At 33.5% G+C, this 114734-nt stretch overlaps 10 protein-coding genes and 3 long non-coding RNA genes across 20 annotated transcripts; 5 read left to right on the top strand and 8 right to left on the bottom strand.

The window, feature by feature from the left end:
• The first annotated feature begins 2438 nt into the window (after nt 1-2438).
• On the top strand, nt 2439-6830 carry LOC25488300 (cytochrome P450 CYP82D47). The gene is made up of 2 exons (XM_013608367.3): nt 2439-3457; nt 5982-6830. The coding sequence occupies exons 1-2, from the start codon at nt 2519-2521 to the stop codon at nt 6615-6617; spliced, it is 1575 nt and encodes a 524-aa protein (XP_013463821.1). The 5' UTR covers nt 2439-2518; the 3' UTR covers nt 6618-6830.
• Nucleotides 6831-19560: 12730 nt separating this feature from the next.
• Nucleotides 19561-22439, bottom strand: LOC25488301 (uncharacterized). The gene is made up of 11 exons (XM_013608368.3): nt 22290-22439; nt 21735-22002; nt 21557-21650; nt 21301-21425; nt 21098-21188; nt 20872-21013; nt 20627-20784; nt 20429-20549; nt 20160-20330; nt 19966-20067; nt 19561-19851 (listed from the first exon to the last, which is right to left on the bottom strand). Exons 1-11 carry the CDS (start codon nt 22437-22439, stop codon nt 19561-19563), a joined length of 1713 nt encoding a protein of 570 aa, XP_013463822.1.
• A 2531-nt stretch (nt 22440-24970) lies between these two features.
• LOC25488302 (two-component response regulator ARR12) lies at nt 24971-29526 on the top strand. 2 transcript variants are annotated; one of them, XM_039830556.1, is made up of 7 exons: nt 24971-25399; nt 25943-26095; nt 26217-26630; nt 26757-26833; nt 27194-28402; nt 29165-29263; nt 29395-29526. In XM_039830556.1, exons 1-6 carry the CDS (start codon nt 25258-25260, stop codon nt 29234-29236), a joined length of 2067 nt encoding a protein of 688 aa, XP_039686490.1. In that variant the 5' UTR covers nt 24971-25257; the 3' UTR covers nt 29237-29263; nt 29395-29526. The 2 variants fall into 2 exon arrangements, with proteins under 2 accessions (XP_039686490.1, XP_013463823.1); XM_013608369.3 differs by having other exon boundaries at nt 29165-29526.
• An 86-nt stretch (nt 29527-29612) lies between these two features.
• LOC25488303 (calmodulin-binding protein 60 F) lies at nt 29613-33322 on the bottom strand. 2 transcript variants are annotated; one of them, XM_039830557.1, is made up of 7 exons: nt 32972-33322; nt 32674-32749; nt 32405-32463; nt 31320-31813; nt 31016-31218; nt 30732-30935; nt 29613-30626 (listed from the first exon to the last, which is right to left on the bottom strand). In XM_039830557.1, exons 1-7 carry the CDS (start codon nt 33076-33078, stop codon nt 29946-29948), a joined length of 1824 nt encoding a protein of 607 aa, XP_039686491.1. In that variant the 5' UTR covers nt 33079-33322; the 3' UTR covers nt 29613-29945. The 2 variants fall into 2 exon arrangements, with proteins under 2 accessions (XP_039686491.1, XP_013463825.1); XM_013608371.3 differs by having other exon boundaries at nt 31016-31176; nt 32972-33320.
• Nucleotides 33323-38433: 5111 nt separating this feature from the next.
• On the bottom strand, nt 38434-40800 carry LOC25488305 (uncharacterized). Its single transcript, XM_013608373.3, has 3 exons — nt 40416-40800; nt 40306-40329; nt 38434-38998 (listed from the first exon to the last, which is right to left on the bottom strand). The coding sequence occupies exons 1-3, from the start codon at nt 40621-40623 to the stop codon at nt 38697-38699; spliced, it is 534 nt and encodes a 177-aa protein (XP_013463827.1). The 5' UTR covers nt 40624-40800; the 3' UTR covers nt 38434-38696.
• A 12847-nt stretch (nt 40801-53647) lies between these two features.
• LOC25488306 (uncharacterized) lies at nt 53648-54353 on the bottom strand. The gene is made up of 2 exons (XR_003009658.2): nt 54198-54353; nt 53648-54095 (listed from the first exon to the last, which is right to left on the bottom strand). It is a non-coding gene; the product is annotated as an uncharacterized lncRNA (long non-coding RNA).
• Nucleotides 54354-60728: 6375 nt separating this feature from the next.
• Nucleotides 60729-65185, top strand: LOC25488307 (glycerophosphodiester phosphodiesterase GDPDL7). Its single transcript, XM_024776233.2, has 9 exons — nt 60729-60843; nt 61236-61550; nt 61836-61948; nt 62053-62551; nt 62930-62965; nt 63069-63350; nt 63443-63579; nt 63981-64464; nt 64833-65185. Exons 1-9 carry the CDS (start codon nt 60738-60740, stop codon nt 65135-65137), a joined length of 2277 nt encoding a protein of 758 aa, XP_024632001.1. The 5' UTR covers nt 60729-60737; the 3' UTR covers nt 65138-65185.
• On the bottom strand, nt 62954-72421 carry LOC25488308 (nuclear-pore anchor). 4 transcript variants are annotated; one of them, XM_024776232.2, is made up of 8 exons: nt 72098-72421; nt 71149-71507; nt 69355-69475; nt 69161-69259; nt 66814-66927; nt 64311-64446; nt 63993-64179; nt 62954-63597 (listed from the first exon to the last, which is right to left on the bottom strand). In XM_024776232.2, exons 2-6 carry the CDS (start codon nt 71358-71360, stop codon nt 64429-64431), a joined length of 564 nt encoding a protein of 187 aa, XP_024632000.1. In that variant the 5' UTR covers nt 71361-71507; nt 72098-72421; the 3' UTR covers nt 62954-63597; nt 63993-64179; nt 64311-64428. The 4 variants fall into 4 exon arrangements, with proteins under 4 accessions (XP_024632000.1, XP_039686489.1, XP_024631999.1 ...); XM_039830555.1 differs by having other exon boundaries at nt 63993-64109; XM_024776231.2 differs by lacking the exons at nt 62954-63597; nt 63993-64179; nt 64311-64446 and adding an exon at nt 65018-65095.
• Nucleotides 72422-78862: 6441 nt separating this feature from the next.
• On the bottom strand, nt 78863-79894 carry LOC25488310 (pollen-specific protein-like At4g18596). The gene is made up of 2 exons (XM_024777021.2): nt 79717-79894; nt 78863-79400 (listed from the first exon to the last, which is right to left on the bottom strand). The coding sequence occupies exons 1-2, from the start codon at nt 79889-79891 to the stop codon at nt 79081-79083; spliced, it is 495 nt and encodes a 164-aa protein (XP_024632789.2). The 5' UTR covers nt 79892-79894; the 3' UTR covers nt 78863-79080.
• A 1247-nt stretch (nt 79895-81141) lies between these two features.
• On the bottom strand, nt 81142-82638 carry LOC120578055 (uncharacterized). Its single transcript, XR_005644001.1, has 3 exons — nt 82389-82638; nt 81645-81687; nt 81142-81286 (listed from the first exon to the last, which is right to left on the bottom strand). It is a non-coding gene; the product is annotated as an uncharacterized lncRNA (long non-coding RNA).
• Nucleotides 82639-83261: 623 nt separating this feature from the next.
• LOC120578054 (uncharacterized) lies at nt 83262-86178 on the bottom strand. 2 transcript variants are annotated; one of them, XR_005644000.1, is made up of 4 exons: nt 85331-86178; nt 85119-85206; nt 84413-84549; nt 83262-84275 (listed from the first exon to the last, which is right to left on the bottom strand). It is a non-coding gene; the product is annotated as an uncharacterized lncRNA (long non-coding RNA). The 2 variants fall into 2 exon arrangements; XR_005643999.1 differs by having other exon boundaries at nt 85119-86178.
• A 2333-nt stretch (nt 86179-88511) lies between these two features.
• Nucleotides 88512-99373, top strand: LOC25488312 (FIP1[V]-like protein). Of its 2 annotated transcripts, none has more exons than XM_013608380.3 (9): nt 88512-89448; nt 91672-91919; nt 92947-93073; nt 93152-93220; nt 93325-93465; nt 93625-93726; nt 93834-94180; nt 95217-96831; nt 98125-99373. In XM_013608380.3, the coding sequence occupies exons 1-9, from the start codon at nt 88669-88671 to the stop codon at nt 98680-98682; spliced, it is 3987 nt and encodes a 1328-aa protein (XP_013463834.1). In that variant the 5' UTR covers nt 88512-88668; the 3' UTR covers nt 98683-99373. The 2 variants fall into 2 exon arrangements, with proteins under 2 accessions (XP_013463834.1, XP_024632164.1); XM_024776396.2 differs by having other exon boundaries at nt 98107-99373.
• Nucleotides 99374-99657: 284 nt separating this feature from the next.
• LOC25488313 (uncharacterized) lies at nt 99658-102524 on the top strand. Its single transcript, XM_013608382.3, has 9 exons — nt 99658-99923; nt 100568-100651; nt 101031-101065; nt 101180-101306; nt 101485-101573; nt 101683-101794; nt 101907-102037; nt 102124-102172; nt 102273-102524. Exons 1-9 carry the CDS (start codon nt 99729-99731, stop codon nt 102348-102350), a joined length of 900 nt encoding a protein of 299 aa, XP_013463836.1. The 5' UTR covers nt 99658-99728; the 3' UTR covers nt 102351-102524.
• Nucleotides 102525-114734: the final 12210 nt, after the last annotated feature.

Genomic DNA, 114734 nt, shown 5'->3' with positions numbered 1-114734 from the left:
TAATTAGAACCAAAATAACCACCTTCAACAGGGTTGTTACAAACCATATATCAACTACACCACTCAATTTAAATTGATTACAAACCCAACAAAAAATACCCAAGAAACAATCAACAAAACCATAAACAAGTTCGTCTTCTTCCTTGAATGTTGTAGCTTCTTCTTCAACTTCTCGTTTTTCTTCATTCCCAGATCTTTCAACATCACAGTCAACTCTTTCATCACCACTTCACAATTGCAATCACATGGAAGCTTGTTCATGGATGAGGTTGATGATTCAGCTGCGATTACTGGACGAACATATGGAGGATGTCCTTCAATTTCATCATCCCATATGTACAACTTACAACTACTAGTCGTCTGAGATGAAAACAAACATATACAATTGATTAAAATGTGCGAAAATTGATGAACAACAACAAAGTATTACAACAGCAAACTCACCATATAGGTTGGGCATTTCCAGTATCTCCTTTTAGGGTTTTCACGTGAATTGGATATGAACATTCTCATGATTTTGTTGCAACCACACATAGGTAACCCATTTGATGATGGTTGAGTTGTGGAATTAGAAGACATTGTTGAAAGAGAAAGTTTTTGGTTCTAGGGCGCAAGGTATGAGAGTGATAGAGAGGAAGAAGAAGATTGGTATTTGAGAGGAAGAAGAAGAATGAAAGTTAGTTTTTAATTTCAAATTTTGATGTTTTCGTTTTTTAATTTCATCCCTGTGGTAATTTACATTTTTGATTTTAGTCCCTGTATTTACCAAACTTAACTTGTTGCCAGATCATCAAAATATGCCAACTCATTGCCTGCCACCTGTGCTTCGTTAGCCACAATTGCGTTTTTGTTAACAGAAGCTGACGGCAAGGACCTTTTTCAAAATGTTATGAAGATACAAGGTTTGTTTTAGAAAAAAAAATCTTACAGGGACGAAAACCAAAAATGCGCGAACTTACATGGACCTTTTACATATTTAAGCCAATCTTTAATTTTTAACATTTAAAATTTTTTATGTTTACGTTTTTTCACTTTAGTCCCTCTGCAACTTTGCGTTTTTGATTTTCGTCCCTCAAATCATATCACTTATCATATGTCAGGCCCCATAAGCATGTTTTGCCATGTCATCGATTACCATGTGTGACTCTGTTTTCCAGCTCATCGTTTTTGTAACAGAAGTTAACGTTAGGGACTAAAACCAAAACGTTTATAACTTACAGGGGTTGTTTTAAAACAAAAAAAAGATATAGGGACGAAAACCAAAAACACGCAAACTTACAGGGACCTTTTACATATTTAAGCTCAATCTTTATTCCATTTTTAAACTTCTTTTTACTGTGAAACACACTTTTAATTTCTACTAAAGTATGGGCGTCCATCTGTAATTTTTACTCTTGAGTGGTTACCCTTTTTACTACTTCCTCCGTCCCAAATATGTCACTTTGGAAAGAAAAAAAATTTCCAAAGATGTCGCTTTACAATACCAATGAATCATTAATGTTACTTTTCTTATTATATCCTTCACTATTTATTGTCTTCTCTACTTCCAAGTCATTCATTTATATTTCTCATATTATTTATTAAGGACAATTTTGTAAAACAACTCATAATATCTCTTTCCCACATAAAATTAATTATATTTCTTAATACGTGTGAAATGCCCAAAACGTCATACAATTTGGGACGGAGGGAGTATTTAACAATTAAATAATGTCATTAATGTTGTGAGTATTTTATCATGATACTCCCTCCGTCCCAAATTGTATGTCACTTTAGAAAAAATATTTGTCCCAAATTATATGTCACTTTACAATACCAATGAAACATTAATGTTACTTTTCCTATTATATCCTTAATTATTTATTATTCTTTCTTCTTTCAATTATTTCATTTATCTTTCCCATATCATTTATTAAGGATAATTTTATAAAACAACTCATAATATCTTTTTCCCATACAATATTAATTACATTTCTTAATATATGTTAAATGCCCAAAACGTCATACAATTTGGGACGGAGGGAGTATTAAATTAATGTTGGTTGTCCTCGTGAACTTAGCTCAATTGGTATGTACAATACATAAAATATGCAAGGTCCGATGTTCAAACCCCGGCCACCACCAAAAAAAGAAATAATGTTGGCTAGTTTTCTCGAGCTTAATTTGGCAGACTCAATAATGCATTATAATGATAACGATCCTCTCAATTTGACAAAATAAATGAAGTATGCAATTTGAAGAGAGATAGACACATAAAATAGACAAAGGACTTTACCATTAAGTGAGTTTCATAATTATTAATATTTTTTACATTTTTAAAAAAAAAATTGTGTCTTCTCTCAAAAATAGAAGAAATGGAGAGGATACCACACATAAAATAGATGTTGCGGTTCAAACGAAGACACTCACTTCTATGCTCTATCAATAAAAATAAATCAGTACTATATATAGTGATTACCCTAGTCATATCCATAGAAGGAAAGATACCACACCACAACGCATATCATAAAATATAACCATGGATGTAACTATTGAGTATCTATACGCAGTAGTCACAGGAGTTATATGCATAGTATTAATTTCATACTCTGCGTTCTTTAGGGGTGATGCAAGAGCACAACCCAAGCTTCCACCTTTAGCTTCTGGTGGATGGCCTTTGATCGGTCACCTTCACCTCTTAGGAAGTTCAAATCAGCCTCCATACATAACCTTAGGAGACTTAGCCGATAAATACGGACCAATCTTCACCCTTCGAGTCGGCGTACACAACGCCGTTGTAGTAAGCACTTGGGAGTTAGCCAAGGAGATTTTCACCACCCACGATGTAATAATCTCGTCTCGTCCCAAATTCACCGCGGCTAAAATATTAGGACACGACTATGCTAATTTCGGGTTCTCTCCTTATGGAGATTACTGGCAAATGATGCGTAAGGTTACTGCTTCAGAGTTACTATCAACTCGAAGATTCGAAACCCTACGAGATATAAGGGATTCAGAGGTGAAGAAATCATTGATGGAGCTATGTAAAAGTGGGTTTGATCATGAGTTGGGTGATTTAAAAGTGGAGATGAAACGTTTTTTAGGGGATATGAATTTGAATGTGATTATGAGGATGATTGCTGGGAAAAGATACTCAAATGAAAGTGGTGATGAGAGAGAAGTGAGAAAAGTGAGATGGGTTTTTAGAGAGTTTTTTCGTTTGACAGGTTTGTTTGTGGTTGGTGATGCAATTCCATTTCTTGGATGGCTTGATTTGGGAGGACATGTGAAGGAGATGAAGAAAGCAGCTAGAGAAATGGATAGTGTTGTTTGTGGTTGGTTGGAAGATCATCGTAACAAAAATGATGTTGGAGAGACCAAGATGGAGCAGGATTTCATTGATGTATTGTTGTCTGTTCTTCATGGTGTTCATCTTGATGGTTATGATGTTGACACTGTCATCAAAGCTACATGCTTGGTAAGATCAGTCAATTTAGTATATATTATCAATTCCATGTTTTCTAGTCTGTGTTTTTATTTTATTTTTTATACATTAATGTTGGGGAGTCCGGGGAGCACTTGGAGCGGCAATGAGCTAAACATTTAGGACCCGTTAAGAGAGAAACACCACACTCTTACCCAAAACCATAAAACAATAAGTTTATGGGTCTTCTCTTATATATCTACCGTATGCTCCATTTTTAGTCGATGTAAGACATAATCATTCACACTTTATTTATTAACAATGATAAAAAGTGGAGAAACAGAAAAACTTTGAAGAAAATTGTTTTTCACGGGAAAATGAAAATCTAGAAAAGGGAAACAAAAGATAGAAATAAAGTAGGGATTGTAATTAAAAGCATGGTTGAATTTTTCATTTTTGAATGGAAAGCAAAGTTGAAGTTTTTTTTGTTTTGTGTTTAGAGAAGCAAAGTTCAATTAAATATTCTAATGTTAGTGTGAAATGTGGACTAACAAGTTTTACTTGAACAATTCAATTTTTCTTTGGAAAGAGTGGATATTTGAACTTTGACAATTGATGTTTGAACTAGCTACATCCAAAATAGTGGTCATAATGAGTAGGTATCACTTCACATGCATCATATATAAAATAAATATTTATAATAAAGAAAATATTAATAAATAATTTTAAAATATTGTTTAAACATTAAAAAATAGTAAATATTACGTAGAAAGTTGTATAGTTATGACTTTTAAATATATAAATTGTATTTTCAAAACAATTTTTTTTGTGTTCTTTCAAAACAATACTCTTAAGTAACTTATGTGACAAGATCTTTTTCTCCCTCCGAAAACTACTGACAAACCCATTTGACCAATCCTCCTAAAAAAACCCACTTTAGTATTCCTCTGAAAAACAAAAACTCACTTGACTAATTTAAACCAATTGAAAAACCCGTATAAATGGAAGATAAAATAATATTTTTGTTAAACTAACATTATTATGCGTTTGTTCCGCTAAAAATTGAAGGATACGACATAACAACTTTAGAGTTTGATTTGTAAAATTGTTTCAAGAACACAATAAATTGGAGGCAAGGGACATGATAAAACTGAAATTATTGTCTCTCACTACACCATATTACAACTTTTTATCGCATGTATAAGTTGTATAAAATACTAAAATAATCATTTGTCCACAAAAAATCATTCAATATCATAAAGAGTAAATAATCAATTATCCCCCCGAAATTGTAAGTTTCGTCAATTATCCCCTTGAAATTAACAAAACGTCAATTACCCCCCTGAAATTGCACAACGTTAATCAATTTACCCCCTCCGTCAAATTCTTCTGTCAGTGAACATGAAGTTTTGCAAATACCCCCCCTGAAGTTTTGCACTTATGTGCAAAATGCCCCCTAAACTTAAAAATTTATATGTTTTTTTCTTATCTTGATTCAAAAGTTATTAAAGACAAACAATTAACAGTTAACTTTAATATTTAAGCTTAAAATAAGAATATATCCTCTAAAAATAACGCATAATTAATAACTTCATATTACTTTAGCAAAATGCATGTTTAGTTCAATTTTTAAGATAGAATAATTTTATTCAAACTTATCTCAAGAAACTGTTAGAATTAATTATTTATTAGGAATGAATGTCTCTAGCTGACTTTGTTGTGAATTGGCATGTCTCTATCTAAATAAGTCATAATTTATGGAGAATTGAACAACTAAATGGCATAACATAATCAAAATAAAATAACATACTTCTTTAAAAATGAAAGAGCCATGTAAAGTATTAAAGTTAACTGTTAATTGCTTGTCTTTAATATCTTTGAGTTAAGGAGAAGAAAATAATATATAAATTTTCAAGTTCGGGGGGCATTTTGCACATAAGTGTAAAACTTCAGGGGGTATTTGCAAAACGTCATGTTTACTAACGGAAAAATTTGACGGAGGGGGTAAATTGATTAACGTTATGCAATTTTAGGGGGGTAATTGACATTTCGTTAATTTTAGGGGGGTAATTGATGAAACTTACAATTTCAAGGGGGTAATTGACTATTTACTCTATCATAAAAGTTTGTTCTATGCTGCTCTATCTAATGTTGTATTATTCTGTCAAGTACTTACTGTTTAACGGATCAAATACACCTTATAATATAAAACTAGTCATGCATATTTGTCTTTTTAAAGATTCGATATATATAGCTAATGGACGACATTTAATTTAGGATTGTGCTAACAAGCGTCCTTACATTAAGAATTGAAAAGAGGAAATGATTTAGAAATTTATGTAAAGAAAAGAGGAAATGATTTTCATTATTAACGTAACTAGTTTTACTAAAGCCAATTTGATTACGGTTCAGATCTAAAAAACAGAAAAATCTACGTATCCAATTCATTGTAATCTCAAAAGATAATAGACAGGTGTATTTAGAAAGGAAAAAAATATATAAAAAAAATAGACAGGTGTATTATATTAAAATCTTGAAACTGTTCGATGATATTGTTGCTAGCATTTTTTTTTTGCAGACGTTAATTGCCGGGGCAACGGACACCACAACGGTAACAATAACATGGGCACTCTCATTATTGTTGAACAATCGCCACACTTTGAAGAAAATTCAAGACGAATTGGACGAAAAAGTTGGAAAAGATCGCCTAGTGAATGAATCGGACATAAACAACTTAGTCTACCTGCAAGCCGTGGTGAAAGAGACACTACGATTATATCCTGCTGGACCACTCTCAGGTGCGCGTCAATTCACTGAAAATTGTACCGTAGGTGGGTACAATATCCAAGCAGGTACTCGATTAATTTTGAATCTATGGAAGATGCATAGAGATCCACGTGTGTGGTCGAAGCCATTAGAGTTTCAACCAGAAAGGTTCTTAAATACTCATAAGGATGTAGATGTTAAAGGACAACATTATGAACTCCTTCCCTTTGGAGGTGGAAGAAGGTCTTGTCCTGGCATAACATTTGGTCTTCAAATGACAAATTTAGCATTAGCTTCTTTCTTGCAAGCATTTGAAGTCACAACCCCTTCAAATGCTCAAGTTGATATGAGTGCAACTTTTGGACTCACAAACATTAAAACCACTCCACTTGAGGTTATAGCTAAACCTCGTTTACCATACCACCTTCTCTTTGTCAAGGAACATTAGCCTATTAAATAGAATGCATTTGCAAGCATTAACCTTGAATTAGTACATGTTCATGATAAAGTGCAAATTGTTTTCGAGTATACGGTGTGTTTAGCAATAAATATTGTTTAGATTAGATATATTTGAGTCCATAATTTTCTTCAAAGTCAAAACTCATGTTCTATTGCAGTGGTTATCTTCCTAAATAAATTAATTAAGATTGATATTGCTCTTCTGCAGTTTTTATCTCTCATATTTTATTTTATTTCAATTTTTAGATCTCAATCTTTAACAAATACTATCCTATTTTATGATAATTAAAATTAGACTCCTAATTGACGGTTGGGCTTTTGGGCCTCTTTCGAATAAAAAATAAGAAAATCTTAATTACAGTCACACTATAATCTATATATATATATATATATACACACACACACCCAAATAAATTACATCCTTAATACTCCCTCCTGTCCTTTATACAAGAAACAAAAGACATAAAACATCAACATCAATAAAATACATTGAAAATAGTCATCTTCATTTAATACTACGAATACCCTTAAATTAATTACTTTTTATTCCATCAACTAACTTACTTTTAATATTCTCTCTCATAATCAATAAGGGCACAAATGAAATTTAGCTTTAAACATACTTGAAACTTGATCAATCTTCTTATAAAAAGGACCAAAAAAATTCTCACTTTTGTTTCTAATAAAAAGGATCGGAGGGAGTATTACATAGGTCAAATGCATCTAAAGGTCCTTTCAGTTTTTCATTTTTCTCAAAGTCGTCCTTAAATGACTTGTTTGGGACTTTTGAAATTTAAATGACGACTTTAGGAAAAACGAAAAACTTAAAAGATCTTTAGATGCATTTGACTTATTACATATAGCGATATACCACTTTGTCCTATCTCCATCAAAAGACCAATTACAAGTTTACGTTCGTTACTCAGAAATCTTCGTCATTTTTCTTTTCTTTTCTTTCCAGGTTTTCTCTCTTCCTCAATTATTAGCTATGATGAACTCTTCCTCAATTATTAGCTATGATGAATTGATGTATAATTTGAACTAACGAATTCTTTTCGTTCTAACATTTATAGATATAAAACTATCTAGTTTTGGTTTGTTGTGATAAAATTGATATATGTTAATATGCTTTTTATTACAATAAAAACATATCTTAAATATGATTTTTAAGTTTCCAACCCTAACTGATAAATCTCCATGATCAGTCCCATTGTAATTGAAAATATAAACATAGCAACCGATAAAGGTATGAGTTTAACTTTTACTTTAATAGACGATCGTTATCAGATGAAGCGGTTTGAGAGTTAGTTGAGTGGTGGGAAATATGATTCCCTCCATAGAAGGATTGTGTTACTACAAACACTCAAAGATCGAATAACTAAGAGTTGTGTGATATTTTTACGGTTATAAATAATTAAATATCACAGGTTATGTTTTATAAGATCAAATAACCAAGATTTGTGTGATATTTTTAGGGTTAGAAATATGACGGATTATGTTTTATAGATCATACTAGTAATATACCCGTGCTAACGCACGGGTTCAATAAGAGTTTATTATTTACAATATTGGAAGGGAAATTTAGATAGTTATTGCATTAATAGTAAAAACAAAATTTATGAAATTATTTTTGTTAAATTGCAACAAAGTTTATATTGAATAAGTGATGTTTAATTGTAAAGGAAAGTATTTAAAATGTGATTTGGCTGATAAATTTTTATTAATATTATTAATTTAATGTCGATTAAGTTGAGTTTTATTTTTAATTTAATTTTCTATTTTTTTAATTCATTTTCATTTATTTAATTTAAAAAAATGATTATGTTGCTTTTTTATTTTTTTTAATTGAATGATTACACATGTGGGCTGCGACATACACATTGACTAAGTCAAAATTGACCAAAAGGATCAAAGTTGCGAAGAGGGTAAATTATAGGGGGCTAAAATTGTAGTTTTTGTTCATATAAGAGACTAAAATTGCAACTTTTTCAAACTTAGAGGGATAAAAGTGCACCTTAGCCTCATACATATTGACAATATACTAAGTGCGATGAACCTATAATAAAATAATTTTTTCCGTATATGTCAACAATGAAATAATAGGAAGTAAATTAGTTAACATCTAGATATAATTTTGTTATATCAAACAAAAGTTATTATCAAGTTACTCTTATAATAAATCCGAAATGTAATAATGTTGATATTTAGTACTTATCAATTAGAAACGAAAAAAAAAAATTATAGGTTTTTTAATTTTTATTCTCATAAAATATTATAGGTTATCAACTCACAATGACTATAGTGGTTTTATTCTCTACCAAAATGCACGCTGTCCAAAACCTGATTTTGTTTTATTCCTAAAGAAAGATTCTTTAAGTGATATGATGTAACCATTATTTTGATAAAATTCTACATTTAATAATTGACATGCAAGACTATTTCATATATTATACATAGGGTCCTGCTAATCGGTGCCCCCGGGGCACTGGTTAAGCATACCATAAAAGGGAATTATTACCATAAAAGGAAACTGTTTTTGACTTTATTATCAATTAATTATACAATTTCAATGCATAACTACTATATAATTCCCTTTTTCATATCCTTAACCAGTGCCCCGGGGGCACTTGTTAGCATTTCCCTTATACATATACATATATATTCATTCCATCGTTAACTGTTCATAATGTAACCATTAATTGCAGTTAATTCTTCATTCAGGCTTATAGGTGGGAAGTGGTTTAAGAAGTTAATATTGACAGTCCAAATAAACAGACATAGTTTCATAGTTTTATTATTTTTTTTGAAACAGCAAAGGAAAAGAAAACAAAAGATGCCACTACCAGTCCTAGATGACAGAAGTTATGGCCCTGCAATTCAGCAACACAACCAAATTTCAGAGACATAGCTAACCCACCCCACTAAATCAACCAACAGATAGAACAGCCTAGATGAGGCGCTGCTAACAGCAGCTAAAACAGCCCCACAACAGCAAAAATCCTTCTAGCAGCGCAGAACCAAAACATGTATCCTCCAACTTCTGAAGTGCCTTCCAGGTATGAATTGCAAAGTAACCATGGTTAATATTATAGTTAGATTGATTCCTGGTGTAGATCTTGTTCTTAGATTTGAATTACTCCTTGTAGTTTACAAAAATTACTAAAATATGAGTTCAATTATTTTTAGAAATGTCCATGAAAACTTTTAGATCTACATGATTTTTTTTTTAGAGAAGATCTACATGATTATTGTCAGCTATTGAACGTAGAAAAAAATGAATATATTAGAAATCTGGTAAAACTGCATTATGAGCACAATTTCAGATGATTCATTTCATAATTATTGTAATTTTAAAAAGCTGGTAAAATCACTGAAGCAAGTGATATAAACTGTGATAATTATATAAATAAAATAAATGATATTAACAGGTTATACTAAAATAAATTAAGTAAAATATTAGATTTAGAAATAAGCAGGTTGTTGCAGCTTAAATTTTGATATACTGAACATTACTATAGATGAGATATGAGCAAAAAAGACAGTTGAAATAAGCAAAATCTATAAATTAAAAAGACAGTTGAGCATGCCTTTTATATCTGAACATTACTACATATTACATTCAGAAATAGATTAAAAGATCAGTAACAGATGGTGTTTATGGAACATGTAGACCTGAACATTTGGCAACTGCTATATATAAATCTTTCAGGTAGAACCTTGAATATGGAAGAGTTAGCACCACATTTTCACATAACATCAAAAGGATGATATTTTAGCAGATTTAGAACCTGTATGGTAAGTATATTGAATTAGTATACAAATAATTTTATTAACAAATTTGTTGAAAATGGATTTAAGTATTGAAAATATAACTATAGACAACATTTGTTATGATAATACTTACTTGTCAAACATTTTGAAAGACTTCTTTATAGACTACATTTGTTGTGAAGTCTTTGGGTTGGAGATGTTCATCATGTATGAGTATCTTGATTCCCTTTTTGCTTGTGACTCTTGAGATTGCAACATATATTTGCCCATGACTAAATACATCTTTAGGTAAATAAAGTCCAACCCAATCAAGAGATTGACCTTGTGATTTATTGATAGTCATTTAATAAGAACAAACAATAGGAAATTGTCTCCTAGATAATTTGAATGGCCATGGAGATTGAGATGGTGACATATCCATACGTGGAATATAGATAATATTACCATGATGCTTCCCACCCATAATCTTAGCTTCCAATACATGATTTGCTAGCTTTGTAACTATCAATCTTGTTCCGTTACACAAACCTTCAGACTGATCAATATTTCTCAAAAGCATAATAGGACACCCAACCTTTAATTTGATCTTATGGTTTGGAAGTCCAGAAGTGCGTAGTGTACTGAGGAATTCAGGTGTCAACACATCAGTAATGGTGTTATCATGAAATTCAGATCGATCAATTGAGTTGGCACTTAAATATACTCTCTCTTCACCTGCATAATAGGGTATTAGTTTTAAAATATAATATACCCTATTTAATGATATACAGTTTTCATATATATTGAGTAAACTATTAATACCTGGCATTAGGCCTAACACATAATCATTGATTTGATCAACAACTTCAATTGTTGACGCCAAGATTGCTCTGCTCTTCAAGTAGTCGTACGAAGTGTAATTATCCAGGAAATTAGGATAAGTACTTTGTACAATTGCTGCAATTGGCTCTTCATAATCGGTTATCAGCATATCTTTAGGAATAGGTATATCAACAATACCGTCGTTAGGCTCACTGATTTTCCCCTCTCCAACGCTTAAAAGCCAATTTGAAAACAGAGAAATCTCTTCGTTTTCTTTAGGATCAGACCCATGCTTCAATCTCATATTATTTGTCAATTCAAGAACTTGACAGTAATCCCAAATGTATGAAGCATTGATTGAGGCATGTACAATATCAGACCGATCACCTCTAGGTATAACTGGTAAAATTTGTCGAAAATCCCCACCAAAAACTACAACCTTCCCCCCAAAAATGGTTTCACACTTGTTGTCAGCATCACCCATTATATCCTTAAGTGTTCTGTCCAAACACTCGAAAGTATATCTATGGGACATTGGTGCTTCGTCCCATATGATCAGTTTTGTTTGTCGAATAAGGTCTGCCATATCACTATCATGTTCTATGTTGCAAGAAGAGTTATCCAATGTAGGAACAGGAATCTTAAATTTAGAATGGGCAGTCCGTCCTCCTGGTAGAAGTAGAGATGCAATACTGCTTGAAGCGACGGTCAAAACAATTTCATGTTTTGACCTTAAGGCACTTGCAAGAGTACGCCACATAAAGGTTTTCCCTGTTCCACCATAACCATGCAAGAAGAAAACACCTCCTTCCTGGTCATTAACTGCGACCATGATTTTGTCATATATAATTCTCTGCTCATCTGTGAATGAAACGTGGATACCTTGTAGTTATAATCATGAGAATAACATAATATTAACTTTATATTATTTTCATTGCTAAATATGGCAGTATAATACCTGTAAGGGATGAAAACAACTCTTGAAATTCAATCTGTAGGGATGCTGTATCATAATTACGCTCATCGTAAATTAATCTATTCCCTAATTGCTCAAGTACATATCCGTCCGGATAAGGTAATGATTTAAATTCTTTCAAACTCCTTCTACTTGATTGTAATAATTTTTCAATTTCAATCAAGGTCAAATTGTGGAGTTGTTCGTCACTGAGCAGCAAATCTGTGGAAGATTTGATTGAAATACATATTAAAATGATATAAGATAATAATCATAATAAGCAAATTTACATTTATGAATGAAACTCTTTAAATAGTTATATAACATACCTTGATTGTGTGCCAATATACGCTGTTCTCGTAATATCCCATCGGACAACCACTGAATTGTTTTATGCCATACATGAAGTGGTCTATCCATTGCTCCAGACAACAACATAATGACAAACAACCTTCTTAAAAAATAACCTGACCCCCATTGAAAAGCTTCTCTAATAGCACCGATGAATTCCATATCATCGTTGAGGAACCCCATTGCAAAGCATGCCTCTCTAAATGATAAAAATTGTATATCCCCAACTTTGCGAATCTCTTCAGATGTTCTTGGTCCTTTTGCAACAGTTAGCATCAACCTCAAATAGAACAATTCTCCGGTGGTAGGTGGAACTCAAATTAATCTACCAATTGTAAAACCCTTCTTCCTAGGTGTCCAGACCCTATTTTTTTTGTTATACACGAACTTGGAAACAAACTGCCCATAAGTCAACTCTCTAGCAGCTTCGTAATCTTGATTAGCTTGGAGCCAAGCTGTGAACATAGATTCAGTGACACTCGCCTTTTCAAGCACATTTTCTATATTTGAGTGATCAGTGAAATAAATGCATTTTTCCCCAACCAAATGGAAAAACATACGTTCAACTGCAGGTTTTCGCCCATGAATTGAGAAAGATAGAATTCTCCAACATGCCTCACTTGGTGATATATACCTACAATCCAAGTATTGTTTTATTTCATCAACGGGTTGTTGAATAGTTCTTGCATTTTGTTCAGCTGGCACAACCCTTGCTGCAATGCGATCATACCCCTTATGTATATATTTGAAAAGATACTTAATTGATGAACTTTGATTACACCATTCCATGTTGATATGCGCTTGATATTTCAACAACAAAGTTGTGTTATATGGAACCACATGTCTGTTATCTAAAGTAATGCCATTTTTTACTATGGTATGAGTTTTAGAGCTTCTTCTGTATACTGGATATCCATCTTTATCAACAATAGTACGTTCAATAAACTTCTTGGGAAAGAATTTTGAACATTTATCCTTTTTCATGCATGGTGATGACAATCTAGCAAGTCCACATGGACCATGCATCATGTGACTTTTAACCAAGTTGTACAACTCATTATGCTTGTTTGGATCAGGTATTTCCGCTGAAATGATTTTGTCAATATCTGCAGGTGTTGGATACTTGCTGGATGGATGCAAAAAAATCAGAATGTGAGCATGTGGTAAACCTCTCTTCTGGAACTCGATGGTGTACATATCTGTTAAAAAGTATTGTTATGATTAGTACACATATAAGTGTTAAAATTAGTAGCAAAGTAAAAGAATAATGTGAATTATCAGCTTACATGCTAGAACTTTCCCCAGTGTATGTTTCTTTGTTAGGTCCTTCATAAGTTCATCAAACTTTATCTTAAATACCCTTGATATGATATCTGGGCGATCTTGAGGCTTTAAATTGTGCTTCGCAAGTTCTCTTGTGATTTCTGGCCAGTTTGGGTTGCATGTGAATGTAATAAAAATATCTGGAAAACCAACCACACTTGATATAGCCATTCCATCAAAGTAAAGCTGATCCATGTACCTTTTGCTTCCAACAAAAGTTGATGGGAGTATCACTCTCTTGCCTTGCATCCTTTGCTGACCTTGGTCATTACCATCATTGAGTTGTCTGTATTTCCCAACTCTAAGCTTTGACTGATTTCTCCTTAGCCAATTAAGCCTCTCTGCTTCCATCATGGCATATCCATCTACAAAATTGTTTCAAAAGTTTCCTGGAGCATAGTAAAGTGATTGCCTCATTTTTTTCTTGATTGTATTCTAAATGAGAGCCACCATTTGATAGTTAACCGGTTTTTGCTATTAACAACGGTATCATCTTTAAACCGGAGTAAAATACCAGGACGGTAACCGTCTTCTCCATATGGAAATATAAGTGGATATTGATAGCCAAGATAACTTGCATGAAACTCATCTATTCGTTGAAGATTTCCAGTTTGTCCTTGGAGGATAATATCTCGATATGACGCTGAATCAATATCACCTACAATCAGTGCGGCAACTTCTGAAATGGTTGGCTTGTTATAGATTCTGCCATCAGTTTTCCGGTCTGAGATAAGTTTCAATTTAACATCTTGTACTGGACCGTCGACAAACATATCTCTGGCCATTCGGAAGGCTTTAGCATGAACATTATTCTGATCCAACATTGTCTTTAAGTCTCTCACTATTCGTTGATCAATGTCCTTATTGTCCCTAATTCCATAAAATCAATAGTTGATTATCAAAATGAATGCTAAGTTTGTAAAGAATGATAAAAAGTGAAGTAAATATAGTGATAAGTGAGAATTTACCTGAAACAACCAATCCTGTTTGATATCTCATTTTCTGTATCATAGATGTATAACTGAGCAAATTTTGGGCGTTGTCCGGCTAATGGTAACATGCTTCCGATTCGGTGACAAGTTTGGCCTTGCATTCGCAGAGTTGGTGGACCCCTACCTTTGTTTGTGGTAGTATCCATGTTCATACCAGGTGAAGTGAATGAGAACATGGCATTGTATGTTCTGGCATTGCTCTGATAATTTTTGCTAGCCTTGGTTTGATCAAGTAAAAGGCGTTGAAGTAGTTCAGGAGACTGTTCTAATAAAGGCAGTTGCACCTTTCCAGAACCACGACATAAATGGAATTTGGGATTCTGTGTATGTTTGTTCTTCTGCTTCCTTTCCTGATACCACATCATAGCAGAACAATCAGGACACTCCCAAACCGGATCTCCTATATCACCATACACTGTTTCCGTTTTTCATACAATTAAAATGAGTCAGATTGTGCAAAATTATATGACAACAGACTTAATAAATCTGTAGATAGTAAATATGAATCTACCTTGGCCATATATCTCATCAGTGATATCAATATCATCATCACTGCTACTATCTGACATAGTTTGATCACTGTTTTCAGTGTCTGAATCAGATCCATAATTAGCATTAACCTCATCATGATCTGTGTTTCCAGGTGGTACTCTATCCGACATTGTGTGAAAATATTCAGCATCAGTTTGAATTGACTTTCTTGTGTTTGAACTTCGATGTGCTGAATTGGAAGATGTTGGAGTTTGAGCAGAAACTTGGGGGTTACCATTTATTTGAGATGGTTGAGGGTCATTTAAATGAGCAGGAAGAGGTACTCTAACTGACTTCTGCTGCAATGATGGACTATTTATAGTTGGTGAATGATGACTACTATTCATATTGACACTTATATTTGCTGCATCTTCATATTGTACAGTAGTATTAATTGTTCCAAATTTCTGAGAGAAAGCAGAATGTGTAAGAGTTGGAAGTGTTGATTTAAACTTGTTCAGAAGTGTTTGGGCAGGTGCAGGTTTTCTAACATCAGAATTGAAGTGATGTAAATGAGAATGCTCATTCTGAAAGTGGCTTTGATTTGAATTTGTGGAAGAACTTTTAGACCTCAAAAGCTCATTTGGACTAAAGTAGAATTGATTCTTAAGTGTGGGTGGGGTAATATCAAAAAGACTTGTTTCAAGTGGATCTGTTATGGTTCTTCTATGAAAAGCATTAGTAGTTGGTTGTTGTTTACCAGATTGTGGAACCTTTGGATGAATCAAAGAGGTTTGTGGTTGACTTGTAGGACTTGGCTTACCAGCAATGATGTTTGCAGCATTTCTTTTATTGGGATTGATATTGCCTGCAAAGTGAGATGCTTCATTCTTACGTTTTGCACCAACTTTAGGGGATGTAGATGGTTTATGAGGTGCCAATGTTGATGAAAACTTGTTCAACAGATTTATACCAGGTATGTATTTCTTAACATTACCAGTGGCTGTATGTTGCAGATTAGAATGCAAGTTCTGAAGTTGGCTTTCAGTTGGATTGGTGCAATTAATTTGAGACCTGGAATTTACATCACCAACATTGGTAATTTGATTTGATAATGGTGATGGTGTAGTTTGAGAAAGAGGTGACGGTTTTGGTGCAATGTTGCATTTGTCAACCCTTGACTTATTCTTGACTCCAGTTGTTTTAGGTCCAACATGGTCAATACTCCGCTTTGTTCCAATCTGAATATAATCGGTGCAAGGAGTATTGTTTTCGAAATCCTGATTTCTAGATACCAGTTTACTAACTTTAGAATTAGTCGGCTTTGATTGAGCAGTTAAAGTTGGGATGTTGGATTTGATTGTAGTATTAGATTGAACCCTTTGAATGGCTTTTGCATGTGAGATCCCACTCCTGTTTAGAGAAGATGAGGTAATATCTGCAAGTGGTGTTGCCAGATTACCCTTCTTTGCCTGAGTTTTTCTATCATTAAGCAACAAAATCCTTCTCTTTCTTCTATCATTGAATTTAGATTCAATGGTTGATTTATTGTTTTCCATGATCTATAATGATAATAATGACATTCTGTGTTAAGTAGCATTATAAAAAAGTCTATAACTGCTTATGAATCATGAGGTTGTATGTCTTTTAAATGTTAGTAAAACCATAAACATTTATCAGATTTCAGCGTCACCCATTTAAGTGTGTTAAGAAATTATGCTTAACAACATCGTAATAATACAACATACAACCTTATGAGATAGCAATTATCCTGAAGGTTTGTTAATGCTCAGACTAAGAAATGGATATAAGCATAACAATATACTGTTGTTGTATAACAAAAAGAAATTCACCTTGGCAGTTATGAGAACAACTTGTTATCCATCAGCTTTATTCATATGTTGTTAGAGGGAGTCTTTATCATTGCAAGCAATTAATTTGGAGAGAACAATGGGTGACATATTCAATGTCGTAGGTTGATATTGGTGGAAGGTTCTTGGTAATGTTGTTTTGTTCAAATAAGGATGAAATATATTATTAATAAGTTTAAAAAATGGTAACTATCTGGTTGTACTATTTGATTGTTTTTGGTTAGTTAGGTCGATGTTTGTAGTAATTAGAAGAAACTATCTGGTTGGGTGCTACATCAGTTGTGAAGATGAATCCTTAAAATATAAAAGATATAGTTGAACATCACCAGTCAATGTATGAAAGGCAATTGTGCTGAAAAGATTGAGTAATACCGAATGTACTTTATTTCTATATTAGTGGTAGTTATAGGCATTTTTGTCTACTGGGTTTGGTTAGCTATGTATAAAGTACTGTTGACCAATTAATGAATAGCAGGGATAGATGTTAGATTCATTTGCATAAGTCTTGTCGTTTGTTTACTGTGCCATTAAAATAAGCCTATAAATATTAATATGTACTAACAAAAGTCTCTATCTAGTGAAAAGAAAAAAAACCTACAATAATATAATGAGTTGTCAATATAAACTAATAGTATTTGACATCATAATAGCGTGTAAGTTCCCCATTGTCTTCCCAATATGCACAGTAAATCAAGAGCAATTGTTATGATTAAGTAGACATGTGAGACATGATATTTGGTTGAGAACTGAAGTTATAATTTGATTTCTATGTACATATATTTGATATTGCATTATTAATGGTTCATCCCTATGTGCAAATTAATATAAAAGTTTACAACAACTTTATATAATATATGATCATAGTTGTGAACATATAGATACCGTTTGACCCGGGTTTTTTCAGCTTCTCTACATTTTTAAGGAGAAGCTAGGTCAAACACAATATCAATAAAATACCTTCGAAAAAAAGTATTTTTTTTAGAATGCATAAAATTGAATGGAATGAGCTTTAACAAAAAGTTGTTGAATGCTACTTCAAAAATCTACTTCTCCGTAATTTATTTCACAAACACCTCTCTTCACCTCATGTAGACAACCTTTTTTTTTTTTTTAATATTATTTTTCAATTTGTTTTTGTTTTCCATTTTTTTTAACCGGTCCATATAATTTTTTTTAAAGGAGGATCAATTTAATTTTATTATCTATTTTTGAAGGAATTTTATTATCTTTTTATCACTTATATATTTAATTTTAATATCGTTTAATTGTCACAACCTCACAAATATTTTTATTCATGTTGTCATTGAATGGCACCAAAAAATTTTATTCCCTTTCTTCAACCTCACAAATACACACACACGCGTTTAGAGTAATATTTTATGTCCGTTTTTTGTTTGTTACGTTAATGCGTATAATTTTTTTAGTGTTGCATAATGCGTACAAAACTATGCATATCTTTTTAATGACACCAACAATGTACACACACACATGAATATCTTTTTAACCTCACAAATACACACACACGCGTTTAAACTAAACATATATTTTTCAATGATATCAACAATGTAACAAATATAATACCATATAATATAAATTCTTATCTTTTTAAATGACACCAAAAATATGATATTCTTATAACTTCATTTGTTATAGAGTATAATTGAAAGAAAAAAAAAAAAAAAAACTATTCTCTAGACAATAAGGGAAGTAATCGAAAATTAGTTTCAGTCATGCTGTATAGATTATAAAATTTGGTAATTACACAGTGGCACGATATATTATGAAGCCAGAACATGATGACATCAAAAAAGGCCAATCCTACTTTGTAGAATATTATCCTATAATATTTTAGGCAAAATCATTGGTAAAATTTAAAATTGTGATTCAATGGATAAACAATAGTTTAAACTATAATTGATATGGCCAACTCCTGCTACATACTAAGTAAGCTTAATCTCTACTTTGTAATATAAAATACATAATAGGTATAATGTCAGGTTTTGAAGTATTGAATTTGTTTATACAGAAAGGAAATGTAACATGTAAGCTGACACATATTTATGTTATAGTGAGCATTGGAATGCTATAACATTCACATCTTATAAGAAAAAACTTGCAGAATATGATATTAAAAGTCAACATATATATCCATAATAATAGCATATATATAATTTAGAAGGTTAAGATAGCAGTACTTTGTTAAGATAGTTGTGTAGTATCAATTGGCATACAATGTATAACCAATATGAATACTGTGAAGTCATAGGATATTACACCAAATATTACAGATAATAAGTCAAGCATATAGCATAAATTGTTTCAAAGTTAATTAGAAAGCACCAAAAAGCACATGCATATTTTAGAGCACCAAAAAAAGCAGTTCAGAAAGAACACATTTCATTTCTTCTCCTGTTTAATCAGCTTCACCCTCTTTGATGAAGAGCCTTTTGCAGGAGTTATGTCATCCTGGCCAGTAGAAATGACAACAACATGAGCTGCAGGCAACTTGTGAGGGGTAGCATCAGCAGGAGGATTTTCACTTGTCTGTCCACCAAGAAACATGGAGGATCTTGGTGTAACCTGGTCCAGAAGCTCCAAGTTGTTTGAATGTCCTGCTGTTTTGAAGGTACTCATAGGGGTCATCTGGCTAAGAGTCTCCGGATCAAACTCAGATGTTGCGGAGAGGTCCTGGTTTGTTTTGCAGAATAACATACATTGTAGATGTTAGTATGCTTATATATAAATTAAGTAATATAGATATGCCTAGTATGATAAACTCGATTTCAGCAATGCAAAGCTTACCATTGAAATTGAAATATCCTGTGAGTCAGTGTTGTTAGCATTAAGTCCTGTATCTTCATTCATAGGAGTTGGGTCAAGATCATCCTTTTCTGGTTCAGCAGGCTGACATAAACTCATAAGATTGATGCGCATAACATATGAAAAACAAAAAAAAATATAATAGGTAATATAAGAAAAACGTAAAGGCCTATTACCACAACAATGGGGAATTTGGCGACAACTTGGTCAACAAAAGCCTCTCCACCTTTATAGCAAACAACAGAACATGACTTCCACCTTGGTTGCCATTTGACTTTAAAGACAAAATTCTTTTCAGCAAGGCGATCAAGCAACATTGGATACTCTAAGCGGTTGGTAATACCAGCCTGGAATTAACATTCTAGTTAATATGTTACATTGAACGGTGTAGTAGGAAAAACAGTAATGTATTTAGATACCTATAGATTATAAGTTTAAATTGGACCTGAATCATGTTTGAGCGTAGCTGAGCAGCAGATATCCCTAACATTTGTGTGACCTCACGGTCCCAAACAACAAAATTACATCTGTCAGATTCATAGGAAACATCCATCTCAAGTTTGTACCTTCAATAAGAATAGCATAAGATTAGTAACAAATAACACTAAACTCACATCATCGGTTGCAATTCAAACAATTATACCTGACGATCTCAATTTCAGTGTTATGTCCATCTTCACATGTGTAAGGAGGTTTGTCTCCTTTGGCAATTTTTGGACACTTATGGCAAGCAAAATAGTACCACCCATTCTTGTTGGAGTTAACCTTTTGAATCGTTGCAACCGTGACACAGTAAGTAATCTGCAAACCAAAGTTGTATTAATAGTTGTTAAAGAAAAAACCAAATAATTAAAACCCATGTGATATCCATGTGATATTAACATATACCTGATCAAGTTGGATAACCTGGGACAGGGGGAGGACAGTGTTTTTGGAGAGAAGATCATCTTGAGTAGCAACTTGGGAGCCTGTATAGGACTGTGTGCATAGGATCTGGGAGGATGACACCAGCTGTTCATCTTTAGGTAAGCTGTAACAACATTCAAAACATTAGTGAGTGTTTGAACTTTATAATACAATAACATACAAAATAAAAAAAATGATATAAAACAACCTTTCCCTGAATAGATTGATCTCGGGGATGTTGTCATTAAGAAACATCTTAGTGAATGAATAAGTGTTTGAAACACTGAGTGGGTACCGGCCTACATGTACATTAAATATTGTCAGCGTATATAAAATAGACAAATATTAAAAGCAAGCTACTATTAAGATAAATACATAAGGTAAACAATCAGTGGTAATAAAAATCACAACCTTCTTCTTTGATCTTGCAATAGTTAAGCATAATAATCAATGGTCCAACATCTTTCCTGTCCTTGTTGTACTGAATGAACCTCGCAGCATAATCCTCCCATAGAGTGCAGTTGATAGAAATGTCACTAAAAAGTGTTTATATCATTAGTTAATTTGAAGTCAAATACTATTTAGATGATATTGAAAATTAGGGAAAAATGAAGTTAATAAAGTTGCAGTAATAACAAATAATGAAGACATAAATTCAATATATCACCTCAAATCTTTTAAACTAAAGTTAACTTGTAACTTTTTCCCATTCCCTTCATTCAATTGACAGTAGCCCATGTCCTGGACCATTCCAATGACATCTGAAATTCAAATGGAAACTTTGAACAATGTAAGATAAAAAGTATACAATGTATAATAAGCAAACCCTAAAGGAAGAAACTCACGAACTAAGAGATCGGACCGCCATTTTCCAGAAATAATCTCAGCAAAAGGCTTGAACTTTGTGTTAGGAATAGGGATATCATGTAGATTGACATCAACAACATTAGTGGCACTGTTCCATTTGAGCATGTACTTGTGGTCAGAAGCTTTGAAAGCTAAATCATTGTTCTGGACCTGGAAATTGCTTAAGGTGTATGTAGTGTTTTCCATAAGGATCTTGTCATAAACAGCTTTATAACCAGTAGGGATCACAACTTGAATATTATTTCCCTATACACAAATTCAATGAAGTTATGAAATAAACATCATGTATAAGAACTTCATACCATACTATAAACATATAAAGGCAAGTACAAAAAGGAAATAAGCACATCATAAAAAGGGGAAAGCATCTGTTCCTTCACAACAACACATGTAAATACAAGTGATGGATTCATATCAGAACAAAGTAGGATAAGGCGAAAGTGTACAATTTTAACACTTATAAGCAAAAATTTTAAGTTATTCATTAATTAAGATAAAGGATTAATAACTTATGTAAACAAAACGTGTATCACCTTAGCATCAACTATTATCATCTCCAAGTGCTCCTTCCCATCCTTGACCACAGTCCACTTGTCTTTAACCCTAACAGCCAACTTCCAAAAATCTTTTTTGTTTGTGACTGCAGCAATGGTTTCAAATGGTCTTTCCAAAGGTATTTCCATTTTGGCTTCTGTTCTGAAGAATAATGGCACACAAGTAAATTTAAAAGCACATGAGTATATTTTTTTTTGAAGAAGAAGCACATGAGTATCTTAATAATGCAAACAAAACACAAGATCTATAAGAAAAATGAACAAAACAGTTACATTCTTAAAAATAAATGAAGAAGTTTGAAAACAAAACATACATCTGTCATGCCAAAAAAGGTAAAATATAGAAACAACTTATAAAAGGCAAATCCAAATACAATAGTTGAACAAAACTGATTTCAAAATCGATTGAATAAGGCCTATAATGGATATGAAGATTTATTAAAAAACATTCAAAGCAAAACAAAAAAACTTTGAATGAAAGAAACGTAAATTATGAAGAATAATGAAGAAAAAAAGGAAAAAATACCAGCTCAAATCTGAGAGGTCGAGTGGTTAAGGAAAGAAGATGAGGTAATGAAAGTACCGTATTGTAGATGTATTATATTTTGTGATGTTTGTGCTACAGTGTTGAGGTTGAGAAGAGTGTAAATTGTGATTGATTAGGTACCTGACATATAGAAATTTGATTTAAAGTTAACTCTTTAGTTTTCCCTCCCAAACGAAGTTAGTCTGGTATAATTTGTTTGGATAAGATTGTCTCATTTTCATGTGCAAAGAAACCAAACTATTGTGTACCTTCCATTAGATGACGTCATAATTGTTAACAATGGTCATTTAGTCACATAAAGAAATATTAGGACAACATTTACCCTTAAAAAAGTGATTTGTCATTCAAAGAGGAGATGTCATTAAGGGGTTTTCCACAGGTTAGCCTTTTCTTATATTAAGAGAGATAACCAAGAGTTGTGTGAGGTTTTTAGGGTTAGGAATTTCACGCATTATGCTTTATAGAAGAATGATTAGGGTTTATAAAAAAAATCACTAACTCCATCGGATCGTCTGTGTTCAAACAAAAAGTAATATTAAGTTGATAATTGCAAATTATTAATAATGAAAAATATTGGTAATTGTATTTGGAAAAAAGGTAGTAATTGTATAAGTAATTACTCAATATGGAAATAATATAATAAAAGAGCATATCGCAAAGGAATCAATCTGTTAGTAAGTAATTAAAGAACTTTCTTTCCATCTGTTTGTGGGTCGAGGCACTAACTTGCAATTGAGGAGACAATCCCATTACATCACCCCACATCTTAGCTGACAAAAGTAATTAATTTAATTGAAAGACGAAAAATAGTCTTGTAGTAATTTACACTAAACCGAGAAAAAAAGGGTGACTAAAATCACGAGATTCAAGATAACGATATTTTTAAAGAAATTATTCGGTTAGAAAGTTTTTGACATTCCATCCATATTCCATACATACGAAATTTGAAGTTGAAGGGTTAAATATGTTTTTGGTCCCTATAAATATATCAGCTTTTTATTTTAGTCCTTCTAAAATTTTCCTTCAACTTGTAATTCCTGTAAAATTTTCAATCATTACTTTTGGTCCATATTTTAAAATTAATTTTTGTATTTTTTAATGAAATTGTGCAGAATATTGTAAAAAAAAATTCACTAAAAAAATTATAATTTTTTAACAAAACATAAATTAAATATGATTCTTTAACCATCTAATATATAAAAATTCATATTAAATTCATGTTTTGTTAAAAAATTCTAATTTTTTTTTTGGATGAATTCTTATAATATTATGAATTTTTCTGAAAATTTTTATTCAAAAATATGAATTCTACATATGAGTTTACTTTAAAAGAGAGACCCAAAGTGAAATGAAAAACTTTATAGGAATTAAAAGTTGAAGGAAAATTTTAGAGGAACTAAAATGAAAAATTGATATATTTATAGGAACCAAAAACATATTTAACCCAAATTTAAATAGGATAAATTATGGAGATTCTTCCCGGGATTTTCTAATCATGAACATGATATAGTTTCCTTTCCTTGGTTGATCGAAATTAAACATACTTATTATTTTTGTTTGAATAAAAAGGTAGTAGTAGTAGTACATTCATTGCATGATTGAAATCATTTGATAAAATCATGTCATGTCATGGTTAGTGGGGCATAGCTCAGCAGCAACAGTGATCAGTTAGGCATATGTGCACTATTGTTAGAATAGACTGTAGGGATATAGATTCATTCATAGATTTATGTTTATATATTAATAGTATTATTTCATGGATTTTTTTTTTTAGAAATATTATTTCATGGATCAAAGTAAAAAAAACAAAAGAAAATCTTTATTGTTATTACTATTTCATGTGCACTATTGTTTAGACATTATTTGTTTTAAAGAATTTTTAAAGAATTATTATTATCATTAATATTATTCATGGATTAAAATATAATAAAATCTATTTTATCTAATTTATTTTGGTACTAAGTTTATAATCTAATCTAATATAAGATTGAAAAATAATCTAATCTAATATAAAATATAAAAAAATTCAATTTATTTAATGATATTGTTTCATAAAATTCTTCAAATAATAGGTCTTATTTTCTAACAATATCTTGTTTTATTTTCTAACAATATCTTGTATTTTTCATAAACAAGATTCGATGAAAAAATACATTGAAGAAAATTATGAGTGGTAGTGTAGATTATTATTTTCCTATTTGCATCATCGATTAAACAAATAATTAAAGTCAAAGGGTTTTTGTCACTGTTCTTTTGGTCTAGAAAAAGTGAAGGACAACAAATAACAGAGCAAAACAGAACATAGAGTAATAGGTTTCACTAGGAAAATATTTCTGTTTTGTTTTGTTTTATTGGTTTCAAATTCAATTTTGTATTTATTTTGTCATCTGGGTATTGAAGATGGCTGTGGTGGAGAATCAAAGCAGAGATGAAGATGGGGTCATTGACCGTTTTCCTGTTGGTATGCGTGTTCTTGCTGTTGATGACAACCCCACTTGTCTCAAAGTCTTGGCTAAACTGCTTTCTGAATGCAAATATCATGGTTAGTTAGTTACTCATAATTCTTGTGTTTCTTCAATTTTACCTTAATTTTATGTTTTACTTCAATTGTAACTACATGCTGTGTTTTCAGCCTTATGACTTTAGAACTTAGTATTTTGCTCTATGAAGCACAGACACTCATCGGATTAGGCGTGTCCCGGTGGTGTCAGACACGTGTTGTGTCCGACACTGACACGATACCGGCACATATAAAATTACACTGAATTATATGATTTTCTCAAATTATTAACGGTGTTGATGTGTCCGTATCCGTGCTTCATAGATTTTGCTACATGTGTCAAAGTTGATGACTTTTGCCCTATGAAGCTCGGACACGGACAGCGGACCCGACACAGGCACCTACACGCTGACACGTATAATAATTTAAGAAAATGACATAATTTAGTGTAATCATTTGTGTCGGTGTCGGACGACATCGGGACACACTTAATCCAAGGAGTGTCCGTGTTTTATAGCTTTTGTTAGGTTTTTGGCTGTTACATAGCTATTAGAATTTAGGTTTGATTTGTGGTTGTTGTTGCAGTTACTACAGCTACTAATGGATTTGATGGACTAAAAATGTTGAGGGAAAACAGAAAGAACTTTGACCTGGTTATCAGTGATGTGGCTATGCCCGACATGGATGGATTTAAGTTGCTTGAGTTGGTAGGACTTGAAATGGACTTACCTGTCATCAGTAAGTTCATACATATGCTTTAGTTTTGTTGTTGTTGAGCATTCTTCTATTTACAATAACGGGTTGAATTGAATTGGTTTATTGACTCGGAACTATTTTCTTCGCTTTTATCTTGTTCTAGTGTTGTCGGGATACAGTGATACAAGTATGGTATTCAAGGGTGTTACCCATGGTGCATGTGACTATCTGGTGAAACCTGTTCGACTTGAAGAGCTTAGAAACATATGGCAACATGTAGTCCGAAAGAAAAAAACTTATTCCAAGGATGTTAACAAGGCTTCCAATGAGGATAAGGTCCCTAATATCTCTGGGGGAAGCAATCAAAACATATTGGAGAACAGTGTTGATCAGAATAAAAGGCTCGGTAAAAGAAGGAAGGAGCAAGATGAGGAGGAGAAAGAAGAAGAAGATGAAGAGAGTGGAGATGGAGATGAGGACGAGGATGACCCGTCATCACAGAAGAAACCTCGTGTGGTTTGGTCTCCTGAGTTGCATAAGAAATTTGTTGGTGCTGTTAATCTACTTGGTGCAGACAGTAAGTTTTTGATAGTGATGATATAACTTTATCGTTTTGCTTGAGTTCAGTGCTTAACAACTTCATATGTAGACATGGTTACAATAATTCCTAATACAAGATTTATTCTCATGTTTGTTATTGCAGGGGCTGTTCCGAAGAAAATACTTGAGCTGATGAATATTGAAGGGATTACCAGAGAAAATGTGGCAAGCCATTTGCAGGTCTTTATTCTTGCCTTTTGTAGTCACCATAATCGTTCTGCTTAGCCTTTTCCAAATCATGAAATGATTTATTATTTTTTTTTTAGATTGTATGAGCTTAAAATCTTGTTTAGTAGAAGTTTCATGAAAAAATAAAGTCTAAATGATGAATTAACATTTATCAAAGTGTTGAAAATGTTACATCCTCTTGACGATTTTGAGACTTGAAACACATTTTTGCAAGTCCTACTGACTCGACAAGTTTATTCAAGCATAGATGTATAACTTTGTACAGTGAAACCTCTTCATTTTTATGACGAAATATACTTTTTTAGTATTGAGATGATCACAGATGAAGCTCATTTTCGTTTTGTATTGCAGAAATATAGACTCTATCTGAAAAAGGCAACTCCCCATGATACTAACATGGTTGCTGGACTGGGCGGTGGTAATGATTCTTACCTTCGGATGAGAGGAATAGATGGATATGCAGACTTTTGCACCTCAACCAGATCTGGAAGGATAGGAAGCACCACATTGCCGTCATATGCACCGAGCGGAGTTTTCGGTAGGCTGAATTCCCCAGCCGGCTTGAACATGAGAGGAATTAATTCTTCAATACTGATTCAGCCTGTTCAGTCTCACAACACCAACAGCTCCTGGATTCCTGCAAATCAAAGCTCAAGCTTATTACATGGTGTTCCAACCGAGCTTAACCAATCTAAGCTAAACAATAGTGCAGCTGGTATATCGCAGTTAAATCAAATAGATTCCACTGGATTTGCAGCTGCTTCAGACTTTCACGATAGTAGGGCTATTAACAGTTCTAATCAAGTCTCAAACCATCATCTCTTGTTGCAAGGAAATTCACAACAGACACACAATGCAGGGTCATTCAGAAATCAGTCTTCTGTTGGATCTGCTTCCTTGGGAAACAAAAACATTACTATTGGCGGTTCTTCTAATTTGTTGGATTATAATCGGTGTAGTGAAAACTGGCAAAGTCAAGCTCAGTTACCTAAATTTCCTGCTAGTTCTTTGCCGGTATGCAAGTCTTTCAATAATGACCAACTGCCTCTCACTAGCGTTACTGCTTATAACCAAAGCCCTCTAATCGCTAACAGTTCAGTTGACTTTTCGTCTGGAAACACAATCACTGTTGCTTTGGAGGAAGCTAGAAATGTGCCAAGATGCCAAGAAGATGGCTTAATTGGGAATTTTATACAGCCTTCAAGTTATGCTCCACGACAAAGCTGGGCAGAAAATAAACCGGATTACAGCCAAAACACGGGTCGCCCCTTCAATCCTGTGAACTCACAGGTTTGTTCCAGCAGGGCATTGACAAATTCCGCGTCTCACAATATTAACCAAAGTAAAACAGTCTGCAGCAATAGAGTTGATACATCCTTTGTTGATCAAGTATATGGCGCTTCCACGTCAGTTGCCCGGTACCCCGAAGCTGAGAAATTCTCGTCAGATGTACAAGTCAACTCGAATGATGCCTACAAGTTGGAGAAGATGAGGTCCCAAGTTGGATATGTTGAGGGTTTTGGAACCTTAGAAGACATAATGGGTGCAATAGTCAAAAGGGTATGATTAAATTGGCTGCTTCTGTTGCACAGATTTTAAAAAGAAACTAACAAATTTTTTCTTCTTTACACTCCTTTTTTCTTGCTCTAGTCTACTATATTATTTTTTTTGGATTGAAAGTTTAGTCTGCAGTACTATGACACAACTTAGTCGCGCTATCATTTTATTTAGTTTAGTCGACGGTATTTTGAAACAACTTAGCCACGTTATCATTTTATTTATTTTGGTAGAATGGTTTTATGAATTTTTTGAATACTTCTTTTGGATGCTTGTGTATGTAGTATTATTTCTTTGGTTTACAACTTATATCTCAACCATAGTCTGCATAATTTCAATATCAGATATCTACCTTTCAGAAATAATGCCAAAGAAGTTATGGAAAAATTTAACAGTTACTAGAGATGCTACCAAATGCAGACAAATTTCGCAGTTGTTGACGCTGTATAATTTTTAAAGCAGTAATTTATATCATTCCTTTGCATTTTTCTAAATCATAATCATCTGCTCTTATGTTTTCCTCTGGTTACATACACCTTTATTGTCTTTTTATTTTAACTTAATTGTATGCAAGGTTGTACAAGTACAGTGTAATTGTTTTTCAATAACTATGAAACAGGTTAAAATGAAAATCATATCTCTCATGTTATTGAGAGTTTAATATCACATTTTTTGAAACGTTTACAATAACATCCCTCTAAGACATTGTAAGAAGATATTGTCGGTTGTTTATTTCATTATTTTATGAAAGACTTTGTAATGCAGGAGCAAATTGAGATGACATTGATGGATGGAGAAATGTGTTATGATTCATACCCTGTTGGATCATGTATTTGATTGCTTCTGATTCAACAAGAATCCAGGAGCAATAAAATCGTGAAACTTACTCCTATCTCTGGAGTTTATTATTTCATTGTGTAGTTTTACATTTGATGTACTTATTTCATGAATCGATGCGTGTATCTTCCGTCTCTTTTTCCTTCTTCTTGCTTAGCAGCAAAAATGTAGTTTATGCCTTTTTCCAGATTGTAATATGAATGTATATTTGTTAGTTCATGTGTTCTTTCTCTCTAAGGGGATGATCTATGAAATTAACACTTTACATGTAGCAGATCTTGTGAACATAACTTTTCTCCAATTTTCTTTATTTCATGATACAATGTCACAAAAGAAAATGAAAGAAACTTTAGATACAAACTTCTTAGTAGTAAAATGAAAAAATAAAATAAGAAATGAAAATACAGATCATAATTAAAATACAAAGTAATAATAAAAAAAATTAAGAACATGAGAGCTTGTTACAACTTACATGACAGAAAAGCTAACTAATATTTAATCTCATTGTATGGTTTGTTCAATACTGCAGTTGGTGGATTTATTGTCACAATATGCATTATTTTCACCTTCAACCAACTGTTGTATTCTTCACATACCAAATCTCCAAAACATTTTTTTTTTCATCCTCTATAGTCTTTTATAGATTTCTTTTGTTACATTTCAAGCGCTTGAAACGAGTAGAAAATGTTCCGATTTCAAGCATTTGAACTCAGTTCAACTCAGTAAGCTGTGCTCTTCTTTCTGCAGCTTTTTTTCTGATAAATATTCCCCACCTTAAAGCTGCTTTAAGTTTAAGCCACCCAACGACAGCCTTCCCTGAGCACTTGACATTATCCTCGCCAAACGAATGATACATCTGAGGCTCATACTGAAGTCTGTAGGTGTAACAATTCTCGTTAGAATGACCGAAATTAGCTCCTTCATTAATAGTCTTAAGTAACCTCTGCATATCATCACCCTCCAACATCTGAGAACTCCTAAGCCGAAGTTCTTCTGCGACAATGTCTTCCAACCCTTGTCCGTTTCTCTGCCTAGACCAGTCTCCATGATAATAATTACCTCCAATTTCAGGATTATTATCACCTGACATGTTGTAATTCATGGTCCCTGGTAATGCTATTTGAGATGTCCCTACCATCTGATAATCCGAACTGGATGAGTAGTTATTCGTTATTTGCAAATGTTGATTTTGATCGGATGACACGTACGACGCCCTTCCCTTTGCAGATGCATACTGCTGCTCTTGGAAATTGTTCTGATGCATTGTATGAGCTGCTACAGATTTTGATCCCCTTTTGGAATTAGTCAAAGAATTTAAAACTTCTCCATCATATTCTATGACTTGGTCCCAATTATCATATGCCTTTTTCACCAAGGAATCTACAGACATCTGTAATTCAAATTAATTAATGAGCTAATTTAGCTATTATTTTTGTTGATCACGTATCAAATCGAAGCATGATCCCAAATTTATATACATATATAGAAAATTGACCTTTTGATTTGAAGTGAGTGATTCTAAAGAGAAGAACTGGCCATCAGCAATGAGACCTCTTAGCTCATATATGTTGTTGAACATAATGCCAGTGCTATGGGTTTTATCGGTGTAGTAAACAAAAAGCTTAGTACCCAAGACACATGTCTTGGCATGCTCCACAGTGTTCTCCCACATTCTGTTTGACATTCCACTACCAAGTACCTGTAGTCAAAAGGTCGAAAAATTATGATTAGAGAAGAGTGATATGGATGGTTGATGTCTACATAGAAGTGAATTCTTACGCTTCTTAATTTCTGAGGCTCGCGGACAAGAAGACGCAGGAAATCTTCTACAGTTACTATTCTTGATTGAATCAACTTTTTGTGAAGTGCACCATCCTTTGCTATCCGATCCAATCTCCAAACTTCATCATGCAAAGCAGGTGGATAGTGTTTCTTGTATACTGCAAGTTGCAGAAAATACACAAAATTTGCCTCAATATAGCCTTCATATTGAAAAAAACGTTGCCTTTGTTCTTACTTTACTATATCAAACACAATTACTTTTTCATAAGCAAAAACAAGTAGTGTTCACTATTAAACTTACATTCTCCTCTATGATCTTTAACAGCAAAGGCTTCAGTCTTTCCCTCACGCACTCGAATCCCGTCACAATATCCAGGAGCCACCTTAACACCAAGTCTAAACTTTCGGCTTCTTATCCAGCTAGAATTATCAGTGAAAGAAAGATCACCTAATGTTCCTACTCCTTCCTTTAGACTAACTTGCAAATCTCCAGTTAGAAGTGGCCTTTTCCCCTCGCGTTCCTTTACTTCATGGCTTTCAAAGTGCTCTTTTGTCCAATCATCATCAATTTCCTCATTAAAATCACCTTCCAGCACAACAACATTCAACTTAGCAACTGATTCTGGTCCAACTTGAACAACGTTTCCCGTGTTTGGATCCAACAAGACAACATGGATGACTGCTCCTTGCTCTCCCTCAACCTTCCCTCCCGTGAATAAGTGAGGTGGCATTCTTGTTCTGAAATGGAGCTGCAGATTCTTTTCCCCTGGTGCTTCTATTCTTGCTGGCGAAGACCTGGCACAACTAAAATGTATCAGAGACGGATCCTGAAATTTTAGGTTGTTGAGATAATACTCATGTATATAAACTCGCAGGGACAATACTTGTATAATCGTATAATAATTAATATTTTAGATTCTTTCCCTTACATTCTTCAGTGTAACACGTGGCAAAAATAATGATACGTGAAAAATCACATTAGCACTGTCACATTTGTGTTGAAAACTTGACAGAAGGACTAACATGTCTCGGTTTATTTTTGTCAAAGACTAAAAATTGTTTGTTTTTCATAGGGACTAAACTGGAATCTGTGGTTTTTTTTAGGTACAAGAATAAGACTTCACTCTACATATAATGCGTACATTCATCCACGGGTGTCATCATGCCTAACAGATATCAATTATTATTTATTTTCGATAGGATGTTCCCAATTTTATACAATTTTGCACCATCCTAATTTACATCATAACGTTAAGGGCTACATGTGATCAAGCACTGTTTTGTTAGTTCCATTAAATCTATTATCAGCTATCAGTGTCATAGTGATCAAGAAATTTGAACTAGTAATAAAGATTTTCAGAATTCTAATCTGACGAGGGAACACACCTATCACCCAGTTTAGCATGGTCCAATTTCGCCAAAGCACGCTCCACTTCTTCACTGACCTGTAAACCACGGAATTAGAACGATTAACTGAAGAACTAGTTAATAATACATTTTACACAATGAAAGCACTGCTAATTTTACTCCATGTTCTTTGATTTGATAACCTTTTTGTGAAATATTCAAGCAAAGCGTCTATTATTGCATAGAACGGTGATTAAACGCTAAAAAAAATAAACTGCTAACACAATACATGATTTAATATCACTCACAATTTTTCTGAGAAGAGGTTCCAAAGATGAGCAGAGTCTTTGCAAACTATCCACCTTCAAAGCTTCCACAATTACACTGTACATTTGCAGTAATCATTGATGTAAGTTTCACCAATTTTGCATTAAAACATGGAAAAATGAATCTAAAAACTAACATGTTTAGAGTGCATATATCCAATGCTACCTTCACTTTCCATTATATAAGATTCTATTAAATTCAACTTAGATGAACACTTCTTAAAGTGAAAAATAGTATAAGATATGATGATCAGAGAATGAACAAGTTGTATTGAAATACCTAGCTAAACCAGGTAGTTTTGGTTTCTTTGACTGAGTAAGATGGTTTTGTGCATCCTCATCATCATAACTTCTTTTCTCAACTTTATTGTTCATGGAACTTTCCATTTCTAGAACCTTATCCAATCCCAATGAATATCTAAATTTAGAAACTTGGTCTATTCTTAAGATAGGTTAGTAGTTGTTGCACCCCAGAAGGTTCCCACAGAAGCAGAAAAAAAATCTTGGAAGTAAAGAAACCTTAAAGTTTGAGTTGATAAACAGAAACAAAAGTAAGAAAGGTTGTATGTATGTATGTTTGTTTGTAGGATGATGACAAAATAATATGGACAGTTGTTTATTTAGTATAGATCTATAAGCATATGATTTTATTAAAAATATTAAAAAAGGGTGTTTTTGTTGGAATATATAATTGATATTATTGATGTTCACAGCTGGATTAGATGTGTTCATGAACGTTGGAAATTGAAACCGCGTTTTTTGGTGTCTCATTTCTCTTTTGACTTTGTTATTTGTTACTAGTGTCGGTGAGAAGACAGAATCATCCCTGCATATTTACATTTACATTCATTACTTTTGTCTATTACTATCATATTTATGAGGATCAGTCAATGTTGTTATTCCAGTGACAAGGATTACCAGGAAGACATTTCTTTGTTTTTTTGGGAGATCGAATAGGAAAGGAGTCGTCACTTTAGTCCTTGATTGCAGATAAATTGTAAAATAGTCCCTGAATGTAGACTCTGTTAGTCAGTTTAGTTCCTGAATGCAGACTCCATTCGTCAATTTAGTCCCTGAATATAGACTCCGTTTGTCACTTTAGTCCCTGAATTTGACCAACAGAATCTACATTCAGAGACTGTTTTGCAATTTCTCTACATTCAGGGACTAAAGTAACTAATCATTTTCCATTCAGGAACTAAAGTGATTAATTCCCCTTGCTTTTCAATACAAGTAAAATATGTGAACCACACCACTCCTTCATTCCAACATATTTGGGGTTGAAGTTGAATATATATTTCTTTTTAGGCTTAAATGCACTTTTGGACCCCTATCTTTTCAAAAGTTGCGGTTATGGACCCCTAACTAATTTAAATACAAAACAGCCCCCTATGTTTTGATTCTTTGGCAGTTTTGGACCCCCAAGGCAAAAATAAATTTAAAAAAATGACACGTGGCACCCTCAGTGTTGACCGAGTCAACAATGGACTGGGTCCAAAACTGCCAAAGAATCAAAACATAGGGGGTTGTTTTGTATTTAAATTAGTTAGGGGTCCATAACCGCAACTTTTGAAAAGATAGGGATCCAAAAGTGCAATTAAGCCTTCTTTTTATTATTAAATATATTCTTTAATATCCTATTAAAGTTCATTAAAAGATAAAATAAAAAATCAGAATTTAACACATTTTTATACAAACGAATAATTTTGAAACATTTATATACATAAAAGACACATTGAATACATTAGTATTTTTCTTTTCTTAATAGGAGTATATGAGAAATTGTAAAGGGGGATTAAGGCTGTACAAAACCCCGGTTCGGTTAAACATGTCGTCCTAACTTGCAAGTTTTAGGTCGAGTTTGATCCTAACCCAAAAAATAAAAGTTGGCAAAAGAGTGTCCAAAGTTTGAACCTAGAAGAGGGAAGGATGGTGCCTGGTTTGACATACCGATCATCATTCCCATGTTTGCAAACTAACTAATCAATAATATCAATTATACACTTCAATTTCATACATCGATTTTGTCTTTAACACACTTATTTGCTCTCTCTAGGGTTAAAATCACAATTGCGTCCTCTTCACTTTTGTAGCTAGGTTTTCGTCACTCGCATCAATTTGTCGTTCGCACTACGCCTTTGTCACTAGCCGATCGTTTCTTCTTTTGTGTCTTCATCTAGCTTCTCACTCATAGAAGAGTGTGTAGAGCCTTAGATTGCACTCGCAAAAGAATGCATCTTCATCTTCTCACACCTTTGTTGTTCACATAATAGCTCTTTAGTGTATGATGCATTTTCACCCAAAAGTGTGGAATTTTAATTCCTTTATAAAATATTTGTAAAATGTGAAAGGATTTGTTTGAGCATAACTTGAGCGACAAGACACGTTCTATGTGGCGTTGGAAAGCTAAGAGAAAATCTATAAAATCGTAGTTGATACAATTAAGAAAACTCAAACTCTAACAATGTGGAATATTCAGATTGAGGTCAAACCGTAATAGAACCTCACTGCAATTTATTTCTTAAAGAGACATATATTAAAAGATAATACACAATAATCACAATCATTTCTTTTGAGTATGGAAGCCAATTGTTTTAAACATAATCTAATCTAATATAATATATTTTAAATAAACGTAAGTTTTTTATTTTGTTTTGTGGATTGTAAGTATTTGTAATGAACATTAGTTCAAAAAAGAGTATTTCTAATGAACAAAACAAATCAAAAGGAATGGTAGCTAAGCACAGGGAGAAGAAGTATAATGAAAATGAGGTTATACTTGTAATTTAACTGAACAAATTGGAGGGGAATCGAAATGTATGTAATAATGGAATGTGATGGAATGCATACCATTAGGTTTCATTCCTTTTTTTTTAACGAATATCTAAACAATAAAACATTAACTTATTACATTCTATTCCATCATATTCCATCTTATTCCATCAATCTAAACATACTCTTAAACTAGAACGTGTCTTAATGATCTCTCGTTTCCTCCAAAATTTTAGTTTTGGTGGCCTTAAATTTATAACAAAACTTTAATTCTACGTTGACATTTTTCATCTAAATATATACTCTCTATATCCCAAATTATAACAAAAATATTATTTCACACTTAGTAGGAAAACTAAAACATACTAATAATAATTTAGAGTATAAATCTGGACCATATCACTGTAAGGAGGAGACAAATACTCTAAATTAATAAATAAAAAATTGGCTCGAAATAAGTTAAAAAATATTAAACCTATTTGTAACTGTAAACTTATTTTAAATGTATTTGTAACTATAAACTTATTTTAACTTGGTTCAAAGCTGAATTGAAAGCGGTTTGAAAATTAACCAATTTTTATGAAAGTGGCTTTTATAAACTTAGATGAAGATCAAATTGATTTAACATGATCTCTTTGAAGATTAAATTGATTTGATGATCCTCTGCATAACTTTAAATCGATTCAAAATGAGGCAAAAACTCTCTAACACGTCTGAGTCGATTTAGACTGTCAATGGTGCCATTTTGTATCGATTCAAGTATTAAACAATTGTTTTTGAAGAGATTTGAAAAAACACAAAAGATCATAGACTATAACCAAATGGTTTACAATACAATATAAGGTAGATTTGAAATAAGAGTTAAATAACCACATAATACTCAAGACAAAACCAAAAAGGAATCCCACTTAAAAGAGCTTTGAAAAATGAAACTTGCCAAATATTTGCATGCATGCTCAATATGTTTTATGCAAGGTGAGACTTAGTCTAGACTAAAGGGAACAAAATTCATATTCTTGTTTTTACCATGATCTTAACATATAATTATATACAACATGTTCGATTTAAAAGTCATATAAAAGAGTAGTTTTGAGTACCTTTATGCGTCCACCTCCAAAAAATGGTTATCACAAAAGGTGAACCAAAGAAGGTGATCTGTTTCGTAAAATCAACTAAGTGATCACCTTCTTTATTTAAGCATGTTGACACTCATCGCTTAGATAATCATGTTTCACAATCGAAGTCATCATGCTCAAGTAAAAATGTGTGTGTGTGTGTGTGTGTAATAAGCCTTATAAACCTCCTCTGGTTCTAGTTGACTTCCCACACAATGATCAAATCATGTCGTTCATGCATCAATTTATTGAAAATGTGGGGATGTGGAATGTGATGGTCATTGTGGATTCCTTGTTCTTGCAGGCCTACATGGTAAGTTAGTTGATGATCATCACATTATCCATCTTAATCTTTCACGAGAGTTAACCAGTAACTGTTATCTTCAACTAATTGGGGGCAAATAAGCAATTTGACGAGGTCAAACATGTTATGACCACTGATTGAATTGGCTTTGCACTTAGGGATAAAAGTGTAATTATGTCATATATCAACTTTCTTATTGTACAAAAATATAAGTATGTGGTAGTTTACCTGTCCGTCAAAATATGATAGTCGAAAACTTTTTTCTTTACACGGTGCACCATCGGAAAGAGACCGAATCACGTGTCTTGCACATGTGAATAGCAACCATTTTATTTTGATAAACTTTTTTCTTTTTGTTTTTAGTTTATATTTAATATTATCGTTGTTTATGTGTAATAGTCATAACTTTTATTATAGGTATATCTGAAGGACGGATGTAAAAATTCATCCCACATATGTATTATGAAATCACGGTGGTCGTAGAGATGATGCAAGGACATGGGAGCCTAGATATACTCATAGGATGGTCAGTTACAATGAACTCATCCATGTTGCAGATACTGAAATAATTGGACATGATGATGTTATGATAGTTGAAAAACTTGAGAAAGATGAAGATGATAAGATGGTTGATGACAATTGATATTGCTTTACAAGTTTATCGCTAATGTTTTCATAAAGTATTTACTACATATTGTAGAAAAATGTGCATCATAAATAATGATATATTTGTAAAGAAATCATTAATGCACTTTACAATTTTGACAGTTGGAAAAAAACTTGCAGACACGTTAATGTTGTTTTACCGGTAAAAAAAGAAAAGAAAATGTGCAAGAAACGAACCAATGGCAGGTCAACCGACAGAGTTTGTTGGATAAGAAATACTTAAACGAGGTCATAATAAGTGCTAGATCTGCCAAGATTCTATGTTGACGTTTTTCCCATGTGAGTGAGTGAGTGGGTGTGTTCATGATTCTGATTCTTTTTAGTATCATCCTCATCCTCCATCCATGTGTGGATACTAATAATCTCTTCAGATTATTATTAGGTACCCACCCACCCACTTAAATACCAAAACCAACTATCCATATGCTTAAAATTCTTTTATATTTGCTGTTGCTCAATAACAATAACACCTGATTTCAATTGCTTTAAGTAAAAAATTACCACATATTCATGTAGATGATTTTTTGTTGTAACTCTTGTTGTGCACCCCTGAGCACGGTTACCTAGACACTGAGACCTTGAAACGAGCACTCGAAAATCCCAAGCCAACCCAAATGGATTAGTTAATTTGCAAACTATTTTGATTCTTAAGTAAATATTACAAGGTGCATAGATTAAAAAATATATATTACAAGTTAAGGTACACTAAAAAGTAAGGCCATTTTTTTTGTCAAATAGTGTATTGACTAGAATTCATTTTATAAAATGAATAAGTAGGGTGTTCGGGTTTGAACCCGATCCCCCACTTAACCAGCTTCTTGGAATTAAAACTTACAACCAACGGCAAAATAAAGGACAAAAGGGGGTCTTGGAAACAGATAAATATATTGTATACTATAATCAGATTCATGACCATAATTGATGAGTTTTAGCTTCCATGGGATAGTATCGTGGTAATAGTGCACTCATATGCATTGGTATCATCTGTGAGGTAAAAATTATTGATACTAGCACATATGCAGTCACAAACAAACACATTAGGAGGAGAATAATTTGACAACTCAAGCATTTTGCTTGTATGCTTGTATATAAAATAATGATTATGACCATATCAAAAATTAATATAAGTGATAATAAACATGATGCAGTTATTCTCCTTCCCAGCCCATTTGACGTGCCCGTTTTTCCCACACCAAAGTTATCTTTCTCTCCTTGGTTAGCATGGCTTCGGCCTGTTCTCTTGCCTGCTCGCACGTTTCAGTTGCAGAAACACATTTGCCTGCTTCTCTCTGGTATTGAGATCCCACTCGTTTTGCTTCAGCCAAAGTTATGTTCATGTGCCGTGTGTGCGCTTCAGAAACTGACTCTTGTAGCTTTAGCTCCTCGGTTAGCAGGTCCACAAACTGCTTCTCCATCTCCTCCCTTAGTTCCGGGTCGTTACCCCCACAATCTGTTGAGCAGCACAACTGATGTCATTCATATGCAGTTATCAGCAACAAATCCAGCCAGTATATGCATGGTGACATTTCAAAATCTTGATCAATAGCTGGCTGGCATAATCTATTATTCAATGGAGCCAATTGACCAAGAAATACCTACTGGGTTAACCGAACGACGGTATATAATGCAAATTGATGGAGCATACTATTTTAAGCACATTAAGTGCGAGGATTGATTTAAAAAGGAAAAAGCTTTACAACAACAAAAAGCCTTTTCTACCTAACTAGGATTGGCTTTATGAATGAAATGATATCATAATGTATTATCGTAAATCACGTGCGAAGAAAATTTATTCAAATCTAAATTCTTCGTAATGGTACTACCTACAGGTTTTCTAGCTCTCACTCTACATCCACAAACCAATGTAGTTCTCTTACAAAGTTATCTCCATATATACCACCCAAGGTGATATTCTGCCATCTTTTCAGACAAAAGTGCTACCTCACTTCGTCACTAATGCATTTTTTTTATAAATCATATATAAATATTATTCATCCATGAAAACATTTTCATCTTTAAAATATATCTACATTTTCATCTCTAAAATATAGAACTTAATATGCAATGGTATGTGGTGCTGTGCAGAGTCCTGGTATTAAGAAAGACAAGTCTTGGGAGCAGAATTTGCAAACACCGTTGCGTGGCAGAAAAAGTGTTGGTTTTCCTGAACTTAATCTTCTATTGGCCTTTTACCATCCAAAAATCAGTTTCATATAACATCACAGGTCTTAGAGCTATGTTGGGAAATTTCTCCTAGATGGTCTTTGATTTTTTGCTCTAAGCTAGAATTAGTTTAACTCAGACAAACTTACATGTATATACTCTTCTGTAATTCTACTTCAACGAAAATCATGTATTTTCAAGAGGATGTCTCCATGTCTCAAACTTCCCACTTATTTCTTCTCTAGATTCTTTAACCAAGACTATTACCATACGGAAAAGAAAAGAAAAAAAGTATATCATCACACTGGATTTTGGTTAATAAACCAGACCTTGATATCATTCTATCATAACACTAAGCATGACCCTATTGATATAATCCCTTATTTCATGAATATAAACACCATGAACTCCTTTATTTCCACAATACCTCTTTGAGTACACTCTACTACTACTACACACCTTTTCCTAAATCAATGAAAATCATACGTTCCTTTACCATGTAATATAGTTCATAAACTTAATCCAGAACACAATGGAATTTGAAATTAGCAAGACATAAAGAGTTAAAAAGAATCCATGAAAAGAAAGTGTAACCTGAGACAGAGAGATTGGCTAATCCTGTGGAAGAAAGAAATGAATGAGTAAATCTGAGACATAAATCTTGTAATAATATTAAGAGAAGAGCAAAGATCGAAGAAAATTACCAGGAGCGAGTTGAAAGAGGGAAAGAGGAGGAGGACAGTGACAGATACAAGGAGGACAAGAAGAGAGTTTGGAATTAAGAGTGATACCATTCTTGAATCTCCAGTAAAGAGCAGGACCACACACCATTAAAGCTGATATCATTGCAAACAAAACCAAACACCATCTTAACCATGATGATGATGATGAATCAGATCTTCCTCTTGACATTCTTTCTTTATCAGATCTAATTCTTCTTCTATCTTCTCAATTCAGAAAGAAACAAAGAAAGAAAGAAGCTGGTTGGTTATATGGTGTTTGCCGATTTGATTTGAACAAGTCCTAGTAACAGTGTTGTTGTGTCTGTGTTCCCACTGCGTTCCCATGTCCTGTCCTTTTTAATTTCTTAACAAAAATTATTAAAATTAACATTTTTATATATGCTATAACAAAAAGATTAAATATCCTCAATTTTAATATACCCCCAACAATTAATTTAATATTATTTTTGTCCAAATTAAATTCAATCATGACTCTAGTATTTATTTCTAATGTTTTTTTTATCCATACACTTTTCTCAGCTCAGACCCTTTTTGGATAAACAGTTTATATTAATGCTTATAGAATTAGAGCTTACATTATAAGTTCTTATACTCAATAAGTTCTTTATGTTTGGATATGTACGCTAAAAAGTACTTACGTAAAATGAAGTGTTTAGATGTGTCATTATATAAGTAATTATTAAATGTTAAAATATTTTTGATTTAAATTAGAGAATCAAACCACAATTTTTTTAAGGAATTAAAGCACGATTATAAAGTTGTAAAAAGAACAATATTAAAATATAGTAATAATTTTAACATACATATAAAAAAGAGTTAAATAAGCTTTTGGTTCATATAAATATAGTCAATTTTATTTTTTAGTTCCCGTAAAAAATGACATGTTTTGTTCCCAATAAATAATTCAGCAAATAGTTTTAGTCTCTATTAAATTAAAATTTATTTAATTATGATTAAACTCTGAAACTTTTTAATGTTTTTTTACATACTTGTTTAGAACTCCACAAAAATTGAGCTCAAAAATTGATTTTTAAGCCAAAAGTTTACTACTTTTATCTTGAAATTTTGATGTTTAAAAAAAATCATATTTAATTATTTAGATGATAAAAAGTTGTAATTTTTGGGAAAAGATATTTTTTATAATATTCTTAACAATTCTGTCAAAAAACCTTCAAAAATTTAAAAATAGTGTAAACATCACCATTCTTAATAAGTGTAATAATGTAAATACCCTTTTAAAACAAAATTATAACAATGCAAATATAAAAGTAAGAAATAATTAAACATAGGTAAAAGTTTAATAGTCCTATATCATTGTTGAAAAAGTCTTTATTTTCTTGTTGATAGGTGCGTGTGTTTCTTTACTTACATAAAGATACAATAAAGATAACTATATAACTAATCACAATAAAAGATAATTATACAATAAATAAAATACAGGCTTTGGAAAAAGTTCAACCAGAATCGAAGCACGTCCTGTTGTTTGTATAAGCTGCATAATAAGCTATATGTTAAGTTCAAAATTTGGGCTTATTAAAATATGACATAAGCAGCTTATGAAATTGTGATAAGTTGTTTTTATTGATTTATACAAATACCTTTAAAAAGGCTTATGTTAGTAGATAAACCACATAAATTCTGAATAACCCAATTCAAACGGGGCATCAATGGTGATATAGGGCTGAATTTGGTTAAGAAAGCATAATCCCTGCCTTACCATCTAATAAGCGTTTTTATGTCCCCTTATGTTTTGTTTGCGAGTTTGGAGGGGATGAGATATGAGAGTTTGAAAAGGAAAAAAGAGTAAATGGAAGAAATATAAAACATTTGAAGGAGACAGCTTTGAAGAGTTTTATTTATTTATTTATTTTTTTTGAAAGAGGCTTTGAAGAGTTTACTCGTAATATAAAACTCTCCTCATTTGGGGACTAAAAAATGATATTGGATGAGGGTTTTAGGGAGTTTGAGAAGGTTTATATGAATTCTTCAAATTTAATTTATATTCTTATTATATTCTTAAAATTAAAAATATAATAATCATAAGCATTAATTTATGACTCTCTAAAATAAAATACTCTTTCAAACTCTCAAGCACCACCTTAAAAAAATTGATCAATAAAATATAATGATTTTGGTTCAATATTGCATGTTTTTATTTATGCCTTAAATTATAAAAGTGACGGGGAGCTTTTAAAACTCCTAAAACTCACTATCAAGAATTATCCAAAAGAGGAGAGCATAAAAATAAATCTTCAACTCTCTAATCACTTATATTAATAATCAAAATTCATAATCATAAATCATAGGTTTGACATCATCAAAAAGAGGAGATTGTTTTGATAAGGATAAGATCTCTGAAGCTTGTATCAGGAAAACAAGTTAAAAGTTGTTTTAAAACAATTGAATATATTTCAACTCAAATATCTCTAAAGCTTCTTCACATTGATCTATTTGGTCCTATTCAAACTGCAAGTCTTAATGGCAAAAGATATGATTTTGTTATTGTTGATGACTTTTACAGATTTACATGACTGCTCTTTTTAAAACACAAAGATGAATCATTTGAAGCATTTCAAAACTTTTGTAAAAAGGTTCAAAATGAGAAAAGTTCTAATATCATAGCTGTAAGGAGTGATCATGGAGGTGAATTTGAAAATGCATCCTTCAAGACTTTCTTTGATGAATGTGGTATTTCACATAAATTTTCTTGTGCAAGAACTCCAGAACAAAGTGGAGTTGTTGAAAGAAAAAATAGAATTTTGCAAGAAATGGCTTGAACAATGTTAAATTAATCAAACGTTGAAGATTACTTTTGGTCAAAAGCCATTAATACATCTTGTTATATTTTGAATAAAGTTTCAATAAGAAAAATACTAAATAAAACCTCATATGAACTCTGAAAAATATCAAACCTATCATATCTTATTTTCGCATATTTGATTGTTATTGCTACATTTTGAACAATAAAAAAAAAAAACTAGGTAAGTTTGATCTTAAATAAGATAAAGCTGTCTTTTTAGGATACTCTACAACTTCCAAAGGTTATAGAGTGTACAATCTAAAAACTTAAACATATGAAATCAGTATGCATGTCATATTTGATGAGTATGATGAACCTTCTCAACTTAAAGAAAATGAAGACACTGAAGTACCAACACTTCAGAATGTTGACAACCAGTAGAAAAGAGGATGATCATAATGTTCAATATCAATCCCTACAAAGTCCTACAAGAAGTTGGAGAATGGTGGAAGATCATCCTGCATATCAAATAATTGGAAGCACATCAGATGGTGTAAGAACCAGAATGTCCTTTCAAGGAAACAACATGGTAATGATCTTACAAATAGAGCCCAAGTCAATCAATGAAGCTATAGTTGATAACTCATGGATTGAGGCCATGAAAGATGAACTTTCTCAGTTTGAAAGAAACAAGGTGTGGAATCTAGTTCTAAATAATCAAGGTAAGACCATCATTGGAACAAGATGGGTGTTTAGAAATAAGCTTGATGAAGATGACAAAGTTGCTAGAAACAAGGCAAGATTGGTTGCTCAAGGGTACAACCAACACGAATGTATTAACTTTGAAGAGACCTTTGCACCAGTAGCAAGGTTAGAAGCAATTAGAATTCTCCTTGATATGATGCACATAAAAACATTAAACTTTTTTAAATGGATGTAAAAAGTGATTTTTTAAATGGCTTTTTAAATGAGGAAGTCTATGTGAGTTAACCTCTTGGCTTCATAAATGAAGAAAAACCAAATCATGTTTTCAAACTCACAAAGACACTTTATGGTCTTAAACAAGCTCCTAGAGCTTGGTATGAAAGACTTGGTACATTCTTGATTGAAAACGGATTTTCCAGAGGAAAAATAGATACCACACTTTTTACAAAAATTCATAATGCAGACTTACTTATAGCCCAAGTTTATGTGGATGACATTATTTTTGGTTCAACCAAATAAAAAATGTGTCAAGATTTTTTCAATCTCATGCAAAGTGAATTTGAGATGAGCATGATGGATGAACATGGTTTCTTCCTTGGTTTAGAAATCAAACAACATGCAAATAATATTTTTATAAGTCAAGAAAAATATGTCAAAGACATTCTTATAAAATACGAGATGAATGAGGCAAAAATCATGGTCATCCTCATGCATTCATCATCAAGTTTAGATAGAGATGAGAATATAAAATTAATTTCTAAAAAAAATTTCTAAAAAAAAAATATAGAGGCATGATAGGATCTTTGCTATATTTAATTGCTAGTAGATCTAACTAATGTTTACAGTAGGCTTATGTACTAGATTTCAAACATGTGCAAAAGAATCACATCTAACTGCAGTAAAAAATAATTTTTAGATATCTAGTAGGTACTACTGATCTTGAGGTATAGAAAATATTCTAGTTTTGATCTTGTAGCCTATTGTGATGTTGATTATGCTGGAGACAAAGTTGACAGAAAAAGTACAAGTTGATCTTGTCAATTCCTAGGACAAGCCTTGATTAGATGGTCTTGTAGAAAACAAATTACCATTGCAAACTCCACAAAAGAAGTTGGGTATGTGTCTGCAGCAAGCTAAACCATTACCATTACTCTCTCTCTCTCTCTCTCTCTCCCCCCCCCTCTCTCTCTCCCCCCTCCCCCTCTCTCTCCCCCTCCCTCCCTCCTGTAACACCCCGTCTTCCCAACATAAAAATTTCATAAATTAATTAGAGTAAAACACCTTAAACGGAATGTTACACTTATTTTCTTAAAATCATAAATGGAATAATTAAATAATTATTCTTCAAATTTCAACAATGTAATAATTAAAACTTTGCAGCGGAATTAATTCAACGACAATAAAAGCTTCAACAACATGTTCCAAAATCGATACATAAAGGAATGATAAACATAGCAACAATTTCTCATCCCGTTACGTATCAGAGCATCCTAAGACTCAGTGAGGAATAAGTCACTCACGACAGCAACATCAACAACCTATTAACGATCACCTGCAAGTTACTCATAGGAAGAGCAACATTTCCAAGCAGAAGGGGTTAGATTTCACAAAACAATAATATTAAGCATATAATTCAACAATTATATTTAATCAACATCAAATCATCTTAATATTCATTATAGATAATAATATATCATTTAGCACTTCAATCATAGTTTGTATAAACAATTACAACTTCACAACTTATCAACATAAACATCCTTGACTCGACAAATGCGACTCCAACTCGACTATGCAACTTAGACCTCTTATATGCATGTGGTACCAATACGGAGCATCAAGTCCCTATCGCTATTTAAGTATTAATATACTCCAGAGCATCAAGCTCCTATCGCTATTTAAGTATTAATATACTCCAGAGCATCGAGCCCCTATCGCTATTTAAGTATTAATATACTCCTGAGCATCAAGCTCCTATCGCTATTTAAGTATTAATATCCTCCAGATCATCAAGTCCCCAACAAAGAATGCTAATGCATGGACTCGACTTCTTAAACATCTTAAATCGACAACTCTTGTATAATCCAATAATTTGAAACTTCATCATCTTAATCAACTTAGACCGACTCATGCAGCTTAGTTAAATAACAACAGCAACACATTAGTATACAAAAATAGCATGACATAATAATATCAAATGCAAGTCAACAACATCTCAATTATTCACATATAATTCAAGTAATGCATATACAATTATATCACAATATAACAACATCAAATTATAATCAACATCTTAAAACATCATATATACATATAACACTTCATCAATCATGGACAATATCGTATTCACAACATTTACATACATATACTAATTCATCAATCATAAACAACATCATACTCATAAACATATACATTCATATACTAATTCATCAATCATATTCAATTATTCACTGTGACCTACGTTCAGTAATTTGACCATAACTCAAGTTCTATAAATCATTTTGAAGTCAAACCAACGGCATTAGAAAGCTAACATCCATACCTACAACTTTCGTGTTTACACCTAAGACCAATTCTGCACCAATCAATACCAGTTTTCATTTCAAATTCGGACAAAGTTGTGCTGAAATTCATAAAAATTCACTGTGACCTACGTGTAGTAATTTGACCATAACTCAAGTTCTATAAATCATTTTGACATCAGACCAACGGCATTAGAAAGTTAACATCCATACCTACAACTTTTGTGTTTACACCTAAGACCAATTTTGTACCAATCAATACCAGTTTTCATTTCAAATTCGGGGCAGAGATGAAAATAAAAATCAGAAAAAGCAACCTATATTATTCAACTTCACTTTCATTCAAAATCATCACAATCATCACTCTTAACCCTAATTCTCAAATTCTCAAAAACTAAACCTACAACATGTTAAATACAATTTTCAGAATCATAGACTCAAGATTATTGAATGTTAGTCCCACCCTTACCTTAGAATGAATGATCGGCGGCTTCTCTATCTCTTGGTTTTCCTCTTCTCTTGTTTTCTCCCCTTTTCTCCAAAAAGCAGTTTCACGTAAAAACGTTTCTAAACCTAGTTTTCTTCTTATATCTCTCCTCATTCTATTTTTCTTATTTCCACTAAACTCCTCTAAATTCCAAAACAGCCTCACATCTCAATATTTATTTTATTTTCAAATCTTATTCTATTAAATACTAAAATAAGCCATTTAATAAATCACATAATCATTTAAATATATTCTAAACTCATTAAAAATAATCAAATAAAACAAATAATTCAAAGAGGGCGTTACACCTCCCTCCCTCCTTCCCTCCGTCAGTTCCTTTCTATCACCACACTCACACATTTTCTTTTATAAACAAACCAACTCCATCTGAAAATTTTCATCCCACTCAATCTTCGTCACTCTCTCTCCAAAACACAAAAAAAAAAAAAAAAAAAAACGCAAACTTTGTTTTTCTGAAGCAAAAATGGCTCGCACCAAAACTACTTTAAAAATCAGTGAAGAATGAAGTAATCTTGTGCCTCGTCATAATCCACCACCACAAACCGCTGCCACCTTTGAATAGCCCTAATCCCCACCACCTTTCACCACTGAACCTCTTTGCACATTCTCCCTGATGAAATCATCCCCATTTCTGAACCTTCTAAACGCAAGCCCAAAAAACTTGTCTATGCTCCTCAACCCCTTAGAAGGCCTTAAAGAATCATCTCAGGAGTTGGAATGTCTAAGAAACATTCTTCATCTACAGTCTATCTCTCAGACTTAGATGAAGAATCTGAAGAAAAGAAACCATATCTCAATACATGAGAACTACAAAAGCTGCTTCCGAACACCTCTCTCATCTTGAACTAGCAAAACCCTCTAAATCAGAAGAGAAAACTCAATATAAAACTAAATTTGAAGAGAAGTCATTACCATCTAAACCTGAAGAAAACACACCTCCAAAAAGCTATGGAAAAGGTAAGGACATTGGAAAAATTGCTTCCATTCTCAGAGCTAGGAATAAGAAGAAAGAAAAGCTTGTCTTTCTCAGACCTAAAAGCAGGGCAAAGCATTTTGATTTTGCTGATCTCAAGAGGAGATGTTGGAACCTTTTATGATGCAGTCTTTGACACTCATTTATGCATCATTTACCACCTCATCAACAAAAGGAAACTAAACCTATGATATCAAAATGGCACCGTTGTCGGGGGCTATGTCTAATTACTTTATTTTCAGTTTTTAGAAACAAAGTTTATGTTCAATTTTGTCTTGTGAATTTCTCTAAGCACACCATTATGCTTAGTGAACTAGACAGAACCTGCATATATAATTTTCTTTTTCGACTGATTTACTAAGCATAGTTATTCTAATAAGTGAATTAATCAGAGTTTGTGAATATATTTTTTCTTAGTTCGTATAGTTGTTTTGAGTATTGTTTATGCCAAGTAAAACACCGGAAAGTCAACTGTTTTACGATCCTGAAATCAAAAGGATTGGAAGGAATAACCGACACATAGCTAATAATCGAAGAAACTCATTACAACAAACAACAATTATGTCCAATATTGAAGAAACGTCAACAACAATAATGAACAACAACAGTCCGAGAAGATATACCCGATCAACCAAACTAGGAAACAACTAGAGGCAAATGGAGATCAAGACGGGAGTTATCCAACTTTTGCACTAAATCCGTTCACCGGAATGGATAATGAAGATCCCATCAACCATCTAATAAAGTCTTACAAGATTGTTGAAAGCTTAGAAGCATTGGACAATGAAGAGGAAAACCTTTACCTAAGGTTATTTCCTCATTCCCTTTCGGACAAGCCAAATATTGGTACTTAGACCAACCATCCAATACTCTAACGAATTGGAAAACTTTGGAGGACAAGTTCATCAAATGATTCTTTCCTCAAAGTAGTGTTGAACCAAAATGGGTTTAAGACAATTCTATATAGTTTTGATGATAATAATATGTGAAAGAGCAATTTTATATTATAATGTGTGTTCAAGTGTGCATGATCATATAATTAAAATCTGACTTTGAGAGTCAAGTTCTAGTTGTGTTTCATCAAGCGATAAGCATAAGGAAAACATTCTGATGGAAAATATAAGCTATGATGGCTACTGGGATAATCCTTTAAAAGGGCAATGAAAGTTAATTTTTTTATTAGAAGACGCATCAAGTTCTTAAAACTATGGTGAAAGACAAGATCTGATGGATTTGAAGCTATGAAGGACACGTCAACAAAGTCAACCTTTGAATAGACTCTTACTACTTTCTATTCTTTTGGTCATCTTTCAATTTCAAGTTCAAAGTAGAATTTGTCTTCTTCTAATCACGTGCAGAATGTAACATCCCGTTTTCCCAACATAAAAATTTCTTTTAAATAATCAGAGTAATCAACAAACGGAATGTTACACTGCTTTTCAAAAATCCATAAATAGATTAAAATACTATTTATTATTTAATAGTCTTCGGTAAAACATAATAATTCATCGGAGCAGAATATTTTCAACATTAAACAACTTCCTATAAATTCTGGCACATGGCCTAAACATAAAATATCTTTAAAGATTTAATCAAACACCAACAAGTTCATAATGATACATAAGGAATGATGAATATGACGACAAATTATCCTCCTCCCGTTACGTATCAGAGCTCCTAAGACACACGTGAGGTAAATCCACTCACAACAGCAAATAACAGCAACTATCAGCTACTACTCTGGATCACCTGCAAGTTACCCATAGGAAGGGCAACATTTCCAAGCAGAAGGGGTGAGATTCACAAACAATAGTAATAGATATATATAGATTATCAACTGTACTTAACAACTTAATTCAATAACATAATTAGCAACATATATCCAATAATAATGTTCATACTTCTTCAATTTTAATAACACTTACTAATCCAATCAACAACGACGACACGACAATATTCAACAACAACTACCACAACTCACTCAACAACAACTACAACATCTTACTCAACAATAACTACAACAACTCACTCAACAACATCTACAACATCTTACTCAACAAACACCTAAAACAACAAGATTCAACCAACAACTACAATATGCATGTGGTGCAATTTTCAATGTGTTGAATGACTAAGCATTCCAGGGCATAAGCCCTCAACAGTTGAATGACAAAGCATTCCAGGGCATAAGCCCTCAACAGTTTTTGAGTTTACAATGACCTCGACTTTGTGTATATCAACATACAACTCTCCTACAACAACGACAACAACTCCTACTACACAACAATGCATATTTATTCATGACTTACACCTCAACATTGTCAATTCGTGACACAACAACCTTTGCACAATGGTATTCAAAATCTTGTATAATTTATTTAAATATAAATATACATCAAACAACAAACAACAATCAATCATATTCATCAACATATACATTCATATAATAATTCATCATTATCCAAAAATTATATAATAAATAATAATAACTTTTTATCCCTATTATTATAAAATTAAGAGAAATCACACATTACTAATTGATGTAATAAAGCATATGATGCATATTAATTACTGGAGCAAGATCAAAATGTCCTTTTAAAACTTTAATTGGTTCCAGCACATATGAATTTCAATTCGGATCAATTGATATCAAATATTTATTCTAAGTTAAAAGTAAGTCTAAGCCTAAATTCATTCATATTACTAGGCCATGAAAACATATACTTTGTCAGCCGCAACACCAAAATAGAAATTATGAATATGATTTCATCTTTTATTAGACTCATAAACTATAATTCTAAATGCTATTTATGCATAAACCAAAGAGCACACTAAATTCATGAAGAATAGACCAATAGCATTGAAATTCTAGCACAATACATGGCAATTTAACAATAAGGAAATAAAATGAAAACTAAAATTGATTTCCGATTTACGTACGATACTGAATTCAGCCCTAAAAGAATAGCTCAAACAAAACTCATAAACATGATGTAAAACAAAACCGAATAGCACATATTGAAACAGAAGTAACCACAAAAACATTAAAACAAATCGAAGTCTAAAGATAGCAAAACCACATTAATTATTATCCAAAATCTATAATCAATATATCAAAATCACAGTAACGACATAGAGCACAAATTTAACAAGGATTTCATAGAACTCTTAACTCTAACCCCAAATTCTAAAATTAATCAGAACCTTTGCTAAAACAGAATCAGAATTATATAGACTATAACTATTGAGAGTTAGCCTCACCCTTACCTTGAATTGACGAACAAGCTCTACGAAAATCAGGTTCTCCCCTCTTGGCTCTCCTCTTGGTTTTTCTCCCAAAACTCTGTTGTACGTGAAAACTGCTTTTGACTTCTATTTTTTAATTTTCTCAATAAATATAACTTCCCAATATTTAATTAACTCCCACCTAATTCACTTAATTCTCATTTAACCCCAAAACTCCAATTAAATCCTAATTCTCACTTATTCTATTAAATAATAAAAATAGTCATTTAATAAAATACACCACACCACAAAATCAACATAAATAATTTAAAATCATATAAAATACTAAAAATAATAAAATAACAATTAGGGCGTTACACAGAAGCAAACAAACGAACTTCAAAGACAAAGAGAACAATGAATCATTCCTTAACAAGAAAAGGACTCCTCTTTGACTATGCAACGACATTATCCAAATGAGGTAAAGATTTCAAACTTGGATCAACTTCTCAAGGAAGGTTCAATGCCTTGACATATTTAAACACAACGAATCTGTTTCAAATCTCTCCTATATAAGGACATCAACCGTTTGAAGATAATAATTGACTTCATACACTTAGATATATTCAAAAGTTTCATATGTTAGAATTTCTTAAGTTATAGAAGTCATTTGAACTTAATTGTAGTTTACAACTCTTCGAGTACAGAGTGTAAACATTTACATACATCATTGTAAAACTCTGATTTGTAGAAGTCCTCTTGTGTGAGGCAAGCAAGTCTCTGACTTGTGTCTTAGAGCAATTGTATTCTTGTGTGATTATAGTGTAAATCCCTTGAAATTGTAAGGGGACTGAACTAACCTCTGTTTGTCGGGTGAACTAGTATAATTGCTTGTGTTGTCTTCTCTCTCTCTGATCCTCTAAATCTCTTTACTCCTTAGTATTGTTAAAACACTTTGAAAATATTTTCTGAAAAAACCAACACAATTCAACCCCCCTTCTTTTGTTTTCTCACCTTTAGCTTGCATCAGAGCACCTGGTCTATTTCTTTACACTTAACAATGTGACAACTAAAAGATCCTACGAAAAATATGTCTTCTGATATTATTGCCACTTCCAATGACAATTCTGGTAATCATGTTTTGAGTCATGATTACAACAACACCAACTCCACCTCTAATAAAAACTTTTACTCAGCTAGACCTCCATCTTTCAATGGAGATGTTGAATAATTTTGTTGACGAGGCTAATTTTGTTGTTTCTCCAACAGTTGCTTGCGATTGGAGGTTTATAGCATGCGTTGCAATTTGGGTAAAAGCTGAAATTTGGTTTATAACATGATCTTGGCTGAGGTTGGTCTTGTGGTTTCATGACTTTTCTTCTGGATTCTTGAATAAAATTTCATATGACTAACTACTTCTACTCTTAATTGACTCTAAAAGATTATTAGAAATCCTATATATTTTTTTTTTGTCATTAGTGGTTATATGTATTGTTTACCACAAAAGGTTAAGAGGCTTAAAGAAGCTCTTAAAGATTGGAATAGAACTACTTTCGATAATATTCATAATAATGTGATTGTGGTCATTTATGAGGTCAATCGAATTAATCATATTTTTCATAGCCATGATAGGTGATACCAAGTAGAAAATGTCTATTTTATTTTTTTGAGTTTCGAACTCAATTATTTTGTAAAATTATTGGTTGTGAATACTATTTTAGAAATTGTAGGTTTTGAAAAGCAAAAAAAATCCAATATTCTCTTAGTTTGTGAATATCTCGATATTAAGAATGTTTGCTAAATAAACCTGTTCACTTTGACTCAAAGAGATTTTAAAAGAAAGATTTTTGTACTAGTGTTTTGAGATTTACATTTGAAGCAATTTGAATCTCTTTCAAAAGTAATGAATTTCATTTTATATTCTCATTTGAGATTTACATTGTCATAATCCTTAAAAATCAAAACCATTATTTACTATATTCATCTAAATATTTAAGTTTATAAAAACGTTGCCACAAATTTTTTTACGATATTGAGATTTAGGTAGTTTTAATGATTCAATCAATGTAGTTTATATCACCCACCAATCTTATGCTATTTGTATAATTATAATAATTTATACACTACATAATCATAATGTATAATTTGTCACCCACCATCCACAATGCAGCACCCTGTAACAGTGCTTAAATGGATCCCGATTGTATATGTCATTCGTTTTATAATTAATATTTAATAAGTATTCAATCTCTCTAACTCAACACCTCAAAATAATTATTAATTAAGTCCTAGTAATAATTATATATCATTAAATTTTAACAATAATTTATATACTAATTCATAAATATATAATTTTAAAATATTGAAGTAATTTAATTATAAATTATAAAAAAAAGAAAAAAAAATAAAGTAATTAAATACACGATTTTTTTAAAGAGTAATTAAATACAAGAATTATCAATTGCTAATTGTGTAAAATTTTCAACCGCTATATGCTACAAGCAAATTCAAATTCAACTATTATTTATAACTATTATATAATTTATTTTTTAATATCAAAATAATACAATAATTGAATATAGAGGAAAAAAAATATAATTAATTGAACATGTGGGACCTATGAATAATAGGAGAGAGAGAGTGCCTATAAAAACACATACCCTAAACATCATATTCATTGATGTTACAATGAGGATGCTTATTTAAAATAGTGCTAAATAAGAGAAGCACCTCATGTAAATGGTCTAAGTTGTCTTTATTTATAAAGGAAGCTAATTCCAATGGTAAGAAGAAATCATAATGTACTAACATTAAGATATGAAAATACAATTATACTCTTAGCATTACAATAAAATTATTTTTCACTTTTATTACTTTGGTAGACATTTACAAACCACTCTGCACTTTGGAACATTTGGTGGGACACAAAAAGAATCCACACAATCACTGTCTTTTTCGCACATAACGACTGTTGTGTTGTCAAATAAGAAAAAGAAATGTTAATAAAAGGGGATAAATATTATTTATAAGATATAAACTAAAATTTGAAAAAGTAAGAAAACAAATTTACCGTAGCTGTTTACAACGTGAAATATGGAAAGAAATACGATCATAATATAAATAAACTTATGAACTTTAGTCATATTTTTTCCTTTGCATGTAGAAATAGGAAATTGTATGGTCAATTTATACCAATATAACCTCAAGCTTCAAGTAAATTATTTTTAGCATATAGAGTTTCAAGAAACAATTCTTAAAATTAAAATAATCGTTAAATGCCTCTTAGGTGTATTGATATTATTTTTTTGTCTTTATAGATAATTTTTTTTGAAGGATTGTCTTTATAGATCATTGAATATACTAATTAACCATTTTAACTATCATAAATAAAATTCTTCACAGTCATTAAAAGCTCACTCATTTTTATTTTTTTTATTTACTAATCTTTTATTTTATTTTTTTATTATTTTAATTTTTCTTCTAGTCTTTCATAATAGACAAGAGAAAAATATGAAACGTCTTATTTATTGTACTTAATAATTATACTCAAAATTCAAAGTCGACAAAATTTATAATGCAATGTCTATGCATATAAAGTGATTTAGGTAAAATTGGACTTAATTAGGTCAAGGTTAATGATCTTTCTCATTGGTGAAGAAAAGTCAAGTGAGTGTTGATGACAAATTTGGCAACTACATCAAACTGTAACAAGTAATATAATGATAAGTTTTTCGTCTCCATGGGCATTGCCGTCAACTTGATAATTTATTTAACTTAATTAAATTAAAAACAATTAAAAGGGCTTGCACTTTGAACTGTGTGGTCAATGCGAGTAGTAGTATTTTGTAAAAAGTAATAGAGTTTGCTTTCAGGTCAGCCGTCGATTAAGATTCTTCGAATCCTCATTGTCTTGTTTGTCGGGTTAATACAATATTCAATACCAATTATGCCTAAGTACTTAATATGATTATGAAACTGTTAAAACTCTTTGAACTTACCTAAGGTTAATATGTTTAACCATAGCGATACAAAGTAAGTTCTCAATGGAAGAATCATAATTTAACATCATGCTTAAAACCCTTATTTGATTAAGATAAATAAGAAACTTTCATTTTTAGCTCTTGTTCATGTTAAAGTAAGGTAAGTCAACCTTATACTATAACTTAGGGATCATACAAGATAATCCTATGTCTTATTTATGCCTAAGGTCTATATTGAATACAATTAGGGCTTGTTTGTGTCTAGTAGACCAGAAGCATTACATCGACCAAAACAATTGAAAATTATATAAGAGTTAAATCATAATTAAATAAAGAAATTTCATTAATAAATTCAAACAAATAAACGAATGTTTACCATATAACTTTAATCATAAGGTGTTTAATTGCTAATGGCAACAGAAAACATAAACAAGAAGAAAATACAAAATATACTCAAGAGAAGAGTTGGGTAAACCCTAGTTGATCCTTGATGCTTGCCTGCACCTTGAACTGTGAAGTTTTCGAATGAATAAAAGTTTTTGCAAGGGTCTCTATATATAGACAACTTTCGAACTGGGTTTCTAGGTTTTTTCCACTTCATTAACCTTCAAAAACAACTCATAAGGCAAAATTACCTAGAACCATGCGCCTCGAACGCATGTTGAGGCATATAGGGAAAATAATTTTTCCTTCTCATAGGTGTCATGGACCTGGGGTGCATGAGGCGCGACATGGGGTATGAGGCAGGAAAATAGGCAGAAAAGGTTGTTTTTCTTCATTGTTTGAGTGATCTTCTTTGATGCTTTCATCTTGATACCTGGGACATTATTTTTCCTAATTGTATTATCTTAAAAAAAAACTTCTTGAACTCCTTTGATCTTCATTATCTTGCCTACATAACTCTATGTGATGTCTTGATTTGCTGATTTACACAATTTTTTTCACTAAAATGACTCAAAACACCTATGAAATTGTCGGTTTTGGGAAGAAATAGAATTACATGGCATCAAATGGAAACAATACAAAATTTCCCTTGAACTAGAAGCACCTCCTCTAAAAAAAATCTCTTAAATGACCTAATAATCTATTAAAATGACTCGAAGCATTGCTAAAATAACGCAAAAAATTATGTCATCACAAGCCCAAACATAAATTGTTGCATGTCTTCAAGTAAAATAATAAGTACCAAATTATAGTTATTTTCTCTAGCACTTATCGACTTATTTTGAAAGTAATCTAGTATAAAATCCCGCAATTATATGTAAAAATAGTTTATGCTACAAATTATGCGAGAAAGTTATTACATTATATTTCCCACACCTTTTTGTAGGTTTTTGACCTGATTACACAAGAATGGAACAACACGATGCAAATACACTAGTTGGAAGCCATTTGGGCAAAACACGATTTGTTAGGCGATCTGCAACGAAGTAAAAGCGACCCAACATAGGGAGTTCCAAGATGATTTGCAAAAGTTCGTTCGCTGGGCGAACTAAGGCGGATACTGAAAATATCAAAGGGCAACTAGGTTTTCCCTCCAAAGAAGAAATCTAATTCGCTATAAGAGCACCAATTTTCCTAGCGGATGACAATTGCAAAATCTCTATAAATAGGAGTGTGAATCAATCTTTATAGGGTTAATAGGTCTTTACCCCCTGTAATATAGGTCATTTTCGGTTTTCCCCCTGTAAATTTTTTTATTTATTTACCCCCCTAATAGGCCAAAAAAAAAAACGAAAATTTCTTGAAAAATAAAATAAAATTGGTTTTTGTTTAGCCTATTAGGGAGGTAAATCAAAACAATTTTTTTTACAAGGGGTAAATAAAAAAAATATTTTACAGGAGGGAAAACCGAAAATGAGAGAAACAAATAAAGGAAGGCGTGAGCAACAAAATAGGAGGGCCATGGAGCTTGGATTCAATCTTATTTATGCTTCACCAACATTAATCAACCTTGTTATTTATGCTCTCCATGGGTATCTAATCTCACGTTTGTGTTGGGATTAGATGTAAATAGCTAGGCCTCTCTGCAGTATTTTTAATCTGGCTAGTTGTATATGATTTATGCATTCAATATAATCCTTGGTTTAAATCATTTCTTAATGCTTTAGCTAACGAGCACTTCCAAAATGAACTTTTTATTTAGCTTGAACACGAAATTGCCATATTATTTAAAGGATTTGGTTTACGTCATATATAAGTGTTATCACTTTAGAAATAATGGTTAGGTCTATATACATCTATAACTATATGGTCGTACACCATTGAAACAATAAGCTATTTTACCACCGAGCGTCGAGAGTCAGTTGGTTCAATGGGTCTCGCGTCGTCATCCAGGAATGGATGTGTTTGTTGAGGGATATGTGAAATTATATCTGAAGCATAAAAAGTATACAATCGATTAAGAGGAAACATGAGATGAAAATCTATCCAAATCTAATCTCAATAAAACTTTCTCTAACTTGATACATTTTCTATATGCTTTAATTACAAACATGACGTTAGCTAGCCACGTAGGGTATTTTATTTCGCTGATCAAGCGAGCATCTTTCAACTTTTTTACCTCCTTATCTTCGGCTTTCCTTCTTTCCTCACCCATTTTCTGCTTCCTTTGAGTGATCGGTTTGATCCTTGGATTAAGGGCGAGGTGATGACAAACTATCTTTACATCAATCCCAGGCATATCTGATGAGTTCCATACAAACATGTCTAAATTGTTCCTTAGGAGGAGGGTTAGAGTGTTCTCTTCTGTTGGTTCCAAAGTGGTTCATATTTTTGTGGTTTGATGGGGTATGGGGCCAATCTGGATTTCTTTCAGGTCCTTGGTGGTTTCCAATTGCTATTGCATGTATTCCTCCCTAGGATCTAAGTCTATCATATTCACACTATGGTATGTGGCAACATCTTGTGACTTAGTTTCTTTTTGCATTATTAGGTTTTTGTGGTAATATTTATGGGCTATCTCTTGGTCTCCCTTGATAGTTCCTACCGGTCCGTTATCTAGTAGGTATTTCACGACAAGGTATAACGTGGACAGGACGGCTCCTAAGAGGTTCATGGTGGGGCAGCTTATGATTATGTTGTTCGAGTTAGGGAAATTCACTATGAGGTATGTTACTCGGACTGTTTTGGCATTTTCTCCCACCCTGAAATTGGTTTTGACGGTGATATGGCCTCATACATGCACTTGTTCCCCGGTGAGACCCGTTAGGGAACCTTTAAAGAGTAGTAGGTGTTATGGGTCTAAACCCAATTCTCAAACTTTTCGTAATAAAATATATATGTTGAGTTGTATGGATTTATGAGTACTCTTTTTACATTCCAATTAAACATTTTTAATGTGATGACCATGTTCTGGTATCTTGTGATGGAAAAACGGGGGAGTTTCATGTACCATCGTAGGGTTGCTTTCTTAAGTATCCCTAAAAGCAGCTTGGACTTAAGGGATTAAGAGGCCCTGATGATCGCTATGCGTGGTGAATGTTGTGACATGTTCTACATGATCACTTCTGCTGTCGAAGGTTAACAACAAAGGCGGTTTGAAATTTTCTAGGATGGCCGCTTTCCAAATCTCCCCCGATATAGGTTGGGGGTCAAGTTCCTCAACCTCCTCATGATGGTGATCGTCGTGTTCCTGTTGGTATTGTTGGATCGTTGTCATGGAAGTTTGAACGACTTCGTTTTGCTGCAGCAACTATTCTATCTGAAGTTTCATTGCCACCACATTATCATGATCGATGTCGGCTTGATCTTCGTCGTCCATCGTTTTTCGAGAAAGCCGTGACGCTTTTAAGAAGGTTAGTTTTACCAAGGCCCCACGATGGGCACCAAATGTACTTGTGGTGAGTACAATACTTAAACTAGATTTTAGTATCTGATTAGGTCATGTCATGGGAATGATCCCAAGGGTGTTATTTATAGTCTTTTGGGCCTCATATCATGTGACTTAATCCTTAAGCCACGGGTGATAGGGGAAAACATGTATATCCCCTTGAATTCGGATATTTTGGCCGAATATTTAGCCTCAAGATAAGGGAATGGTGGTTTCTGAGACAAAGAAAATGGTAGAGTACCAGTGGCACCCTCATGTAGGGCTAGTGAGTCCTTATGTAAATATTGGTGGTCCACAACACTCACCAGGAGTCTTGGGACAAAGCAAAGTGGTTTAAATTAAAGGTGGTGGTCCAATATTCATTTGATTTTTTTTCTAACATGTTGTTATTGTGTTTTCTTTTACATGTGCTCATTCCATTCATTCATTCTAAACACATATTTTTATTCATATGTCAACTTCAATAGCTAGGATTAATATATTTTATAGGTAGGTATTAATAGTTCATTTAAAAAATTGTAGATTATAAATGAGTAATTTTTTCTGTTTATTATTTCTAAGATATATAAATTTTTCATAAATTTTTTACATATAACATGTACGTTCGTATTAAATATATAACCTGGGTAATGTCGGGTGCCTATACTTATCCATTTTAAATGAGTATATCTTTATTTTATCAAATGTTGTATATTTTGCGATCGATTTTGATATTTCCATAAAACTTGATCCAATTGCGTAGCAATTTCTTAAAAGTTTTTGAAAAAAACCACGCTTTTCACAAAAGACGTGTAACTTTATTAACCCTTCTAGATTCGATAGGGCACATAGTGAAGCAGTGCTCGAGTTCAAATCTTAGGATTGTGATTAAGTCTCAAGAGACATGTATCATTTCAACTTAATGTTGTTCTTTGAGATTGATCTAATTTGTTTCTATGAGGCGTTGTAAGATGCAAAAAAAATCAGTTACAAAAAGAAAAATCCAAAGTTTTTAATAACTAATGAAGTTTGACTGAAATAAGCATAATAAATAAAATAAAAAATTCATAAAATGGCATTCTTAATTGGTTGTCCTTTTTGAGAGGAAATGCTGACCAACATATCTATTCATACGGAAAAATGTGTGGAAATTAAATAACAAAAGATTCAATTCAGTTTCAATGTTCCTACTCATTAGTTACAATCACTCTCCCTTCAAAAAAAAAAAAAAATTACAATCACCCTTCTTCACTTTCATCATATTCCCTTGTGGTTGAGGGTTTTCTAACAAACTCATGTGGATTTTCTGGTAAGTATGGTTATATGTGTTATTTCATGGTTATAGTTTCTTGTTATTTTTATTATGGTGTTGATTTACATCAAATGTGACTCATCAAATAAATTGTTATTATAAAAGTGAATCACCCATCAACTCTCTATTGTTACTAAATTTTAATATAGTAACAAAAAAAGTGCAAAATTTTATCAATCGAAACTCAATAATATGAAGAATATTGTATATTTTATTGTAAAAAAGGAGATATTGTTCAAACTTTTATCATTTGGTTTCTTAATTTTCTTTGATGCAAGAAATAGTTTGATACTTTCTGATGAAATGTATAATTAATGAAGATGAAAAAAGAAACTCTCGAAACCACTATATCAACAATGAAAACGATACTAAGAACTTTAATGCAAAAATGAACGTTACAAGGAGGATCATACTTCATGTGTTGTTTTGATTTATACTTTTGTTTACTTTTCATTAATTAATATTAACTTTGAATTTGAAATATATGACAGGAAAATAATTAACAAGATGTTGAGAAGCTTGTTTCTTGTTTTGTTGTTGATCCATGCAACCTTAGCTGCACGGAAACATCCACTTCAAAATCTACCTAAGTACAAATGGTCAACATTAAGTGGTTGGTAATAATGTCATATTTTCTATTTCCACGTGGTTTCTTTTTCAAGGTTTTAATACTTGTTTGGTAGACACAATATAATAAGAAATTAATGATTAATAGGATAAAAGTGTTTATCCCATAAGTACAAATGAGAAGGGTAAAAGTTTGTGGAGAATATTTGGGGTGTTAGGGTGTGGGTTTGAACATGCAATATTTCTCATATTTGTCGTTAGCGAGTTTCTCTCTTACACTCTTTAAAATCATATAAAATCAGATAAGAGTGTTAGATAAGAACTCATCCAAAACAATGAATTAAGAGTGATAGGACCCTGCGTATGCAGTAGCTTTAGTGCATCGGTAGTTGTGCTAATGTTAAGGGTGGTGACTCTTTAACGTTTAATTTTTTGTAGGAAACGAGCCGCTTGTAATAGCACGTGGAGGATTCACAGGTCTATTCCCAGAAGGCAGTCCAGAAGCAATTGGACTATTCCCAGAAGGCAGTGCAGAAACAATTGGAATATCAATGAACAATAGCATTTTTCTTTGCAATATTCAGTTTACAAAAGATGCTGGTGGATTTTGTGTGACAGGAATCAATCTTGACAATGCAACAAGTATAGCAATGTTTGATCCAAAAGAGAAAACTTACAACATTAATGGGAAGGATGTGAAAGGACACTTTATGGTGGATTACACTGGTGCTCAGATTTACGACAATGTGTCAAGTAAATCGTCAACCGATCTCTATCTTTTTCATGTATTTGTGCTTTCAATTAAACTTTGCCGTAATCAATTTACACTAACAAACATATTACCCGCACTCGGCTGAAATGACTAATACATCTGGATAACTGAGAATCATTTAAGGAGTTAATATGAAGCAACATGAACTATGAAATTCAGAACCAATAGAGGTTTTATGAAGCTGTGATGATAAAATTAACAGTGATTTGATCATAAACATTAACATTTTGTAGATTTTAAAGTTCTGGTTTTTTGCTATGTTGCAGTGAATCAGGCCATTTTTTCTCGTCCAGATTTCTATGATGGCATGTCTGCAGCACTTAATGCTGATGATGTACTAAGTGGCAAAACTCCACCAAGGTTCTGGTTGAATGTTCAGGTTCTCTCCCTCATTATCTCATGACATGAATACCAGTATCCATAGCAGATCCAGAAGCATTTTATAATAGTTTCGTTATGTTGAAATTGATTTTTCTATTGCAGTACGAAGCGTTTTATAACCAACACGGAGTACAGTTAGTTGATATTGTACTAGAAATGTTGACCCTTTATAAGATAGACTTTGTTTCATCTCCAGAGATTGGTTTCTTAAGAAGCATCAATGGGAAAGTGAACAAGATGAAAACTAAGGTTGTCTTTCAATTTCTTAACGGTAACGATGTCGAACCCACAACAAATCAGTCATATAGCACAATTGTGAAGGATCTTGCAGCAATCAAGTCATATGCATCAGGCATAATGGTGCCAAAAGAATATATATGGCCAGTTAAACCAGACAAATACTTGGGGCCTCCCACAACATTAGTACCTGATGCACACAAACAAGGACTAGAAGTGTATGCTACTGGCTTTGCTAATGATTTCTTTACAAGTTACAGTTATAACTATGATCCTACAGCTGAGTACCTACAATTTATAGTGAAAGGGGAATCTGTTGATGGTCTTGTTACTGATTTTCCTTCAGGGGCATCAAATTCAATAGGTGAATTGAAAATCTTCTACCTTAGTGATCAACATTTTATGAATTGCAAAATTTCTTCATTGCCAACTAAGGTTTTAAATTTCCTTCAATGATACTGCAATTATGGTCACAATGAGGTTGATGAGGTCTCCAAAACTTTTATAGAACGGCTAATGCAATTGCGGAGACCCAGAGTTCTGTAAAGCCTCATATTATGACACAATTAGAGTCTCCATGAGGTTGCGGAGATCTCAAAAAAAAAAAAATTATATTGCGACTACAATTGCAGCTGCTGACTTCAATTTACTAAAACTATATATGCTTGCAACAGTGGTTCAAAAGAAGAAATTTCGGCTTTGAAACTAAGTTCTAATTCTCATAAGTTTTCTTGTTTTCCAGCATGCTTTGCACAGAACAATACCATGCTGAAAAAAGGTAATAATTTAATTTTTAAATCAATCCAAGTCATAGAACCTTATAAACAAGATGCAGCAAAGCATGAAAATAAGAAGCTAACCTAATGCATTTTCTTTTTCAGGACAAGCTTTGATCATAAGCAATAATGGAGCAAGTGGTGTATATCCAGGTTCCACTGATCTTGCTTATCAGCAAGCAATAGATGATGGAGCTGATATTATAGATTGCTCAGTTCAAATGACAAAAGATGGAACTTCATTCTGCTTAAACACTGCAGACCTAATGGAAGATACAACTGCTATGACTAAATTCATGTCGCGATCTTCTAATGTTCCAGAAATTCAAACAAAGAGTGGAATTTTCTCATTTGATCTCACATGGAATGAGATTCAGTCCTTGCAACGTAATGCTTCCATATGACTTCAAAAATTCATGAACAGATCTAGCCTTTAATATTTGAACAATGAACTTAAGGTACTTTGTTTCTTGCTTCAGCTCAAATTTCTAGCCCTTTTGGCAGTGGCTTCCAAAGAAATCCAGCAAACAAGAATAGTGGTAAATTTGTTTTGCTTTCTGAATTTTTGGAGTTGGCCAAGGCTAAGGAAGTCACCGGAATTTTAATAAACATATCGGTATGCATTCCAACCTCTCTGTCATAAAAAATTTACTTAGATATGTTTATTCGTTCATGTAATATTTTTTTGTTTTAGTCCCCGAAACATTTTTTTTTTATCCTTTTTGTATTGTAGTCCTATAATATTTGTTCGTGTTGAAATCAGTCCTTATATGGTCCATATTTCAGAGACTATAAAATCACTATGATCCACATATTACTGTTCTAGAACTAACATGAAAAAATATTAGAAGGACTATAACCAAAAAACAAGAGAAAACAAAATATCTTATTCAGGGACTAAAACCAACAAAAAAATTACACAGTCTAAAAGCGAAATATATATTTTGCAAGCATGAAAATATTATTTAAGACTAAAAAGTTTAAAATACTAGCTAACTGTCCTTAATTTTCTCACAGAATGCTGCTTACCTTGCTTCAAAGAAAGGCCTTGACATTGTTGGTGCTGTAAGCACTGCCTTAAGTAATGCAACTTTTGACAAGCAAGTCACACAACAAGTTCTGATTCAATCCGACGATAGCTCAGTGCTGTCCAAGTATAAAGACATTTCATCTTACAAAAGAGTGTTTTTAGTTGAAGATAACATAGGCGATACACCTAAGAAAACCGTTGATGAAATTAAGAAGTATGCAGAAGCAGTGAATCTTCCAAAATCAGCTATTGTTAAAGTATCTGGTTCTTTGCTAACAGGAATGAGTAATGTTGTTAAGGAGTTGAAAGATGCAAACCTCACAGTATTTGTTCATACTCTTAGGAATGAGTTCATGTCTATGGCTTTTGATTACTGGTCAGACCCTAACATGGAGATTGCTACTTACATCCATTCTGCCATGGTTGATGGAGTAGTCACAGATTTTCCAGCCACTACAAATAGATATCTCAGTAAGAAATTCAATCTCTTCAGTTCAACTGATTAGTACGAAAAGTTTATGATTTAACTCATAATGAATGAAACAGAAGATGATGAGTGAATCGCTATTTAACTCTAAAATTACCAAAATTTCAAAATGATCATTGAATTTGTAAGTTCTCAAACACACTAGTCCTAGACAATTGCAGGGACTAAATTGACCTAGCTGAAGGTAATAAGTTGAGCAACAATTTTCAATTCAATGATCCTTTCAAAATTCTGTTAATTACAAGAAATAAATTGATTCAATGTCTACAATTTCGGGGATTAAATTGATAATTCATTTTTTTCTAAGGAAAAGCTAATGTGGTTGGATAATTTTCTTCAATATACTATGCAGGAAGCCCATGTAGTGATCTCCACAATGTGCCTACCATCTTACCAGCTCAGGCAGGTGAACTACAAAGTACTGTTCTACCAACATTACTGCCACCAGCAGAAGCACCACTTCCACCTCTTGAGGTTGCAAACGTTGTTGACCCACCTCTTCCCGCGGTGACTAATGTTGATACTCCCGCTGCACCTGCACCTGCACCACCACCTCCAACTCCACCTCCACCTCCTTCAGGTGCTTGGGCAAATACTGTCAATCATGGCCTTTCCCTAGTTGCAATTACTATGCTTGTCATTAATCTTATTTTGTGATAATACCTTATGTGATACAAGTGTTTAAATTGTTATCTATAACATAGAAAAAAATTTAACTATATTATTGGCGCATTGTATTCACTGACTTTGAAAATAACTAAATCTCTGCCGAAGAATCTGATTGACCACCTTCAAAAGAGTTTCTCCTCCCAAGCTCGTTTTTATTCCATCCACAAGACTCAAACATGAAACCTTATTTAAGAAATTTGAATCCAGTTCCACTTGGAACAACTAAAGTTTGGTATAGAATGCATTCGATATTAACTAGTTCAGAGAATTGTTTTAATATATTGTATTCAGTAGACTGTAAATTAATCCTAAAATTCGGGTTGCACATGCATTCATGGTTAAATAAAGCACACCATGTGCATAAATAAACCCGATGCACAAGACTAACACGGCCACTAATTACAATTAGAAAAAACAGTAGTTGTAAAAGTAGATAAAGTACCTTGTGAATAGTAGGGAGAAAATATTCAACTATGGTTATCTTAAATAATATTAATCTCTTTTCTAGAAAACAATCCATGTATGCAAGCTCTAAAAAGAGTCGTTATAATACTAAATATTACAGCTAGAGTCAATGGCTTACAGTGGCAAATTTGTTTTAGACATCTAAAGATCGAAATTGAAAGGCGCATAAACATGACTATGTGAAGGTGCATGCAAACAACTGGTGTCAGTCACCGCATAGGCCATCATGAAACCTCTAAATATCAGACTGTTTGTTTTCCAAACAAAGTCCGCATTGAAGTAACTTCGTGTACTAATAAGGAGAATTTTAAAATGTTTAAGGGGAAAATTATAGTGCCAGATAAGTACTTTTAATAATCTTCATTGAAGTAAATTCTTTTGCTACCTGAATCTTAACTAAATGGACTGCAATGAGACAACACCCAGGTTCTGCAACTTTACCAAGAGCCCAGTTGAGGATTCAATGTTCGCAGTACAGAAAAAGAAAAAAGGGATAACATCCATTTACACAAATGGAGTGAAACAGGAGTAGAGTTATAAAATAAAACAACTATTAGCTTCAAATGTATTTTACAAAATGATTAATATAATTGAAGAAACTATAGCTCCAATATAAACATTTTGAAGCAAATGAAATAAATAAAAGTTTGAATAAATAAAATAATTTGGTTTATGTTACCCCCATCAACGTAAAGAACAATATATTAATAAATTAGTCCAAGGTTATCAAAAATAATAGATAATCATTCAAAAATACAATCAACCAAATTGATAAGTGCTTGATACCCTCGACTACTTGATTCATATTCAACTCTTGATGTTGATCAAATGACAGTCAACCAAATTGAGTTAAGTCCCTTTCGCATCACTCTATTGTTGAGACAAAATTCATAAATCTCAAACGGATGTTTTAAAGATAAAAAACATCTCAAATTACATTTTTATAGATTCTAATCTCATTGTTATTTAACCTATGCTAGTGGATTTGTTGAGAGGTAGACTACCTATAAATAGATAGGGAATCATCTTTTCATTTTGTATAGACTTGGGGCCTTTTGGCATTGGGAGAGTCTCTCGAATACTCTAGGAGTTTTACTGTAACTTAGGATTTTCCCTATTTCTTTTAGCAATACCAGTTGGTCTCTATTATAAACCTTCCACTGTTGCTAAAATATAAAAGAAAAACTATAAATGCTTACATATGTACGAAGTGATTTCATCATCTGCACTTGCTCTTCCGCTCTCTGCAGAACAATTGCAACTTTAATAGCAGCTTCTTCTGTATGTTTTTTGAGTTCCATTGCAAGCTTTTCCTACAATTCGTGTGTGTGTGTGTGAGAGAGAGAGAGAATCACAAAAAAAAAAAAATCATGTTGGGTGGATGTTTGTTGCTATCTACCTAAGAGACTAATCAGAGAATATTGACAGAAAATCTAAGGAAGCAATGGTGTATGTTAATGAATGTCAGGACGATATTCGACTAAAAGTTAAGATTGGAAAGATGACACTCTAACACACTCTTCTCAAAGAATATGCATCAGCCATATTTTCATGTTCAGCTGTATGAATGCCAATTATTTATGTTTAGCAAAATAAGGTACAGCACTGATTGGACAAAGATAATACTTGCATAGTTTTTAGTCTACAGTGACATCAAGCAGTTTTTTGTTGAACGTTTCTCATGATGAAATATGACTAATCATTACACGGCGTATCAAAATTTCCAAAAGGAATTACCCAAACATTGTATATTTTCCCCAAATAGTATTCAAAAACAATAAAACTACCACTGTAATAGAGATAATATGCAGGTGCAAATACAAACTTAACAATCACCATTATTGGCACCAAAGTAGTAAAACTTAAAGTTACATTAGGATCAGAAAGGGGAATTAGATCATAAATTACAAGATTATAACTGTTAGGCAATCTAGATTGGATGAGATGAGGCCTGAAAATGTGTTTATAAGTGGTGGGCAGTCCTCACCTTACAAACCGATTTTGTAAGGGTTGAGTTAGGCCCAACCAAAATTCTAAGATATTAGAGAGTGGTTCTGATCGGGGACTGTTTAAAGTTCCACGTTGGACGAGGTATGGATTTAAAAATGTGTTTATAAGTGGTAAGTACTAAATAGTACTCACCTTGAAAGTCGGTTAGTAAAGAATAAGCTAGACCAAACCCAAATTCTAATATGGTATTAGAGTCTATTCAAGATCCACTAGGCCACCACTATCAAGCTGTTAGAATATTATAAAATATCTTATAATATCTGTTTTTTTAAAACTCAGGGTCATGCTCCATATGTCCAATGTTGAAGGTGAGGAGTTGTGTTAAGAGTCCCACATTGGGTGCAATATAGCCTAAAAATAAATTCATAAGTGGGAGACATCTCTAAACTTACAACCTGGTTTTGTAAGGGTTGAATTAGGCTAAACTCAAATTCTAAAATAATACAAGAATCTATCCAAAATCCATTGGGTCAACCGCAATTCGGGTTATTCTTAAGAGTCTTACAATAGATGAAATAAGGCCCAAAATGTGTTTATAAGTGATGGGTAGTCCTCATCTTACAAGTAGATTTTGTAAGGATTGAGTTAAGCTTAAGCCAAATTCTAAGTAACTGACGTGCCTGCCTATCCGCTTTCTTATTGATCTTTGTTGTGTATATATTTCATCATATAATATTTGTTTTAATTTGGGTTTTTTAGTTTCATAATAGGTATGTTACCTAAATAAATCTAAATTTTAGTTTCAATATTCATGATATATGTTTTCAAATTTAAATTTGGGAAAGAATTGTGTTGTTATGGGTAAACTTGTACACAAAAAAGTTAAAACTAAAATAATAGTTAATTTTGGAGTTCCTTTAACTACGTTATTTTAGCCGCAAAATGCACTACATATTTTAGCCAATTGTCAAGTTCAATTTCATATTTAATATGCATCAAACATCATGCCGTGGGTCTTCTGTAGGCAACCTACAATGCAATTAGGTGTTTATGCAAATTAAATGCGAAATGAAACAGCTATTACATACTTACACACAATTAGTCAAGACCTCAAATCAGAAAGTTCAGTGTGACAAGAGGTAAGCGAGAAAATAGGGATCCAATCTCATGTGGTCCTTGTAGACAGAATAGCAAACTACACTTAGGTAGTTGGAGTAGTTTGGAGAGAGGGAATGTATCTGAACACGAGTGTTCAGTGTATATCAATCAAGTTTATAAAAAAAAAAAAAAAAATGGGAATTCAGTGCATTTGACCAAGTATGTGAAGAGTCCACGTCTCAAAAATATCTTGGAAATCCTTATTTTTTCTTACTCCAACCCCGACCTACCCTAATTCTGTGAATCTGCTGGTAGAAATTGGGAATTTGAGCTCATTCAATAGAATTTCGATCTCCTTAAATTTGGATCAAATTCTATCAAAATGCTTCTTGCTAGTACTAACAAGTACTGGATAGACATATAGAATTATATAATAAATGTTTGCTCAAATTGCCCTCCTATGAATGTTATATAAAAAAATAATGACATCAGTCATACCTGTTGCAAAATTGACGATGACTCCTTCCTTGCCAACTTTTCATGTCTCAAACTCAAAGCATCAACAGCCTCTTGGTATTTTGCATACATCTTCGCCAACTTCGACAAATAGAAGGATACAGTAAGAAGATTTAATTGTGCAAATCAAATGATAGAACATGTCAAGAATTGAAAGTAAAATTGAAATAACTTACATTCAACCCATCTCGCAAATGTGAAGCTGCTGATGCTGTTCCAGAAACCCCAACAGTGATTTTAGAGACTAGCGCGTTATTTTCTTCATCCATGTTATCAGTTACAATAGATGTCAGCCACCTGTAACAAAAAGGGACAGGTACTAAGAAATATATTCCTAGGAGAAAATAAAGGCCTGCACTTAATTTGCATAAACACCTAATTGCAATAAACACCATGAAGAAAGGCCTAATTCCACATGCGAAATAAAGGCCTGCACTTAATAAAGGCCATGACTAAGCATTTTTCAAAACTATATACATGAAGAAAGGTTGAGGAGAGATTCAATTACATAGGTTGATATTGCACAAAATCCCAAAATGAAAACTTACATTACCTTTCACTACTATTTCATAAAGAATATCTACCGAAAGAGAATTAAAACTGTTAAGATACTAATTTGGACTGGTAAACATCCTATTTTGGAGGTTATTAGCAATAATACTTCCTGGCAGATTGGGGATGACTCTCACATTAATGTTTGGACTGATCATTGGTTGTTCAGGCCCGTGGTTGATTTGATCAGTATTCCCAATAATATTCATTGTCTGCTACATGCCTGATTCCATCATTTTAATATTGATAGTTCTTGGTCGATTCTGAATAATAACATATTTGAAGTGTTGAGGCATGAGATTAAAAACATCATTCCAACTTTTGATAAAAGATCAGCTTGTTTGGTCTGCCTCTGCTTTGGTGATGAGTTTTAAAGGTGCGTATAATTTTGTCACCCAACAAGGCCAATCATTTGCTGTCTAAGATGAACTGGAAAAGTTGCATCACTCCATCAAAATCCTTTAATATTTGGCTCATTTTCCATGACAAAATGGCAACTAATGAAAATCTTTGTAAAAAAAAGGTTGTAGTGATGTTTCAACTTTGTCATATCTATTTCGGGCAAAACCTTAAACTGTGGCCAATCACAACTTTGTCAATATGACAAACCTTTGTCATATCTATTTTGGGCATGAATCTAAATACATTCTTATTAATTGCATAATTACATTAATCCCTTAAACTGTGTGGCCGATCACTTCTTTTTCGACATCTAGATTTAAAACTTGAATTACTTTGAAGTTCAAATATATACCAGCTTATGTTTTTTGCATATGTAACCTTTTTTTACTTAACTGTCCTATTGGTACTGATTATGTGTCTAAAAATAAGATTCAAATCATAATTTAAAAAATAAAATAGGTCTACTCGATTCGATAACCATGATTTTACAGGGCTGCGGAACTGTACTCATCATAGGTGAACAGTGAGGAAACAATAACAAGGACGCAAATAACCGGGGGTGGTGGAGAAGCCGGTAATCATTCAGGGTTTTTTAACCATTCTTGTAGGAAGTTTCTGTTTTCTGTATTTCCCTGCACTTGTCTGCTAAAATCAGACCTTTGAGCTCTTAACTTATTTCTAAAATAGATTCTAATTCTTATTGCATTCCAACCCTACAATCAAATGAATGAAAATGACCATTGCACAATGTTATCAACTATGTTATTCAGCATGGCTACGTTACTTAAATAAACTAAGAGCTACATCATCTTTCAGAGCAGAAGTGGTAGATTTTTGCATATTTTAATCCATGTTTCTCAACCAAAAAATTAGCATGAAATTTTACCTATTTACGATGCAGCTTGAGGCTTGACATATCCAGCTACTTAAGAGAGAAAAGTAACACACAAGAAAAAGATGGAAAAATGAGTATAGTCAAGTGCCTCCAAACAGCAAAAAGATTAAGAAGGACATACGGTTCAGTGGAGAAGCTTAGGAGAGGAAGATTGCTTAGTTCATTCATCTTCTTGCTTGTCTCAATTTTAGCAGTCAACTCCTCATTCAGCCAAGCATTCTGCCTCTCAAGAATCTCCTTCTCCTGCTCAAGGCGGGTGCAAGCAGCCGGGCATCTCCCCAATTCCGCCTCGACTTCAGTAACACGTGCTTCCTTATGGGCAGAATTTTTCATCAAATGGACAATCTTATCAAGGTAACTCCCGATGGTTACGTTTTTCTCACCAAGCTCCAAATCCTTCTGCTCATTCAACTGCCTCTTTGACCTGTGCAGCTTGCCTAGCTCCGTCCTCAACCTCTCAATCACGCTATCCTTCTCAACCTACAAAACCAAAAACCAATCACATCAAAACAGCAACAAATAGCAAGTAGCAGCACAACAGTACACATGAATACGACCAATTACAAAGACTCTAAACCTTGGGCCGGTTTCAACTAAATTCCCCGAATGGACTTGGGATAAGATTAAATATATATTAAAAGAAACTTATAATAACAGTTTACAAAACAAATACAACTTTGCCAATTGTCATTAGCTTCTCAAACTCAATTATTAACTTAGCTCGCAGGTTTAACTATGTATGCACATATAAGCTCTGTAGCACCAATATTTCTGATTGAAGTTGTATCTGGTGTCCGACATGTGTTAGAGTGCAACACCGACACATGTGATTACATTGAACAATGTCATTTTCTCAAATTACTATCAGTGTCGATGTATTAATGTATAGTGTGCGTGATACACTAATTAAATACTAAAAAAATTGGTTAAAAAATTCAAAGTTTGAAGTCAAAATAAATCGTAAAATTATAATTATGAAAAGTAACCACAATTCTGACACAACTTCGAAGTGCAATGTTTCCTTAACAAAAACCCTAATAGCTAGCAACAATTTCTAATATGAAAATTACACGAAACGCATTGCAAGTGAAGTTGATGATTCTGGAGCATCATCGACATCACGAGCATATTGATCAAAAATCGATTGAAGATTTGCGGCATTCAATTGAAGCTTAGAGAACACCGCAGAACGGGAGAGATGCTTCTGGTCAACGAGGGAGCAATTCTGTTCGGCGTTGATGTCGGAGGCATCAGCTTTAGCGCAGACGGCGTTGAATTCATTGAGGAGGTTACAGATGTAGGTGTGGGCTCTGGCGGTTACGGCGGTGGAGTTGTCAGAGAGTGGTGAGAAGTGTTCGTCGGAGATAAAAAAAAAACGGCATTTCGACGATGGGAGAGTTCGTTATAAAGAAACGAGGGGAACGAGGGAAGTAGTGAGAATTTAAAGAGGGAAATGAATGATTTTTTTATTAAAAAAATAGCTTCCAACCCAAAATGACCATTATACCCCAACGACAACAATTGGTACAAGTCGTTTTAATTACCGTTAACACAAGAGACGCCTAGATGACTATGGTAGAAGATCTGATGAAAGGTCAACCAGAAGTCAACGTCCTAAGAAGAAGGATGCCTCCTAGAAGCTGAAGAGTTACCTCAACAGATTCTATGAAGGTCATCAGACTCAGAAGCAGATGACAGACTTGGATGACCCCTTAGATTTGAAAAAATCCTGAGGGACCCAGAATCCACGTAGGTTTTTTCTTCTTTAGTGAACTGTCCCTATCAAAGGATATGATAGAGCAGTTTTTTGTCTTCTTCTGTCTACGTGTGCAAACAGACAAAGGACCTCAAGAACAAAAGGAATCCAATAGATAATCTACTTTCACCAAAGGAAATTCAAAGGACTATTCAACTGAATTATTCATATCAAGCAAAGGACCAACGTTCTTGATTGAAGCTTCTCAACGACTATATTTAGGCTGACTCTCTTCTCCAACGTCTCTCAATTGACTAGCAATATAAGGAGCTGAAGACCTGAAGAAGATCAACAAGACTCTTGTTATTTCATTGTGACATTACTCTATCAAATCTAATAACGCAAAACACTTAAGATTTTTTTATTCAAGTTCATATCTTAGAAATTCAAAAGAGTTTATTCATTTGTTCAGTTTACACTAATATTGTTAAATTAGGTGTAAGAACAAATTGATTTGTTTACTTTGTAAACATTTAAAAAGTCGCTTGCCTGCGTGCTTGAGCATATAAGTCTCTTGGTGAAACCTTGAGCATTTAGGAAGTCTCAATCAGTTTTGATTGAGAAAGGGAAGTCTCTTGGAGTTGTCCTTGAGCAAGGAAGTCTTTAGATAGTGACCTAGAGCAAGGAAGTCTTGAGTAGTTGGGCTTGAGTAGAGAAGTCTCTTGGAAGGGTCCTAGAGCAATTTGTAATCAGGTGTAATTATTGTGAAATCCCTTATAAGTGCAGAGGGATTGGATTATTCATGTGTTGTGGAGGAATCGTTATAAAATTGTTTTGTGTCCTCTCTCTTTCTCTCCCTCCCTCCCTCCCTCCCCTCCCCCCCCCCCCCCCCCCCCCCGCTTAAAAAAATAAGTAAATTGTTATCTCCGTAACGCCCTCTTTTATTTAATTATTTAATTGAGTCTAGAAGTTATTAAGATGAGTTTATATTATATTTATATGATATGTGTGTGATTTAAGAGGTTTATATGATTGAGGTGATTTTATGTGATTTATGAGGAGTTGTGACTTATTTTATTGTTTAATAAAATAAGATTTGAAAATAAAATAAATATTGAGTTTAGGGGTTATTTTGAGATTTTAGAGAGTTTTGGGGGAGAAAGAGAAATAAGATAAGATAGATGGAGGAGATATAAATAGGAGAAACCTAATTAGAAAAACATAACGTACGATCAGTTTTTGGAAAAAGGGAGAAAAAGCCAAGAGAAGAGCAAGAAGACCTAGGAAGCTGCGATTTTGAGTATTAAGGTAAGGGTGAGACTAACTTTGCAATTCTATTAAGTCTGTGATTCAATGGTTAGGTTTAACATGATGTAGGATGAGTTTTAGAGGTTTTGAAAACTAGGTCAAAATTGTAGAATTAATGATTAAACGGTGGAAACTTGTTAGATTGATGTAGAAACTGATCCTAGACCTTAGATAATGTGTAGGATGAATTCTGAAATCAATGTTAGGCTTAAAACCATGAGAAAAGATGAATTTTCGTGAAAACTGCACTTCTGCTCGAGCCAACATTCATCGCTCGCCCTCGCGAACGATGATCCTCGCCTCGCGAGGGATGAAGTTCATCGCTCGCCTCGCGAACCATTTTCCCTCGCCTTGCGAGTTGCACGTCGCAGCTCGTCGTAGCGAACAGATGAACTCGCCATAGCGAGCATGACCAGAGAGCTATTCAGATTTCGTACTTTTGACTTTTGAGTTGATCCTTAGATGCTTTTGAGTGCCTGAACATGTCTAATAATGATTAGGAAAGATTGGAGAATGAGATTGAACCTAGGAAGACTTTAGAATGAATTTTGTGAACTGAACTGAACTCGCCATGGCGAGCAGAGGCTCTCGCCTCGCGAATACTTGTGTTACAGACTGCCTTGTTTAGGTTAAATGCGATCTTTGTCGCACGAGTTGATGTGAGTTGATCTTAGAGGTTAGAAACTAAGTTGTTTATCTTGCTGTCATTTTTCCAGTAAGACTGATGCATATGAATTGGTGTTGTTTATAATGTTGTATATACATTAAATGGATTATGTTGATAAATGAGATGTTATTGATTGCATTCGATATTGTTATATTATGATGATTTGCATACTGCCTATGTTGCTGTTGATATTTAACTAAGCTGCATGAGTCGGTCTATGATGATGATGATGATGATGATGTTCCAAATTATTGGACTTATAAGATGAAGTTGTTCTAAGTTGTTAAGATGTTGTGTCCATGCATTAGCATTCATTGTTGGGGGCTTGATGCCCTGGAGCCTTTGCTCACCACGTTGGGGGCTTGATGCCCTGGAGCTTTAGCTCAATTATGTTGGGGCTTGATGCCCTGGAAGTATATTAATACTTATTACGTTGATTGGTACCACATGCATATAAGAGATTTAAGTTGCATAGTCGCATTTGTCAAGTCAAAGATGTTAAGTTGTGATTGTTTATATAACTATGAATGAAGTGATAAATGATACATTATTATCTATGATGAATATTATGACGATTTCTTGTTGTTAAATATAATTGTTGAATTATATGCTTAATATTATTGTTTTGTGAAATCTCACTCCTTCTGCTTGGAAATGTTGCTCTTCGTATGAGTAACTTCTAGGTGATCAAGTTTAGGTAGCTGGAGTTGCTGTCGTGAGTGGTTATCCCTCACTGTATCCTTTTAGGTGCTCTGATACGTAACGGGATGGGATCTTTTGTGGCTATTTCTTGTTCCTTTACGTATTTGATTTATGAATAAGTTGGTTAACTGAATTTATGAGATATTTTGATGAGGCCTGCATGCCAAGACTTTATTTATGATGATGAACTTATCCGCTGCAATGTTTTGGAATTTGAATTACGTTGAAGGATAATTAGTTAATTATCTTGTTTACGATTTTAGAAGTGTAGCATTCCGTTTATGTGATGATTACTCTGATTATATGTTTGAAATTTTTAAGTTGGGAAAACGGGGTGTTAAAATCTCTCTCTCTCCCCCTCCCTCCCCCTCTTAAAAAAAAAGTAAATTGTTATCGTGATATTTGGTAGTAAAGATAATATACTATAAATTTCAAAGTCAACCTGAGTTAGAATCTTAATTAACTTTTAAATAGTAATTTAATTTTTGTGATTAAAAATGGTATTAATCAAATTATTTGTAGGTTAAGTACGGAAGAAGCTCTTGGTAAAATAAAATAAAATAAATTAAAAGAAAAACAATCAGTCCTTTGTCGGTTTTGAAAACTATTTAAGGGGGAATAATCATGTCTTTTTCAATTTTTATACTCAATTTCGTTAGTGTTTTAATCTAGTGTTATATATCACTAACTTAAACCAAAATAAAATAAAATATATTAAACACATAATTTGGGGAACGAAAAACGTAAAACGGAAAGAAATATGACATTAGATTCAACACAATTAGACCTCAACTTATTGACACTAAAGAGAAACAACATTGAACATGAGACATAATCAAAGACTCGTAACAAACACTTGCATTATCAACTTTATTCCATATCAAGTTTGATGACTTCCGAATTATGACGTTTGAATTTTTCAATAAGTTCCTCATCGTCATTGATTTTTGAAATTGGATGACATTTCTCACCATCACATCCTGCACCAACTTTGGAGAAAACCTTGAATAGGTAGCATTTCCCTACCATGTTCAATAGTTCATTTGAAACATAAGAACTCACTCCAGCCTACATCGTACATATATTTAAAGGATAAATTTTAGAATTCTATCTCAAATTAATTATAAACAATTAGTACTCTATATATCAAAATTAAATTCATTATAAATACCAAACTAATATACAAAAAAGCCCACCTCAGAGTAATCATTCAAACATGCTTATTACACCTTTCACAATAGTAGGCAGGACTGTCTGGAACAACTTGTTCATGACAAACACAAGATAAATACCACCAACCATCATCAGTGATATATTGGTCAACAGTGACCATTATGATAGCCATCGATTCCTGCAAATTCTCACATTAGAAAAGAAATGTATAACATAAATTTATAAATTAAATAATTGGTTGAGAAAATTACCACTAGACAGATTCTAAGTGCAAATATAGTGGTTACTACTGTTGAGTACACCTATTAATCTATACTAGATCGTCCACCCGTGTTGCCGCACGGGTCATATATAGTTTAAGACATTACTCGAAATATATTGTAGTATGAAACTTGTCGCAGAGAATATGTCTGTTGTTACAAACTTATGTGTGGTCTCGTGATATACTACAAATGTAACGTAGTGTGTTTTGCTGTTCCACTAAAGTAATTCGTTGATCATGTGGTGAATTGCGTTTGGAAAATATTATACACAATCATACCTATTAGTGCCAATTCTAATAGTGAATTAAATGTGATGATATCAAGCTGAAATCCTTGTTGCATGTAGTGGGCATTAAGCGAATGAACACAACATAAATGGGCATTATCATGGTTCAGATCGTGATAATAAATACATGTTTAACAAATAAAAAAAACACAAATAAAGTAGCATAACCATTACATCACAGTACAAAATAAGTCATCAGCAAAGACTTAAACAGTTGCTTCATCCAATTCGCAGCCTAAAGATTAGAGAATAACAGCAAAACATATGTTCCATTATATTGAAACATTCTTCAGGACCTTTATAGCAGTGTATTTAGTCCTAACATATACTGATTTTTCATGCAGCCTTCATGCAACCGAACAAAACACATTAAATTTAAGGCTTAATTGCACTTTTAGACCCCTATCTTTCCAAAAGTTACAGTTATGGACCCTTAACTAATTTAAATACAAAACAGCCCCCTATGTTTTGATTCTTTGGCAGTTTTGGACCCTCAAGGCAAAAAAAAAAAAGACACGTGGCACCTCACTTAGGGTGCCACGTCACAAAAAATATGAGAAATATTGGAATGGTAAAACTATATGATGTAGTTGATGTTGAATGATATTAAAGATCATTGATGTTTGGTGATAATGTGATGATGACTCTTATATGAATTATGACTTGATTGTTGTGTGGACGTAAATACTTGATAATGCAAATGTTGTTAAGGTGATCAATACAATTTAAAGTTGTCCTTTATATTGTTGTGATTATTTGAGGTGATGTTGCATTGTGGAGTCTTTGCTTGTATGTCCATGCATTATAGTCATGTTGAGTCTTGTGGCTGTAAAAGGGATGTGCTCTTTTATTTCGGTGATAATGTAAGATGGGTGTGAAATCTTACATATGATGTGTTTGTTACATCATGGGTGACGACCTTGAGGTGATTTGGTACCACATGCATATATGTGTCGGTTTAGGCGCATATCATTTGACATGAGTCTTTTTTGAGCATATGAATGATGAATGTTGGTGCTAAGTGTGTTTGTCAAATAATTGCCTTTGGGATTTGGAATTGTGATAAGAATGTATATATGGAAATTATTTATTCTTGATTAATGATATGATACTTGATTTAATTATTCATGTTTATCTGTTATGTGGATTATGATGATGTAATGCTTATCTCCAATGATTTTGACCGTCTACCTGTCTGTATGGATGGGTAGACGTTGTGCAAGATTAGTTGTTTGGTGAGTTGCTCGTGGTTGCTTGGATAGTGGGAGCTATCTTCGCTATCGTGTCTTAGAGTCTAGGATGGCTCTGATCTAGGTGTCTTTTGTGTTTACCCTAGATAGTCTGTTGGATTTTATTTATGTTGGAGATTTGTCCATTGTTGGGACTTGGAGAATTTTAGATTGATATATTTTTGATATCATGGCATGTATATTTTGAAGTATATGATTTATAATCCGCTACGACTGTTGAGATTTTTATACATGCATGTTATTTTGGAATTTGTGTGATGACGTAGCGTCTATTTCTTGAATATATGTATTATTCGCGTGTTTAATCGCTTTAATAGAAATAATCAACATGAAAACAATGGTCATTTGAACACAATTCATCAATCAACCCATTTCAACAACAATAACTCATTTATCATCATCAATTCATGAATTATGAATACCCAAGCCATGAATCACCAAGAACAATATCACTTAGCAACAACAACATCAATTAAACATGGTTCTCTTCATAATTCAACAACATCATAGCATAATTCAACCAATTGAGCATACAATGAACATGAGTTTGTGTAGTTACACATAATAACCAACAACACATTTTTGCAGAGAAATAATAATTTAAACATATACAGGTCAATTGTGCCAATAGAATTTTCACAACATTAAGTGGCTTTTATTTTATATTTCACAACGATTAATGAATAAGTTGAATGATTGTTTAAACAATCAATTATCATCAATCTTGTCCAAACCCAACTCATTGGCAAGCTTGTAACATTCCTCATCAATTGTCTTGGTCCTGAATGCAAGGGGTTTAACAACACGAACCACGCGAACAACACCCTCCATCTTGGTGGGGACAATGATGTTGTTCTCCATAAACGTTGTACATGTACCCTTTTTATTTACGGGTTTCACCATGCAAACCTCTTCCTCATGATAACCCTGTACTTTAATGTTGTAGAAACCATCTTTGTCGGTGGTACTCTCCTTCACAAATGTCACATTTTTCTCTCCCTTAGTGCACTCAAAAGTCACTTTAACACCTGCACATCATTCGATCAAGATTTTTTTTTTAGACCGTCAAGAATCCGAGCTAATTGAAATAACAACAAAAATTCAGAGACAAAAATAAAAAATAAAATTAAACTCATCTTTAATTTTGTCGTTAAATGTCAAAGATGCTAGTTTTAGCGATCAATTTTATGGTTGCCGTCTCTAATTTCTATATTAATTTCAAAAAAATTGAAGCATTAATGATATATTAATATTATATATATATATATATATATATATATATATATATATGATAAATTATGGGTTAGAAAATATAAGCTGTATGATAATATTGTTGTTATTTACCTTCTAGGGGTTTGCTCAGCCTTGACTGCAATTGGAAGGCGCAAGGATCACAGTAGATCTGGCCATTAACAAAGAAAATTTGATCTTTTCTGGAAGCATCGTTTGGTGCAGCCAAGACAGATGAGAAGCAAAAGGCTGAGACAATGAGAGCAACGACAGTAAATAATCTTGCCATTTTATTTGCTTATTTATTGTTGTTTGTTGATGGTGGTTTATTGTTCTGATTTTTATTTTCCTTTGTGATGAAAAACAATGTGATACTACCAAGACTTTGTCCAATCGTTTGCGTGTGGTAATTAACTAATTATGGAGTTTGTTATATTTGGAATGAGAAACACTTGCTCATATTTTGATTTTCCACCATTGGTTTATTTGACTTAACAAATGAATGAGATAAAACTTTGGAGCCTCTTTCAAATTTGTATTGCCTATTTGGAAAAATAAATATAACTAGACTTTTCACCCGTGTTGCAGCACGGGTCATATACAATGTAAATATATTTTGGAAAAACAAAAATACATCGTATAATTCCAACTTAATATTCAAATGTCATAACTTTAAATTTAAGAATAATGGAAGTTTCCGTGTCTACACATTTCTGAAAATTTCTTTAAACATTACATTCAAAGTATTATCAATGCAAACACCTTCATCTATTAGCAAAATTTTTAGTCCATTTCTTGAAGTAACCCTTGACATTGATACATAAAATTGACCATGCGAGAACATTAGCAATAGAAGGTATATGCTGACTTGTTTTAGTGACTATCCTTGACAATGTTGCAATCAAAATCTTCCTAATACACCATATAAGGACACTTGGATCAATAACTTTTTTGGTATAATGACATCATGAAAAATATTAACACATGTGAAAATGGTATATATAAAAGCTAACAATGACACGAATTAAAAATATGATGGGTTGATGTCATCTCTATCTATCAAAACTTATGGTGACTTGACAAACTCTTCACAAATTGGAGGACTTAATTTTCCAATATTGTTGGTGAGCTCTTGACTTCTATTCCATTATGTCTTCTAAATAAGCATCTCCAAAGGACCACCTCCAAATATTAATTAGGATATGTATATAGTCATCATCACAAAAAGTTGTATATTGATTTCATATCCCAAAGAGACACTTCTTTCGGATGGGATCAAATCGGCAAACATTGTTCTCCCACTTTAGATCTTTGACCAGTGCGTCGCACATATTGTATTTTTTATTTTTTTTGAAAGGAGGTTGTCACTACTAGAAAAAGCAAAATTAACGAGGGAAATTAGTGACGGAAAAAATGAAATTCCTCACAAATTCCATGGTCGCAAAATTTAGTGACGGAATTAGAGAGGGATTTCACGTTTTCTTTCACAAAATTTCCCTCACTAATTTTTGTTTTTTTTAGTAGTGTGTATTGACTATAATATATAAGAATAAGAATAAAGTATACTACATTATAGATCTAATGTTAAATATGTTCTATAATACAATTGAATTTACATTAATACATTTAAAGTTACATTATTATCACACTCACCTTGATGGATTCAATAAACCACAAACCAAACCTGCAGAAAGGAGAATTTTAATAATTCTTTTAGTATTTTGAGCAAATTTTGGCATGAGAAACCCAGTGGCAAGTCTAAAATGCCATTGAGTAATATTCTATTACATCAAGATGAGCGTTTAAGAAAACATGCAATTATATTTTTAAAAAAATAAGCTATAAGTGTAATCAAAAGCCAAAATGTGCAAACCACCTAAAGCATGAACACCATCGACATAGTTGAAGGATATATATTAAATCCCACTATCATTATACAAACCCAAAACAAAATGAATTTAATCACCTACATGTCAATCCAATAGACCTGGAAATAAATAAAGATTACTATCACTTGCTAATTGGCTCCTTGTGAAACTAACCTTTCAAAACATAACCTCAATTAACCATAGTTACGAAGTCCACCTAAAACACATCACAAACCTCAAGAGTTAAAACACATACTACATTTGGACAAACAAAATGATAAATGAGAAATAAAACAGAGAATTGTGAAGCAAAGCCTCAATGACTGCGTGGAAGAAGTTAAGTTCGGCAAAATTTTCGCCAAAAACATTAGAGTCATGAGAGAGAGAGAGAGAGAGAGAGAGAGAGAGATAATTTCAAAACACAACTTCAGTAAAAGTGAAATTCAATGAGACATTTCATCAAACACATAAAAGGGGATGAAAGTGAAGGTGAAAAACTTAAACAAATCTGGATTTAAAGATGATGGAAAAAATATACCAACGGAGAAGGAGGATGAGAAAAAACTTACACATAGCAGTGAAAAATATTATTTATCTGCGTTTCTTTAGATGGATCATGAATTATTATTTTTTTAGAAATCCTTCACCATGACAAAAACAATATTTCCTATGTATCATCCCATTTTTCTTAATTAATCGACCTTTACTGATTGAGAACCGATCCTTTTAGCATATATAAAATTTGGAAGCTTCTTTCTCATTTAGAAAACACTGACCAATAAAAGGTTCAGAACAATTTTTAATTTCCTGCTCACTGTTGCTCAAATCAATTACTTCATATTATGATTTATCAGATGGTTCATTATTTAGAAGATTTGCTCAAATCTAACCAAATAAAAGGAGAAGAAATCAGCCCACCTCTCCTAGCCGCGACGGTGCGTGTCGTATAAACCACGAATCGAAGTGCAGATGATTCCGATATCCACATTTGATGTGAGATTCTCTTCAAGGTATGATCACTCTCAACTCACTGTTATCGCGGTGGTTTTCGGTGAAGCGCCGAAACTGTAGGTGATGAGGATGAAGAAAAGCAGCTATTGAGAGAGGAGAAGAGCAGAGAGAAAATCGAAAACGAAAGAGAAGATAAGAGGTAGAGGAAGAAGCTTGTTCTGAGAGAGAGAGAGAGAGAGAGAGAGGAGATAAGTACAATGTCTTGGAATTGTTGGAAAATTAATTTCTCATGACTCAATAAAAAAAATGTCATCTAAAAATGCTAAAAGTATGGGGTGCCGTTTTTTCAATGGAACCGATTCCTATGACACTTGAAAGAAGTATTACATAATTAAAAGGAATAGTTAAATAGCTTAGAAATCGACGGTTGAGATGCATTTGGCACCTAAATCAATGACCATTATTCATTGGCGCCAAAATAAGTAAGATTAGGGTTGGCACAATTTGTTAACAATGCTATTCATATTAGAAACTAGATCGCCTACCCGTGCTGTCGCACGGGTCATTTATAGCGAAAAACACAACTCAATGAGATGTGCTATACTAACAAAATTACCTATGAAAGATATGAGATGCTCCAACAATAACACCATAAAATGGATGTTCTAATAGCTGAAAAGAAAATGGATGTTCTAATAGCTGAAAAGGGTTTTAATAAGTTCATTCTTTTGATAATTCAACTTATTCAATTAGCAGGAAAATAATTAAAAGGAACTATCTAGAGGTTATAGCAATTGAGGCCAAGCACTCAAATTTCATATAAATATATTGAACACATCCTAAATTAAACATGGCTTAATAAAATGTAATTGGCACGCAGCAAAATTTTCATTAACATTGTAATACAGATAAATGGTCATAGTAATAAACAACAAAAACGATAGGGAGGATTTTCAAATAACATATGATATTGATGCTGAGACTTTAGATCTTGTTCATATGATATAGAATAACTTACAAGATGTTAAAGGAGTAGGTAAGATGCACTTGAATGAAAAGCTACTAATGAAGCATAAACACCAACAGTAATCTTCATCAACACTTCATGTCTTCCCTTTTCAGCCACCTCCCCATTTTTAATGACGGCTATAGTATCACCAATAGCAGTGATACTAACCCTCACCAAACTACATGTAGATGACAACATAAACTTCAAGTTACTAACCCTCACCAAGAATTTCATCATTCACTAACTCAAAAGAAAAATAAATTGAAGTCAATATATAACACAATCGAACGAAGAAACACGATTTCATTAATTTGAAAAGGAAAAAAAAAGGCAACAATCATTAACAAAGAATGCAGATTACCTCTGCATTTCAACAGTAACTTGTAATTTATAAGACCTGAAGGAATGACATGTTAGCAAAATAGAGATAAATTCCTTGTAACTTGAAAATGGTACCATGGAGGTAGCTTGAATTCAAACAGTATACAACTTTCAGATGATAGGAATCCAATAGTCTTACTACAAAGTCAGTCCACAAATCCTTATCATGAGAAGGTAATTGATCAAAATCTACACTCACCTTAACATAGAAGAGATTTAAGAAATAAACAAATATAATATGATCCTATCATTTCTATCAGACAATTACAAAAGCAAAATATTTTTCTTTCAAAGTAAAACTAAAAGAAGTGTATACTTCATCCATAATTGAAAGTTGTCAATATAATACATTTCAGAGAAGTTGAGATCAACCACCACAGTCTTCACTCCCTTCAATTCCACATTCAAGAAGCCCTGCCAACCATCAATCGATCTCCTCCATTTCAGTATGTTAGAGCTGCCACCTTAATGTCCAAAAGAAATTAAAAGCATGTTAGATATAAAACACTATATTTATAGCATTTAAAATATGCCGACTTACAATCTGATACATCAGATTTGTTGATAGCCAAAGATAAATATCATGAAATATATATATTACCTTGGAGATCATGCTTTTGTTGTCCTGCTGCTTAAACTTCATCAAGAGGTTTATGGTAATTCTTAGAATATATTTAAGCCCGAAAATTGATTAAATCAGCATGACATGTAGTCCACTCTTCATGTTTATGCTTCAAGCTAGTTAATATCAACAAAAAAAGCGTGTTAAAATCAGCATGACATATAGCCTAAAAGTTTTGATTCCATAAAAAAAAAAGTCTATGCTTCTTTATAATCAATGCTTTAAAAATCAATGCTTCTCTACAAATTCATGTCAAAAGAATCAAAAGCAAACTTCAAAGGACTCTCGATCAACATCTAACTAAAAGAAGGAACATTCAATTTTAGAAAAACGTATTTTAGCCTGAAAAGAGTTACCATGAAGTTGTTCTAAAAGAGCCAATCAAAAAGACAAACCATGTTTAGTAAAAGTAAAAGAGTGATAATCACCACCCACAATCAGTTATGATTTATCAGATAGTTCTTTTGGCATTATTCTCATGGAAATAATCTTTGCTCAGTTGCTGCAAATAATTTGAAAAGAGATGATTAAAAATGAAAAAGACAGCAAAAGTACCGTTGTTTCAACATCTGGAATGGAACATCAAGTGAAAATCTAGAACCAAATCAGCTATAGAATAAAAAGCATTGGCCATGATAATATTAGACATCAAAATTAAAAAACAACTACAAAAAGATTAGTTTACCAATAATCAATCCATGTAGATGTCATCAAGTCCAGATTAGCAGCAAACCTTTTATAGGACCTTGTACTGCAACTTCAATCATTTGAATCTTTATCCTCACAAACCAAAACAAAGTATGAAAGTAAATCAATCAATTTTAGCTTTACCTTTTATGGAATTATGATTGAGTCTATCAATTACACAATTAATTGAATAATAACTACAAATTTTACCTTGTTTAAGCCCCATGAAATCCATTTAAATTAGGAGTTCTTGAGAACCAAAGCCACATTTTCAACCTATTAAATGTCATATAACTTAGCAAACCAAAACTATAAGAATGCATTTGCAAAAAAAAAAAAAAAAGAAACTGAAAAGAAGTTTTAGTTCCAAATATATAGCAAAATTAATCCTATTCACATATCTATGAATCCTTACAACCCAGAATTGTTTCTTCAAGAAATTCAAAATTTCAACAAAATCAAAACAAAACTAATACTGAAAACGGGTGTTGGTATCTGATATTACGTTAGAAGCCTTTTTTCTCTGCTTCTCCTAAAACCTGCAAAAGTAAAATTCAGTGGCACAACACAACACAAAAACCAGGAAGAACAAAAACAAAAACCCTAAAATAAAGGAAGAACAAATCAAACCTATGAGATTTACCAATAGGAGAAAGTAGCGATAAAAGTTCGACCCGGAAGTGACACCATCGAACAGGCATTCAATTCAGCTTGAAAATGAATCCTACACTGTCGAACAGTAATATGACGAAGATCGCGAAATTCCGCTCTGACACAACACCTTCGACTACGACTTCGTATTCTCCACCAACGACGACCTTGTTGCTTTTTCTTGAGTGAGAAAATAGGAATGGAAATGAAAAGGGGAAGAGAATCAAACCAAGAAGTAGAAATGAGAAGTAGAAAGCATAATACATGTGCATAAATGCAATTTTGAATTCCAAAACGAAAAGGAAAAAACATACATTGAGAAATGCAATTTTGCTTTGAAAAGATACAAATTTTTTTGGTGAGCTTGTGCATTGTATTTGAAACTGCAGCTATGTGTGGTAACTTGTGCGTGCAATAATAAGGTGAACAAAATGAAGTGGCCACCAAACATAGATTAATCTAACGGCTGGAACAATTTGGAGCCAAAAACTTAGGATTAGGGTTAGGAAATTAGGGTAAGCATTACTGCTAGGATTAGATATAAAGGATAAGTATGATTATGAAACCAAGTATCTTCACGACTTTCATATATAGCCTTGTAAAGTGAAAATGTTTTGTCCAACATCTTGAATATAAAACAAAAATTATTTTATATTTTCGTTTTAAAAAATAACTTCTTTTTATAGATTTGTTTATAAAAATAAACGATAGATATATGTAAAGAAAAAACATGTTTTTCAACTCTTCAACTACATTGAATTTTGGATTGAATAACATCTTGGTATAATTATCGTGATCCTGAATAGTAGGTATGCCTGGATTTACCTAAATATATTAGCTTTGAGTTTTAATTTTTTTTTTACCGGATTTGTGAAATTTGTTAATTACCTTACCATAATTTGATCTTTCCAAGGAAAACTACCACACATGCATTGTCAGAAGATCCTGATAGTATAAAATCGGTGAAGTCATCCACAAAACGGCCATGGAGAATACACTTGAATCGGTATCTAAATATACCATAATCATTTTCGTGTTACTATTCCGTGAAAATATAGATTTTATAAGTTTACATCGACAATGTTTAATGAAGTAAATAAACCCATTATTTCCTAGATCCATAGAAATCAACTCTAAAGATTCATAAAATCTCCAAGAGTGTAAATCAAACTTCTCTTATCTTTTTAAAGATAATCTTCCTCCTCTGGTCCAATTTTTTCAAACTTCCAAATCAATTGTAAGAGAAAAATATCATCTACCTTAATGTTATTAAAGTGTTAGGTCGAGTAGAAAATTGTAAAGTCTTGTGTGACTTAGCAAACAAGTTGTAAGCCTGCTGAGACTTAGAGAATACAGGTTGTAATTGTTCCAAGGGAACAATGTTGTACGATGTAGGAGTTGAGAGATTATCTCAAGCATCATAGTGGAAATTCTTACAAGATTGTGAGAAGTGGATTAACCTACATTAGATGAACTGCTATAAATTGTGTGTTATTCTTCTCTTCCTTATACTCTTACATTCAGGAAACACAACACACACATAGTCACTTACTTTTAAATATATTGTTTTTACACTAACACTTTAGAACTTTCTGAAGTCAGTTTAACTTGACCATTCCAAGTTTCAACTTGAGAATCATTCTTTAAGTAGATGATTAAATTTTAAAAAGGGTCACAATTCAAACCCCTATTTCTTATGACTATTATATCTACTTAACTTGGCACATACAAAGTGAACAATATTTATACTATTCAACAACTCTAATGTGTTATATGTTTTTTTTTTTTACAAAATTTGGCATACAAAAAAGTACATAAACCTTAACTAATAAACATTGAAAACATATTTTGATGGCAAATATGTTTCGTTTAGAAAGTTTGAACATAATGAGCTTCCAAAACCAAACATATTGCACCTCAAAGAAGAAAAATTAATAAATTGTACAAATTTTCTTCATAACATTCACAACACCTCAACATAAATGACGATTCAAAGTCGCTGCTCTTAATGATATGACTCCAGCTACGGACAAATATCCAAGTCAATGCCTCGCTTCTCGTAACAATGACTTGGGGGACAATTATTTCAGACTGATCCAATCCCTCACAATCTCACGACCCACTCTTGAAATACATTAATCTCGAGAACCAATCCACAAATAACACACTTTTTATATTTTTTTAGATGAATACAAGCAACAACATACATATCCCATGATACTTTCTTCTATTTGATGAAATTCATGTGAGTCTTGTCAAACTCACACAAGACCTACATAATTCGGTGGGACTCATGAGTTTCACAGTTTCACACAATAGAAGAGAGTATGTTACGACATGTGAATTAAAGTGTGTGTTCTTAGTAATACTATTATTTTTTGTTTTATGAAAAAATGTAAAACCTTTGCAACATTATGATGACCACCAAACAACACACAATTTAATGCACACATTTTTTTTAGTTAAATTTTACGGATTCCATAAAATCATGTGAGTCTCATGTAAATCTGGTGAAATTCACATGATAAAAAAGATAATGTTAAAAAGTATGTTGCTAACATTATATTTTTGTTGAGGTTGTTTGTAGGAAGTGTTGTTTGTTAATATTATTATTATTACTTGATCAAAAAAATATTATTATTATTACATAAGTAACTAAAAAAAAATAAAGATGTGTTGTAGAAAAGAAAAAGAAAAAGAAAAAGAAAATAATGGTGGCTTGTTTTAAGTTAACCTAAGAATGATAGAGAGGAAGAGCAGGTTGGGGCATTGAATTGAACAACAACAGTACTTGTCTCCCGAACCTCAAAACAAAACCCTCTTCTCCAAAGTACACACAACACAACACAGCATAACACAAATCTCTCTCTGTCTCCAAAGCTAACTCAGTTTAAGCCATGGACGACGACGACGAATTCGGAGATTTATACACCGATGTTCTCCGTCCTTTTGCCACAGAATCAACACCCCCCTCTTCTGTTATTCACACCTCCCCTCCACCCCCTTCTTCCATCGATCTCAATCAGATCCCCTGCGCCACATCCCACTCTATCCACGATACACCTCATCAAATCGATCCTCCTGAAACCGCCCCAACACAAGATGACCCGCCTGTTGAAATTGAAAAGGAACCTGAATCGGCCGACGGCCTTAGGGTTCTTCTTGAACCGCCGGATTCGAAACCGGTCGCGGTTGAGGTTGTTGTTGAAGGCAACGATCCGATGGATCAAGATGATGTTAAATTTGACATAGAGGAAGAGAACGAAGAAGGTGGAGGCACAGAGCCGCTGATTCCGGGATTATCTGGAGGAGGAGGTGGTGGTGGTGGGAATGATGATGATTGGGACAGTGACAGTGATGATGATTTACAGATAGTGTTGAATGATGATAATCACATGGCCATGGCGATGGAAAAAGGTGGGGTTGTGGGTGACGATGACGACGAAGATGATGATGAAGATGGTGGCCTTGTCATTGTAGCTGGTGAGCCTAATCAGGGTTTGGAAGACCAAGAGTGGGGGGAAAGTGCCAATATTCCGGTGGATGGTGAGAGAAAGGATGCCGTGGAACCGGGGAAGCCAGTCGCGGGTCCTGCTGCTGGTGGCATTCCTGTTGTTCCTAAAGTTGGTTATGGTAATCATGCTCATGGGTATCATCCATTTCATTCCCAGTTTAAGGTTAGTTTCTTCAAAGTTTTTTTTTTTGTTTATGGTTTTCCTTTTATAGTATGAATGAATGGGTTGAGTTGAGTTGAGTTGTATATGCTTGGCTTTGTAGTAATTGTTAGACACTTTAAATTGAAGAAATTTGATCCTGCTTTATGTTGTTAAAAGCTGAAAAACAAGTTTGAAGAGCTAAATGGATTTAACTTTGAGCTATAAGTTTATATAATGATGGAAGCCCTAAGATTGGGTTAAACCTCTTTTCTTGTATTGTACACCCAAATAAATATATGTAATCTTTCTAATGATTTCATTATGGAAATCTGGATTTGATTCCTGGTGATTCTACATGATCATATTTTAGTTTGGAAAAGATTATCTGGTGTATTCTGTTGATATTTTTCAGCGGGTCTTGCCTAAATGGAAACCATTGAAATTATTGTGTTCATTTCTTAATAATAGTTGGTTGATCTAGCCATGCACTTTCTACTTGGTTTAATGGTGTACTGGTTTAGGCTTGGGCTTAAGGATCAAATGAGCACTGTCAAATGTTTGCATATCGATAATGTTTGGTGGGAGATGTGGATAATGTTTTTTATTTGCTCCAACGCTTTAGATCATGATTTTTTTTTTTGTTTCATTGTGAACAGAAGTTATTTAAGGGTCCTTTGGGTTTACCAAGCCTGTAAGAGGTGGTATTTACTAATTCCGAACAACCTCCCCCAAAAAATAAAATTTGACTAATAATAAGTTAAGTGATTCTTCAGTGGCATTATGAATGTGAATAAGTTAGTGTTTCCCTGTTCGTTGGTAAATGGCAATTGCCTGGCTGTTCTCTGCATCTCGTGATTCTTGTGAGGACACTCAAAGTGTTTATTTCATATTGTTTTGGCTGCAAATAGATAAGACATGATTTCCAAAACAAGATATGTGCTCACAAGAATCGATTTTAAGGGTTCACTACTCTTGAATGTTATAAATTAAGTCTCCTTTTGGAGGGAGGAGGTATAGGTGCATAACAAAGTTGATTCTAAAACTAGTATTTGTTGTTAATCTATCTCTCCAACTGTTCTATTTCTTTGGCGATTCATTCTGTCTTGTGCATCATTGGAGATTTAGTGGAATATGCAATTAAGTTTCAAATTTACAGCTGGCAACATGTGGTGTTTTAGGTTTTTTTGTGTATATAGTTTAAAATTTTATATTCGTAATATGTATCAAAAAGTTCATAACAGTGGTCTTTGTGCTATGGGCTATCTTGCTATAGCGGTTTTATGGTTGGCCAACTACTGTATACAATTCCTCGTTATATACTTGATAAGTTCTTTCCCTAGGTACTCGGAATTCATCTCCCTTCTTTGAGTAAATATATGTACATGTGTACTTATTTTTGTGTCTGTCTGTCTGTTTGTATGTATGCATGCAAGTATGTTCCCTCTATTATGTGTAACATTGATAGTCATCTATTTTTACGTTTCCTCTTTCTTGTACTACTGGAGCGGCATATATTTAGTTAAATTTTTATTCTGTTTTTAGCTTAATGTCTCAGTATTAAACATTTGATTTACATCCCTCTTGATTATTGTTCATGTTATGAATTATTCATTGCCTACTATTCAGTGGCTGTAAACCCAATAAACTCCTTGACAACTTTTATATTTAAACCCAATAAATTTAATTCCACTTAAAGGTTCATTCCCTCTTCAACTGGGTTATGCTTTTGTATTGTTTCTAGCATTTTGAACAAAATGTGACTTTTGTGTTCATCTATTTTTTGCGTATCAATAAAATAGATAAACTTATCTTGCCTTAATGCTACGTTTTTCATAAATCAGGAATTAAATAGTTTAGGGAGTAGGGACCGGGGAGGCTAACCCATTCAAGAGGTTGGTGTGTACCACCACAAACCTTGGTGAGGGCTTACAGCAATGTTCACAAATTGCCAAACATGACAGTTTGAGTTGAACTTAAGCTTTTCAATAGATGTGGTTTGACCCTGACTTGAGGGAGTGTCTTTCCTACTTTTCCGTTTTTACGAGATTAATTTTGATCTTACGTTACAATGTTTAATGAAGAGAAGGGAAAAGTTGTATTTTCTAAAGCCAATTGAATCTTTCATTTGTTATAGATCTGTGGTCTGTGATAGTTCTTTCCATGGTCTGCAAATAAATATATTGGTAATTATGGCTTTCTGAAATGGAAAAGATCTAATAATTTGTTTCTTTTGTTGTTGTATAGTATATTAGGCCTGGTGCGACAACAATACCCGGAGCTCCTGGTGCTGCTCAAGGAGGTCCTCCTGGTCAGATTCGTCCACTTGCTAACATGATTGGTCGGGGTAGAGGAGATTGGAGACCACCTGGAATAAAAGGGGCTATTGGTATGCAAAAAGGTTTTCATACAGGTCCTGGACAACCTAGTTGGGGAAACAATGCTGCAGGGCGGGGTTTTGGTGGTGGATTGGAATTCACTCTTCCTTCTCACAAGTAATATTTTTGTGAACCTATATGTTATTGTTTTTCTTTCTTTAGCTGTATTAAGACACTAGGTTCCAAGTGACTGTTATTAGTTATTAATGTATGTTCAGATTAGGTTATGCTGGGTAAATAGTCGCCATTTTGGCAGCTTCCTAAGCTACCTTCTGAACAAAGCTGTTCTTTTTCCTTCCAAACATGGGCTTACCATGCAAGGCATTTTCGAAATGGTACAGTAGCAATACAATATATTGTTTCAAATCCTAAAATATCATTAATGAATAGAAAGAGGTCAGCTCCTGTATGTTTATTGTTTTGGGTTGATTTTGATAAGTATCTAAGCACTTGGGAAATGCTGTCTTAAAAGCTAGCTATCAAGGGGGAAGAACCGAGCCACTTAAATACGCCACTAAGCATCCCATATTACTCGATGTGGGACTTAGGCACCCCATAATACCCAAGTTCCTATCACAGCACCGCCCCTGAGAGCTGATGTCCTGGTGACTTCTGAGATTCTGGCAACTAGCTCTAATACCAATTTGATAGATATCTAAACCCTTAGAGACCCTCATGATAGATATCTAAACCTTTAGGGAACCCTCATTTAAAAGCTAGCTATCAAAGGGAATAAAATAATGAAGTTGATGCAAGTGGTAGCCTAACAACTCCTCCCAATGATATTAATTATTGATCTATTACCACTAATTCCATTGATATGCACTTATTTGTCTTGTTGATTTATCTCCCTGATTATATACAACTAAAACTGCACACTCCTATATTTCAATAACGCAGCCGTGTGCTTTCTTTTGGCTAATAATTTTTTCTGACAAATAGCTTGCTGATTAATGAACAATTTTTGATGTTTGAAGCTTGGATTACATATGCAAATCTTGTAGTTAGAGTTTTGTTACAAATGCACATCTGATGTTGTGCAGGATGCTTTTATTTCCATTGTTTTGATGTTTCTGTTGACGTATACCTAAATCTCAGTTATGTCACCTGGTTGGTGCTAATATAAACTACCATTTGTTTTCAGGACTATATTTGATGTCGATATTGAGAGTTTTGAGGAGAAATTGTGGAAATATCCAAATGTTGATGCATCAGATTTTTTCAACTTTGGTTTGAATGAAGAGACCTGGAAAGATTATTGTAAACAGCTGGTAAAATTATTAAGTTACTTTCTATATTTTCCACAAGTTTAGTGTTGACTGATCAAACTCTTGTATGTGACTTTTTAGGAGCAACTACGCCTGGAGTCTACAATGCAAAGCAAGATCCGTGTTTACGAGAGTGGTCGAACAGAGCACGTAGAAGATCTATTTTCATTTTTAATTAGTTCCTTATTTTACTGAGCTGTTTTGGGGCAACCATTTTTTCTGTTAAATTAATCATCTATTTAATTTCGCTCCAGGATTATGATCCAGATTTGCCCCCTGAATTGGCTGCAGCTACTGGTTTACACGACGGTGCTGTTGAAAATGCAAATTCTGTAAAATCCGATGTGGGACAAAGTGATGTTATGAAAGGTTCTGGACGCATGCGACCGCCGATGGTATGCATTTGTCAAAATGCTTTGTTAATTTCTGTAAAAAAATCTGTTTGCTTCTTGGCCTGCTTGCTTCTGGTCAATATTCTAATATAATAACATGTGTGGTAAATATTTTGCCTTCCTCTATTTCTGTCTCCATACTCATAAATTTATTTTCTACAGCCAACTGGTAGAGCAATACAGGTGGAAGGTGGCTATGGAGAACGTCTTCCTACCATTGATACCCGTCCTCCTCGATTGCGTGATTCAGATGCAATAATTGAGGTATTTGATGATTTTTTCACAAAAAGCTTATGGGATAATGAAATAAACCTTTTTATGGTTACATCCTGCATATACAATGTATATATGACAATATTTTTTGTGAACAGATTGTTTTACAGGGTGCCGAAGATGATGATTCCTCTGTGGGAATAGGTGTCCAAGATCAATCAGAGGATGGAGAACCCCAGAGAGAGAGTTTTAGAGAAGACGTTGAAGCTGGAGATGAACCAAGTTTGGAGCCTGAGTATTCTGATGGTATTCCACAGGATTATAACCGACGAAAGAAAGAGCATGCAGGAAGAAAAATGCCATTTGCGACTTCTGTTTCTTCTAATGTAGCTAATGAAGATGAAAGCTTGTTCGTCTCACAGGATGAGCCAATTGAATACTCTGGTTCAAGGGGCCAAAATCCCAGGTCTTATGGTGGCAATTCCAGCTCTTCTCAAGAGGAAAGGTATTGAACAGTCTATATTCCCTAAAAGAGGAATTTTATCCTCTATCTGTATGCTTCTGTTTTCATCTCTGCCGTGATTTATTGTTCTATCATTTTTGTTGCATTTGATACTGATAGGCATAGAGATATCAGCAAATGTGGCAAGTCTAAAATCCTAAGACATGTATCCTCAGACATGTATTCAACTGTGGGTCTTTGCAGCAAATAAAGTTTGTATTCCCATGCAGCATGAACTAGCTAATATATATATATATATATTAACTTGATTGTGAGCGAGGTTAAGCTACATTGATGTGCTTGAATTAATTTAGGATGTCACTCAACAGTCAAATGAGTTATTGGAGAAGCAAATTTTGAGCTTAATTTAAATCATATTGAAGATATATTCACTTGAGAAAGGAAGTGCTACGATTAAGATAAAGATTTAATATTGTACTCCCTCCGTCCTAAATTGTATGACGTTTTGGCCATTTCACACGTATTAAGAAATGTAATTAATATTGTGTGGGGAAGAGAAATTATGAGTTGTATTACAAAATTATCCCTAATAAATGGTATGGAAAAAATAAATGAAATAATTGAAAGAAGAGTGAGTAATTAATAGTTAAGGATATAATAGGAAAAGTAACATTAATATTTCATTGGTATTGTAAAGCGACATATAATTTGGGACAAATTTTTTTTCCAAAGCGACATACAATTTGGGACGGAGGGAGTATAACCAGTGAGAAGTCAACAGTGCATTAAAAAGGCTACGATTAAGATAAAGATTTAATATTTTATAACCAGTGAGAAGTCAACAGTGCATTAAAAAGCTGTTCTTCTGGAATCAAACTTAGAGATAAAAAGAATTGCTAGTTACTTAAATACAATTTTTTTTTGCATTTAGGACTTTTTTTTTTCATGTGTACATTATTGTGTTGTTTTTTTTCGAATGCTCATTGTTTCAACATAGTTATTTTTATTGCATTTTCATCCATCATTTTTGTTAATCATCTATAATTAATTAATAGCATCTTTGCTTTTGTATTTACAGGAAAATGCAAAAAACAGTGCGTAGTCAATCTCCTATTAGTCCTATCCGAAAACTGAATACAGATGACAATAAAAAAGAAGATTCAGTTGAAAGCATGGAAGTCAAAGATACCACACTTTCGTCTTCTCCTGTCATTGAGGATGTAAAACAGTCCAGTTTGGAGGACAAAGATGGCGAGCTTGAGGATACTGGGACCGCTGATGGAAGTCCTAGATTGGGAAAGAAAGAAACCGATTTAAATGCAGTAGACAAGGTTGATGTCCTCAAGGATGGGATAGATAAGAAACAGAATTTGACATCTCAAGTTGAGCAACCTTTGCTCGATGAAAGTGATGATTGGGAGGACATAAAAGCTGCCAGAAGCAGCGATAACAGCAAAGCAAGATCAGCAAGCAGCAGAGATAATCAGAAGCGACGAGAGGGTCTTGATGAAGAAGTAGTCCAGGATCCACGATCAACACGTCTGGCTAGCATCAGACAACACCCTGATGAAAATGAGCAGGGATTCTATAGAAAAGAGCATGATGGAAAGCAAGATCCCGAAAGAAATCACATGGTACTTAGAGGTAGAGAGGGATCATACCCTTACAAGGACCGGCATCGTAGCTTGGCCCATCAATTGCATACAAATACTGACGGATTTGATAGGCAAAAAGATAGGGACAGTTCTGACATGGATTGGGCAAGGAGAGATGATGATGTCTATAACAGAAAGGTTAGAACTAATGAACCTAGAAAGAGGGATAGGGCTAAGCTTCGAGAAAATGAGAGAAACGACAAAGAAGATAGCTTTCACTCTAGAAAGCAGTTGGATAATGGTAGCTACAGGATTCCTTATGAAAAGGATGTTGGTTCACGAGACTCAAGACACAGGGAAAGAGATGAGGGCGTGAGGGTTAGGTACGAAGCTGTGGAGGATTACCATATCAAGAGGAGAAAGGACGAGGAGTATCTTAGGAGGGAACATATGGACAAAGAAGAAATTCCACATGGCTACAGAGAAAATGCTAGTCGGCGTAGACGAGAAAGAGATGAGGTACAAAGAAGTAGAGATTACCCTGATGATCAGTACACCAATAGGCAGAAAGATGATGCCTGGCTAATGCAGGAGAGGGGCGATAGGCAAAGAGATAGGGAGGAGTGGCATCGGTTGAAACTGTCCCATGATGGACCCCTACCCAAGCGTGAAAGAGAAGAAGGAAGGAGTTCTGGAAGAAATGTACGAGGGGCTGAAGAAAAAGCATGGGTTGGCCGTGTTAGTGCTAAAGATGAACATAAACTTTCTGAGAAAGATTACCAATCTAGGGAATCAGTTCGACACAATGACCAACTAAAGAGAAGGGATCGGATTCCAGAAGAAAGTTCACATCATAAGGGGCGGGATGATGCTTATTCCCGTGGAAATCAATATACTGCTGAAGAAAGGCGATCTAGGCAGGAAAGGTCAAGTAGTCGTAGTGATCGTGTTGCTAATGCTTCAGATAACCAAAGACTTCACGAGAGGAAACACAAAGAGGGCTCAAGGAAAAGCAAAGAGCGTGATATTAGTGACCTCAATAGTTTAGGTCTGTCCAAGAAAAGTCTAGAAAATCCAAATGGTCCATCGAATGAGAAGGTATGCATTACGGTAGCATGTAAAATCTGAAAACTCTAGCTGGAGAATTAAATACTTGATGAAAATAAGCATTATTGATATGTGCTTCCTAGAATCAAAATTGGGCTGGGAGTTATGGTGAGCTGGCAATTTAGTTGCTGTTATTATTTGACTTGTTGTTTCAGGCCACATAATACATGGAAAGGAAGGCTTGATTGTGATCAATTAACTAGCTTTAAATTTCCATTAATGCTGCTCACCTAACTTCATGGGGGGAGTAAGAAATTAGAAGACATGCCCTTTTGAGGCATGGTTTTGAAACAAAATGTGATGAGGATAAATCTAGCACTGTTAATAAGAATTTTTAACATCTGCATTATGGTAGTTATTCTCAAGTATATTGATTGTGTATGAAGTAATGCTAGCAACACTCATTCTAACACACTCTTTTTAACACTCACTCTCTTGTTGAGTGAAACACACATGGATCACATCACTTTGTGGGACCCATTCTCAAAGTGGCGTGACTTGCATGTATTTCACCCAATAAGAAAGTTAGTGTTAAAATGAGTGTTGTTAGCATTACTATAGTATATTTTGTAAAAAACAAAAGCATTACTATAGTATATGAATATTCGCTAAAATATTAGCTATTCTTTTTGTAGTGTCATTTTGTATGGGTCTCAGCATCATCTGGTTATAACTGATAAGCTTGTGAACCTCTTGCTTATCGTTATTTGTATGGGTTGCTGGACCTGAATAGAAGAGGACTGTCGGAGAAATTGGCAACTTGCATAAAGCATTGTCAAATTTTATGACATTTAATAATGATTTAATTGTCTTGATTTTAGATGGTTGCGTAAATTTGATTTATTTGAAATGGCCGTGCTCTAAATTAATAAAAATTTAATCTTATAAGAATCTAATGATGATATCATTTGATCCATGTAGCCTCACCTGATAGGGTCATGCTTAGATTTTGTTATCTTTCCTGCGATTTGACCCAAGACTCATTAATTTCCTTGGTGTTCCAATGTGCTTGACAGAGGTGTTAATATTCTTAGCAGAGTTCTTGAGATTTTGTTCACAAGGAAAAAGTAATTTTTATTTTTTATTGTTTCAAACTAGTGTGTCTTACCACTTAACATTAGTAAGCCAGGAATTCTATCACATTGATTGCATTTTCCATTGGTCTTCCCCCTGCCTCCTCTTGTTTTTCAAGATTTTCTTCTGCTTGCAAACTCTTGCTGATGTTGGAAATAATCGTTAGATATATGAACTTATTTTCTATAATAGTTAGTTTCTATTGTGAAGGGCTTGAAAGAATCTGGTGATCAAGAACGTGCTGAGCATGAAATCCCAGGGCATCGCCTGTCCAGGAAACACCAGGACGGCATTTCCTCCGATGATGAACAGCAAGATTCTTACAGAGGACGTTCTAAACTGGAGCGCTGGACAAGCCATAAGGAAAGAGATTTCAGTATAAACAAGCCCTCCTCTTCCTTGAAGTTCAAAGACATTGATAAGAATAATAATGGTGGGTCTTCTGAAGCAGGGAAACCTGTGGATGAATCTGCCAAAACAGTTGATTTGGATAACCAACAACCCTTGATGCCTGAAGCAAGGGATTCTGTAGACACGGAGAGCAGGGATGGTGATTCCAAGGAATCAGGGGATCGGCACCTGGACACAGTTGAGAGGCTGAAGAAACGGAGTGAGCGGTTCAAGCTCCCAATGCCAAGTGAAAAAGAAACCCTGGTTATCAAGAAGCTAGAGACTGAACCTTTGCCTTCTGCCAAAACTGAAAATCCAGTGGAGTCAGAGGTCAAACAAGAGCGACCTCCCAGAAAAAGGAGATGGATCAGTAACTAAATGAATTCTGGTGGTCTAGTTTAATGAAGGAAAATCTGATATCGTCTAGCTTTTGGGAAATTACACTTAGGCTGATGCTTTTAAAGTCTAGAACTAGAATCCTTGCAAGGGTTTGAGATATATTTTGTACTGTTATGTTAAACTGTAACCACACTACCTATAAATTTATTGTACACTGTATATACACGTAAAATGTAAAACATTAACTGGTTATTACAGGTGACACATATTTTGGGTGTCAAAATGTAGCTCTTACCTGGATGATCTGGGTTATGAGCAGCTAGTGGCATTGTGTCTTGAACGTGACCAAGGTTGGATGTATAACATTGTAGCTGGTGGTGACATAGAGCCTGATACTGGCACTTTCCTCTTGTGGCATAAGGGTGTTCAAGCTCTTGGTAAGTGAGAAACATCTCGAAGGGCAACGGTCGAAAGAGATGCTGATTGCTTCCCGGCTGTGTTATTTTTAATCAAATTGTAGATGCCATGGATTACTTTTCTTTGTTGTAGACTAAAAGCAAGTACTGATTACTCATTTTTCCTATCTTTTATACTTTTTTACGCGGGAATCATGAAACTGAAGTGACGAGCCTTTGTTGTATCTAGATAGATAGATAGATATCAAATCACATGTAGTTAGATTAGGAATTACAAAAATAATAAATGAAGTTTGATGCATAATTTTTGACCATTTTCAAGTCTTCCAATCTTAGATTTCCATTATAATTTAGTCTTGATTTATACTTTTAACTGAAGTAAATTTAATTAAAAAGAACTCCATTAATACTTCAATCAGCATCTCTCACAAGATAGACATTTACAATGCAAATGTAGAAACTTGTAATATTACCAAATATATAAGTGATAAGAAACATGAGGAAGAGAACAAAAAGGGACCATTACAACGTTACCAATCACATGTCCAACGTGGACTATAATTAATTCATTATTATCTCAAACATTACTATGCTTACATTTGAGATCTAATCTCACATCAAATTGAATCGTGTTCACTTATCTTGCTTCCTCCTTGGAAAGTGGTCTAAATGGAGAAAACATCATGTGCATGTACTCTTCTCATTCAACTTTGTCTCTGTTGTGCTCTCTACATTGCTCTCAACTTAGGCCAACCTCAGACATTGCTCAACACAAATGCAACTCAACAAGATAATGATATCTACTTCATCAGTGTCAATGGTGGTTTCAGAACCATTAACCAACAACTCCATCTTCTCAATATGGTATGCTTTCATTTTCAACCTATTTTGTTTCCCACTTATTCTCAACTTTACCACTTTGATTTGATTTTGGAGTGTGTTTAGGTAAAAAAACTTATTTTAACACTATATCATATAAAAACTTATTTAGGCACATTAAGTGATCTCAATCATTGATTTGAAATCAGTCAGCTCACATTATACATTTACAAATCATCATCACCATTGATTTGAGGTTGGACGGTCAAGATTAAATTAATGCATCACACATCGAATGTGTGCACTGCAATTCAAATCCCATTAACATTGTTTGCATGCTGTTCTATGAATTTCTTAGCAAGAACGGCTCTTACTAGCTCATTTTCCCTCTCTTATGACTTTAAGGAAAATATCTGTTCATGTGACAATCACACAACTTGTGACACATTGATTGATGAAGCATATATTTGGACCGAAGTTGCATTGATCTGGAGTGCGTTTGGATAAACAACTTATTTAAATGCGTATTGAATTAATATAAAAACACTAGTATATAATATAAGTTAATCTCTATAATCAAAGCGAGAATGTAGTTAAAGTCATTTTTATAGCATAGAGTCCAAGTACATCTATGTTCTTATTTTGCAGACTTTGCTCACTGTATTTCTTTCTTTCCGGTGTTCATGAAGATGGAGAAGGTTGCAAAAGCTTACAAGGCAAGTTTTGTTGTGTGCACCAGCAAGCTTGGAGGAGACGATCCACTCATGCAGAATGTATGTCCCTTTTACATCTAAGTAGTATTTTTACTGTTGTATTTCAATTAACTGATACAAGAAGAATTTAAACTGAGGTCACTGCCATTGTTGTGGTTGCTTTTTCTTGATATTGCGAAAAATTGCATATAAATGCGGACATGGTCACAATTGCATTTGCTTACCGCAATTTAAAATCATTTGATAGAATTGGTAGAATTAATTTCCGTTGTTAAAACAAATAGAGTTTTCAAAGTTTTAAACTGCGGCCACAGTTTCTGGTAGCTACATTGGTTGCTTTTGCAGAATTGCAATCAATTTAAGACCATTGGTTTGTTCAAGTTGATATGGTTAATTTTTCTTTCATGGTTTCATTATGTTACGGTCTACTCTTCTACAGGCAACTCTTCGTTTTCCATCATTGAGACTCCCATGGTACACCATCCTCTTTGCAGTATGTTATCTTTATTACAACGTATCGTTTAAAAATATCACTATCCTCGGTCAATTATATTGAATCGGGTAGTTATAAAGAGAATTGGTTTGCAGGTACACTACCTATACTTCCAGAGCTGCAAAATCAGGAGGAGAACAAGTGGGTTGCTTTGAGCAGAAGATCAATTTATCTAATGGGAAAACCTTAGATGTTATTGGTGTTGATACTCAAGCACTGCAAGTATGTATTTTTCTATTTGATCAATAAACAATTTTCTAAACATGCTTTTATATTTTGCAATGATAATTTTTTGATAAAAATTTTCTCGAACTATTCATGCTTTTCCTCATTTTTTTTTGGTGTATTAGCTTTCTTTAGTTTTTTTTTTTCTCATTTGTTTTCTTTTCTGAAATTGAAGGACTCTATCTTGAGCAGATCGTTAAACGGCAACAAAAACAATCAATTGCATTGGCTTCTCAGAACATTGCAAGCAAACAGTAGCAACTGGTATGGTCAGTATTGACCTTCTCAAAATACTATACTAATTCAAATTCAAAAGTGATGGTAAAAATAGTTCTAGGTGTGCATAAACTCTTAATCTCTTTGTCAACTTCAGGCGCATTGTTGTCGGATACCAACCACTACTCATATGTGGACAGAATAAGGAGAATACGAAGAAAACGAAAGCTTTTGAGTACTTGCACCATTTATTTACGAAATTCGCAGTAGTAAGCACAAACAAGTTATATGTTTCCTTCAGTAATTTTTTTTCATATGCTGAAGTTTTAACTGAACTTACTCTTATGTGAGATTCATCCTTGTATTGTATTTACTCTTCAGGATGTATATTTAAGTGGACAGGATTGCACTATCCAAGTCCCCGACAATCGCGTTGCTTACATTGGGAACCCTGGCTTGAATGAGAAAAAATCCTATTCAGTTTTTCTAAATGGTAAATCTGTCTTTAGCAGGTAAATATTAATATTCAGTAACATTTTTTTTGGTGCTTCACTCAACAACATCAATTATCATGGTCATGAATTTGTTCTTGTTTTAGAGAATTGGCTAATGGATTCCTTCTTCATCAAGTCAGCTCAACGCAAATTGTGAGTAGCGAAATCCAATTATGATTCATGATTTTCTGAAAATTGTTAAAAATTGCAACAGATTAGTAAAAGTAGAACTAATTTATCTTCTTCATAACAGGTAACTTACTATGTAAGTTTAGCAGGTGAAGTTGCTTTTAAAACTGTTCTTCAAGAGAAGAGTACAGAAGTTATGTAATTATTTGCAGTTGATGATCCATAATATTATTTCATTTCTTGTGCTCTCTATTTTATTCATTTCTTAAATTGCACTTCTTATAACCGTATATCATAACCAATCAACACAATTGGTTTTGTTTTAAGAAAACCCGTTTTAGATTTCATAACAGGTATAATATTTTTTTAAGCCAAATATATCTTATGGTAGGTTTAATTTTGTATCTGATATTGTACCATGTTTTTATTTTTTATTTTTTATAGTTTTAAATTGGTCTAAAAGTGAACAAGTTAATCTTTTAATTTTTTTTTATAGTAAGTTGATCCCTTATCTCATACAACTTTTTAGAAAGTGTTTACATCATTTAACATTTAGTTGGAAAGTCTAAAAGGTGTTTATATTTACTAATTCGAAACTTGTGCATTTTATATTAACTATGTAGATTTTTAATAATTAATTGTTGGTTTCAATAAAAAGTTACTACTTTTAGTTGCCTTAACATGTGCAATATTCCCTCCGTCCTAAAATATAAGCAAAAAAGACTTAACTTTTATGCTATTATTATGTTTTTTCAAACAAATAATCTTTTCCAATGTAAAATTAAATGCAAATTGCATTCAATGTGTTCTCCTTTTTATTTTCTATCCATATGTCTCCTATTCATTTCCTCATCTTTCTCTAAGGCATACATTGTAGCACAAATCTCAGCTTCCAAAGATGTTGCATTACCAATATTTTGAAGATAGCCACTCTAGAAAGTAAGAGTGCCAGTTATTGACGACTATACCAATAGCCCCACAGGCAGGAGAACCATAAGAGGAACCATCAATGTTTATCTTCACACATCCAAACTTAGGAGGAAGCAAATACACCTCAGTGATGTTAATTATTCTGTTAGATTTTAAAGGTATCTTAAAAAGCTTCGAGACTTCGAAATCTGTCACAGCAGAGGCACCATCTTTCAAGGACAAAGCAAATCTAAGATGAACTTCAACTATTATACCATTTATCATGCTAGAAATGGTAGTGTGCTGATCTTGAAAAATATCTACTGTTTCTTTCTATCCAGATTTTCCAAATAATATGCAAGATAACAGACAACATAACTTGCTGCACAAGTTTACTACATCTACTTATACAAACTGTTGCGAATTCGATGAGAAAACACACCAATAACAATTTTGATGTGTGAAGCAAGGGATAATCAAGCAACCAAAACAAATTGTATGGAACAGTTATAAGCACAAGCCAAAAGTAGAAAACAACGAGAGAAAAGAAGAGAGAACACAAAAGAATTTGTTGACCCAGTTCGATCCAAATTGACCTAGTCTGGGGGAGAGAGCAGCTCTCCGTTTCACTATATGATGAGTAACGTTACAAAAGAGACTCAACCTAATAGTGTTTTCCAAGGTGAATCAACCCTCAAACCCTAGTGTTTGTTCTAAAGAGACAAACTCTATACAAACCCTAGTGTTGTTGTTGCCTTTCTAAATCCTTGTTTCAGCCCCCTCTATCTCAAAGTTTACACTGATACAATGTCTATATTTATAGTAAAAGAATCCTCAATAAAACTGGAACAAATCTAGGCCCGAAAATACATTTCTGTTTTATTTCCTGCTGTCAAAATTGGCCATCGTGCTTACCAAATCGGCCACCGATAAATGTCGAACCAGAAGCTCAAATAAAACAGGTCAAAATCGGCCACCGATTTTCAGCTTCCAGAATTCCAATTTCTTCAATTTTGAGGCACTTTCACAACACGAACGATGATAAGACTATGCCAATTTGAAATATCAAGTTGCTGATCAGTACCTTTGCTTAGCCAGTCCTAAATCTTCAAAGTTTCAGGACAAGAGGAAAATATATGGCTAGAAGTTTCAGCATTTTTATTTTTTATTTTTTTGCAAAAGCAACAAATAGAAACAATGCAACGACCCCTATTCCTAATATTTTCATCGGTAGGCAACTTATTATGAACTAGTCTCCAGAAACGAATGCTTTAGATTGAGGAACATACTTGCTCCATATGAGCTTGCACCTAGGAACCTTGTTACAGTCTCTCTCAAGTGAACAAAAGCTATCTCGTTAGTAATAATTCCATCCACAAAGCTTGTCCAGTTCAGTTTATTAGAGGTTGAAACCAAAGGCAAGGTGGTGTTGATAATTTGTTGGACCAGAATAGCATATTTCTTGAAAAAGTAGTCACGGATATTCCATTTACCCTCTACAATATAATCTGCTACTTTAATGTTGAGAGAAATATGAAAATGCTCTAGGATATGTCAAGAATCAACAATTTCACCATTTCAAATGGTCCAAGTTGAGTGTTGAAAGATAGTATGAACATACTGCTTTATACCATACCAAACAGAAGAGGTGTTATGATGAGTTTTAGGTTTACCATTCCTAAAGAAGATGGCTCTGCACATCATAGCCCATTAATAAGAAGTAAGCAGTTTCCAGCAGAGGTGCAAAAGAGAAGCTTTATTTACCATTGGAAGATCTTTCACTGCTAATCCTCCTTCTTCTTTAGATTTACAAACAACATTCCAAGAAACTATGAAGATTTTTTGTTGAGATAAATCACCACTCCAAATAAATTTTTTTAATCATTTAAGTAAGCTTTTTATGCAAACTGATAGGTCACCTATAAACATGGAAAATAACTAAAAATATAGCCTAAAATATCATATGATGCTCCATCATCACTTAATATTCATTACTTGAGTCCATTTCTTGTGGTCTCTAATCTTATGAATGTTCCAACCTACGCTTAGCAAACACTTACAACCATAGACTTTTCTACAAGAATGGCTGCGTGTGCCCAATTGTTGTTGAAGTTTGCTTAATCTTCTACACTTGAGAAGATGGGATTGCAAGAAGTTTCCCTTGGCCTAGAAGAAGATACTCTTGTTTTCTTAACAGGAGGGGAAACATGTTTAGTGTCCTTTTTCTTCTTTGAAGACGAAGGTTTGACGTTAGTCACTTCAGAAGCAAGAGCTTCTGTGGCTTTTAATGAATTTTGAAGAGAGGTTTTGTCTTTCTCAATTTCTGTTTCTAAGTCAAAGGTGATGTGAAAGGTTTCACCTTTAGGATATTTAGACTTAAATTTTCTGAAGTCTATAAGATTTTATGGAAGAAGTGAAAGCATAGGATTTCTTTGAGGTTGGTTGTTTTGGTGCGGAAGGCTTTCTAGTTTGTGGTGATTATGGTTTTATGATGGTGAGAGGAATGGCTTCTAGAGATTCTTTTGGTTCAATAAAAGGCTCTTGAGTGGATTTTTGTAGTTTAGATTTGGTTCTATAACTTTAGGGATTGAAATAGGGTAGCTTATAGTGTGGTTTTAATATGTTGTGATTAAAAAGTAATATCTAATGACAATTAATTAACAAGGCATCACTAAACATGACCATCACAATATAACTATTTTCTTGTATTGGTGGATTAAATGTAAACTTTTAGGCAACAAAAACTTAAAATTTTGCAAGACGGCTTTCTACAATGAACTAACTTTTTTTCAAGAGGATAATCAACAATTTATCATTTAGAGGATCCAAACCTCATTTCTTCTATCTATAAATAAAAGTCATTTCATAAGTAAATATCAAACACAAAGTGATTGAGATCAAGTGATTAACGGACTCCATCAAATGACGAATCATTCGGGAGAACAATTCATTAAATTTTACTCCAAATTATCAGGGCCTCTTTTTCTCTGAAAATTATAAGTTTAATTAACACCTAAAATAAATAAATAAAAAAGTTTTTATAATTTTAATATTTTTGAAAATGTAGTTTGATAGACAATTTATAAAATATCTTTATGTGTATAAAGTTTCCTTGATATATAGATAGGTTTTAATTAAATTATCTTAAAAAAATCATTTAAAATATCACACTTCAATCAAATTGATATTGTCAAAAAATAAACCACAACAATAAGAAGAAAAATTGGTAATATTGATTAATTGATCCCAACCTACCGTCGTCGTCATCCTCTAGGTTGTCGTCATTCTTCAAGGTTTGATAAGGGACGCACTGTTGTGTTGATCCAAATATTTCTGGATGGTGGTTGCAATTTTGGGCTACAGTTTCCTGTATTCCTCCCCGCGTCGGAAGGAGAGTCTTATTTGGTATGTACTTTGGGGCTCGAAAGAGCGTTTATCTTGTTGCACTTTGCAGGAAGAGGATGGTACGTGGATCTATTCCATGTTGACGGTTGATCCATTCACCGTGGTCTAACCTTTACGTAAAAGGCTGTTATAATCCATTTATGTTGTTTTTAATTTTCATATCACCCGTTTGGGTAGACCTCCATTTTGTGGATAAACTGGTTAAGTTTATGTCCCCCAGTTTTTTTATGTATTTTGTCCCCTTTTTTTAATAATATTTTTATGAGTATTTGACAAAATATTAGAGCTGGGTACCAACTTTCGGCATTTGCATTAAAAATTAAGGAATGATTGACAACTTTTTGAGTTATTGTATATTTTTTTCGTAAACAGGATAATTGAATATTGTAGTAGATACTATTAATCCTTTAAAAAATTATACTACTAATAAAGGGATACATGATTTGTTTGGTGTAACCTTATTTAATACGCCTAAATTACCCTCAAATTATTTTATTCTTTAATCCATTATGTTTTGGTTGTTGTAAATATGCCTTTATATCCTTGGCAACATAATTTAAGGAACTAAAATAATATATATATATATATATATTTTTTTTTAAATTCCCGTAAAAATAGATATTATAGATTAAAATATATAAATTAAATCAATACAATACAAATAGAAAATGTGGATAGAAGGTAAATAACTCATATTTAATTTTTGGGTTAATTAAGTTTTTGGTCCCTATAAATATCTGCAATTTTGTTTTTAGTCCCTATAAAAATTAATCACACTTTTTAGTCCCTACAAAATTTTCTGTTAGTGTTTTTAGTCCCTGTTAAATTAAAATTTGTTTAATTATGCTTAAACTTCTAAATTTTTAAAAGATTTCACAAGAAGGGGGGGGGGGGGGGGGGGGGGGGGGGTTGAATTGTGTTTTCTTTTTCTCTTAAAAAATACTTCTTCTGATAAAACTTCAGAAGCAGTTTGATTGCTTCTGATGAAATGATCAGAGTCAGATTGCAGCGGAAAAGAACAGAGCAGAGAAAAGAAAGACAAAGACACAAACAGTTATCCTGGTTCCTTCCACAACACGGAAGTAGTCCAGTCCCCCTTGCACTTCCAAGGAGATTTCACTATAATCACAAAGATTACAACTGCTCAATACTTTCTAAGTATGAGACTTCACAAAAATGCTCAAGCACACACGCAAGAGTCTTCCAATGCTCAAGCACTAAGCAAGAGACTTCTAATGCTCAAGCACGCAGGCAAGAGACTTCTAATCAAACAAAAATACAGAGAATTGAGTTTGAGTTGAACACTTGATATACAATCAGTGGTGTTCACAAAACAATACAGTAAAGACTCTAGACTATGAATTTCTAAGATGTATCAAATCAGTGCAGAAATTCAGTGTGCTTTGTAGAATCAAATTGACAGAGTTTTGGCGCTTTTGAACTTATATATCTCTCTCTGCAATCTTCAAGTCTTCACTCCTTTATATAGAGGCGTGAAAGAGACGTTGAGATAATCAGCACGTCTAAAGAGTCGTTTGAAATCCTTTGATTATCCACCAGTGATCCTTTGCCTGATTTGGGTGTAGTCCTTTGAAGAATAAGCTTCAAATTCATTCCCATCTTGAACGTACAAATTCTGCAGGCATGGCTGTTGTTTTGTCTTGTAGCGTAGACAGAAAACAGAGTAGTGGAGGTAGTGGTTGTACACTTGTACTTTGTCAACTCTATTAACGAGAGACAAGTGCTCAGTGCTATCCATATATCCGTTGATACCTCCCTTTCAATTCTTCGTTCTTCTTGGATAAGACTGAATTGAGAATCAACTACTTTGAATCTTCAGTTTGATTAAAGGATCAAACGTAGCTTCTGGTGAAGATATTGCTTCTAATGAAAACTCTTGCTTCTGATGACCTTCTGCTTCTGATGACCTTCTGCTTCTGATGACGTCATCACTTCAGAAGCACTTCAGCTTCAGGAGCAGTTTTCTTCAGATGCTCAGAATTTCTTTTTCTTTCCATTGTTCTTCCAAGACCTATTGAAATAACTTGAGTAGCCTTTGGTCCTGTACACTTGAACAATTATTAGTAAAAACCAATTGACAATTTTTAATACCTTGTTATCATCAAAACTTAATAAGGTTCATTGTGAAACACATTTTGTTCCAACACTTCATGCACCTTTTGGTGCTCGACAACATGTGATGAATGTGGTGCACTCTCAATGGGAACTTTGGGACTCTCCTCCAGCTCCCTCAAGCTCGAACAATTATGATCCACCTCATCTGAAAGAAACTAGAGACATCATCCATCGTGGGGTTCTCCAACACCTCCTTAAATGTCATATGTAACTTCTCTACTGTCTCAGAATGCACATCAACTTGCGCAACAGGGGAAACAACTTCTAACACTGGCATAGTATGTGGCTACAATCTAGGAGAAATTTTATCAAACACATTGTGTAATGGAAAGCTGAAAGTATTGGACGACAAAGACATGTCCATATGAGAACTAGCCACTATAGAAGTAACAACCGGCCGCATCTATGAATTAAAGGTTAAAGTAGGGGCAGGAAATGAAGCCGGAATGGCTAGTGAAGTTGGTGCCAATGATGTAGGTGTAGGTGTAGAAATATCAGAGATCGGAACCCTCTAAGTGGTAGTAACAATCGAAGCAACCGGAACCGGAACCCGTGTCCAAGTGCTACCAATGGCTGACGTTGAAGCACCCACATCCTTGTTGTTGTTGTTCTTCCGAGTAGGCTTAGGGGGTGCTACCTCGGCTACAACAATCTGTTTCCCTCGATCAATCTTGTCCTTAGGTGCTTGCGGATGTAACCAACGACAAGTAGAGACATCGTGCCCAATAGCGAAGCAGCGATGACAAAACAACGGTCTCTGCTCATATTGGACCTAAACTTTGAAAGCAAAGCCATCTCTCTCAATAAGAATTTCATCAAAAGTTCTCTTTGAAAGATCAATGTCCACTAAAATTCTTGCATAATGTCCAAAAGTACGATTTCGCGTCGGTCCATCAATGTCAATCGGTGTACCTACCGCACTTGCTATTTCCTTCAAAATTCTCTCCCGCCAATATTCCTGCGGTAACTCCACCAATCGAATCCAAAGTGAAACATGAGTCTGTTTCTGAGCAAGATATTTGAAGTCTTTGGTCCATTGTGAAAACCTTAACAAACCTGGCTTAAGGTTCACCGTTCCTGCTGCCCATATTTTTCTAAGGTCATCCGCCGAGTCAAAGTGAAAGTCATAATAGCCTTTGCCTAGAGGCACCATTTTTCATCCTGCCGATTTTTTCCATACCTTTCCAATTTTGTTGCTTAGATCACGTGCAAAATATGGGTTGTCTCCTTTGTTTAGGGTTAAACGCGCCCTCAACACATTCTTGCAATCCTCTAGTCCCCTATGATACTCTTTCTGACATATTTTGATGCTCAAAGCATCACCCTTGATACATGGAGTAGGAAACGGACTGTCGTCAACAACTTTTTGTCCCGCTATGGCTGCTGCAAATGTCATAGTTGGTAAAGAATTCTGCTGCACATTTGCTGAAGAAGATGGTTGTTGCATAATTGTAGTGACTGTAGGTACAGTTACGGTGTCGGACACACACGGCCAGGAGCACGTGTATGCCATCAATGGCCAGACTGCAATGCACCAAACCAATTCTAATTATGGGACACGCGTGGATCAGCCTTTGTAATGCAACAAAGCATCAGCGCGGCTGCGCGATCTCAAATTGAAGAATCAGTGTCAGTGAATTACGAGGAACAAGTAACGGTATGGCGATAACTGTACAATCGTGAAATTGAGAATACCAGTAACACAGCAGAGAGAAACCGCAACACAGCAGAGGGAACACAATGCAAATATGAAAACCAAGAATACCTGCACTGTGTCGTGAAAGCCCTATGCCGTGAAAAGCCCAAACGCCGGAAACTCAATTGCACTGGGTGTTGATTGCCGGAACCCCAAATATACTGCTTCAGTGCGAGACAGTTTTCTCTTGACTCAGACGTTTTTTCGACGATCCGAACGGTGAAAACGTAGACCCAGGTGTTGCGAACCGGATGTCCAAAAATCAGCCCGATCCGCTGGTTAACGACTGAGAAATCGTTGTTTTACTGAAGCAGATTTCAGAAAAACGAGAATCGCTCCATCGTAAAAAATAAATAAATAAATAAATCAAGAGATATTCCCAATTTTTAAAAATTGATTCGATATTGTTAGGACTCTATAATCTCTATATACATGCATCTCAAAACAACTTAAAGCAACTCAGAAAAAACACTTTGTTTCACAGTTCACAGTTCCATCACATCTTCCAATTGTTATTTTGCTTTTTGTTTTTTCTATTCCTCCTTTTTACAATCCCTCCACCATCTTCCACTAGATTTCTTTGTTTTTCATCATTCTCAACATGGAAGTTTCTCAAGACATTACTTTTGAGATATTTTCTTGGCTACCGGCAAAAAGCATTTGCAAGTTCAAATCAACTTGCAACTCATCCTCCGAGTTTTCGGAAGAAACACTTTTCAAAACAAAACAGGCACATAATATGTTTGGGAGGGATGACACATGCTTCTTCATTCTTCGAACCGATCAAATAAGTCAAAGTTACACTGAAATACTAGACAATCTTCTTTGCCTCAAGATCGACAATCTTCTGGTGCCCTAAACAAGCTTTGAGTTTCCTATCAAATTCAGTTTGTGTCTTAGCTTCTAGTAATGGTCTAGTTGTTGGGCACACCACTAATGATCATGATTCGATTGAGTTTGTAATATGTAATCCAGTTACAAAGTCCTCGTCTTCACTTCCTACTCTTGAGTCATTTCAAAGAAATCATAGTTTTGCTGGTATAAACCTCATGTTAGATTGCTCTTTAGATGACTACAAGGTGTTTCTTTTGGAAAACTTGGGTGTGTGGTCACCAACTTCTTATACATGTAGTGTTTATCATAGCAAAGAAGGTGTGTGGATAACAATGAAAAATAGTTTTTCACCTGGTGGTAGGAACATGGAATTTGACATGCCTGTATTTCACAAGGGATGCCTTCATTTTATCTCAGATTGCGCTTCTTACTATGCAAAATCCAGTCCTTTTTATAAGCCATATATAATGTCTTATAATCTAGAGAATGGAATTGCAACCATAATTAAGTTGCCAAGGGAAGCTATAAAAGGTTGTCATATTATGTGCAACATGGACATATTCAACTGGGGTAAAAAGACAAGTTTCAATAGTTATATTTGTTTGGTGAAATTAAAAAATTCTGTTTTCACTGTTTGGTTTTTAAAAGACTACGAGTCAGGTTCGTGGAAAAAGGTATTGAAAGTGAGGGTAAGAGCATTGAAATTGAATGAGACAAATCCCAATGTTAGAGGGTTTATGGTTATGAATGGTAATCTCTTAGTCTTTGCTACTCATAATTATTACTTGTATAAAAAAATTCAAATCAGGCTTTACTTAATTTAAGAATTGGAAAACACAAAAAAAATAAAACAAATTTGAATAAAAAACTAATAAGGTAAACTTTTCAACCAGTGATAAATTTTAGTATATTTCTTGTAATAGTTTTTTTTTTTTAATTTTTTCTTTTTTGAAGGAATATTTAATTTTTTCTATTTGCAGTTTTCTATGTTGCCTGTCATTCATCCAATGGGATTGGTCAAACCTTCTTTTTTGTATGATTTTTTTTTCCTACTTTGTTACCGTTGGATTACAGAGAGGCATATCTTTGCCCCCAAGATATCTTTGCTAGCTTAATTACGGTAAATAGTGTACATAGATAGATTATTTTGAAATTTGGAAAGTGGTGATTGTATTCTCATTAATTGATAGAAAAGAAAAGGGTTTTGATTTTTTTTTTTTTTGATAAGCAAGGAGAGAGGACAGGCATCAAGAGGCATCATCAACATCCCAATTAGGTTGGCATCCCGAGAGACCTCCATCCTATGCCGCCAAACTCTTATTTTATTAAAAAAGGGGGAAAAATATTTACAAAAGGAGGGGGAACTAGACCAAAACCCTCAAAATGAACGGAAAAGAAAAGAAACAGTGGAAACAACAAAACAGTCCAAAGAACAGATCAAGGAAATCTGTAATTAGGAAATCCATCTCTATCTCGAAAGAAATCAAGCCTCAATTCACTTGGTAGAGTGTCAAGCAAAACCGCACTAATAGTAGCAAGTAAGTCATTTCCCTTAGGTAATAAGGGGCCTCTATTATTATAGAAGGCCAATACCAAGCAGTAATTTGTGCAAAATTAACCATCGGTTCCACAATAAAAATTAGAATAGGTTTGTGACATATATAAATTTTTAAAGCAATCCAAGTATCAAAGTTACTGATACCTCTAACATTCCAATAGAGGAAATTCACTGATCACTCGAATGATTGTCACCAAAGGCACGAGATTTATTAGGCTGCTTTGCTAAGACTTGTTGAACCTTGAGTTTCTGTTTCTGTTTTCTTGTTAGAACAGGCATGAAGTCTTCAGCTGCTGATCTTTCATCATATTCTCGAACTCTTGCCCACAAATCTAAACCATGTTGGATATTCTTGCTAGGATGAACCTCTTGCTTTTGCAAAATAACCACATCTTGTTCCTTTTCCGTGGGCATACTTCCAGTAACAACATTGGGTGGTTCGACAACCACATGTGATTTCAAGGCATGTGATCCAGCATACACGTCATCGTGCTCAACAACAGTATCTGTCTGAACCTGCACCGATTCTACAGACCCTTCATGCACCTTTTGGTGCTCGACAACATGTGATGAATGTGGTGCACTCTCAATGGGAACTTTGGGACTCTCCTCCAGCTCCCTCAAGCTCGAAAGATTGCGCTCACTCTCGTGAGAACCTTTGGGACTCTCCTCCAGCTCCCTCAGGCTCGAACAATTATGATCCACCTCATCTGAAAGCAAACCAGAGACGTCATCCATCGTGGGGTTCTCCAACACCTCCCTAGATGTCATATGTAACTTCTCTACTGTCTCAGAATGCACATCAACATGCGCAATAGGGGAAACAACTTCTAACACTGGCATAGTATGTGGCAACTCTCCAGGAGAAATTTTATCAAACACATTGTGTAATGGAAAGCTGAAAGTATTGGACGACAAAGACATGTCCATCTGAGAACTAGCCACTGTAGAAGTAACAACCAGCCACATCTGTGAATTAAAGGTTAAAGTAGGGGCAGGAAATGAAGCCGGAATGGCTAGTGAAGCTGGTGCCAATGATGTATGTAACGCCCTCTTTGAATTATTTGTTTTATTTGATTATTTTATTGAGTTTAGAATATATTTATATGATTATGTGATTTATTAAGTGGCTTATTATATTATTTAATAGAATAAGATTTGAAAATAAAATAATATTGAGTTTAGGGGTTGTTATGAGATTTTAGAAAGTTTGGGGGGAGAAAGAGAAATAAGATAAGATAGATGGTGGAGTTATAAGTAGGAAAGACCTAGTTTAGAAAAACAGAACGTACGATCAATTTTGGAGAAAAGGGAGAAAAAGCCAAGAGAAGAGAGAAGCATCTAGAGAGCTGCGATTTTCATTGTTAAGGTAAGGGTGAGACTAACATTCAATCTTCTTAAGCCTATGATTATGATAATTAGATTTAACATGTTGGAGGTTTAGTTTGAGAATTGGGAATTAGGTTTTCCATTGTTGAGTTTGATTAGAAAAGTGTAGAAACCATGGTAATTGTGTTAAGAATTGATGTTCAGGTTGTAGAATAATCATAGGTTATGTTTTCTAACAAATTTGGGAGTTTGTGTTTGAGTCTAGTGAAATAAGAGTGATTCTTAAGTGAAAAACACATTGTTAAACTGATTTTTGAACTGCTGTGAAGCTCAAAATCGGCCACCGAGTTTCCAAAATCGGCCACTGATTTCTGAGCTGATTTTCTAGCTTTGGTTCGACGAAACCGATTTTCTGTCAGGCAAATCTGGAAATATTCACATTTTTCACCCTTTTCTGTTTTGAATTTGCTTTCGATTTAAACATGAAAGTTTTAGATAATTTTGTTAGCTTTCCAATGGGTTTGGTTTGACTTGAAAATGATTTTTAGTTTTTGAGATATGATGAAAATAGTCCAAGGAGGTCTTAGTGAAACCTTATGAAAATTTAGCATAACCGTTTCTAAGTTAATCCAAAACTTATGGAATAATTCAAACCCTCAAAACTCAAAGTACTATGAGTTCAATTAAGGTGTTTAAGAGTATTTAACCCATGTTGTGAG

Source organism: Medicago truncatula, chromosome 2, assembly GCF_003473485.1.
Source record: "Medicago truncatula cultivar Jemalong A17 chromosome 2, MtrunA17r5.0-ANR, whole genome shotgun sequence".
In the NCBI taxonomy this organism is placed as follows: Eukaryota; Viridiplantae; Streptophyta; class Magnoliopsida; order Fabales; family Fabaceae; genus Medicago; species Medicago truncatula.
Note: the sequence above shows the minus strand (reverse complement) of the source record. Positions and strands in the feature narration are given on the sequence as shown.

What these genes read in the sequence shown, in the direction of transcription:
- LOC25488300 (XM_013608367.3), top strand. Translation starts at nt 2,519, where the DNA reads ATGGATGTAACTATTGAGTATCTATACGCAGTAGTCACAGGAGTTATA. An exon ending in TCATCAAAGCTACATGCTTG is followed by an intron (nt 3,458 to 5,981) that starts GTAAGATCAGTC and finishes TTTTTTTTGCAG; the next exon opens with ACGTTAATTGCCGGGGCAAC.
- LOC25488301 (XM_013608368.3), bottom strand. Translation starts at nt 22,439, where the DNA reads ATGGAAATACCTTTGGAAAGACCATTTGAAACCATTGCTGCAGTCACA. An exon ending in GCGGTCCGATCTCTTAGTTC is followed by an intron (nt 21,651 to 21,734) that starts GTGAGTTTCTTC and finishes TTTGAATTTCAG; the next exon opens with ATGTCATTGGAATGGTCCAG. An exon ending in AGGATATTTCAATTTCAATG is followed by an intron (nt 19,852 to 19,965) that starts GTAAGCTTTGCA and finishes AAAACAAACCAG; the next exon opens with GACCTCTCCGCAACATCTGA.
- LOC25488302 (XM_039830556.1), top strand. Translation starts at nt 25,258, where the DNA reads ATGGCTGTGGTGGAGAATCAAAGCAGAGATGAAGATGGGGTCATTGAC. An exon ending in TTCTGAATGCAAATATCATG is followed by an intron (nt 25,400 to 25,942) that starts GTTAGTTAGTTA and finishes TTGTTGTTGCAG; the next exon opens with TTACTACAGCTACTAATGGA. An exon ending in TAATCTACTTGGTGCAGACA is followed by an intron (nt 26,631 to 26,756) that starts GTAAGTTTTTGA and finishes TTGTTATTGCAG; the next exon opens with GGGCTGTTCCGAAGAAAATA.
- LOC25488303 (XM_039830557.1), bottom strand. Translation starts at nt 33,078, where the DNA reads ATGGAAAGTTCCATGAACAATAAAGTTGAGAAAAGAAGTTATGATGAT. An exon ending in CATGCTAAACTGGGTGATAG is followed by an intron (nt 31,814 to 32,404) that starts GTGTGTTCCCTC and finishes TAGTTGTGCCAG; the next exon opens with GTCTTCGCCAGCAAGAATAG. An exon ending in AGCCTCAGAAATTAAGAAGC is followed by an intron (nt 30,936 to 31,015) that starts GTAAGAATTCAC and finishes TTTTGACTACAG; the next exon opens with GTACTTGGTAGTGGAATGTC.
- LOC25488305 (XM_013608373.3), bottom strand. Translation starts at nt 40,623, where the DNA reads ATGTCAAGAGGAAGATCTGATTCATCATCATCATCATGGTTAAGATGG. An exon ending in CCTCTTTCAACTCGCTCCTG is followed by an intron (nt 40,330 to 40,415) that starts GTAATTTTCTTC and finishes TTTCTTCCACAG; the next exon opens with GATTAGCCAATCTCTCTGTC. An exon ending in AGCCAATCTCTCTGTCTCAG is followed by an intron (nt 38,999 to 40,305) that starts GTTACACTTTCT and finishes GCTGCTCAACAG; the next exon opens with ATTGTGGGGGTAACGACCCG.
- LOC25488307 (XM_024776233.2), top strand. Translation starts at nt 60,738, where the DNA reads ATGTTGAGAAGCTTGTTTCTTGTTTTGTTGTTGATCCATGCAACCTTA. An exon ending in GATTTACGACAATGTGTCAA is followed by an intron (nt 61,551 to 61,835) that starts GTAAATCGTCAA and finishes GCTATGTTGCAG; the next exon opens with TGAATCAGGCCATTTTTTCT. An exon ending in TGAGATTCAGTCCTTGCAAC is followed by an intron (nt 63,351 to 63,442) that starts GTAATGCTTCCA and finishes TTCTTGCTTCAG; the next exon opens with CTCAAATTTCTAGCCCTTTT.
- LOC25488308 (XM_024776231.2), bottom strand. Translation starts at nt 71,360, where the DNA reads ATGAAAAATTCTGCCCATAAGGAAGCACGTGTTACTGAAGTCGAGGCG. An exon ending in CTAAGCTTCTCCACTGAACC is followed by an intron (nt 69,476 to 71,148) that starts GTATGTCCTTCT and finishes TTTTTGTTACAG; the next exon opens with GTGGCTGACATCTATTGTAA. An exon ending in CATCGTCAATTTTGCAACAG is followed by an intron (nt 66,928 to 69,160) that starts GTATGACTGATG and finishes CACGAATTGTAG; the next exon opens with GAAAAGCTTGCAATGGAACT.
- LOC25488310 (XM_024777021.2), bottom strand. Translation starts at nt 79,891, where the DNA reads ATGGCAAGATTATTTACTGTCGTTGCTCTCATTGTCTCAGCCTTTTGC. An exon ending in GCTGAGCAAACCCCTAGAAG is followed by an intron (nt 79,401 to 79,716) that starts GTAAATAACAAC and finishes AATGATGTGCAG; the next exon opens with GTGTTAAAGTGACTTTTGAG.
- LOC25488312 (XM_024776396.2), top strand. Translation starts at nt 88,669, where the DNA reads ATGGACGACGACGACGAATTCGGAGATTTATACACCGATGTTCTCCGT. An exon ending in CATTTCATTCCCAGTTTAAG is followed by an intron (nt 89,449 to 91,671) that starts GTTAGTTTCTTC and finishes GTTGTTGTATAG; the next exon opens with TATATTAGGCCTGGTGCGAC. An exon ending in GACGCATGCGACCGCCGATG is followed by an intron (nt 93,466 to 93,624) that starts GTATGCATTTGT and finishes TATTTTCTACAG; the next exon opens with CCAACTGGTAGAGCAATACA.
- LOC25488313 (XM_013608382.3), top strand. Translation starts at nt 99,729, where the DNA reads ATGGAGAAAACATCATGTGCATGTACTCTTCTCATTCAACTTTGTCTC. An exon ending in ACGATCCACTCATGCAGAAT is followed by an intron (nt 100,652 to 101,030) that starts GTATGTCCCTTT and finishes ACTCTTCTACAG; the next exon opens with GCAACTCTTCGTTTTCCATC. An exon ending in CAAGCAAACAGTAGCAACTG is followed by an intron (nt 101,574 to 101,682) that starts GTATGGTCAGTA and finishes TGTCAACTTCAG; the next exon opens with GCGCATTGTTGTCGGATACC.